General features: G+C 59.8%; 8 protein-coding genes and 1 long non-coding RNA gene across 19 annotated transcripts; 4 read left to right on the top strand and 5 right to left on the bottom strand.

Annotated features, from left to right (window-relative positions):
- Positions 1-13,337: 13,337 nt before the first annotated feature.
- AGFG2 (ArfGAP with FG repeats 2) lies at positions 13,338-23,062 on the top strand. 3 transcript variants are annotated; one of them, XM_083377599.1, is made up of 12 exons: positions 13,338-13,581; positions 16,555-16,648; positions 17,153-17,268; positions 18,814-18,904; positions 19,188-19,308; positions 19,659-19,778; positions 20,181-20,283; positions 20,409-20,473; positions 20,565-20,657; positions 21,398-21,526; positions 21,624-21,709; positions 21,845-23,062. In XM_083377599.1, the coding sequence occupies exons 1-12, from the start codon at positions 13,367-13,369 to the stop codon at positions 21,914-21,916; spliced, it is 1,305 nt and encodes a 434-aa protein (XP_083233725.1). In that variant the 5' UTR covers positions 13,338-13,366; the 3' UTR covers positions 21,917-23,062. The 3 variants fall into 3 exon arrangements, with proteins under 3 accessions (XP_083233725.1, XP_083233727.1, XP_083233726.1); XM_083377601.1 differs by lacking the exon at positions 19,659-19,778; XM_083377600.1 differs by lacking the exon at positions 20,565-20,657.
- LOC310649290 lies at positions 21,844-33,936 on the bottom strand. Its single transcript, XR_014494207.1, has 3 exons — positions 33,805-33,936; positions 25,043-25,178; positions 21,844-24,294 (listed from the first exon to the last, which is right to left on the bottom strand). It is a non-coding gene; the product is annotated as an uncharacterized lncRNA (long non-coding RNA).
- A 673-nt stretch (positions 33,937-34,609) lies between these two features.
- LOC310649288 (insulin receptor substrate 1-like) lies at positions 34,610-40,242 on the top strand (the record flags this gene model as incomplete). Its single annotated transcript, XM_083377598.1, is given in 4 exon segments — positions 34,610-34,642; positions 34,644-35,028; positions 36,798-38,459; positions 39,557-40,242. Coding segments are annotated over 4 exon segments (2,088 nt in total). The 3' UTR covers positions 39,565-40,242.
- A 2,848-nt stretch (positions 40,243-43,090) lies between these two features.
- SAP25 (Sin3A associated protein 25) lies at positions 43,091-45,154 on the bottom strand (the record flags this gene model as incomplete). Its single annotated transcript, XM_083378012.1, has 4 exons — positions 43,091-43,431; positions 43,646-43,746; positions 44,044-44,163; positions 45,037-45,154. 4 exons carry the CDS (start codon positions 45,152-45,154, stop codon positions 43,237-43,239), a joined length of 534 nt encoding a protein of 177 aa, XP_083234138.1. The 3' UTR covers positions 43,091-43,236.
- A 3,425-nt stretch (positions 45,155-48,579) lies between these two features.
- Positions 48,580-68,977, bottom strand: CAMTA2 (calmodulin binding transcription activator 2). 5 transcript variants are annotated; one of them, XM_083378464.1, is made up of 22 exons: positions 68,727-68,977; positions 68,495-68,580; positions 68,152-68,255; positions 65,990-66,057; positions 65,402-65,537; positions 64,789-64,860; positions 62,533-62,686; positions 61,829-61,972; positions 60,258-61,360; positions 59,954-60,080; positions 59,706-59,840; positions 56,896-57,020; positions 55,073-55,251; positions 54,506-54,584; positions 54,069-54,369; positions 53,631-53,986; positions 52,298-52,813; positions 51,632-51,703; positions 51,510-51,530; positions 50,754-50,947; positions 49,241-49,315; positions 48,580-48,881 (listed from the first exon to the last, which is right to left on the bottom strand). In XM_083378464.1, the coding sequence occupies exons 2-22, from the start codon at positions 68,520-68,522 to the stop codon at positions 48,815-48,817; spliced, it is 4,056 nt and encodes a 1,351-aa protein (XP_083234590.1). In that variant the 5' UTR covers positions 68,523-68,580; positions 68,727-68,977; the 3' UTR covers positions 48,580-48,814. The 5 variants fall into 5 exon arrangements, with proteins under 5 accessions (XP_083234590.1, XP_083234591.1, XP_083234588.1 ...); XM_083378465.1 differs by lacking the exon at positions 51,510-51,530 and having other exon boundaries at positions 68,727-68,974; XM_083378462.1 differs by lacking the exons at positions 65,990-66,057; positions 68,152-68,255; positions 68,495-68,580; positions 68,727-68,977 and having other exon boundaries at positions 52,298-52,538; positions 52,626-52,813; positions 65,402-65,923.
- Positions 68,978-70,145: 1,168 nt separating this feature from the next.
- On the bottom strand, positions 70,146-84,119 carry INCA1 (inhibitor of CDK, cyclin A1 interacting protein 1). 4 transcript variants are annotated; one of them, XR_014494178.1, is made up of 7 exons: positions 83,585-83,802; positions 80,142-80,240; positions 79,404-79,446; positions 77,050-77,232; positions 72,417-72,564; positions 71,728-72,047; positions 70,146-71,594 (listed from the first exon to the last, which is right to left on the bottom strand). XR_014494178.1 is itself a non-coding variant. In XM_083377044.1 (6 exons), the coding sequence occupies exons 2-6, from the start codon at positions 80,228-80,230 to the stop codon at positions 71,830-71,832; spliced, it is 681 nt and encodes a 226-aa protein (XP_083233170.1). In that variant the 5' UTR covers positions 80,231-80,240; positions 84,068-84,119; the 3' UTR covers positions 71,722-71,829. The 4 variants fall into 4 exon arrangements, 3 of the variants coding, with proteins under 3 accessions (XP_083233170.1, XP_083233169.1, XP_083233168.1); XM_083377044.1 differs by lacking the exons at positions 70,146-71,594; positions 83,585-83,802 and adding an exon at positions 84,068-84,119 and having other exon boundaries at positions 71,722-72,047; XM_083377043.1 differs by lacking the exon at positions 70,146-71,594 and having other exon boundaries at positions 71,722-72,047; positions 77,021-77,232.
- Positions 84,120-84,205: 86 nt separating this feature from the next.
- Positions 84,206-101,386, top strand: KIF1C (kinesin family member 1C). 2 transcript variants are annotated; one of them, XM_083378638.1, is made up of 22 exons: positions 84,206-84,260; positions 90,474-90,617; positions 91,280-91,356; positions 91,452-91,631; positions 91,814-91,879; positions 91,957-92,135; positions 92,399-92,510; positions 92,852-92,929; positions 93,060-93,125; positions 93,295-93,376; positions 93,769-93,847; positions 93,967-94,112; positions 94,247-94,422; positions 94,805-94,884; positions 96,230-96,305; positions 96,711-96,790; positions 96,894-96,988; positions 97,373-97,456; positions 97,853-98,033; positions 98,289-98,361; positions 98,948-99,586; positions 99,847-101,386. In XM_083378638.1, exons 2-22 carry the CDS (start codon positions 90,512-90,514, stop codon positions 100,498-100,500), a joined length of 3,309 nt encoding a protein of 1,102 aa, XP_083234764.1. In that variant the 5' UTR covers positions 84,206-84,260; positions 90,474-90,511; the 3' UTR covers positions 100,501-101,386. The 2 variants fall into 2 exon arrangements, with proteins under 2 accessions (XP_083234764.1, XP_083234765.1); XM_083378639.1 differs by lacking the exon at positions 84,206-84,260 and adding an exon at positions 84,864-85,291.
- Positions 101,387-103,491: 2,105 nt separating this feature from the next.
- On the top strand, positions 103,492-108,427 carry PCOLCE (procollagen C-endopeptidase enhancer). Its single transcript, XM_083376409.1, has 9 exons — positions 103,492-103,712; positions 103,945-104,053; positions 104,130-104,391; positions 106,206-106,330; positions 106,463-106,599; positions 106,905-107,206; positions 107,431-107,502; positions 107,739-107,909; positions 108,110-108,427. Exons 1-9 carry the CDS (start codon positions 103,618-103,620, stop codon positions 108,265-108,267), a joined length of 1,431 nt encoding a protein of 476 aa, XP_083232535.1. The 5' UTR covers positions 103,492-103,617; the 3' UTR covers positions 108,268-108,427.
- A 2,271-nt stretch (positions 108,428-110,698) lies between these two features.
- On the bottom strand, positions 110,699-116,726 carry FBXO24 (F-box protein 24; the record flags this gene model as incomplete). The annotated part of the gene is made up of 11 exons (XM_083378740.1): positions 110,699-111,094; positions 111,203-111,373; positions 111,650-111,781; positions 112,334-112,455; positions 112,991-113,149; positions 113,438-113,699; positions 114,780-115,018; positions 115,232-115,418; positions 115,499-115,597; positions 115,859-115,996; positions 116,640-116,726. The coding sequence occupies 11 exons, from the start codon at positions 116,724-116,726 to the stop codon at positions 110,699-110,701; spliced, it is 1,992 nt and encodes a 663-aa protein (XP_083234866.1).
- Between the last annotated feature and the right edge of the window lie 693 nt (positions 116,727-117,419).

Raw genomic sequence — 117,419 nt, 5'->3', positions numbered from 1 at the left:
AAAGCTGTGGATAAGAGTAGAGGAAACATCCCAAGTAGGAGTTTACAGGGAGTCCTCGGCTTACGACCGAAATTTAGCCCAAAATTTCCGTTGCTAAACGAGACAGTGAATTTTGCCCCATTTCACCACCTTTCCTGCCACACCTGTTAAGGGAATCTCTTGCGGTTGTTAAATTAGGAATGCGGTTGTTAAATGAATCCGGCCTCCCCCTTGACTTTGCTTGTCGGAAGGTCGCAAAAGGGACACCGTCATAAATAGGAGTCAGTTGCCAAATGTCCGAATTTTGATCATTTGACCGTGGGGAGTTCTGCAACGGTCGTTAAGTGAAAAACGGTCCTAAGTTGCTTTTTTTCTACGCCATTGTAACTCGCAAACAGTCACTAAGTGAAAAGTGGCATCCTTGGCAAAACCAAAAGCCTAAAGTCTCTCCCAAGCCCAACAGCCGGCGACAAAATCACGAAACTCTTATTTTCCAACGTGTCAAAAACGATGTAAAAGAAAATGGGTTGGGGGCGAAGCAGTTGGTGGATGAGTAATCCCCCCTCCCCGCCGAGGTTCCTTCCCTTTTAGAGGAGGGGACTTAACCTAGGCTGGAAACGGGCAAATCCTCGAGTCTTTTTCACTTTTTACTAGCCAGTTTGCCAAAACCCGTGATTCTCCCCCCACCCCCACCCGAAAAAAAGGCAGAAAGTTTGAATGGAAATAAGGTGTGCCTCGGAGGGGATCTGATTTTTTTTAAAAAAAAAAAGTCTGGCAGTGTGTTGCGGTTCATAATTTGGCAGTGAGGATGTTGTGGTTGTTGCAAGCACATGGAGGTGGGTAAGTTAATTCTCTGTCCTTAGCAGGAAATGTGTGTCTTTAATGCTGGAACAGCGTTTCTCAACTTTGGTTAACTTTTAAGATGGGTGGACTTCAACTCCCAGAATTCCCCAGCCAGGTGGCTGGGGAATTCTGGGAGTTGAGGTTCACCCATCTTAAAAGTTAACCAAAGTTGAGAAACGCTGTTCTACCCATGACAAAAAACTTGATCCCTCTTTTTGGGTTCTGGAAGACTCGGGAACTCCAGGGTTCCTCCGCAGGTTAAACACAGGGTAGACCGTGGTTTAAACTCGTGCCAAACCCCCATTCTATGCTTGTTGTACCTGCGCTCAGCACCTCACCTGGGCCAGGGCGAATCCTTCTTTCTCCAGGCCCGTCTCGCCCCACCCCAGAGCTGAGTGAGGGGGTCAGCCAGTCTTGGGAAAGGGTGGGGGAAACGGGGGTCAGCCTCCTCTGCATTTAGCATTGCAGATGGCAAAACCAATCAAGGGTCTTCCATCGTTTCAGCCGCCTGGCGGCCTTTCCCAGTCCATGCCACGCCCTGGGCATAGCCCAGTCTCCCCACCAGTTCCGGTGCCCACCCTGCTTCATTCCCTGTGCCACCTAAGCTGGCCTCAGAATCAGAAGAGCGCTGGAAGGGACCTTGGAGGTCTTCTAGTCCAGCCCCCTGCTCAGGCAGGAGACCGTAAGCCAGGGGTAGGCAGCCTTGGCTCTTTTATGACTGGTGGACTTCAACTCCCAGAATTCCTGAGCCAGCATGGCTCAGCTTGGAAACCCCTCCCTTGCCCCTCAGCATGGCTGGCTCAGGAATTCTGGGAGTTGAAGTCCACCAGTCATAAAAGAGCCAACGTTGCCTGGACCAATTCAGGTAAGTGGCCGTTCAGTCTCTTAAGGCCTTAAGTCTCACGGCCCTGTCTTGACGGTCCTTGCTTTGTGTCCAGGTGCCCCTGTTCTGACGCTGCTGAGCAAACTGGGAATTAGGGTCCCATCTGCCGTGCAAGGATTTGACCAACCTGTTTGAAGTTAGCCCCTCCCCCCAATGGCTCTGGACCCCTTTAGGATTCGTTCTGCTCCCCCCCCCAGCACCACTCAACGTGTCCCATTTCTGCTTCCAATTGTGGCTTGGTAAAAGCCGCTGTTTTCTGTTAGCGTCCCAAAGACTTGGCTGGACCAGTTTAGACGCTGGCGTGAATCCGTTTTACAAATTAGGACGACGGACACAGCAGCGACATAAACAAAATAATAATAATAATAAAAATTCAAACCCTAAAAGGCACCACGGTGGGGCACAAGAGGAACCCAGTTGGGGACTTCTGGGTCCGATGCTCAACACCTCCCCCCTCCCCGATTTAAATATTTCACAAGATTGTCTAGTGTAGCAAGATGAAACTGCTTTGCAAAAATATTTATGCTGGGGAATTCAAGGGAGGGTATTTATATATTAAAAAAATGAAGGAAAGAAAATAAAATTGTCACGCTGGTTGCTAGTCTGGGTTACTTTCGTTGGCTCAATTCTCAGCTTTGCATGGGCTAGGGAATTCTGGGAGTTGAAGTCCACCTAGCTCAGGGGTAGGCAACCTTGGCTCTTTTATGACTCGTGGACTTCAACTCCCAGAACTCCTGAGCCATCACAGCTGGCTCAGGAATTCTGGGAGTTGAAGTCCACGACTCATAAAAGAGCCAAGGTTGCCTGTCCCTAACCTAGCTTAAAACATGCAGGCTGGGGAATTCTGGGAGTTTAAGTAGAGAAAGATCTGCTAATATAAGTAAGGAAAGAGGAGAGGAGACTTCTCCAGTTGTGGCTGAAGGCCAGCGAGGGCTGGTGGGTTAAATTATAAAATTAATTTAAAATAAATTCAGGCTGGAGAATTTTTGGGGAGTCCCCTCAGATGAAGGGTGGTTAAAAGGGTTTCCTTGACACAGCTGTGGGCTCCCTGTACTGGGGGGGGGATGGTTTAGTGAATTCTGCACCCCTGTTCCAAGCAGTGCCTATACACTTAGGGTTCCTCCCCCCCCATCTGTTACTTGATAAGAGTCTAACATCTTCTGTGGAGCATATATTAACAGAAGCCGTTGTTAAGGTGTGAGGTGCTAGTGGAGTGTCAGATTTTTCCCTTCTGTTCAGAAAAGTGCTCCCACCGAGCCGAAGAAGGTAAAATGGCTGCATTCAGACTCCCAATACAACCCCCCCCAAAAGGGATTAGGGGGAGACGAGAGAGAAAGAAGGCAAATTCAGGGCCCACGTTCCACCACCTTTTTAGGGGCGTTGTCCCTGGCCAAGAAAGACTCAGTTCCTTTGTGGATGTCCTCCTGCCACTAAATGGGGTAAGCTTGCCATGCCTGGAGGCCAGTGGCCCCCGTGGCCCAGGTGGAGGGGGGCCCTCCGTCTCCTGGCAAGTGGCCCTGCGAAGGCCTCAGTTCAGCCAAGCTGGGAGGCAGAGAAGGAGAAGGAGGGGGGAAAGTGGAGTGGGTGCTCTGGGTCCCGCCTGGCCCCACATTGCTACAGATTACCCCCAAGGAAATGTGGGTCATCCTGGAGAAGCAAGAGTCATTGTAGAATTTGGAATGGAATAGAATACAGAATAGAATAATAAAATACAGAATAGAGTAGAACAGAACAGAATCATAAAATACGGAATGGAAGGGAAGGGATCTTGAAGGTCTAGTCCAGGGGTAGGCAACCTCGGCTCATTTATTTATTTATTTATTTATTTATCTATTTATTTATCTATTTATTTATTTATTTAAATTTCTATACCGCCCTATTCCCGAAGGACTCAGGGCGGTTTACAGGGCAGCATAAAATACAATATAAAAATAATATAGAATTAAAATACATTAAATTAATTAAGCCCAATTAAAACAATATTTAAAAAGCTAAAACCCCTTCAGTCTTTTATGACTCGTGGACTTCAACTCCCAGAATTCCTGAGTCAGCTGACTCATAAAAGAGCCGAGGTTGCCTACCCCCCCCCCCCCCCCCGGTCTAGTCTAGCCCCCTGCTCAGGCAGGAAGCCCTATTATACCATTTCAGACGAGTGTCAGTCCAGCCTCTTGTTGAAGGCTTCCGGTGATCAAGGGGCGCTCCAAGAAGGACCCCAAAGGATGACTTGTTCCCCTTCTCAAGGGTCCTCCCAGTGTAGGTCATCTCAGACGGAATTGAAGCTTGGGGTGGGGGGGACCCTGCTTTGCTCCTTCCAGCCGCTGAGGCTCTGGATGACTTTCAAGGTCATTCACCTTTTCTTAGCAACGGGTTAGGGTCCTCCTATGGTGCCCAAGAGCCCTCCCCCTTCCTCTCCCTCTCCCTTATCCCTCTCTTCTCTCTCCGTTTCTTTTATCCCTTTCTCTTAGGACACACACTCTCTCTCTCTCTTCTTATTCTCCCTTTCTTATTTCTCTCATCCCTCCGTCTCATCCTCTCTTATCCCTCTCTCGCCCTTATTCCTCCTTTTCACATCTCTCTATTTTATCCCTTTCTCTTATGCCTCTCTTTTCTCTCTTACTCTTATTCCTCCCTCTCTTATTTTCTCTTATCCCTCTGTCTTGTCCCCTCTTCTCCAACTCTTATCTCTCTCTTGCCCTCTTATTCTTCCCTTTCTTATCTCTCTCACTTTTTTATCCCTTTCTCATGCCCTCTCTCTCTTTCTTTTATCCCTCTCGCCCTTATTCCTCCCTCTCTTATCTCTCTTGCTGTTTAAAATCTTTTTAATCCCTCTCTTTTGCTCTTATCCCTCTCCTGTCTCTTTCTCCTATCCCTTTCTCTTATCCCCCCCTCTCTCTCTTATCTGTCTCTTGCTCCTATCCTGTCCCTCTTATCTCTCTCGCTTTCTCTTATCTCTCTTAGCCCTCTCTGTCTTATCCCTCTTTCTCTGCCTTCTTCTCCTCTCCCTCTCTCCCCAACCCTGCCAGATCCAGCTATAGAGCCACAAAGCTGTGGCAAAGAGCACCTATTTGGATAGTTAGCCTGTCCAACACGGTGTCACATCGCGTCAGAGGTTGGTGCCGAAAGGGAAGGGGTAGTGGTTCTTCCCTAACAGCCCAGGACAGGGGTGTCTGCCCCCCTCCGGCAGTCCTCTGCGGCAGAAGCACTGGAGCACCTGGTCCTCTGGCGCCACCCAGAGTCCACTTCCATCCCACCTTCTGTCTCCCACAGGAAGGGGGGGACACAGCTCTCCACCAGCGCCCCCCCCCCAGAAACAGCCACCATGTCCCCAACTTGGCCCTGTCCTGAAAGTGACCGGCCCACCTTGACTCCGGGGTGCTGCTGGGCCTAATCTCAACACCAACAAAACTCCAAAAGAGGGGGGTGTCAAAAATCCCCCTCCCATCAAAGTCTACCTTCAGAGAAATGTGACTCACGTTGGGCCTTCCCTATTCTCTATGGGGGCGGCCCACCGGAAAACTCTGTCCCTCTCCCCAAAAGAAGGGAAGTGCCCTTTTCACTGCCCCCCCCAGTGCTGTTGAGCAGCCCCCCAGGTGGGAAAGGAAATCGGGGAGGGGTGGGTGGTTTCTGGCCCAAGAAAGATGCTTTGAGCAGATCTGCCTCTGCCTGCCATTTCTCTTGGCACGGATGGACACGGAAGAGGGTGGGGGGAGCGGCTCCTCCGGTGCCAGTCTTCAAAGGGGCCCATGGCCCCCATCTGTGGGGAAATGATGGCAGAATGTCTCCCTTTGTGCCAGGCCTTTAAGAGCCAAGAGCAGACGGGTTCTGTGCCACGAGCTGGCACCGAAGGACGCCTTGCCCAGCCCGGCCAGACAGACCCCGTCTGGCTTCTGTCGCAAGCCTTGCGAGCTCCTTCCAGCTGGAAGATCACTACTCTCCCCACAAGGCCACCAGATCCTGTGCCGCCCACTGGATGCCAGTGCTTCAACTGTGAATACGCCAAAGGGCCCAGCCTCCTTGGGCTGGGAGAGAAACAGCTGCCTTCCTCTCCCTTCTGGATAGGACCGTCCCGTCCCAAATGGCCCTGGGGGGGGCATTTGCTTAGGAGCCAATTCAGCCCCCCACTGCCTTTTGATCAAGAGAAAATCAGGAGGGCTCAAAGGGCCCTTGGTCTCCCCCCTCTGCTCTCCCAGCCCCTCCTCAGTTGTGATCCATCCAGGCCTGTCGCTCAGCCCCATTTGACTCCTTGAAATTAAAGATGGTGCGCCCCAAGACGTCCAGTCAGGTCAATTCGGGCACGGAACAGGTCCCTGTTTTCAACAGGGGGTGCTCCAGAGTAAGGGGCCGGCAGCTATGGCCCTTTACAACCTGTGGACTACAACTCCCAGAATTCCTGAGCTGGGATGTTCGTAAAGGGGACATACTCCTGCTCCATAGTTTACTACTTTTGAGTAGGTGGCTAGACTAGCTGGTGTAGCCACAGAACTAGGATCGATCCAGAAAGCACCTAGCCCAGGGGTGGGGAACCTTGGCTGTTTTTATGACTTGTGGACTTCAACTCCCAGAATTCCATGCTGGGTCAGGAATTCTGGGAATTGAAGTCCAGAAATCATACAAAGAGGTGAGGTTCCCCACTGCCGGGCTAGCCAAACACCTGGCTGGCAAGGTAAAGTTTATAACGCATCAGGAAGGAGATTTCCGTGGCATCAACCTCCTTGTTGCCTCTGCTGGACGGCTGGCCGTTTGCAAGCTTGAACAGTCTTGTGCAAAAGTACTCACAGTGTAAGAGAGTTGACAAGAGACCTTGGAGGTCATGTAGTCCAGCCCCTTGCTGAAGCAAGAGACCTTATATTGTTTCAGACAGATATGTAATGTAATCAGAATGGAGCTGGAAGGGACCTTGGAGGTCTTCTAGTCCAGCCCCCTGCTCAAGCAGGAGATTCTATCCCATCTCAGACAAGTGGCTGTCCAGTCTCTTCTTAAAAACCTCCAGGGATGGAGCGCCCACCACTTCTGGAGGCAAGTTGTGATTCTGCAAGTCTAAAGACTGATTAATTGTTCTGACTGTCTGGAAATTTTTCCTTAGTTCTAGGCTGGTTCTCTCTTGAATGAATTTCCATCCATTGTTTCTTATGTAGAAAATAGGCTGAAACACCCCCACCCCGATCTTCTTCGGGGCAGCCCCTGAAATATTGGAACACTGCTACCGTGTCACCCCTAGTCCTTCTTTTCACTAGACTAGACATACCCAATTCCCACCCAACATTTCTCATATGTTTTATCCTCCAGTTCCCTGATCATCTTTGTTGTTCTTCTCTGCACTCTTCCCAGATTCTCCCAGATATTTTTTATATCGTGGTGTGGGAAGTCAGCCACCCAGGGAAGGAAATATTAAAAGGGCAGAAATATATTTCCTCAAAGGATGTTAAAGAGGCAGAAAAGCATGCCCAGTTTTTTCAGTAGCCCCAAGTCTCCCTCCCCCAAGCAGAAACCAGCTCTGCAGAAATGCAGATGTAAATAATCCAGGAAGGATGGAGGCCCCAGCTAGAAGATTAAGAAGACAAAGACACCTAAAATCTACATAGCCCACCCAAACTCTAAGACAGGGCATAATAGGGTTAATCCACAGATGCCAAAGGGACACAGGTCAAATTACACGACACAGGAAATGCAAAGCCTCAAACAGGAGCAGGAAACAACCTCGAGAGCCCCAGAGGGTATAAAACCCCACTCCCTACATGTGCTCCTTCTCTCTTTTCCTCCAGAGCCATCTTCCTGTCTGGCTCTCCTCTTCAATAAAACTGCAACCTTCTTTCTAAAGCAGTCGCCATGTTGTTTATTCCCGGCTTGGACTGAACCCTGATGAAGACTTTTCCTTCAACAACAGTGACCAATATTCCAGGTGTGGTCTTACCAAGGCATTATAAAGTAGCACATTATAAAGTGGCACCTGCATTTGGTCATGATATCCAAAATGGAGACCCAAAGGTGCTTTTTTCTAAAGGCAAGTGAACTTTCTTGTTTTTGTTGGAAGACGTTTTGCTTCTCATCCAAGAAAAATCGCAGACTCCAGGAACCATTTGTGCTTCAGTTTGAGATAATAATAATAATAATTTTATTTATATACCGCCCTTCTCCCGAAGGACTCAGGGCGGTGAACAGGGCAGATATATAAAAAATACAAAAATACAAAAGTTAAAAGAAAATTAAACATATGCCCAACTAAAAACAGTAAATACATATATGAAAAATGACAATAAAATCCCAACCCATCCCACATCAGGCCAGGCCGGCTTGTTCAAATAAGTGAGTCTTCAGATCGCGACGGAAGGAGCGAAGGTCGGGCGCCATCCGGAGCTCAACCGGCAACCGATTCCATAGCTCCGGGGCTCCCACAGAGAAGGCCCTCCCCCTGGGGGCCACCAATCGACATTCTCTGACCGGAGGCACCGTGAGGAGGCCCTCTCTGTGGGAACGCACAGGGCGGAGGGAAGTTGATGCCGGCAGCAGGTGCTCCCTAAGGTACTCCGGACCCATGCCATGTAGGGCCTTGAAAACCATTACCAGAACCTTGAATCTCACCCGGAAGAGATTCAGACAACACAAACTCATCCCCAACAGCTGGCGCTTGTGTTCAACAGTGAAGGGACACGGGGCAGAAAACATCCTGCAGAAAACACAGCTCCACAACACAGCCCTTTCAGCAGTTCCAAGAAGGCTCCACACCCATTTGCACCACTCAGGTGACTCTGAGGACGCAGGTAAACCTCCAAATGGCCTCAGTGACCCTCTGAAAGAAGGCAAACGACCAGCTGTCTGCAAGGAGTATAAATCCTCCCATTCCCCACCATCCAGTCAGACCTGAAGAAGCTTCTGGGATGAGAAGAGAAACATCTTCAAGCAAAAACAAATCAAGTCCAGTTGCCGTTTGAAAAAAAGCACCTTTGGGACAGCCATGTCCTGGATGACAGGGAATCTCCACAGACATGGAAGATGGGTACTTTCAAATAAGACATGGAGATGGAGAGCTTCCTCCCAGGGCTCCAAATTTGTGCATGTGTGTGTGTGTGTGTGATCTCTGGCGCTTTTTTCAGCTGACCCTCCTGCCATCCTCAGAAGTCGGACACTTGATCAGATTGGCTCAAAATTCAAAGCTGCCAATTTGGTAGAGGAAAGGGCAGCCTGGCCAGCTATGGGGGGCATTTGGGCAACAGACCCGGAGCCAGAGGAACATTATTCCTCAAAGGGACAGGTGCCCTGTTTTTAAGGAACGATGTGGGGCGGGGGGAGAAATGAGCTGTGCCAAGTTTGCAATATACGCAATAATCTCTTGTGGAGAGTTAAGTTCCAGCTGACCTTTATAGAACGGTTGCACCATCCTTCCTTTTTCTGGGAAAAGCCTCAACTGAGAATTGCAAGAGGGAGTTTTGCTCAAGTGCCACTTTGCTGAGGGACTTGTGATGCCACGTGCAGCCTGGACCGATTATAGTACTGGATGCACTTCCATAATTTCAAGCTCACGGTGTCAACAAGCTAAGCAAACTCTGGAATCTGAGGGGAGCATGTCCCAGGAAGAAAAGAGGATACAGCCGTTGGATTCTCACTCCGTGGGCGAGCCGGCCTTCCAATCTCTTTGCAGCTTGCTTGGCAAGGTTTTCAAAAGTGGTTTGCATTGCCTCCTTCCTCAGACGGCCAGGAAAGAGGGAGAAGAGATAAACCTTCTCCACTGTCCATATTAAGCCAAATTTTCAGGTAGTCTTCAACTTACGATCACAGCTGAGCCCAAAATTGCTGCTGCTAAGCAAACAACCTGCCTCCAGAAGCGGTGAATGCTCCAACACTGGACGTTTTTAAGAAGAGACTGGACAGCCACTTGCCTGAAATGGCATAGGGTTTTCTGCCTGAGAAGGGGGTTGCACTAGATGACCTCCAAGGTCCCTTCTGACTATTATTATTGTTAAGGGAGTTTTGCCCCATTTCATGACTTTTCTTGCCAGAGTTGTTAAGTAAATCACTGTGGTGGTTGTTAGTAACACGGTTACTAAGTGAATCTGGCTTCCCCATTGAATTTGGTTGCAACAGGGGACACTGGAATGGTCATAAACGTGAGTCGGTGGACAAGCATCTGAATTTGATCACGTAACCATGGGGATGTTGCAATGGCCATCAGCGTGAAAAAGGTCATAACTCGCCTTTTTCAGGGCTGTTGCAACTTTAAACGGTCGCTAAATGAATTAGTTGCAAGGGGGAGGACTACCAGTACTAGCTTCCTTCTTTGTAGCTGGGTGTTATGTTCTGCGCTCTGTGGCAGAACTCGCACACATGTTTCGTAACTCTTTCCAGGGCCAGGAAATTCTTGGCTTTTGAGGGGTATCCAGGGGCTGCAGCCCACCTTAACCCTGTAACATGGCTTGGCTTACTGTCTGCCTTCAGTGCAACTGCGGTGTCCATTGACGGCTCAGCCCTGCAAGGCCGTCTCCTTTCGCACTCAAGAAACACTCTGTAACTAGACATTATTCATGGAGCCACAACTGTGTTTACTTTCTCCCGCGGTTCCTGTGCATAACCCTGTCTTTTGATATGGTTCTATTACCTGTAAGTTAGCAGTTTCCAAATTCTAGGCCAGGAGTGTCCAATCTTGGCCACTTTAAGACTTGTGGATGCCAACTCCCAGAATTCCCCAGCTGGCTGGGGAATTCTGGGAGTTGAAGTCCACAAGTCTTAAAGTGACCAAGATTGGACACCCGTTTTAGGCCTTGACCATTATATAAGAGATGCTGCATCCACTTCTTTGTTTATTTTGTCACAAGAGGTTAACAAACTCAACTCCAAAATACAGAACGGGGTGTGTTTGTGTGCGTGTGGTGGTGGTGGTGGAGGGGACGGGGGAGATTTTTTTCGTAGAAAGGAATCAAGCTGGATTGGAGAATATCCCAAAAGTGTTTCACGGGGACTGGACTCCGAGAACTCATTCTGCCTGTTGCACAAACGGGGGAGGGAGATTCACGAAAACCTGATGCATAAATTAATAAATAATAAATCTGGGAAACGCATGACTGGCGTGTGTGTGAACACTTTGCTAAGGTGGTGCCAACGTGATCAGGCGCAGTTCAGGCTGGCTGGACACCTCCTCCTCCTCCTCCTCCTCCTCTTCCCTCACTTGTGAATTCCCACCCCTTTTGGGGGCTGCAAGGTTTATTTACAGCAATGGTGTGAATCGCCAGCCAGTCACTCCCGCCTCCGTCTCCTGGGTTGTCAGAAGCCTGCAAGCAGCCTGGCTCCTGCATTGGAAGGGAAACGCCTCAAATTATTGTAGGCTGCCAACTGTCCAAAGACCATCATCCCGAAGCCAAAATCTTCCCAGTACCCCAGGGCACAATGGGTGCCTGCCCAAATATTAGCTTTGCTTCACGAGGCTGTTTGGCAACGGCAAAAGGGGTCGTAGTGCAGTCAGAATAACAGAACCACAGAATAACAAAAGTCAGAAAGGATCTTGTAGGTCAGAGGTAGGCAACCTTGGCTCTTTTATGACTCGTGGACTTCAACTCCCAGAATTCCTCAGCCAGCACAGCACCTGTTGTAGGTGCTCTTCTGCTCCATTCCGGACAAATCATTGCCCAGTCTCTTCTTAAAAGCCTCCAGTGATGGAGCACCTACAAATTCTGGAAGCAAGCTGTTCCACTGGTTAATGTGGGGTTACAGAATAACAGAATTGAAAGGGACTTTGCAGGTCTTCTAGTCCAACCCCCAGCTCAAGCAGGAGATCCCTATACCGTTCCAGACAAGTGGCTGTGCAATCTTAAAAACTTCCAGTGTTGGAGCATTCACACCTTCTGGAGGCAGGTTGTTCCACCGGTTGATTGTCCTCACTGTTAGGGAAGTTTCTCCTTGGTTCCAGGTTGCTTCTCTCCTCGATGAGTTTCCATCCGTTGCTTCTTGTCCTGCCTTCGGGCGCTTTGGAGAAGAGGGGGACCCCCCCTTCTTTGGGGCAGCCCCTTCAATATTGCAAGGCTGCTATTGTGTCACCCCTACAGTCTTCCCAATGCAGCCTTGCTTGTTCTGCTAGAGCCAGAAACTTTATTTTCTTCCTTGACCAGTCAAAGCACAACTTATAAAACGAAGCACAGAAAAAAAAAAACCCCAACAAGAACTATTTGAAGCAAAATTGGCTGTTTTTAGAGACATACATTTATCTTGATTTAAACTGAAAGCTGGAATGCCCCAGAAATTTAAATACATAATTTTTAAACAAAAAAGGGGTAATCGACTGGTGACGAATATCTCTGTGTAACTTGCCAATAGAAAAATTTATTTCTGATGATTTTAATGTTTTCATGCTGCAAGCCGCCAGGCATTTCAAAACCAGATGGGTAGTGAATAAATCCAATTAATTAATTAATTAATTAATAACAGAACATAATGCAGGCATGTGCAATTTTGCAGTCTGTTCACTTGGGGTCTCCCTGTATTTATATTTATATTTATTTGATTTATATACCGCCCTTCTCCCGAAGGACTCAGGGCGGTGTACAGGGCAATAAATATCAAAAATACAAGATACAAAAGTTAAAAAAAAATTAAATAATTGTGCCCGATGCAATAAATTAGTTAAAATCAATGTTAAAACCCCAAACTCATCAGACCAGGCCGGCTTGTTCGAATAAATAAGTTTAAGGAATAACAATTTGGAGATTTGTAATAATATGTATTTGTCTGAAATGGAACTATTGTAACCCAGACACCACGTTGCTTTTTCGAGATACTATTGTAATATTGGAAAACTAATAAAAAAATAAAACACTATACATATATACATATATACATATATACATATATACATATACACATACATATAATATATATATATATATATATATATATATATATATATTGCTGTGGTACACGTCAATCCAGGAAGGTCCCCAATCCTGAGGGCCGAATGCCCAGAGGGGCCATGCCAGGGAAGCTGCCCCTCCAGGGACCCACCATGCCCTGGCACGCTCACCCTGCCAGCCTCTCCTGGGTCCCCATTCTTTACGGACCTTGAAGCCTTGAAGGACAGGGACCCACTTGGGGAGAGCATCCTGGGTATCGGAGGGCGTGGGGGGCAGTGCCCACCTCGCTGCCCACGCTGGGGGTCTTCAGGGGTCTTTCGGGGTTACGTGCCGGGTGCACGAGGCTACCCAAACGTTTGCAACGCGTGGCTGATTTGGAGAAGGCCCACACCGACGTTTCTCAACCTTGGCAAGTTTAAGAGGGCTCGTGGACTTCAACTCCCAGAGTTCCTCAGCCCAGGGGGATTCTGGGAGTTGAAGTCCATCCCCCTTAAACTTCCTAACGGCCTCTACCCTGTTTAGCCAAGTCAGCCTAGCCAAGGACGAGAGAGGCTAGATTCGCCCGGCAAGCAAAGAACTCGACGGATCCGTGTCCCGAGCAGACAGACATCGTAACGTGCGTACGCCAGGCGCGAGCTTCGCCCCCGGGCAGACGTAGGAGGCCGACGCCTTCCGCGCAGGCGCCCGCAGGCCACGCCCTGCCCCGGCCGTTACTCGGGCTAACGGTGCGCGCGGGGGGGGGGGGGCGGCGAGGCGAGCATGCGCGGCGCGAGGTGGGCGGCGCCCGGCGCATGCGCGGAGGGGCGTCCGGGGGCTCAGGGGCGCCCGGATGGCGGCGGGCGGCGGGGGCTCCGCGTCCGGTCCGGGCTCGAGGAAGCCGGGCTCCCCGCGGGACTCGGAGTCGGAGCAGTGGTCCCGCCGCGTGCGGGAGCTGGTGAGCGCGGAGCCGGCCAGCCGCCTGTGCTTCGAGTGCGGCCAGCGCGGCGTCACCTACGTGGACATCACCATCGGCAGCTTCGTCTGCACCGCCTGCTCGGGGGCGCTGTGAGTCCCGGGGGTCCTGGGTGGGCAGGGGGGCTTTCCGGGGAGGGGAAGGAGGAGTCCTGCCCCCCCCTCCGCTCTTGAAGGCCGGGGTGGGGGGAGGAGGGAGGGAGGGAGGGAGGGGGCACACCTGGCACCTGCAGGGCGCAAAGGCTGATCTCCCCCCCCGTGAGTCTGCGGGGGGGGACCAGTCCCTCCCTCCCTCCTCGGGTGCTCCCCCTTGCCTGGGTAGGGGGAGGGCAGCCCTGCCCCCCCCTTTGAGCGGCACACCTGGCACCCGCAGGGCACAAACGTTGCCTGCCTGCAGGTATTTTCCGCCAGGAAGAGCAGAGTTTCTCGACCTTGACTGCTTGCAAAGGTGTGGACTACAACTCCCAGAATTCCCCGGGCAGCAAAGCTGGCTGGGGAAATCTGGGAGTTGCAGTCAACGCTTCTGCAAGCGGACGAGGTTGAGCAACATTGGCCTCTAGGCTGCGTTGCCTCCCCACGTTCAAGGTCAAACCCGCAAGGGAGCAGAGGGAGCAGATCCGTCTCCGGCCATCACACTGGAGAATTCTGGGAGTTGAAGTCCACCCATCAGACTCGAAGGAAATGCCCGGCTTCCTGCCACTGCCCTCCTTCCCTTTTTATTCTATTCTCAAACCGTGCGGGTCGCCCTGCGGCCGGCAGCCCCTGGACGATGGCAGCTCTTTCAAGTGGGCAGTGCAGGGAGCTGCAGATCTGCATTTTGTTCCTCGGTCCCGCAGCCTGTTGCCACCCTCACTGGCTGATGTTGCTTCAGATGGGAACGTGAATTCAGATACGAGCTACCAGCCTCTGTGGGGCAAGGACGGGAGATGTCCGGGCACTCCCTTAATTCGGTCTTGGCAGATGGAAACTACAGTGATTGGAGCAGACATAATTTGTGCCCCAAACTTAGCATGCCGTGGGTAGATCTTGCAAAAATATAGATGCTTGCCAAAAAAAGGACAAGCAAGATCTAAAAGACCGTTCACCACAACATCTTTAGCCCGTTTGTGAAAACTAAGGGTTGAGGCAGTGGAAAGTTGTGTTGTTTGCTCACACCACACCAAGTTTATGAAGGGGGAACCTTGACAGCTGGGGAAGATGCCACGGAAAAAGGCATCTTGAACTTGGAAGAAGAAGAGGCGAAGGTGCGTTGAGCATCCAGGAAAGTTTCTCTGTTGAAAATGGGCTGCAACTTGCTCGCCTCTGCCGTGCGGCCTGGAGAGAAGCACCTTTGGGGGCCTGTGTCAGAGGGAAACGCGGCCCTAATTTCACCGTGCGTCTCAAAGGGGTAGGGAACTCTCAACCTCCGGAGCTTGGCCGCCTCGGCGTATGGATGGATTCGGAGCAAGTGAGACTGTATTTCCTTGTCCAGTCTTGGCAACTCTGAGACTTGTGGACTGCAACTCCCAGAATTCCCCAGCCATCTGTGGATGTGGCTGATCTGGGGAAACAAACATTTAGAGCAGGGGTGTCAAACTCAATTTCATTGAGGGCCGCATCGACATTGCAGTTGCCCTCAGAGGGCCAGGTGGGCGTGGCCTACTGGGTGGGCGTGGCTAAAGTGTGTATGGCCTACTGGGTGGGCGTGGCCTACTGGGTGGGCGTGGCCTACTGGGTGGGCGTGGCCTACTGGGTGGGCATGGCTAGAGTGCATATGGCCTACTGGGTGGGCGTGGCCAGCTCTACATCATTCGCATCAAGGGTGCCTATGGGGGCCTGGGCAGGAGTGGGACAGATCTGAGGGTCTCTGGCAGAAGGAGGGTCTCTGGGCCAGGGCCAAGGCAGCGGGGGCCGTTCCCTCACTGTTTCCAGGATGGCTTCGCGGGCCGCATGAAACCACTTCGCGGGCCGGATCTGGCCCCCGGGCCTTGTGTTTGACATGTCTGATTTAGAGGACAGATCTGCCCCCGGTCTGAAGCCGCCTTGATCTGGGTCCCTCCCCGTGTTGCTTCCCCCCTCCGAAGGACGGTCTGAGAGCTCACTTGTTTGGTCCCTTTAATCATTAACTGCCAGGGGCTGAAGAAGAATCAGCAGTTCGGAAGGGTGGAAACTTGGCTGCCACTGAGGAAGGAAGAGCCTCGGGGCAGGAACTGGGGGCTGCTTGGCCCGCTTCTACCCAGACCTGAATCTCGGCTCAGAATGGGGCAAGGGGAGGAGGGTCCTGTCGCCAGCCCCACTCACCCGGCTGGCCCTCTTACAGGCCGAAGATTCGCCCCCAAACCCGGCCCGGCCCTGTCTCCTCGGGAGGATCCATCTCCGGTCAGTGCCTGTAAGAGGAGGACCAGGGGGAACGTGATTGATAGCAATATTTTCGGGGCTCCCCCTGTCTAAGGAGGTGCTCAGTCATCCAGGTCACGGTTGTCCCAAAGGTGCTTGTTTAAAAGGCGACCGGATTTTGTGTTTCCTTGAAGGCTTTTTGCTTCATATCCAGGAAGGCTTCTTAGGTTCAGGGCTGGAGTCCAGTTTCCTTTTGAAAAAGCACGAGGGGTCAAGCTGTCCTCCAAAGCAGCAGAAGGCGGGGAGAGGAGCAACGGATGGAAACTGAGCAAGGAGAGGAGCGACCTAGAATTAAGGAGAAACTTCCTGACAGGGAGGACCATTAACCAGTGGAACTGCTTGCCACCAGAAGTTGTGGCGGCTCCGTCACTGGAGGTTTTTAAGAAGAGGCCGGACGGCCACTTGTCTCAAATGGTCTACGGTCTCCTGCTCAAACGGGGTTGGACTAGAACAGGGGTAGGCAACCTTGGCTCTTTTATGACTCATGGACTTCAACTCCCAGAGTTCCTGAGCCAGCTGCTGCCTCAGGAATTCTGGGAGTTGAAGTCCATGAGTCATAAAAGAGCCGAGGTTGCCTACCCCGGGACTAGAAGATCTGCGAGGTCCCTTCCAACTCTTGTCATCCTGTTACCTGTGCATTACTGTAACTTGTGAATGCTTTTCTCTCTCTCCCCCCCCCCACCCATGTAGCCGTGGCCTGAATCCCCCTCACCGGGTGAAATCCATCTCCATGACCACCTTCACAGAGGGCGAGGTGCAGTTCCTCCAGTCTCGTGGGAATGAGGTGAGGGGGGGGTCGTGGCTGCCTTGCTTTTGGTGATACGGTGGAACAGGCACACTTTGATTCCCTTAACATCCCACAGCATCTGACAAACCGCCCAGAGTTGCCTGCCTACAAGCTGAGCAGCATATAAATGTATTGGGTAACATCCCTCCCACCCCCAAGGTGCAAAGGGATGCAAGCTGGGCGTCTGCCTGTAAAACGCTGCAAGCACGTTTGCATTTTAAAAAGCAGCCCAGCCCTTCCTCCTTGCCACGGGGGGAGCGGCCACGTCCCTTGTGCGGTGGTGCATCTCAGCTACACCCTTTTATTAAACGGATGGGCTTCCTGATTTGGAGCCCCAGAGGAGCCCCTTTTTCCAAAAGGCAACTGGACTCTTAGGTAGGAAAGTCTGGCTGCCTTTTGGGGGGGGAAACACCTTTGGGGCAAGCGTGGGCTGGACGACTGACCGTCTCCAGAGACGTCCCGGTTTGTAGCCGTCTCCTCTCGTTCGGACCCCCTCCCCAGGCCTGCCGGAAGATCTGGCTGGGGTCTTTCGATTCGCGGTCGTCCCTGCTGCCAGATTCCCAGGACCCTCAGAAGGTGAAGGAGTTTCTGCAGGAGAAATACGAGAAGAAGCGATGGTGAGCGTGAGAGCGGGGGCCCTGGGTGCGGCCTGTGGCATCTGGGCAGGTGCTGACCGGTGCAGGCCAGAGCCCCCTGGCCGCGGGGCGTGGGGCTGACTTAGAGCAAAAGCGGTCGATTCAGGCGCTCCACGGCAGCGTTCCCCCTGGCTGGCTTCCAGCGGGGCAAACTCTGATAGAGCTGGGCGGTGCCATCCGGGAAATCAAGTCCTGTCCATCCCAGGGGCCGGAGAACAGGCGGATCGCCAGCCCCTGTTGCTCGCCACTAACCAGCCCGCCTGCAGAAAAGTTAACCAAAGAGATTTTAAAAAAAAAAAAAAAAAAACATTAGCAGAAAGTCCAATAAGGAACAGCGGGACGTGGCTCGGCCGCCCTCGTTGAAAGGACCTGAGATCTGAATTGGTACCGAAATTCCCTAATTGGGAGCCGAGAGGGCACCTCAGAGGTCTTCCACCTGGCAGGAGGGGCTTGACCTTGGTTGGCCCCGCTGAATCCCCTCCCCTTGCCCACCTGGCGGCCTGTTTGCTTTTAGCCGCCCGGAAGAAGCCTCAGGCAGGCCGGCCTCTGAGTCCCCGGCTCCTCCACGCAGCCATTGCGCAGGAGTGGGCATCGCCCTGCAACAGGCAGCTTGGGGGGGCTAAATCCCTGCCCTGCCTCACCTTCAGGGGCTTGAGGTCATAAATCTGGCATCCGAGGACTTGGGACTTGTTGCTAGGCGACCGTTTCAAGCCGTGGCCTACCTGCGGAGAAGTTGCTGCGACCCGGTTCTGACGTTCCAAGGATTCCCCCCCCCCCCCGCAGTACGTGGTGGGTCCCGTGGTCACGTGATTTGCCAAGACACTTCCCAGACCACACCCTAACAAGCTGTGGGTTTTCTTAACGACCGTGTCATTCACTTAGTGACAGCTCGGGAAAAAATGTTGTTAATGTGTAGAAAAGCCAGGGTTTCTTTTACACCTGGGCAGGAAGACCCGAAGGTGCAAGCGCAGATTAGGCGAAACCCGCCCGGCTCGAAAGCAGCGACGGTGAGAGGGGCCTTGGGGTCCTAGTGGACGATCCCTCAGACGTGAGCCAGCTGCGGGCGGCGGCAGCCAAAAGGGCCAATGCAGTCATCCTTGCTTGCGTAAACGGGGGGATAGAAAATCAAGATCACAGAAGGAATTAGCACCGCTTTATGAAGCTTTAGTGAGGCCACACCCGGAATACCAGCGTCCAGTTTTGGTCACCGCATTACAAAAAAGGCGGTTGAGACCTTGGGAAAAGTCCAGAGAAGAGCAACTAAGAGGATCCGAGGCCTGGACGAAGAACGGCTACGGGACTTGGGTTTGGCCAGTCTAAGGAAAAGGACTGACCCAGTTCACAACTGTTACGGCCTTCGTGGGACGGGCTCCTCCGTTAGTCGCATGTCGAGGAGGGCCTGTGTGCAGGAGAAATCTTCCGCCCCCTGGAATAAACTCATCAAGGGGGCGAGGAGGAGGCAGCAGGGCTGGAAAGCCTCCCCCCCTCCCCCGGGGGGGGCTCACCCTGTCCTGTTTCTACTCGCAGGTATGTGTCGCCTGACCAAGCCAGAAGCTTAGCCGCTTTGAGTGCCCAGAGTTCCCCTGCGGAAGCCAAGACGGGCGCCAAGACCCCCCAGGTCAGAGCTCCTGGCCAAGGGGGGGGGGGCTCCCCTGGCCCCTTCCACCCAGTCAGCTGTCATGCAGGCTCCCCTGGGGGCCCAGTTCAGCCAAGGGCTCCTGGCAGCTTGGGGGCAGGGGGGGGTCTAGTGAAGCTGACACATGACTTGAAGGCAGGCACTGTGTCCCCCGCATGGGGGGGGGCTCTGTCCTTGGCTCACGGCTGGCTTTGTGCAGTCTGGAGGGGAGGGGAGCTACTCTTGGGGGGGGCTTTCTGCTTCCCGATAACTCCTTTTCTTGCAGGTGTCGGAGAAAGCCCCGGCCGCCCAGCCAGCCAAAAAGGCCAGCACAGACCTGCTGGCGGACATAGGGGGGGACCCCTTTGCGGCCCCCCCACCTGGGCCTGCCTTCCCTGCCTTTGGAGGTGAGCCCGTCTGGCTGCAGGGGGTCTCGTAATGTGGGTGGGGTCTCCCCTGTTGAGCGTGGGGGAGCCGTAGGCTGAAGCTATCGGAGAGGAAGACCTGGGTGGTCTCAGAAGGGAGAGGGGCTCAGTCGGGACCCTGAGCATCAGTCTGGGGCTGGGGGCCGGCAGGGAGGGGAATTGGGGAGGGCAGCGCGGACTGGCTGAAAGGGCCTCAGATTCCCTCCCCCGTCCTGATTGCCGGGTTGCTGGAGGAATCCCCCTCCCAAAGGCAACCTCCGTGCTTGGAAAGGGTTGGGGGGGTCCTTGAGGAGAAAGGCTTTCTGTTCCCCCCTCCCCATTTGTGCCCTCAGGCCCAGTAGCAGCTCACCCTGCCTTTCCCAGCTTCGATGCCTTTGGGGGAGCCCTGTCGACTTTTGGGGACCCCTTAGCCTCCAGCCACAGCCCTTTCCAGAGCCAGCCGGTCACTGCAGGTAACCGCAGCCCCCTCCCCCCATTCTCAGGCCTCGGGAGGGGGCTGGAGTCGTCCCTGATGCTTCTGGGGGGGGGGAGAAGTCTGATTCCGATGGCAGCGATGCTTGCCTTCTTCCGCCACTCCTGGGAGCCTCATTGGGCGAGGGGGGGTCTTGGCTCACTTTGGGTGGGTGGGGTCAGAAGAACAGCCATCCCAGCATCCCTTAGGCCGCAGGGGGCGCCCTGTGCATGCCTGCTGTGAGGGGGAGGGAAGGGGGCGCTCCTGCCAAGCTCCGTGGGGAAGTGTTTCTACTGAAAGTAGAGGCATCTGGGGGTCCCCTTTGGGGAGCGACTGGCATCTTTGGGGCTGCCCTGCCAGCGAGGGCCCCCTTGACCGCTGCTCTTCTTCCTCTGCCCTGCAGGTGGCGCCCACGTGGGAGCCTTCCCCGCCTCCCCTGCCAGCCAGCCCGGAGTGGGCATTCCGAGCCTGGGCGGAGCCTTCCGCGTGGGAGGGGTCCCGAGCAGGTAGCTCTTCCCCCGCTGGTGCCCAGGCGGTTCCCTCCCTCGGCTCCCCCCCCCCCCCCCGGCTGATCCGGGACCCGGCCTGGCGGCTGCCTCCCCCCCAACTGACCTACTCTTTCCTCCGGCAGTGTCTTCGGCCCCCTCAGCCAGTCCCCCGTTCTGCCCCCCTCCAGCCCCGCTGCGGCCTTCGGGGGTAAGTAGCGCTCCTTGGTTTGGGCGAGGGGCTGCGGGCACCCTCGGGTCCTCCCTCAAGGGCACGCCCCTTCCTCCTGCCTCTCCCGCAGTCCCCACCTGCACCAACCCCTTTGCCAGCCCGGTGGTCTCCCAGCCCACGCTGCCCTCCACCAACCCCTTCCAGACCAACGGCCTCGCCCAAGGTAAGCCTCCTCTGCTCGGGGGGGGGGGGGACAGCCCACCGGGACTCCCAGGCGGCCCTGTCAAGAACGGCGCCCCTGGCCAGAGGACCGGCCGAGGGTGGGCCCGGTGCCGCCCAGTCGTGGCGGGACGGATCGGCCGCTGCTTTGAAGCCAGCGCTCTTGTGGCCCCCCTGAAACGAGGGCCACGAGCCCTTTCCTCTCTGGCCATCCCTGCTCCGGGCTCGAGTGCGAGTCCACGTGCCCCAGGGCTTCGGAGGATCGGGGGTCGCAGCTGGCCTGGCTTTCAGGCTGAGTTTCAGAGGGTCGAGCCATTCAAAAGCTGCAGGGAACCCCCCGGCGGGAGCCCCCTTTGCTCCAGGGCTCAGTTCAGCACGAGGGGCTTTGTGAGCCCCCCCCCCCACAGCTAAGAAACGACTGGGGCTGTGGGGGGATCCACAAGGGCAGCAGCGCCCGGGCCCAGCCCCCGGGGGGGAAGGTGGCAAGAGCCCCCAAGGAGAAGGCACTTTCTCCAAAGCCCCCGAAGGCAGGCGGGAAAAGTCAAGGAGCAACCTGGAATTAAGGAGAAACCTCCCGACTGAGGACGATTAACCAGTGGAACCGCTGGCCACCAGACGTTGTGTGTGCTCCAATTGAAGAAGAGAGTGTCTGAAGTGACGAAGGGTCTCCTGCTGGAGCCGGGGGTGGGGGGGTTGGACTAGAAGACCTCCAAGGTCCCTTCACTCTGGACCCTCTCCTGGCAGGCACCTTCCTGGTCGGGTCCCCCAGCGGCTTCTCGGCCTCCCCGCTCTCGGGCACCTTCGCTTCCCCACTGCGGCAGGAGCCGCTGTTCTTCCCCACACAGGCCGTTGTGGGTCAGCAGCACAACGGGGGTAAGACGGAGTCCGGCCTTCCCGGGCAGCAGTGTGTGTGGGGGGGGAAGGGTTGCCGGCCGCTTCCCTCTCTTGACCGCCCCCTCCTTGGCTTCAGGGACGTCCTTTGGGGGCTTTCCTGCAGCCCGAGACGGACAGAGGCCGCTGGGACTGCCCGCCGGCTACTCGACCAACCCTTTTGTGGTAAGGGGGCCTGGCCTGCTTCCCCCCCTCTGAGCAGGGGCTTCTGGGGAGGGGTCCGAGAAGGCAGGGGAAGGGCCTTGCAGCAGCAGCCTGCGTCCCTCACTCTCGCTCCGTCTCTCTCTTCCCCCCCTGCAGAACCCGTTGGCCGCCTCGCCTTCGCCCCGCTTCGCCCCGGCTAAGCACCCCCCCACCAACCCTTTCTCCTAGCCCCCTCCGGCCCCCAGCGTGGACGGAGACCCTCAGCCAGTGTGGGGGGGGTCAGTTCTGCCCAGCAGGGCCTCCGTCCCCAGGAACGGGGGGGGGCGCCTCGGAGGAAGCCAAAGGCCACCCCTGACGGGTCCCCAGCGGAGGGGGGTGTGGGTCGGGGTGTGGGGGCAGCCGAGGCCAAAGACACCCTGTGATGGGCCTCTTCCCTTCCCCCCCCCCCAGCACAGCCTGGGTCTGCTGCAGCTTTTTCTTCCCTTGGGGCTCCTCTCCCACGGGGGACGGGGGTTGTCTCCAGCAGGTCCTGCAGTTTCAGCCGGGGGGGGGGGGAGTGCAATTGGGCTCATCTATGTGCAGTCTGGTGCCACTTCTCCCCTCTGACCTCTCCCCCCACGCCCAGTGGGCGGCATTTGGCCAGGGGACTTTGGGGGGGAAAGGCCAGAGACCCCCCCCCCCTCAGCTGCCTCTCCTCTCCTCACTCTTGGCTTTTTCTTGCACTAAACCTGGGGGGGGGGCGGAGTGGAGGGGGTCAGTCAGGGATGCTTCAGCTAGCGAGGGGGCTTTGTGTTCCCACCGGCCACAGCCCCGAGGGGACCCTGAAGAGAAGGAAGCAGGGACCGAGACCCCTCCCGGCTTTGCAGCCCTGGGAGCTGCCCCCTCCCACACGCCTCCTTTCCAGAGGGGGGGGCTCCCTTGTGCCTGGATGCCCCCCCTCACCTGCCCCGTGGCAGAGCTCCCCCCCACTCACAAAATGCTTCCCTCCAAAGTCTTCCATCCCCGACCCCCCCCCCTTTGTCAAATCAGTGCCTGCTGAGTGCCGTCCGCAAGTGAGATTTGTGCTTTCGGAAGGGCCCCCCCTCCCCTCCCCAGTCAGGCTTTTTGGGGGGATTTTGGAAAATCCGACTGGGCCGAATTTAACCTCCCCCCCACCCGGCCCCTGGAAGCCAAAGACGCTTATTTATGCTTAGCCTCCCCCCCCAGCCATGCCTGGGTGGGGGAGGGGGGAGGGGGTGTCAGGGTGGGTGGCTCCTTTGCACGTTGTTCCTTCTTTGCAGCATCTCATTCCAGGGCTCCCCGGGGGGGGGAACGGTCTGCTCACCGTCCTCGTTCTTTTGTAGCACCCCCCCAGTCCTTCCCCCCCCCACTCCCCCAAAGAAGACTGGAGTTTATATTTTGGAGAAAAATATGGACCTACGTTTTTAAGGCTTATATCTATATGCTCACCAAATCTATATAGAGAGAGAACACGAGCGTGTTGCACTCAAAATGTCTATAGGTATCTATACGAGAGAAAAAAAAGTATTTAACGAGCGTGCTGGTGCAGAGCCGTTGCCTTTTTGTGACTACAAAAGCCGCCGCGTTGCTTGCTGAGGTTTCCCGTGGGGGGGGTCAAAGGAAAACACATGGAAACACACACACACACACACACACACACACACACGAGATGTGGTGGGGAGGTGCCCAGTAGATGCCTTTTCAGCCCACCTTCTATGGGGGGAGCAACCTGATAGACGGGCTCAACCAACCCCACCCGAAAGCCGGTCAGCTGTGCCGAGGTGGCCTCGAGCTGATCGCAGCCTGGGTCGGGCCCGGCTGCGCTCCCACGGAAAAACCCCTGTGACGCTGAAGTCGGTATCCTAAGTGGGACCCCACCGAGCTGGATCTGCACCGGGGGGAGTCCAGGAGGACTTTGAAGGGCTTGTGGACTTCAACTCCCAGAATTCCCCAGCCAGAATTCTGGACTTTGAAGTCCACAAAAGTTGCCGAGGTTGGACGTGGCTGGGGAATTCTGGGAACTGATGCCCACAAGCCTTAATGTTGCCAAGGTAACGGACGGACACAGACACACACCACCCACCCACCCACCCTCGGGTCTACATGATGTCCTGCGTAGAGCGGAACCCAGGAGTGGCCACAGCCTGCGGTGATGCTTGCATGGAACAAGACACTGAAGGCTTCCTGCTCCCTCCAACAGGCTCATCGGGGTCCTTCCAAGGAGCTGGGTGGTGCTACCAGGGTGGGGGGGTGGTTATTGTTTCTGGGACTGATGGGGAAGGTTCAGCCTGTGCAGGTTGGGAGGGGTCCTAGAGGCTAAGCCAATGGGGGGGGTGGTCCTGGCCTGCCTTCAGCAGTGGCCCCAGGGCACCTCTGCTGGAAGGCTGGTGTAGGGGCGGCGTGGCTCCACTCCACCCACAGAGACCTCTGACGCAGAGCCATGTGGAAGAGGCTGTATTTGGGGCGGGCTGGCCTTCTCTGCTTTGCCCACCCCAGAGCCAGGACGGGGGTGGGGGCACGTTCTTCAGATGATCGCGCTGAGCAGGTTGGTGCTGGACAGAGTCAGCCCAAGCAGGATGCCGGAGAGGTGACCGGTGAAGGAGCTCCTGTGTTGGGGACAGAAATGCAAGGACACGTTTGCGGCTTTGATCTTGGACCACGGTGCCCGTCTCCCACCCACCGTGGCAGCCTGGAGATGAGCTCCTCCTGGCTGTCTTCCCAAATTGCCAACAACTCCCAAGTTTGGGGAAGGGGTGACACAGTCGAGGCTTCCAAGCCACATCTCTTGAGGTTCCTCAAGCGGCTTAAGATGGCCACGAGTGCCGCTCTTCACCCAGAGCTCAGTGAAGCTGGCCAGAGCCAGGCCCAGGGTTGGCCCACTTGCCCCTAAGTCCAAGTTCAGTTTTTTCATTTAGCCAAATGTTTAATTAAACCCACAAGATCAGGTGCCATAAAGATGGCCAGAAAGCCATCCAGGCCCAGATGCATCGGGGAATCTGCAATGACGTTCCGTGGCCCCCTGTGGTTGCCCCTGAGCAGGGAGGGAGCAGAGGCCTCCAGGTCCCTCCCGTGGGACCACCCCCCTCTCCTTGGAGGCCTCTGGCCTAGTGGGGCCCTGGGCGGACGGGAAAGGAGTTCATTCCCATGAGACACGGTGGTGGCCACCGGCTGGGCTAGCTTTAAGGAGGGGGTCGTGGAGGAGGGGTCCCCCCCATATGCCTTGGGGGGTCAGGGCTGCCTGGCAGATGGGAGGAGAGGCCTCCAAGCCCTCCAAATCCTGGGAGGGAGCAGTCCAGAAGCCCCAGGCCGGTTTCTGTAGCCTGCCTAAGGGTGTGGGGGAGTTCCGATCCTTACCTGGGGTAGAAGAGGGCCAGGGCCAGGCACTCCAGAATGCAGAGCCACCTGGTCGTCAGGGTGATGCCTGCAGCCATGGTTGCCATGGGGAAGGCCTCCACCTGCCCGTCCATCGCTTCCAGGGCAAAGAGGACCCCTGTGGTGCACCAGGACAGGACGGGCCCCTGTGAGGCAGGAGGGAAGGGGGGGTCCCAACGCCCACCCACCCCTTCTGGTACCCACAGCCAGCTCAGGGGCCTCTCCTCACTGGCCAGCCCCCCTCCGTGCCCTCCCACTCGCTCCTGGGCTTCCGAGCCCACCGGGGAGGCGGCACCTGAGAAGCCCACCGCACAGTGCTCCCGGTACCAGGACTGCCCCGTCACTCGCGCCAGCAGAGAGTTCAGCCCGAGGTGGAGCAGCCCCCCCAGCAGGGCCAGTGCCAGCAGCAGAGCCCCCGTCCGGAGGGTGCCGACCTCCTGCTCCAGGGCCCAGCCCAGCCAGAGGAGGGTGGCCATGTTGAGGAGCAGGTGGAAGAGGCCCAGGTGGTGGAAGGGGGCCCAGAGCAGCCGGCCCCACTGGCCCTGGCCCCACACGGACTGCACGCTCAGGCAGGCCCTGCCGGGGGGGTGGACGGGGCGGCAGAAGAAGGCCACATTGGTGGCCACGAGGGCCAGGGTGGCCCAGGGCACCATGGGGCAGCTTCCCCCCCCGGCTGGGCAGCCTGGCAAGGGAGAGAGCAAAGCCTCTGTGACCTCAGGGCTGATGCGACCCCCTTCTTTCCCCCGGAGACCCTGCCTCAGGGCTGGGGCCCTCTGAGGTGCCTCCCGGGGGCCAGGCACCCCCACCTCTTGAGACACTGCCAGGAAGGGGGTCAATGGGGCAGCAGCTTTTGTGGCCCTGCCACTTAACAGCTGGTGGGCCTCTGAGAAAGGTCCCTGTTGGGGTCCAGCGGGGGTGAGGGGAGGCTCAGTCTGCCTGCCCAGAGCCTTCCCCCCCCAGCCATGTTCACCTGTCCCATCAGCCTCGGGAGCCACTGAGTGGTCAGTCCGGGCCAGCCGTTCCTAGGAGTGGCCTCTTGCCAAAAGGCAGAGGCGTCACCGGGTGCCAGCCGCCTGCAGACCACCTTCTCAAGCAGATTCTTCCCTCCCCCCCCCCTTCCCCACAGGGTACAAGGAGGGAGATCCCAGCTGCCCCTGGGTGAGCGTCATTGACGGTGGATCCAACAGCCAGAGCTTGCAGTCAGCCGAGCGAAGCTGGACCCCTCAATGTAGGTTTCTGCCCTGGTCCTGCCCCACTGACCTCCCCCCCCAGCACGAGAGAGAGAGAGAGAGAGAGAGAGAGAGAGAGAGAGAGAGAGAGAGAGAGAGGGGAGATGCATCCAGTGTATCCATAAAGCAAGAGCTTGCCTCTCTCTCTCTCTCTCTCTCTCTCTCTCTTTCTCTGTGTTTTTCTGTCTTTTTCTTCCTCTCCTCTTTTCCTCTGTCTTTCTCTGCGTCACTTCCGCTTTTTCTCTTTTTCCCCCCTTTTCTTTCTTTTCTCTCTCTCTCTCTCTCTCTCTCTCAAATCAAATGAAAGTCAGATCCGAGTTGCCGGAAGCTGGGTTCTCCTGCTGACTGTAATCAGGGCAGTTTTCCCACGTGCCCAGACCACAGCTGAGTGTTTGCCCACAAACGGGGGGGGGGGGGAAGCCAGCAGCAGGCCAGGTTTAGTAAACAGGGCAGGGTTGCCACTCAAAACATCCCCCCCCGCCCCTGGAGGCCGTCTCTTGAGGCCACACGTGTGCAGCAGGGAAGGAGGAGGGTGGCTCCTCCTGGGCGGTGGGCTGAAGGACGCTGTGCCCGCTTGCCTTGGGCAGACCATTCTCCATGCAGGGTTGGCATCTCAAGGAGACTCAGGTCCTCCCATGTCTCCATCAGAACCCCGTGAATGAAACGGGGATGGCGCTTAACCAGGTTTTAGAAAGCTTGTAGCCATGTCCGAACTGAAGAAAGTAGGGGAAAGCGCTAGGCCAGTCAGGTATGAATTAAATCATATCCCTGTTCAATATACAGTAGAGGTGACAAATAGATTTAAGGAATTAGATCTGATAGACAGAGTGCCTGAAGAACTATGGACAGAGGTTCGCGACATTGCACAAGAGGTAGCAACCAAAACCATCCCAAAGAAAAAGAAATGCAAGAAAGCAAAATGGCTGTCTGAGAAAGCTTTGCAGATAGCTGAGGAAAGGAGGGAAGCGAAAGGCAAGGGAGAAAAACATAGATATGCCCAATTGAATGCAGAATTCCAGAGAATAGCTAGAAGAGATAAGAATGTCTTCTTAAATGAACAGTGCAAAGAAATAGAAGAAAACAATAGAATAGGGAGGACCAGAGATCTTTTCAAGAAAATTGGAGAGATGAAGGAAACGTTTAATGCAAAAATGGGCATGATAAAGGACCAAAATGGCAGGGACCTAACAGAGGCGGAAGAGATTAAGAAGAGGTGGCAAAATTACACAGAAGAACTATACAAGAATGAGCTTAACGTCCCTGATAATCACAATGAGGTGGTCACTGACCTTGAGCCAGACATCCTAGAATGTGAAGTGAAGTGGGCCTTAGAAAAGCTGAGCAACAACAAAGCTAGTGGAGGTGACAGTATTCCAGCTGAGCTATTCAAAATCTTAAAAGACGATGCAGTAAAAGTGCTACACTCAATTTGCCAGCAAATTTCGAAAACTCAACAGTGGCCACAGGATTGGAAAAGATCAGATCAATTCCAAAGAAAGGCAGTGCCAAAGAATGTTCAAACTATCGCACCATTGCACTCATTTCTCATGCTAGTAAAGTTATGCTTAAAATCCTACAAGCTAGACTCCAGCAGTATGTGGATTGAGAACTACCAGAAGTACAGGCAGGATTTCGAAGAGGCAGAGGAACTAGAGATCAAATTGCCAACATATGCTGGGTCATGGAGAAAGCTAGAGAGTTCCAGAAAAACATCTACTTCTGCTTCATTGACTACGTTAAAGCCTTTGATTGTGTGGATCATAACAAACTCTGGCAAGTCCTTAAAGAGATGAGAGTACCAGACCATCTTATTTGTCTCTTGAGAAACCTATATGCGGGCCAAGAAGAGAACTGGACACGGAACCACTGATTGATTCAAAATTGGGAAAGGAGTCCGGCAAGGCTGTATACTGTCGCCCTGCCTATTTAACTTATATGCAGAGCACATCATGAGAAAGGCAGGGCTAGATGAATCAAAAGTTGGAATTAAGATTGCCGGGAGAAATATCAACAACCTAAGATATGCAGATGATACCACTCTAATGGCAGAAAGTGAAGAGCCTCTTGTTGCGGGTGAAGAAGGAGAGTGCAAAAGTTGGGTTGAAACTTAACATTAAGAAAACCAAGATCATGGCATCCGGCCCTCTCAATTCCTGGCAAATAGATGGGGAAGAAATGGAGGTAGTGACAGATTTTATTTTCCTGGGCTCCAAGATCACTGCAGATGGGGACTGCAGCCAAGAAATTAAAAGACGCTTGCTCCTGGGGAGGAAAGCCATGGCAAATCTAGACAGCACACTAAAAAGCAGAGACATCACCCTGTCAACAAAAGTGCCTATAGTCAAGGCTGTGGTCTTCCCAGTTGCAATGTATGGCAGTGAAAGTTGGACCATAAGAAAGGCCGAGCGCCAAAGAATGGAGGCCTTTGAACTCTGGTGCTGGAGAAGACTCCTGCGAGTCCCTTGGACTGCAAGGCGATCAAACCAGTCAGTCCTAGAGGAGATCAACCCTGACTGCTCTTTAGAAGGCCAGATCCTGAAGCTAAAACTCAAATCCTTTGGCCACCTAATGAGAAGGAAGGACTCACTGGAGAAGAGCCTCATGCTGGGAAAGGTTGAGGGCAAGAGAAGAAGGGGACGACAGAGAATGAGGTGGCTGGAGGGAGTGACTGAAGCAGTAGGCGTGAGCTTAAATGGACTCCAGAAGATGGTAGAGGACAGGAAGGCCTGGAGGAACGTTGTCCGTGGGGTCGCGATGGGTCGGACACGACTTCACAGCTAACAACAACAGCCATGTCCGGGCTGACATTGGGTGACACGGCATGGTGGGGCCCCCTGCGGTGCCTAAGCAGAGCTGTGGCTTGTTAACCCTGATTTATAGCTTAGCATGCTTATTCGCTGAAGCTGAACCAGCCAAAGGAGGCTCAGCAGTCTGTATGTGCTCCAGACCCAAGGCCAGAGGGGGCAGCCCCCAAGGAAGCAACTGTCCCCCCCACACACACCCATGTGCTCAGGGGTTGCATCTGCCGTGCCAGGAGACCTTGGGGCACATCTGCTTTGAGCCACCCGACCCGGGGGCAAGAAGCGGTGGGCACTTGGACTGAGCACGGTTGCACGCTGGCCCTCCTGCAACATTGAGCAGAGCCACGACATAGGAGCAACATGGCTTCTTCAGTTAGGCTCCCCCATCAAGCACGAGCAGGAGAGCCCCCCCCCAGCCTGCCCCACGGCAGAGAGAAGGTGGGCAGAGCATGGCAGGGGGCGCTTCCTGTTCCAAGCTGTGAAGGAGATGATCAGACATGGGCTCCATAAACCGTTGCAGTGGATTCGTGGGCTCCATAAACCGTTGCAGTGGATTCCTGCGTCCATGTTCCTCTGCAGCTCTCTCCCCCCCCCCCCCGGGTGGGTCGCACCTCCCCTTCCCCAGCCTGGCCTCCCATTGCTGCAGACCCGTTGCAGGGCATGACTACAAAGGGGCTTCTTTCACTGAGAGAAACATGGGCCACAGCCCTTTTACCCTTCCTAGAGTGGGTGGGCCTGAAGCCCCCCTCGACCAAAGGCGTCCTGCGGTGAGGCCTGAGCCCCCTGCCCACCCACCACCAACGGCAAGCGAAGGATGACTCTTCCAAGCTGAGTCAGCCTGGGCGTGCTGTGGCTTGGCAGGGTCTGGGCTGGAGAAGGGGGGGCAGGCGCAGGCAAGTCTTCATGGTTGGGAGGGGGCAGACCCCGTGCAGAGAGGCCTTCCTTATCAGGCCCCTGTTTGCTGTAAACATTGCCCTTCCCTCCGTCCTTGGCCTGTCCTTCCCTACCCTGGGGGGGGGGCGTTGGTGAAGGGTGCCAGCCTGCCCCTTCCACTTCCTTCCCCCACCCCAGCTGCAGATGGAAAGGGGGGACCATTTAACTCCTGGGACCCTCCACCCACCATGAGGAGCCTGCCATCTCCCCTAAATTATTTTTCGCCATTTGCCACATCAAAAACTTTTCTTTCCATTCCTTCTGCAGAGGGGAATTTTCTTGACCGCAGCGGCAGCGGAAAAACAGGGAATTGCAGTTGCTGGGCTGGAGGGGGGGCAGAAGAGGAGGCTGCCTGCAGGGTGTCTCCCCGGTGCCCTTTGCCAGCTCCCAGCCACAGAGGCCACCCTCCGTGGCTGCCTGGGCAACGCCACTGTGCCTGCCTCCCCGAAGGCTGGCTGGCTGCTCCCTGCCCTCCTCTCTCCGCTGGCTGCAACAACACAACCCGCAACAACACAACCATCGGCCGCCACTCAGCTCCTCTGGGCCTGAACACCCAGCCGGAAAGCTGCCTCCCAAAGCGGGGTGTCCAGGCTCCTGCCCCCCCCTCCCCAGCTTCCTAGCCTGACCCCCTTCGGACTTGTGGGAGTGTAAGGAAGGCCTTGGAAACCCCCCCATTGCTGTTTCAAGAGCTGGCTCTTTGCAGGGGGGGGGCAGACTGCATTGAGGCTGGGAAGCTCCTTCTGCCCATGGGTTTTGCCATCTTTTATCTTCCATGGATTTTATGGTTTGTTTTTTTATTGTTGTGAGTCACGTAGAGTTTGAATAACCGTACAATAATATCTGGTCATCTTGGTGAGGAATCAAGAGGTTTTTGGAAGGATCTGGTCCCTCCTTCTATAATGTAAACAAAAGAAAAGAATGGTCAGCCACCTGTCTGAAACTCTGAGAGGGACCTCGGAGTCCTTGACCCGGAGCCAGCCGTGTGCGGCAGCAGCCAAAAAAGCCAACACAATCCTGGGTTGCATAAACAGAGGCATAGACTCAAGATCACACAAGGTATTAGCTCTGCTTTGTAAAACCCTAGTGAGGCCACATCTGGAATATTGCAGCCAATTTTGGTCACCATATCAGAAAAAAGAGGTTGAGAGTTTGGGAAAAGTCCAGAGAAGAGCAACTAAGAGGATCCAAGGCCTGGAGACCAAAACATCTTAAGAACGGCTGCGGGACTTGGGTCTGGCCGGTCTAGAGATAAGAAGAAATAGGGGAGACACGAAAGCAGCATTTCAGGATTTGAGGGGCTGCCACAAAGAAGAGGAGGGGGTCAGGTTATTCTCCAGAGAATCAGAGGGGTGGAAGAGACACAATGAATGGAAGCTGATCAAGGAGAGAAGCAACCTGGGATTAAAGAGAAACTTCCTGACAGTGAGGACAATTAACCAGTGGAACAGCTGGCCGCCAGAAATCGTGGGTGCTCCATCACTGGAGCCTTTTAAGAAGAGGCCAGACCCTCGTCTGAGATGGTACTATAGGTTCTCCTGCTTGAGTAGGGGGCTGGACTAGAAGTCCTCCAGGGTCCCTTCCAGTCTATTCTGATGGACGGATTGAAAGCCCTTTCCGACCTCATTCGAATCCCAGGGAGCGCAGAAGCGGCGAGACCACAGGGCAGCCCATCCTCGGGCATGGAAGCTCCCTGGGCGAGGTTGGGCCGGCTCTTCTCTCCCGGCCCACCCCGCGGGGCTGTCGTGCCATCAGAGAACGCAGCAACGCGCCAGGCCTCCGAAGGCGAATCCGGAATCGGGGGAGGCTGACGTTACGAGCTCCTGAACTCGGGTCTCCGGCGGCCCCGCCCGCAGATGGGCAGCCCGCGGCCGAAAGAGGCGCCCGGGGGCGGAGGAAGGAGGCGGCTCCCGATTGGCCGGGCCGCGGATTCAGCTGGCCGGAGAACCGGGGCCGCCTCTGATTGGCCGGCAGCGACGACGCCCAAGCGCGGCTCTCCCCGCCACGCCACATCCCCACGCCCACGCGGGGGGGCCGCTCTCCCCTCGCCGCCCCGGGACAGCGAGGCCGTGCGAAGGCGCGGGGCCGGCGGCAGCTTCGCGCAAAACACCCGTGTAAATTCGGGCCGGCTGTGAGCAGCCTCGCGAGGCCGGCCGCCCCCTCTCCCCGTCTGCACGGCGGGCCGAGTCGGGGTCCGACCCGGGGCGAGCGGGGAGCCCGGCGGGGGCGGCGTCCGGTACGACCCTGCCCCGGGTGGGGGGCGCGGCCGCCGCTCTTCCCGGCTTCTTACTGCCCCCAGCGCCCCCCCTTACCCCGCGACTCCTTCCTGCAAACCGCTCAACTCCTTAAACCGAAGCAACTCGAGTCCCGCCAGGCGCGTGGCCGCGAGTTCCGCACGACCGGAGGGGGTCGCCAAGCGGCCTCCTTGGATCGGGGAGCGCTCGATCCAAGGCCGTCGGGCGGACTCGCCATCCCAGGTCTCGGGGGCAGGCCCCGGTGCCGAAAGAGGCTCCGCGGGCGTTCCAGAAGCCCCGTGGGAGGATCCGCTCGCCTTCGGGCGGCGGTGGGGGGACTTGAGAAGGCCAAGGCCGGCTCTTCTGAGCGCCGTCCGCTTAGGGATGCTCGCCGCTACTCCGGAGCCCCCCAGCTCGGCAGAGCGCGCGCGAGGTGCCAGTCGGGCGCGGACCCGGGCAGGTGGGTTCGCACGACGCGCCAAGCACGATGCGGGTTGGCTTCGCGGGTTAGGCCGGCCTCGCCCAACGAATCCGCCTCCTCGGAACGGCAGCCGGGCCGGCGCCTTGCGCGCAGGGAGGGGGCACCCACTCCCGTCCCGGGGAGGGCGCCGGTCCGGGGGCGCTAGGACCGCGGCGGCGGCCCGCCCGGGCTGCGGCAGCGCTGTGTATAAAGTCGGCCCGGGGGAGCGGGGCGGGTCGGCGGCGCCCGCTCGGCCCTCCGCCTCCCGCAGCCCCCCGCGTGCCCGGGGCCCTCCGCTGCTGGAAGCGCCCGAGGAGCCAGCTGCTCAGGGGCGCCGAGCCGGCTTCCCCCGGCGGCCGGAGCAGGGGCGGCGGGGCCCCGTGGCCGGCCGGTCGGGGCGAGCGCCGGGGCGGAGGACGGGCTTGGCAGGAGGCGGCGGGCTCCCACTGCTGCTGCCGGCCTGGCGGGTCCCGCGGAGGTTCGGCCGGCGGGGCGGGCGAGCCGTGAGTCGGGGCGGGGACCCCGCCGTCTTGCCGGCCGCGCCGAGCGGCCCCTCCGCACGGCCGCCGCGCCGCCTCCGCCTCTTCGGCCGGCCGACTTTGGGCGCTGAAGAGGCGCGCGTGTCCCCTCCGCAGCCAGAGGTGGGTTCCGCGGCCCCCGACGGCCCCCCCCGCCCCGACGCCGCCTCCCCCCCCCCGCGGCCACCGTGGGGCTTTCTGCGCCGCTCCGCTCCCCTTCTGGGCCGGCTTGCAGGGCTGCCCCTTTTATTAGGCGGAAGAAAAGGGGGGGTCTCTCTTCTCCACCACCACCCCCCACTTTGGCGAAAGGGCGCTTAGACAGACCGGGCGGCCCCGAAGGGCCTCGGCCGGAGGGATGCTAAGCGGGTCCCCGTTGCCCGAGAGTCGCGGCTGACATTTGGCCTGGAAACTCCCGGCTGCCCCCTCCGTGAGCGGCCCTGTGAGGTGGCCGAGACCCCCCCCCCCGCTGCTCCTTTTCTCCCGCCCCGCCCCCCCCCCCCGCTGCTGCTTTTCTTTTTGCTAACGACTTCCGTGAAATGCGCGGTGAGGTTTGGCCAAACGTCGCACCTGACCTTGCTTGTCTCTTGCCCTTTCCCACCAGGGATTCCGCCCCTGAAAAACTGGATTTTCGCTCCTCCGCGCAGCTTCCGAAGGGAAACGGGCGCCGGAGCCAGAAAGGCTCTTTTTAATGGCTGCTGAGTTTATCGACTGCAGAACGACCGCGTGGAAAAGCTGGGACGGCTGATGTTTGTTTTTCTGCCTTTTTTCCTCCCCCCCCCCTCTGCATGTGACTTACTAAATTCAAACTTTTTGCAAACCAAGGAAACTTCGGAGCAGCGAAGAACTTCCACTGCGGACCAAGGGCGTAAATCCGGCCTTGCGGGAAGATCCCTGGGGGGCTGCCACGAATTGGGGGGGGGGCCTTTGGCAGCTCCCTTAGCCGTCCTGGGGTGTCAGATTTTCTCTTTTTTCCCCCTTTTTCTGCAAACTCCTTGAGTTGAGGGGACTGTGCTGGGGAGCTGTTTTTCCCTCTGGAAAGAGAAGCACCTGAAAACGAGGCAGCACCTGAGATTTGTGCAGCGAAGCTGAAGGAAATGGAGAGGGGGGGCGATCAAGACCCCTGGGATGAACTTCTGAAGGCCTCCTTTGGCTCTTCCCCCTGAGGTGTCCAGCTCCCGGTTGACCAGTGGGCCGAGAAGGGGCCTCTTCAGCACCAGTGGATTTCTCTGGTTCTTTTGCGGCACAGGAGAGCCGAGCCCCCCCCCCCGGTGTTCTGGGCAATCAGAGGTGGTCCTCAGCGTACGTTTCTGGGCAGGAGGGACCTTTCCTGCGTGCCCCCCAAGGCAGGACCCTTCTGCTCTGGGCTGCCCAAGAGGGATGCAGAGTGGCTGCCCCCCTGGGCTGACAGCCCCCCTGGCTTCGCCCTCCACTTGGCTCCCCCACGATGGACCCTGGAAACGACCCCCTCCTCTTTGCCGACATCCGCCTGTGCGGGTACCTGCGCAAGCAGAAATCCCGCCATCGTCGCTACTTCGTGCTGCGCTGTGGGGGGGAGCGAGGGCCCCCCCGACTGGAGTATTATGAGAACGAGAAGAAATTCCGGGCCGGGGGGCTCTGCTCGCGCCCCAAGAAGACCCTCTTGCTCGGGGGCATGCTGACCATCAACAAGCGTGCGGATGCCCGGCACCAGCACCTGATCGTCCTCTGTGGGCGCGAGGGCACCTTTGGCGTGGCTGCGGAGAGCGCCGAGCAGCAGCAGGCCTGGTACCTGGCCCTGGTGGAGCTGCACGGCAAGGGTGAGTGGGGGGGGTGTAGCGGAGGGTTGCCCGGGAGGCCCCCAGCCGTCTCTGGAAGAGCCAAAGATGCCTTCTGGGGGAGACTGAGGGGTGCGGCGCCCATCAGCCCTCTGGCACAGCTTTAGCCGTGCTGTCCAGGATGAGGGGCACTGCAGGTTGAGCCCCAGTGCCAGCCGGGATCCCTTCTGAAGACGTGAGCGATCGTGGGGATCCTCCCCTCCTGGGAGGGGCTGTCTGCTCATGGCCAGGATGCTCCTCACACCCTCCGCTGGGGCTGAGCCCAGATGTTCTTGGCTGCGCTGTTGCCCCCTTCCTGGCCACTGGGGGGGCCCTCTGAGGAGGGCTGATGCCAGGAGCAACCCCCCCATGTTGGTGGCTGCTGCATGGCTGGAGTGCATGTGGGGAGGCATAGCAACAAAGCTGCTACAGATTGGGGAACCCAGATCCCATCGTTCCCCACCAGGCTCCTGGCGTTACTGGGCCTCCCTCCCAGCACTTCCTTACCAGGAGGACCTGGCCAGACCTCCAGGGGGCCTCAGTGCTGGGACCCCCCCTGCACCCCCAGGCCTTTGGCCGGGGCAAATCCCTTCCCCCCTCCTGGGCCCCTTATAATTCAGGGGAGCCTCTCAACATCTGGACCATCCTCTGTGCCCCCCCCCCCAAGTCTGCAGGGGCATCCAGTGGTGTGCTGTGGGAGCAGGGCCCCTTGGGGGTCCCTGACCGCATGAAGACCCCTCCCATGTCCATCGGTGGAGGAGGGGTCTGGCCCACTGGAAGCAGAGTCGGGGAAGGCCTGTCAAACGCTGGAGCTGCTCTGCTTTCTCTCCGCCGGCCTCGGCTGCTGGGCTGGCCGGTCTGGCTGCAGCCGCCCGGGAGAAGCTGAGCGCCCAGCAGCCGAGGGCAAAGGTCCCTTCCAGACCTTTGAGTGAGTCGGCCCCACGCCCGCCCGAGTCGCTGCTGTGCCCGGGGTGCTCCCAGGAGGAACTGGCACCGCTTCCGTGGCCAGGCTTGGAAGGGGCCCAGGCTGTCGGCCGCCAGAGGACGGCCAGCTGCAGGCAGGAGGGGGGGGGAACCTGGGCTTTGCTCCAGGGAGGCTGGACTGCTGCTGGCCACCAAGTCGGAGGCCTCCCTTGGCCGGCCACAGCTTCCATCTGGGTTCCCTGGCCAGCAGCCACCCACCCCCTCGCTGCTGTGCTGCCTCCGTATGTGTGGGTGGGTGTGTTGCGCCTGTGTACACGCAGGGACAGGTAGCGCTCAGTACAGGCTGTTCTATTCCGGGAGAGCAGGGGAGGGGAGGGGCAGGGCTGAGCCTCCGAGCAGCTCCCAGAGGCTGCCGGGTGGTAAAGATGCTCTGGCTGCCCCTTGTCCCCGGCCCCCTTCCGCCTCTCCCCTCCTCTGCTGCTTCTGAGTCACTTGCCAGGCAGTAATCCAGCCCCGAGGTCTCCCTGGCAACGGCCCCTCCCCCTCCCTCCAGGTGATCAAAGGGACAGCTTGCTGGGGGGGCTGGGCCTCCGCCCCCCCTCGGTGCTGCTCCTCCCTTCCTTGGATGGGGATGGGGGGCGTCTGCTTCCGCTCCCTTGGGGGGGCCAGATGTTCGCCATGCTTTCTTGTACAGCCAGGCAGAGTCTGGATCCCGTCTGGTACCTCCTCTGCATAGGTTGCCCAGGCATGGAGAAGACGGGTGTCCATGCCCCCCCGAAGCTTAAGAGGGTCCCTGCCTTCCCAGGCCCCTCGGGCCTACCTCTCACCCAGGCCTTTGCTCCTCGTAGGCACAGCCCCCCCGGAGGGGCAGGGCGAGGCGGCCCAGCCCGGCCCGGCCTTCAAAGAAGTCTGGCAGGTGAGCCTGCGGCCGAGAGGCCTGGGCCACTCCCGGAACCTGGCCGGCCTCCACCTCCTGTGCCTGGCCGAGAAGACGGTCAGCCTGGTGAGGCTGAACTCGGACGAGGCCGCCCTGGTCCTGCAGCTGCTCAACATCCGGCGCTGCGGCCACTCGGAGAACTACTTCTTCATGGAGGTGGGGCGCTCGTCGGCCACGGGGCCCGGGGAGCTCTGGATGCAGGTGGAGGACCTGGTGGTCGCCCAGAACATGCACGAGACCATCCTGGAGGCGATGAAGGCCCTCAGCGAGGACTTCCGGGGCCACGGGAAGGGCCAGGCACTGCCTTCCACGCCCATCTTGGTGCCTGCACGCCGGCAGCCCCACAGCAACCCGCCCCCTGGCCAAGGCGCCTTCCCGTGGAGGAGCCGCCCCGAGGGGGGGACGCCTTCCTTGGGCCGCAGCCCCACAGGGGCCTCGGGACAAAAGAAGCCAGTGGCCAGGAAGCCCGACTCCTTGAGCGACTACAGTGCCATGTCGTCGGACGAAGGCGGCTCCAGCCCGGGGGAGCTGCGGCCCCCCAGCACGCCCGACCCCCTAAGCGCCATGGTGGTGGTGGATGGGGACCTGGTCTGCATCGGGATGGGCCAGCGGGCCTCCCCCGAGGGGGCCGGCCTGCCAAAGTGGCCCTTGGGAGGCCTGGCCAGCAAGCGGGCATCTCTGCCCCCGCTGGCGCTGGGCAAGGGCACCCCCGGCCTCCTGCGTCGCAGGCAGAGTGCCAAGCCTGCCACGGTTTCGACCAGCTACCCCGAAGGACTGAACTTACACGGCAGCGATCCTGGCTACATGTCCATGGTGCCGGGGGCGGCCCTGGGCCCCGAGGAGCAGGACTATGTCCCAATGACGCCCAGCAGCGTCTCTCCCCCGCGGGAGAGCAGGGGGTACATGCTGATGTCCCCCAGCAGGAGCTGCTCACCAGACGGGATGGGCCCGTGGGCCGCGGGGGGCAGGGAGAGCGAGTCTCTGGCTGGCGAGTATGTGAACATGTCCCCAGCCGGGCAGGTGGCCCCAGACGCCCCTGTGGAGTACAGCCTGCTGCTGCCCCTCCTGGGCCCACCTCCGGTCTTCTCCCCCCCACACTCCTCCAGGCGTGGTCCCAGAGCCCCCTGGCTCCCCGCTGGCCCCCGGCGCCTGTCCTGCTCCTCCTCCACCAGCTCGGAGAGCCTGGAAGAGGCTGCCCGCTGCCCCCTCGGCCTGTTTGCTGACCCGCCCGGAGGCCCCAAGGCAGCCGAGTCTTGCTACGTCAACCTGGCTCTCCGAGGGACGCCGGCTGACGCCAGCCAGGTGTCAGCGCCTGAAGGCTCCACGGAGCTGGCGCCTGGCCCCCCGTTTGCGAGGTGCCGCTGTGAGGCCGAGGGGGACCCGGCCCCAAGGAAGAGAGGGCTGAACTACATCGACCTGGACCTGGCCAGGGAGGCTGCCCCGGGCCGGGCCCTCCCCCTGCGCCCGTCTGCCGGCCCCTGCCAGGTGGGACCACCCCACAGCTACGCCAGCATCGACTTCCAGCGCCTGGGGGAGCTGCTGGGGCCGGAGGCCAGCCCCCAGGGGCCTGCAGGTAACAGCGCGGGGGGCTGGCTTGGGCTAAACCTGCTGACCAGAAGCACCTCCTGGTGGGGCCTGGATTCGAGTCTCCGGGCATCCGCCTGCGATGGCTGAAGAGCTCCAGGCCTTAAAGGGAAAAACCGCGTTTCTGAAAGCCACCCGTCTGGCTGCTCTGTATCGGGCCTGTGCAAAACGCCCTCTGAGGGTGTGCAGAGTGCCTCGCTCGAGCAACGGGCGTTTCCCAGTTGTTGCTGGGCCTTCAGATGATGCGGTTTTCAGGCAGTTTCCTTTCCTTGTGGGCTCCACCAGCTGCCCCAGACATATTTGGGGGGGGGTCTATTGCAGCCCACCTTGCCCCACATTCACATGAATGGGGCAGAAGGGCCGGCGAGCGGGTCTCCCTTCCCCCCCCAAGCAAACTTGGTTGTCTGGAGTCGGGTGGGTCTGGCTGGGGCACCTCTCCCGGGGGGGGGGGGGGTCAGCCGGGCAGTCCTTGGGGTCTCCATGGAGGACCCGACCTTTCCCAGGGTGAGGCTCTCCTTTTGAGCCAACCCAGAGCTGTTTTTTTTTTAACATTTTAACTTTATTTGTTCAATTATTGCCCAACGTTTTGATGTTATTTTATGTCAGTATTTCTGACATTGTAAAGCTGCCCAGATTCGCTTCATAGTCAGATGGGTGACTCATTTAATGAAATTAATAAAAATAACAAAATACAATAAAAATAAAATACAGATAGTCCTCAACTTACAGCAGTTCATTTAGTGACTGCTCTAACTTACAACAGTGCTGGAAAAAGTGAGCTTATGACCGTTTTTCACACGACCGTTGCGGCCTCCCCTGTGGTCACTTGATCAAAATTCAGACGCTTAGGAACACGGACGACGGTCAGTGTGTCCCAGGGATTGGTGTGTGTGTGTGTGAGAGAGAGAGAGAGAGAGTGATCCCCTTTTGCAACCTGCTCACTGGCAAAGTCTGTGTGGAAGCCGGGTTCACTTAACACCACCTTGGGCTCAATTTGGTCATAACTTGAGGACTACCTGTATTGCCAAAATGTTTTGATGCTTTTAATGTTTTATGACATTGCAAGCTCTCCTCCTTTCCTTCCAGAATTGTGACCTTCTGGACGAGGCAGCTGGGCATCAGATTGCCCCCCCCTTCCCCCCATCTCCCTCTGGGGCTGGACAATGCTGTTTCTCCTTGTCTGCCCCCCCACCCCAGGCTGTGTGGCGATGCCAAGTTTGGGGGGGGGTATACTGCTGCCCCCTCCCCAGAAGACTCCTGCGATGCTGTTCCTGTGCCTCACACACACCAAAGATGAAGTGGGGGAGGGGGCTGTCTGGCCCTGGGTTTCAGGGTGTGCAAAGAGGAGGGGGATGACCCCAAAACTGTTGCTGGGAAGGACAGAAAGGAACGGATTTGGTTCCGGGACCCTCCGTGTTCAAAAGCAGCCGTGGTTTTGTGCCTTGGGACCCCTTCCCACCGGGCCCCTTATAAGACTCGGTACTCCTTGCACACACACACACCCTGAAATACAACCTGCATTCACATGCAAGGCTGGTCACCCCCCCCCCCCGTCCCCTTTTGCTGCTGCTGCTGCATTTTGCACAGGCCCAGCCCCACTGGTGTCTTTGGAGGGGCTCCCCCCCTCCGTTGTCTGGGCTGGCCAAGGAGACTGTGCTCCATTCAGCGCCTGCTTTCTGGCCTTTAAAATAAAGATATTTTTAAATATGGAAGACAAAGGCTGGAGTCTTGATGTCTTCCCCCCCCCAAAAAAAAAACCCACCCAATTGGGTAAAAGCTTCTCCATGTCCCTCCATGCAGACCCTCCGCCAACACTTCTTGGTGGCTGGGAGCCAAGCAGAGAGCGGTTTGCAGCCAGAGCCCAGAAAGCTTGCAAGATTTTAAATCCCCGCTGTGCCCCGTCCCCCCCCCCCCAAAATAGAGCATCACATCGCTTTGTAAAGGATGCTGGAGCAATAGTGTGATTATCCCAAGTTCAAATTCATGGCTGTGCATTCAATAGAAATCCGAGTTCAGGGCTAGGCAACCTTGGCTCTTTTATGACTCTGGACTCCAACTCCCAGAATTCTGTGTGTGCCACTGTGCTGGGGAGGGAAGATTCCATTTTTGTGTGTGTTTTTTTTGTGTGAGTGACAGACAGACAGATTACAGAGGCACTGAAAAAGCAACTTAATGACCATTTTTCAAGTGATCGTTGCAGCATCCCCCTGTGGTCACCTGATCAAAATTCAGAGGCTTGACCACTGGTTCATATTTATGACGGTCACAGTGTCCCGGGATCCCCTTTTGTGACCTCCTGAGAAGCAAAATCAATGGAGAAAGCCTGATTCGCTTAAAAAACCATGTTACCCACTTAACAACCGCAGTGATTCCCTTAAGAATTCGGGCAAGAACGGTCCTAAAATGGGGCAAAGATCTCCAATTGACTCACTTAGTGATGGAAATGTTAGTCTCCAAACTGTGGTCGTAAGTTGAGGACGGCCTGCCAATGCTTCAGCGGAATTGGGGGCTTGAGACCCCCCAGCGAGTTCCTTCCCAGCCAGGGGAGTCCAGGGCAGCCCCTCACCCTGGACGCCCCTCAGCTGCGCTGGTCACTCGTTCTGTGACAAGCCCCCCCCGGGCAACCCTCCAGAGAGACTGACGGGTCAGGAGTGCCAGGAGACAGAAGGCCTGCCCCCCCTTGTTGCCCGGTGACCACGGGCGGGCGGGGGTTCCGGAAGGCGGCTCAGAACAGCCGCCCGAGGCTCTGTCCGTGGAGACCCATGGGGCGAGCGGCTGGCTGGGCTGTGAGGCTCCTGATGAACTGCACTCTGTGGCGCCTTGGCTGGTTGCAGCGGCCCGGCTGGTACAACGGGGGTCTGGAGGCCCCCTTTGGGAAGACCCTCGACCCCTCCCAGATGCCCGGGGACTTCCCCCTCAGTAGCCAGGCACTGCTGTGGTATGCCTACTGGGTGATCGTCAGCATGCTGGCCGTGATTGCCGTCTCCTCCATCGGCCTCTTCCTCCAGCAGTTCCTTCGCGCCCAGCAAGTGAGACCCTGGGGGGGCACGGAGAAGAGCACCCCCCCCCAGCCCCACGGCATCCATCCCCAGCCCTGGACTTCTAGATGTGTCGGAGCAGGGCAGGGTCCCCAGCCTCACCCTTGCATTCCCCAGGCCTTTCCTGCCCCGAGACCCCCAGCGGGGGGAGCAGCCCCCCCCGCAGACTAGAAAGGGGAAAGTGGGCACCCGTGCTTTGGTGGGATTCGGTTCAGGACCCTCCCCAAACTTCTAACCTCTTCAGTTCTGTCAGCAGTCTTGACCGTGTTACATTCAAAGGAAAATTGGCTGGTGGAACTCCTTGCCTCATGAACCAAATCCCTTTGCATTTTTCTCCCTCTGGGTCAAATTTCTGGGCTGCCCAACTCCGAGACTCCTCTGGCTGCTTTTGCAAAGTTAAAACAGGCACATAAAACCACGATTAGATTTCTACGTGGCACCTCCTGCGCCCCCCCCAAATCCCCACTGACACCTGGAGAAAACAAAGGTTTTAAGGCGTCGTAGGAGGCGGGCAGCGCAAGGGCTGCCTGGATCTCGGGGGAGCGGGGTCCAAAGGGCAGGGCCGCCACTGACCAGAGCCCCCCGGGCACGACAGCCCCTTCCTCAACCGCAGCCTCTTCTTCCTCAGAATCCAGGAAAAGCGGAGGCGACATCCCGGCGAGTAGACCTGGAAGAAGCTGCCTTGATCGAAGAGCTGCACCTGTTGGATGCCGTGATGGAGAAGGTGTGGCGCCACGTGCGCCGGTTGGAGAGGCGGCGGAGGAGCCGCAGAGGGACGTGATCTCCGGGCGGGATGGAATAAAGAGGCCCCGGACACCCCATGCCCCGTGGCGCTTGTCTCCCCTACCCGTCTGAAGGGAGGGGGCTGCATTCTGTGGTCCTCCCCACCACTTGCCAGTAGCAGCCATGTTGGGGGGGGAGCAGCCCCTGCATCAAGGGGCCCAGGCGGGGGTCTCCGGCAAGCAGGAAAGGGGCTCAACTGATGGGGGTGCTGAATCTGTGGGGCACAAGGCAAAAGCCGTTTCTCAAAGGCAGCGTGACCTAGGATTGCAAGGAGCCCCAGCCGGGGGTCTTCCCCCCACCCCCATATGGGGAACTTCTGACTTTAAAGGGGGAGCAGCTCCTGGGGTGACTTTGGGGGGCTGCTCAGCGAGGCAGGGACCCACGGCTTACCCTCTGTGCTCCAATCCCCGGGCCCTTGTGGGGCTCCCCAAGGGTTAAATGAATTTGCAATGGGGCCACAGGGGATAAGGCTGGGGAGAAAGTGGGGATAGGGGCCCCACAAGGCTCTCCCAGAATGGAGGGAACGGGGTTGACCAGAGTTAAAATGTGGCTGGGCCCAGAACGGCTACGAACGGGATCTGTCCTCCTCAGAGCCCTCCGTAGGGCCCCCGCCATAGCGGGGAAGGAGGCCCGGATCCACGGCTCGGCCAGGCCAAAGTCCAGCTCAAGGGCGTTAGTTGGGCCTGGACCTTCCCTGGGAGGAAAGCCAAGACCTGAAAGGGTGAAACTTAACTTTATTCTGACTGTGAAGCCTGGGAAGCTGGTCAGCTTCCCCAAACCAGGTCTCAAACATGGCCACTTTAAGACTCCCAGAATTCCCCAGGCACCCAGGCTGGGAATTGGAAATCCACAAGGCTTAAAGTTGCCAAGACTGGACACCTCTGATGTAGACAAAGAACACAGCACGGAAAACTAAGCGTGTGCGTGTGTGTGTCCCAGAAGCTCTCAAGGGTCCCTCTGCTTGGCCCCACGGTCGGCCTGGGGTCCCGCTGGTGCCGTCGGCAGCTCCAGAAGGGCCGAGACGGCCTGCAGCTCCTCGCTGGAGAACCACCGTCTCCTGGTGCAGATGCCGGGAGCAGGGGGGCTCTCCCGGGGGGCCATGATGGGGGCCGGGGTGTCCAGACGCAGCCGGAGGAGGACCTGGAGAAAGAAGGGCAGGGGAGAGCTGCCCCATGGCCCTTCCTGCACGCCGGGCAGCCCCAGCTCAGGGAGGGCGGTGGGGCACGGCAGAGCCCCAGAGAGGCAGGCGCTGCTCTCCCTGCCCCGAAGCCTCAGGGCCCCCTCCCCAGCAAGGGGTGCCTTCCTTGGCCCCGTTTGCTGCCCCCTCTAATCCCCCCTCCCGCACGGGACCTACTTCCAGGGAGCTGCAGGACAGCCCGTTGTGTATCCGGGATCCGGGGGGCTGGGTGGGGTCCGTGTAGAAGAAGCTGCTGCAGTCCAGGAAGGGCAGGGGTCCTTGCAGGGAAAGGGGGGGTCATCTCAGAGGGGTTTTCGGACTGAGCCTCTTGGAGATTCGTCCATCCCCCTTCCCCGCCCCTCCCTAGCAGAGGAAACCCCCTCCCTCCCTCCCTCTAGTGTGGGCCCAAACAAGCTGAGGTCCCACCTGCCGCCTGCAAGGGGTCAACTGCTCCTCCCCCAGCGGCTGCCACGCCCCCTGCCCCCACCAGGCCAACTCCCCTCCCCGTTGTGGCAGGAGGACCAGATCCAGCGGCCCCTCCCCAGACTCCCCCCCCCGCCCCCCCTGCCCCTCACCTGCTTCCCATGCCGGGCCTTCGGGAGGGGGGAGCTGGGAGCCTCGCCTGCAGCCGGAGACAGCAGAGTAGAAGGGCTGGAAGGAGGGATGGCCGAGCGTCCGGCAGGAGCCCAGGCAGCCTGAAGCACCAACCGGAGCCAGGTCAGGCTTGTGGGGTGGTGGGGGAGAGAAGGCTGGCTACCCCCTCCTCCCCACGTCTGGGGCTGCAGTGGTCAGCCTCGCAGCCCTTCGAAGGAGCCCCAGAGCATGGGTCCAGCTTGCCCACTCGCTCTCTCTCAGATGACGGCGGGCACACGTGTGGAACACGGGGTCTGACCCTCCTCAGGGCTCCCCACTTATAAAAGGGTGCAGCCCCCCCTTGCACTCCGTGCATCCCAGCCCTGCTGCCACCCTAAAACAACAAGCCTGCTATGTGGACCAAGCTGGGGGGCAGTTTTCTACGCAGGGAAAGCCCTGGTGGAGCCGAAGAGGCCCTTTGGGAGGTGCCCGTGGGTGACCCCAACGCTGTGCCCCCAGACCTGGTCTCTTGGATCCACCCTTGCCCCACTGGCCCCTCCAGCCCGCCTGCTCAGCCCGAATCCTGCAAAGGGCCACAGGCAGGAGGCTGCCCACTGCAGCAGGGCTGGATCCTGGCACCCATGGCGGGCAGGCGGGCCGGGCATCCTCTCCTGCCCCCCTCCCCTGCGGTGGCTCTCCAGACCCACTTCCCTGGGGTGGGGGTGGGAGAGGAAACTGGCCCATGGGGAAGGCAGGACCAGCAGAGCCTCAGGCCTTTCGGGGCGGCCTGGCAGAGAGGAAGGCAGCTCCTGGGCCCTGGCACTCCACACGGGCAGGACCCTCTCTCCGGCTACGAGGGGCACATGTTCCCCCTCCTTATCCTCCCCTTCATCAGTGCCCGTATGAGCTCCTCCGCCCTGACCAAGACCCCAGGAGCATCCCCCCCCAAAGGGCTCCCAGGCCACAAAGCCCACCTCGCCCAGAGCCCCACTCACCGGCTCCCAGACTCTGCCACTCTGGATCCGTTCCTGCCAGGTGTGGGCCCTCTGTCTGGGTTGAGGGAGCCCCTGTCACCTCCTCCTCCTCCCCTAAGCCCCCAAATTCCTCAAACATTTTTGCAAGCCTGCAGAAAAGCAGCAGGGATTCAAGCAGTTTCCTGCAAAGAGATTTTGGGGTGGGGGGGAGGCAGCTTTGAAGGCAAGGGGGGGCACCGCAAGCAGGAAGGAGGGTTCAGCATGTCGGGGGGGAGAGGGTGGTGTCCTTTGCTGCATGTCCCACAGAACCAGGGCAGCATCCAGGGACTGCAGGGGCCCTTCCTTTGGGGCAGTGGCAGCACCCATCCAGAAACACACACACACACACCACCTGCGCCCCCCCCAAAAAAGCAAAATCTCATCTCTCTCTGGTCAAAGGAGAAACACTAGTTGACAAGCACATTTCCTCATGAACTCTAGAAGAGGTGGTTTTTATTGATTTTTTTAAAAAAATCTAATTGTTTTTAATTTTCCTTCTTTCAGACCAGGGGTGTCCAACCTTGGCCACGTTAAGACTTGTGGACTTCAACTCCCAGAATTCCCCAGCCAGAGTGGAAGTCCACCAGCCTTAACGGGGCCCAGGTTGGACCCCCATCCAGGGCTCCTTTAGAAGACCAGGAGGAAAATCCGAGGGCCCCGCCCGTCCTGTAACTTAGTCTACCTTTCCATCGGCAGTAGCTCCCCTTGGGCCCCCCCCCCCCGGTACCTGGCAGGCCTCCGAAGCGCCCCCCCCGCAAAAGACTCTTTAGGGACCCCCCCCCGCCGTCTATGAAGGCGAACTCTCCAGAATGAACAGGAACAGAAAGAACACCAGGAGGCTGCCCCCCCTCCCAGCGGCAGAGCCCAAGGGTAGCAACCCCCTTTTCATGCCCCCCAGAAACACACCCAGAGGGCACGACGGGTGGGGCGGAGTGGCTTTTGCACCCTGACCAGCAGAGCGTCCACGAAAGGGGAAAATGCCTCTCGGAGGCTGCAGCCTCGTGGCAGGGAGTTCCGCAGGCCCGCCCAAGGTCCTCGACGAGGCTCCTACTCTGGAGCCCGGCCCGCCTCCGCCTCCCAAGCGCCGCGGCGTCCCTGCGGGCAGGGGCTCCTCTTCCCACTCGCGGCTCGGAGCGGCCTGAAGCCCACGCCCGCCTGCTTTCCCTCGCGCGCCCCGCCGTCCGCCGCCGCGGCCCCCGCGCAGCCCCACGTCGGGCGCGCCCCCCGGCCGCTCGGGGACCCGCCCCGCTAGCAGAGGCGGCCTGGAGGGGAGACGAACTCGGCCCCGCTGCCCCTGGCCGCTCCGCGAAGCCCGACGGGGGTCGCCCGGGACCCAGAGAGCCCGAGGGGCTTCGACTCCGTCCTCCGACGGCGGCCCGGGACCGGCGGGGCCCCTCCAAGCCTCGGAAGGGCCCGGCGCGCCCCGGTTGGCCCCCCCGCCTCCCTCCCGCCTCCCTCCCTCTGCTCGGCCCCGTCCCCGCCACGTGCCCGCCCGGCTCGGCGCCTTCGGGGACTTTCGCGCTCCCGTCGCGCGCAGCTGCACCCGGGGCCGAGGCTTCCTTGGGCGGCGGCCTCGGTTCATTTATTCCTCCGGGCTCAGGGGCCCGGCTGAACCGCGACGGCCGCCCGAAAGGGACGCTCGTCCGGCGGGGCTGGGGGCAAGGGGCCCGGCGCCCCCCCTCGGGCAGCCGCCCTCCGGAAAGCAGCCAACCAGAAGCCCCGGGGCCCCGGGGGTGGACTGGAGGACCTCCAAGGTCCCTCCCGGCGCCCTGGCTCCCTATTAGACCTCAGCCGCGCCTCTCCCGCTGACTCGCCGGGCGGGGGGACTTGAGGGGGGGGGAAAGGGGCTCCGTTAATCGTGAGCCTCTGGCCACGCCCCTAAATCAGTGCAGCGCAGCAACCGGACACGCCCTCTCCAGGCTTCTCTCACAGGCCCCGCCCTTTCCCCCCCCGGAGGAGCCCGGTATCCCGTCAGCCCTCGTCTCGGGAGGGTTCTGGCACGGCGTCGTGACGTCATCGGCCAGCGAGTCGGAGGCGAGAGCGGCTCTCTTTTCTAACCGCTCTTTTCCTCCACCTTTCCCCCCGGAGGACTCTTATGCAAGCCGACCATTCCGGGTTTTTTTTACCGATTTAAGTTTAAACCCGTGCAAGCTGCTTGCTCCGCGTGCAGCCCTCGGAGCTAGCCAGCCGCGCGCATCCACACGTTCACCACCACCCCCGCCCAGGCTCCCCGCAGGGCTGGGCAGGGTCTGATCCGGCCACCCCGGGGGCCAGGAAGCCCAAACGCCCCCCCTTCCAGTCCCACCCGCCCCCCAGGCCCCCTCCCAGTTGCTAGGCAGCAGGTGCATCTCCCCGGGCCCAGCCTCCTCCATTGCGGCCCCCGTGGGCAGCAGCTGAAGGCCCCTCCCTGTGCCTGGGGTGGGGGCTCCTGGTGCAACTTGAGCCGGTCCTGGGGCAGAGACCCTCGCCTGGGGGTCCCCAAGAGTTCAGTCCAGCCGTGCCCGAGGCCCGTGTGCCCCACTGAAAAAGAAGCTGCCTTGCGCGGTCGTTGGGCAGTGGCCAGAGCCAAGCGGCAGGGCGGGCCTGCTGAGAACGGAAGGGGAGCCGCCCCACTTAGCGGGAACACCCCCCCCGCTACACAAAGCACCAGGAAACTCAGGGGACCCCAGAGGGCCCCTGCGGCCTTCCTCAACCTGGGGCCCCTGATGTGCAAAGGGCACAGTGGACCGACCTATCAGGAGGCGCCTTGCTGGTCAAGGAGAGTGGGGCAGAATTGAGGCAAGAGTTGCCCCTCGCCAGTTTCTGCCCCCCCCCCCGCTTCCTCAGAGCGTCCCTCCCTCCCACTGATGCACCGCACGGAGAGTGGGCCACGTCCGCCTTGCCCCTGTGGAGACCCTTCCCGCTCCCAGGACGTGGCGGGGGTGGTGGTGTCTGCAGCCTGCTCCCCCAGCCCAAAGCGCCAGGGCCTCCCTTCCTGCGAGGCTGATGCCCACTCAATACTCTTGCAAGGAGTTGGCACCGCTGATTTTCTTGCAGTTTAATGTAAATTTGTACAAACCAACCAGTGTCATGCAAAAAACGGTAGCCGTGTGACAGACGGGAGGGGGGAGTGACATCCAGAGGCTGGGCTGAAATACCAAAGGAGATTCCAGCGGAGGGGGGAGCCCCAGAGTTACAACCCATGCGTCTTTCTCCCCAGCCCCCTGCCGACGCCTTTGGGTTAAAGAGATGCCAACCTGGCCGCCTTTTGCCCATATCATCCAAGTATGTACAGAGGCACAGGGAAGGGGGGGGGCAGGAGGGTTGCTGCAGGGGAGGACCCTCCTCAAATTCCAGCCTGGCAGCCTGCCCCGCTTATGGGGAGGAGAGGGGCAGGAGGAAACAGATGGGGGAGCTGCTGCAGGTCCTCCAGAAAGCTGGCGTGAAGGCAGTGCCCCCCCCCGAGAATCCCTCCCTCCCTCCCGAGAGAGCCTGGAGTGTGGTGTCCCCCTCCGACCCCCGGAAAGGCCCGTGCATGGCAGAGCGGCCTTGGCACAGACGGAAGGCAAGCTCGCCGGGGGCTCCAGCGATGGAGCCGAGGGCCACGGGTCTGGGCCCCGGCCAGGAGAGCTTCTGCACCCACCCCAGACCGGAAGGGGCCAAGCTCTGGCCTGGGGGGCTCTATTGCACAGTCCTTCCTGCGGGAAGACCCCAAGTCCTTCGGGGGCTTGGCTGGGGTCAGGACTCTCCTCCGCCTCTTCCTGCAGGCGTCCTCTTTGGGCTAAGTGGCCATGCCACGCTTCTGTGGGGGCACCTCCATCTCCTCCCTTTGCTTCAGCTCCTTCATCCTGTTTGGGGGGGGACGAGAGAAGGTGACCTCTGAAGGGAGGGGAGTCCCCCCTCCCTCCCTCTAGCAGGGCAAGGCCCCCACCCCAGTTGCAGCCGGCAGAGTTACCGCATGCTCCATGGGGTCTGCAGCTACCAGGAGGGTGAAAGAGGCCGAGCAAAGCCCCCTCCCCAAATATTCCACCCAACAGGCACCAGGGCAATGCTGGGCTTCTCATGAGGGTCTCCTTTGGATTTTCTAAACCCCCCCCCAAAAAAATAATCTTCTGGCTTCTTCACGTTGATGAGCCCTGCTCAGCCACTGCAGCAGAAGGTCTCTTGAATTCTGCCCCCCCAGTCTCCCCCCCCCTTCCTGCTGTACCTGTGCCGACAACGTCGCAAGAACCGCATGATCTTCCGAGCGGCCTGATCCTGCTTCTTGGTCAGGAAGCTCCCCCTGTCGGAAGAGGAGAAGGCGAGGGTCAAGCGGCAGGAGTGGACCTTTCAGGGCAGAGAATGGAAGCAGCAACCCCCACCCCCACCCCGCCCTCCGTAGCGTCCAGCAGGGTAGGCAACCCCCCCTCCCAAGAGGGCCACTTCGCCAGACCTCCGAAAGAGCCCCAGGAACGCGCCACCCAGGCCCACCGAGGGGTGCCGGTATGTGGGAAGTGCCGTAGCTGAAACCCCCCCTTCTCCTCGCCTGCTTCTCAGGAGCAAGGAGAAGACCCCACGGCCCCGGGGTCACGGCCCAGAGCCCCCCTCGGGGGGAAAATGGGCGGCTAAGAGGTACGAAATGAATATATAAATGTGGAATAGAGCGATATAGAAGCGACTGGAACATAATCCGCTCCAAAGCACCATTTTGCCTCCCTGAATGGGAAAAACGTGCAGCTAGTCCTCAGCATCAGTTCATTTCGTGACTGCTCAAATTTACGACAGCGCTGAAAAAAGTGACTTATGACTGTTTTTCACACTTACAGCCAGTTCAGCATCCCTGTGGCCGCAGGATCAAAATTCAGACGCTTGGCAGACTTATACGCACGAGGGCTGCAGCGTCCAAGGGGGGGGGGGGTCACGCGATCCCCTTTTGTGACCTTTCTGACAAGTGGAGTCAGTGGGGAGGCCAGAACCGCTTAACAACCTTGCGGCTAACTGCCATGATTCACTTAGCAACTACAGCAAGAAAGGTCGTGAAGTGGAGCAAAACTCACTTAAAAACTGTCTCGCTTAGCGCCCAAAAAATCTGGGCTCAATTTTGGCTGTAGGTCAAGGAATAGCTGGAGCCAATTCTCCCAAACTGGTTATGGAGCAGCTTGAAGGGATCCCAGTTCTGGTGGGGCTGCTGGCCGTGCCCTTCCCGAGAGAGAGAGAGAGGGAAGCCCCCTCCTTCCAGAACCCCCCCAAGGCACATGGGGCATCAGGGTGGAGGAGCAGATCCAATCTTGAAATGAGGAGGGGGGTGGGGAGGGGGGCTGGCTTTGCAGAGGGGTGCCAACACCTGGATACTGCACAGAGGTTCGAGGGCACCGGGCAGGCGGGCAGGAGCCGCCCCACGCAAGCTGCCTGCTCCGGGGCTGTGGCTGAAGGACAATATCAGAGGCAGCTGCAGGCAGGACCGGCTGTCCTTGGGGGGCTGGGGGGGTCGCTTCACAGGACCGGAACTGTCTCGCTCAGCCTCAGGGGGACTTTGGCCCGTCCTGGCAAGGAGCCAGAGAGGGACTGTGCCATGCCACGGCTGTGGACTTTGCCAGGAGGGGGTCTTGGGCTTCAGGGAAAGAGGGAGGGTCTCGAGGGCAGTGCCTGCTCCTGCCTCCCCCCCCCCCACACACACATGCAGAGCTTCTCCCCTTGCAACCAGATCCCCCCCACACCCTCGACTCCGTCCCGGCACCCACTTGATCTTCTGCTGCATGGCGGCCGAGGCGCGGTGCCCCTGCTTCAGCCTCTCGTACTCCTTGTAGCTGCGGTAGTACTGCTGGATCAGCACGGCGGCACGGCGGCTCTGCCGGAACTTCTTCTGCTCGTAGTAGCTGCGGAACTTGCTCTGGATCAAGATGGCCGCTTGCGTCATCTTCTTGTAGAGGGCGTACTGTGCCAGGGAGGAGAGGAGGGGCTGGGAAGAGTGCGCTGGATGCGGGGGCTACTGCCCACCTGCCCATCCCGGAGTGCCCACAGCCCTCCCTTCAAAGGCACGTCCCTTAAGTTGGGGGGGGAACACCCCACTGTCCCCAAGGGAGATTTGGGCTCCCCAGAGCCATCCAACTGAAGCGCCTTGATTTCCTGGTGGGAAGCGTCCCGATTTCGTGGCTTTTTCCGAGGCAGGGAGGGGGTAAGGGTAGGACAGGGAAAGGGTCCCCCCCCTTTCAAGGAAGCCAAAATATCAAACTCCTTCCACTTAGGTCCCCGGTGTGGCCCCTGCACTTCTCCAGCTGCCCCCCTCTTTCAGCTGCAGCCGAGACGTCCCTTCCAGGGCTCCCCAGAGCAACCCCCAGCAAAGACGGCCTCCCACGAGCGGATCACGGCCGGCCCTTTCTCCGGGGGATGAGAAGAGAAACCCCTTCCCCCTCTCTCCTACGGAGGCTTCTCCAGCCCCACAGGCCTCCCCCTCCCCTCGCCAGGAGTGGCCTTGGGACCCCACTCCCCTGCGTTACCTTCAGGGCAATCCAGGTGAGCTTGCAAGACAGAGAGAGAGCGCAGGTTAGTTGGGGGGTGCTTGCGAGTGTGGGGCTGGGGGCCTCCCAGGAGGCTTGCAGGGGCCGGAGACGGGCCCTACCTGCTTGTACTTCCGGTAGCACCGCTGGATGACAGCCGCTGCCAGTTCCTGCTGCTCTTTCAGCCGACGGCCCTGGAGGGGGGGCAGCACCAGGGAGGGGGTCAGCCCTCATTCTCCCCACCCCCCCAAATATAGTTCTTGATCTGCGACCAAAATGGAGCCCAACATTTCTCTTGCGAGACAGTTTGTGTGAGTTTTGCCCCGTTTTACGATCTTTCTCGGCACACTTGCTAAGTGAGTCACCGCAATTGTTAAATAACACGGTTGTTAAGTGAATCTGCCCCCCCTTTGTTAGAAGCTCGCAAAGGGGTTCGCGTGACCCCAGGACCCATAAACACTAGTCAGTTGCCACGTGCCTGAATGTTGATTGTGTGACCGTGGGGATGCTGCGACGGTTGTAAGTGTGAGGACAGTCCATAACTCACTTTTTCCAGGGCCGTTTTAACTTCAAATGATCCCTAAATTAACGGTCCTGAGGACTGGCTGTAGGTGCTCCCGAGGCAGCCTCAACCATCCACCCTTGTTTCGGGCAGCACCAGCGGTATGCGTGCGTGTGTGTGTGTGGGGGGGGTGTCCATTGAACAAGGAAGGAGAGGGACCAGGAGGCTGACAAGAGCTGCCGAGGTGCCATCGAAGGGGCTGCCCTGGCTCGGTCGGGAGACGCACCTTGTACTTGCGAAAGGCCGTCTGGATGATCCGGGCGGCTTCGTACAGCTCTCGCTGCTCGTGGTCCGAGAGGGTCAGCAGGGCAAAGTCGCTCTCCATCTTTCCGTTCCCCGATGCATTGAGGAACTCGGCCCAGCTGGCGGCGGTGGGGGGCGGAGGGAGGCGCTCGAAGGACAGGTCCGCCAAGGGGGACTGCAGGGGGCTGAGGCAGGAGCGCCCGGGGGGCGAGGGGGCCAAGCCTCTGGAAGGCAGAAGGGAGGAGGACGTGAACCCCTCGTCCCCAAAGCTCACCAGCCGCTCTCCCCCACCAGCGTCCGGAAGAGCTAACCGTCGTTGGGGGAGGCTGGGCAGCTGGTCCACGTTCTCCAGGTAGCTGGCCAGCCAGGACATGGTCTCGCTCAGGCCCAGGTTGCCGGACCGCTCGCGGAGAGGAGCCTCGGCGCAGCCAAAGTCTTCCTGCTTGATGCGCTCCGGTGTGGCCTCGATGATCTGCCTGGCCAGGGTGATGACATCCACCTGCAGGGCAACAGGGGAGACGGGAGATGAGCGCCGGGGCACTCCGCGTCTTTGTCCCCAGCAGGGCAGGCCTTTCACCTGAAGACCGGCACAGCCGCTAACTTGGAGGAGCCTAGCCCTCTGGGGTGGGGGTGGGGCGCTGCTGGACTGCAGGGAATAGGGCAGGGGTCAGCAACCTGAAACAGTGAAAGAGCCACTCGGAACCGGTTCCCTCACAAAAGGAAAAACTGGGAGCCGCAAAAAATGTGTGCGCATGTGTGTACATGCGCACATGCGCAGAACAGGGTTTGACTGAAGAGTGGAGCCAAGGCGAGATATGCACCTACCCTGCATATTTGAATTGATTGGTTGAACTTTTTTAGTCCCATTTTTTTTTTGGACTGCACATGTCAGAGGACTGGGAGCCACAGGAGTCGGCTGAAAGAGCCGCATGCGGCTCCGGAGCCGCGGGGTGCAGACCTGTGGAATAGGGGCTCCCGCATGGCAGGGCCGCTGCAGACAGGGGGAGGCCCAGCCCCGGGCCCTTCTCGCTGCCATCCCAGCCTTTCAGCCAGAAACCAGGAGGAGGAGGAGGAGGAGGAGGAGGAGGAGGAGGAGGAGGAGGAGGAGGAGGAGGAGGAGGAAGAGAACCAGGGACCCTTCTCTGCACTGCTGGTGCTCAACCAGAGCATGCCCCCCACCACTGGGGGCTCTGCCTGGGTTTTCCCCCATGGTTACCGCCAGAGGCAGGTGGGCTTGTGGGCGAGGCGGAGGAGTTGCCCCCAGACCGGCCGGGGAATGAATGCTCAAGCCACTGCCCCCCTCCTGGACGCCGGACCTGCAGGACGTCCGTCTCCGGCAGCCGCTCCTCGTTCTCGCTGTTTTCCCCGAAGGCCAGCAACTCCGGCTCCAGCTCCGCTTCAGGGCCTCCCGGGGGTCCCAGGGCCCCTGCCTCGCCATAGCTCAGGAAGAAGGAGGCGGGCGGGAGGCGGGGCGGGCTGGCAGCTTCCTGCAAGTACCAGCCCTCCAGGCGGCCGGCGGGCAGGCCCTGGCAGACATCCATGGCCCCCTCGGCCTCGGGGCTGTAGGCCGGCGACTCCCGCAGAGCTGACCCGCTGGAGTAGGCCGAGGTGACGGAGAGGGAGCCTTCCGAGCGCTCCGAGGGGGAGGAGACCCCGCTGGCAGTGCTCAGCCCTGGGGAGAGAGGAAGCCGGGCCTCGGTCGGTCGGTGCTCCCGTCGCTGCAGGCTGCTCCCCCCTAGGAAGGAAGCCCCTACCTGTGTCTGGGCTGGCCGAGACGGGGGAGGGGGCGTTCAGCCCCTCCGTGGGGTGCTGAAGGCCGAGGACACAGGCCTTGCCGGCCGACCAAGGCGCCTCCGCCGAGGGCTCCAGAGGATCGGGGAGGGCCTCTTCCTGGCGCTGCAGTTCCTCCAGGCACGTGGCCAGCTTGACGTGGCCCCGCGAACGAGCCACGGTGAGCGGCAGGCGGCCCAAGGAGTCGGGGATGGCCAGGGCTTGGCTGTTCCACCGGTAGAGCAGCTGGGCGGCCTCCAAGTGGCCGAGCGCGCAGGCCCACATCTGGGGGGGGGAAGGTGAGGACAGGAATGAGACCCCCGGCCGAGGCAAAGCACCAGGAGGGGCCCGAGCGGATCTCTGTCGCCGGAAGGGCCGGACAGCATCAGCCCCCCTTCCCCCCCTTCCGAGAGGCACTCACCAAGGGGGTGCAGGAAAAGTGATCCACATTGAGGGGGTCCACCTCTTGCTCCAAGTCCAGATTCTGGGCGTTGAGATTCCTAGGGGAAACAAGAGCCACCGTGACGCCTGTCCCGAGCACAGCCTTGGCAACGGGGGCCCTTCGGTCTTCGCACCCCCACCCCCCCAATTTCAGAGGGGCAAAACCTGGCAGGCTGGACCCGGGCAAGTGGCAGAGTTTATCCACGCAAGTACCTTGTCACGTGGGGAAAGGCTCGGATCTGCCACGCTGGGTGGGGGGTCTCGGAAGACCAGGAATAGCCCCTGAGCAAATGGCCGTGAGCCAAGGAGGCCCTGTACGTATCCACAAGTGACAGATAGCTTGTTTATTACGCTTGCAGGTGAGAGAAGGTGCTGCTGGCACCCCTCTAAAGATTTGCCTCTCTTCCCCCCATCCCTCCACTTGGGGGCCCGGGGGTGGGGGTGGCTTTGTGCCCCTTCTGGACAGAACCGGGTGGAGCTTCCCCCCCACGGAGGTCTGGGCAAGAGACGCCAAAGGGCCCTCGGCCTTCCGGCCAGGGGGACTCACCGCCACTTGATCAGGGTCTCAATGAGGCGGGTGTAGCCCTGGGCGGCTGCCAGGTGCAGCAGCGTCATTCCCCGGAAGCTGACGTGGTGCACCAGGGTCTCCGAGCAAAGCCACGTCTGCGAGAGCATCATTTTCTCACAGACGGCCACAATGCGGTCCTCAAAGGAGTCGGAGGCAGCCTAGTTTTGGGGGCAGAGGGAGAGGAAGGGGGGTGAAGAGCCTCTCCCAGCCTCCCCAGAGATTCCAGGGGCCCATTTCCCACCCAAACCAGCACAGCCCCACTGAGACCCCTCAGCCCTCCTGCCCCAGACGTGGCAACAGCCACTCCCCCCCGCAATTGAGATGGTCGGGGGCTGCCAAGGACCCGGGGGTGGGCCGGCATTCCCTGCAGACGGCTGAAGCCCTCCAGCTGGGGGAAATGTGAGGAGTGGGCTGCTGAGGGCCTGGGGCCACATTCCTCAGAGGTGCCCTCCTCTGTCCCTCCCAGCTCCTGCCAGTCAAGAGGGGCAACGGCTGCAGTGAGGGGGGGGTCTCGGAGGGCAGTGCCACCTCCTGGGCTGAGGCCATGCCCCCTCCGGCCCCCTCCCTCGGCCCCCTCACAGGTGTCTGCCTGGCCTGTGGGAACAGGACTCTCCTCCTAAAGACCCCGTCAACTCCACCAGGAGCCTTCTGGCTGGGGATGATGGAAGCTGTAGTGCCCACTCCCCTCCTCTGGCCACAGGAAGTGGCTGCGGTGTGCGTGCCGGACTGAGGCATGCTGTGCCCCTTGCCCAGAAGGCTCCACGTGGCGCCCCTGCCCCCTGGCCAAGCTGCTGATCTCAACGGAAAGAATTCGGGGCCATTGGGCGGCTGGGGGGGGGGGCAGATGCCTTCCCTTCTCCCTAATCCCACCCAGAGGCCGCCTGGCCTTATCTCCCACCCGGCAGCTCCAGAATAGCCGGGCTGGCTGACCACACAGGTGCCAATCTCAGCGAAACCCGAGATTCAGGCTGGGGGGGAACACACACTAAATATACACGCGGCTGCTGCTGCACGGCCAATGTGGCTGGGACAAAGGGGCCGGGGGGGTGGGGGGGGCACATCCACCCCAGACACTGTCTGCACGTTGCCTGCTTTTGTGAGCTGCCCAGAGGGGCTCTGCCGAGGGGAGGGGGGGCTTGAAAATGCATGTCACTTCTGCAGCTCAGCAGGACACAAAGGGGGGGGGCAGATCCGCAAAGCCCCAGTGCCACCCCCCCCCCATGGACCCCCTGGCTCAGAGAGGCCCCCTCCAATGCCCTGGGGCTCTGTCATTGGTCTGCCCCCCACATGGGGGTGCCGGCAGATCTCCCCAAGGCCACTTTTCCATCCAGCTTTCCAAAGCAGAGCCGGCCCCATCCGTTTTTCCAGAATAAGGGCTTGCAGGGGCCCAATGGGGCCTGTGCAGGGGCCCGGGCCCCTTCCCCACAGCCTCCAGAGGGGAGCCGTGGGGGGGAGCTGGAAGGAGCGGCCCTATTCGCTTGGAGAAGAGCCTCATGAAAGAAGACCCCGGATGGGGGACCCACAGGGGCCACGTGGGGCCCCAGGAGAACGGCGGATGGGGGCAGGCACAGGCCCCGCAGCGTGAAGGTGTTTCGAGGCTTCTGCATCCCCACAATCAGATCCGGGTGCTACCCCCACGCAGCCTGGCACGTCTCCAAGTGTGTGTGTGTGTGTGTCTGTGCACACTTTAACGCCCAACTGGCAAAGCCCTCGAGTGGAGGAGGACGCTGACAATGCCAGCCGGGCACCGGCAGATGCCATGCTCTGGTTGCCTCCCACCCCACCCCCACCCCATGCCTCACCTGGCCAGGGGGCTTCTCCCCTTGGGGCTGGGCCTGGGGGCCGTGGGCGGCAGAGGCGGCCATCTCAGCCACACGCTTCTCCATCTGCTCCAGGCGATCAAGGATGGACATCCTGAACTGGTTATCTGGGGGGGGGGGGTGAGAAGAGGCTGGTGAGAGGCAGCGCAGCCCAGCCCTGCCCAGGTGAGTTTGGGGGGGGGAGGCTAAGAGGCTGCCGGGCATCCTGTTAAGTTAATCCTGATTCAGGGCGATTAACAGGCCGGGCTGGCCTCATTTTCCCAGATGACCCCTGGAGGGGGGGCATCTCCATTGAGCACCCAAGAGTGGGCGAGGGGGGCTGGACAGGTGGTTAGTCTTGGAGAGGGGAAAAGTCTTGGGTTCATCCAGAAGGGCCCCGGAGCACCCCTGTCCTTCCGCTGCCCCCCCCAGGGAACGAGCAGACCCAGCCCACGGGGGGGGGGGGAGGATGGGACCGGAAGGGGCTCATGTCTTCTCTGTGATGGGGGAATGTTGGGGCTTCCGCTAAAGAAGCAAACAGACAAACAAGGTCCGGGCCGATAAAACCCCATGAACAGAAGGCAACCTCCCCCCGCGCCCCCCCCCGTCTGTTCGCAGAGCAAAACCGGGCTCCCTTTCACAAGCAGCGCAACGTGAACAGGCCCCTTCGACACGCGACAATTGGAGGCATAAACCAGGAAAGCCAATTAGCCACGGCAGATGAAGCCCAGGTTAATCTCGGAGCACGCCCAAAGTGACCGAAAAAACGTTTGCCGGGAGAGGTGGCGGGATCTGCCCAGCGTCGCCCCCGGCCCCCTGCCACGCAGCCCCCACCCGGCTCATTCATTGCCCCTGGAGCAGGAAGAGGCGTCCAGGAGAGCCACTGCGGCCCCTCGGGTGGGGGGGGCTCTGCCGCTGGCCCACATCACAGCCCAGCAAGCCCATCGCGGGGAGGCGTTGCCCCCCAGGGCAGGGGGCGCTGCTGGGGACCAGAGGCCCAGACCGTCCCCCCCCCACAGCAGCAGCAGCAGCAGACACCGAAGCCCCCTCCTTCCCAGCTCCAGCCCCTTCCCGCCTCCCAAGGCCAGTACCTGCTCTGGGCATTGCCAGGGGACGTGGGGCTGCCCCCTTGCCTGACCCCCAAGCCCAGCGCTCTGCTCCTCAACTCCGGCGGGACTCGAAAGCAGCTGCCAGGGACCGCAGAGAAATCCCAGGTTAGGCCCGCCCCCCAGCTGGGGGGGGGCAGAGATCAGGGCACCGCTAGCCTTCCTGGTATGCAATGACAGTGCGAAGGGGGCCGCTGCCCCCACCCCTGACGCGCCGGTGGGAGGGGACCCGGCTCTTTCTCCGCCAGCCAGAGACAGCAGCCTGACCAGCCCCGGCCCTCCCGAAAATAGCCACTGGCCTGGGCGGGGGAGAGCAGGCGGCAATCCTTTAATGATCTCTCTCTCTCTCTCTCTCTCTCTCTCTCTTCTCTCTCTCCCACATGCAAAGGCCAGCCGGACAGTTGCCTGCCGCTGGCGGGCGAGAGGAGTCCCCTCTGCACGGCTCCTCTCTGCTCCCCATGGCGCCCTTTGCCCAGCCCGGCCTTGCAATCGGGCATGCCCGTCAAAGACAGGCCTGTTCTCAGAAAGGGATTTTTTCCAGGTCACACGGGGGGGGAGGGGGGGGCGTGCCTGGACAGATGCCCTCGGGCACCGGCAGGGGAGGGGACGCCCTTTAGGGACCCCTCAGTCGCCCGATTGGCAAGGACAGCCCTGGGCGCTCTTCTGCAGAGGCTCCGACCGGACTGTGGCCAGGTGAGGCCTGTCCGGGGTGGGCTGGGCTCAGGCCGTTTCCCCCCTCCCTTTGGGTCAGCAGCAGGCAGCCAATGGGAGGGCCGGAGGTGGCTCTCCCTGCGAGGCGGGCCAAGAACCGCCTGGCCAGCCTGCTCAGAGCTGCTCCTTTGATGTGGACTGAGCAACTGAACCCCTTGCATGGAGGGGGGGGCAGAAGCTCCCACCAGCCCCCATCCCGGCACCGGGAAGACTCCAAACGGCCCTCGGCCAGCAGAGGCGGCGCCAGAGGGGCCGGGGGGGTCAGGGGTGGTCCAGCTGCACCCCCGGGACTGAAGCGGGGTGCTTGCTCTGATGCACCGAGGGGAGCAGCGCACAGGGGTGCCCGCACTGGGGTCTCTGCCGAGCAGGGTGAGGGGCGAGTCGAGGGAGGGGGCAGCTGAGGGCCCAGCACAGCCCGTCATGGAAACTCCTGGCCCCTCCCAGCTTTTCCGTTGCAGATGCCAGGAATATCCCTGTAAGGCGACACCCTGGACGGGACCCAGCCCCGCGCTGGTTTTTCCGACACAAACAACTCCCCGGAGCCTCGGACCGCCGCCTGGCCCTGGGGCTGTGCCCGCCTGGGCAGCCGTGGGTCCAAGGGGCCCTTCCTGCCCTGGCACTCTATGGTTCTACAGGAGGACCACAATGCAGCCCCAAATTTGCGTCGCTAAGCAAGCCAGTTGCTAAGTGAGTTTTGCCCCATTTTACAACCTCCCTTGCCACGGTCGTTCAGGGAATCACTGCCGTTAAGCTAGTAACCTGGTTGCTAAGTGAATCAAGCTTCCCCACTGATTTTGCTCGACCGAAGGTGGCAAAAGGAGATCACATAATCCGAGGACGCCGCGACCGTCCTAAATATGGGCCGGCTGACAGGCCGCTTTTTCCACCCTCGTTGTGACTTTGAACGGTCATTAAAAAGAACGGATGTAAGATGAGGACCACCTGTATGGGAAGAGGAAAAGCCCGCAGCAGTGGTGGCGGTGCCCCCCCACTCACCGTCCAGGGAGAGCCAGTCCAGCTGGGGGCCGGGCAGCGTCAGGAAGCTCCGAGCCCGGTACTCAAAGACCACCGACGGGGACACCAGGCAGGCGTCCCGCGCGACCTGCAGCGGCACCAGCCCCGCCTCGTGGGCTGCGGGAGGAAGGGGGAGAGCACTGTGAGGGAGGGGGGCAGGGGGTCCTTTGCTCCGGGAGGGGCTGGGCCAGGCCTTCCCCGTCTCCCTGCCCCACCCTCGGCTCTCCTACCTGGGCAGTAACAGCGCAGCACCCCGGACTGGATGAGCGACGCCGGGACCGAGATCTGGCCGAAGAGGCAGCTGTAAGACTCCGAATCGTCCATCCAGGGGCCGGTGATCAGCACCTTCACGCCCCCCTGCTCCCCCAGGAGGAAAAGGCGGGAGTCAAAGAGGAGTTGGCTCCCCTCGAGGCCCCGTGGCCAAAAGGAGACACCGGTAGCGACACAAAACGCCCCCCCCGGCCTGCTGCCCCTCCCCCCAGGCCTTTGAGGCCTTTCTGGCCCCTCCTCAGCTTTTCTCAGCCGAGCACCTACCTCTGGGTAGGACCACTCGGGTGAGAAGTCGGTGATGGAGACCCAGGGCTGAGCGGGGGCCCCCAGGACAGTCTCCGCCGTGTGGCAGGACTCGGTCGGGGGCTCCGGCACAACTGCCTCGGGGCTCTCTGACCCGGGACTGGGGCCTCTTGGGCTGCCTGCCCCGTCTGCTGCCGGGCCCTCCGTCATCAGCTCGCTAATGAGGTCTGGGAAATGGCTGTCGAAGGGCAGGCCGAAGGGGCTTCCCGCTGCCGCCGCGGCCACTCTCTGGATGACCGAGTGGAGCTCCTCCTGCAGCTCCTTGGGGGAGATCTCCGGGGCACCCCGGGGCGCTCGGCCCCCTTCGCCCGACGTCTCCATGGGTGCCTCCGGGCTGCTCTTGGCTTCCGCTGTGGCCACCGTGGGGCTGGCTGAGAGGGCTGCAGGTCCCTGCCTGGCCCCATCGTCCTGGATGAAGAAGCGATTGGTGGAGATGTAGAGCGAGTAGCCCGAAGCCGGGTCAGTCTCCGGGGGCTCCGGCTCAGCTCGCAGGCCCCGGCCGCCCCCGTACGTCTGTCCTTGCTTGGGGCTGTTCAGGAAGCGGTCCGGGTCGAAGGCGTCCGAGGTCCCCTCGCTGGTCTCCATGGCAGACTCCAGGCTCTGCGAGAGGAGCAGTCCGGGCAAGACGGCCAGGCCAAGAGGCGTTGTGGGGGCCGCCCCCCCCTCTCCGGAGACCAGGTGCTGGCTGGGGGTCAGGGCCAGCGGCTTCTCAGCCCCGCTCGGGCCAGCCATGACGAAGATGGTGCTGCCGGGCAGGCTGACGGACAGCGTGCCTGGGGGCTGCTCCTGTTTGGGGAAGCCATTGGGCCGGGGCAGAGCAGGGGCTGGCTGCGTGGAGTCGGGGACGGCGTCGGCCATGGTGGAGGTGGTCTTGGCCGGCTTGGTGGCCTTGCTGTCCAGGACAGGCCCCTTGGCCGGGTCAGCCTCAGCGCGGCCCTCGGGGCTGCCGGAGATGTTCTGCACCTCTGTCAGGGCTGGGAAGGGGCACGGACGGACTTCCACCTTCGGGGAGATGATCCGGTGCTTAATGCTGTTGCATTTGTGCGGGACGTGGCCGGGACTCCCTGCCAGGAGAGGAGGAGGAAGGGGGGGTTACGGCCCCCATTTCCAGCCTAAGAGCTGGATCCTGGCTTATTGGCAGGCTGGGAGAGCAGGGGCCAGGCAGTGGGCCCCACAACCTGGCAATGTCCAGTCCAGAAGGCGTTTCCCCCCCTCTCCTGTGGCCGTCTGACCTCTGCCACGGCGGCAGCACCTCTCTCTCTCTCTCTCAGCGCACACACACAAGCAGAAAAACTGAGCTGGCACCAGGTGGCCCCGCTTCTCTAGCCCCGACTCCTTGGATGTGGACCCACATCTTCTGGGCAGGTTTTTCCCTGACCACACCGAGCCCTCTTAGCGCCCTCTGGAAGCCCCTGCCTCAGAGCATCTCAGCTGGTGGGATGCTCTGCAGACCCCCCTCAGGATGGGGGGGAGGGGAGGCTCCGACGCAGGCTGCAGAAGGGAGGGAGGGAAGAGGCGAGGGGGCGGCTGACCCAGGCTGCTGCTGCAGAGGCAGGCGTGGGTCCGAGGGGGCGGCTTGGCCTGGTGGCTCTCCAGGATCTGCTGCACCAGCTGCTCCACAGAGAAGTCGGCACTGCTGCTCCCGTTGCTGCTGCAGGTCCACTTGATCCCCTGAACTGCGGGAGGAAAGAGCGCAGCGTGTCCAGCCGAGGGTCCCGGCCTTGTCCTGCACCACCCCCCCGACCCTCCCGGAATGCAGAAACCGGCCCTCCCAGGGAGAAGGGGGTGCCCTGCCACGGGCAACTTCCAAGGGCACCACCGGATGGGCAAAGCTTTTCCTCTTGAGCACGCTCTGGCCCAATTGCTCCCCCACCAGGCAGCAGCTCCCGGCCAGTCCAGGGGCATGCAGTTGTGGTCAGCAGGAGCCTCCTGGGAACAGAGGAGGAGGCCACTGGCCTGGCGCTTCTCAGCAGCCCCTGCTGGTGGCCGGAGGCTCGGCACAGCCATCGGCCCTTCAGAGTCCAGAAACAGGGCAGGGCAGTCCTCCAGTTACAACTCTAATGGAGATGCTGAAGGGAAATGCCGCTTTTTGGCAAGCCTGCTATAAAATGCAGCCGTGTGGCTGCGGGACACCCCGAACGGTGGTAAAGGTGGCCTGGCCGCCCAGCAACCCGTGGTCATGTGACTTTGGGGAGGGTCTCCACGAAGAACCCTGCAGCATCCTGGCACTGCTTACACATGGGCTTCAGCTGTCCAACCAGCTCCTCCTTCGACCACTTCAGCCACTCCTTGCGGTCGCTGTTGATGGAGCAGAGGACGGGGCTGCAGACCTTCCCGCAGTCCTCAATGGCCGGCACGTTCAGATAGTGCACCAGGACGATGTCCGGGTTCTGCAGGGGGGAGCAAGGGAGGGCGGGTGGGAGGAGAGGCAGGAGGGAAGCCCCTTGGGGGCAAAGGAGGCAGACTAGGAGAGAAAAGCATTTTCCTAAGCCTTGAATCCCGCTTTCCTTCCTGCTTCTTAGTTGGGTGGATCCAACCCTCGTTCTGGCTCTCAAACTGGCACGGGGAGGGTAAGCCAAGCCTTGGCGACTCCCCAGCCCCAAAGAGGACTCCTGAAGGATAGCTGGGGGGTCCTGAAAAGACATCGTGTCAGGCCCTAAACCAAGAATAACGTTGCTGATTCTTCCTAGCCGAGTTCTTTATTGCTTTAGACCTGCAGACGGAATCTTGCCGGATTGAAAACTCAAGACTGTCTCCATCTACTCTGGGAACTATTAAGGAGAGGCTGTCCTCCCCCTCCTTCTCTCACAATGCATATCTGGGCTGAGTTGCCTCTTCCTCCTGGGGAATGGACCCTTCCCTCCAGGGGAGCCCCCTCCTCACTGAGGTTTATCACATATCGGGGGCCATGAGGATCCTCTCCAGGGGAGGCCACGCAGACTCCCACCCCCACCCCCCAAGAGAAGCAGGACCATATTTCTTGGACAATGACTTTATGTATTTTGGGCATTTTTCTCCTGTAGTCATTTATTGATATTCTAAGTAACAGTGAATAAATATTTTCCTAAAATCATCATTTGTTCTATTAAAGCAGGGGTATCCGAACTTGGTCACTTTAAGACTTGTGGACTTCAACTCCCAGAATCCCTCAGCCACCACAGGAGTTGAAGTCCGAAAAGTCTTAAAGTGGCCAAGTTTGGAGATCCCTAAATTGAGAGTACAGTTTCTTAATCTCAGCAAAATTAAGGGGTGCAGACTTCCAACACCCAGAATTCCCCAGCCCAGCACCCTGGGCTAAGGAATTCTGGGAGATGAAGTTTGCATCTGTTAAACATTGTTGAGATTGACGAATGCTACGTTAGCCTTCAGGGCATAATTAGAGAGAGGCCATCGCTCTCCGTTTAGAAAAGAATAACAGAGTTGAAAGGGACCTTGGAGGTCTTCTAGTCCAACGCCCTGCTCAGTCAGGAAGCCCTAGGCCAGGGGTAGGCAACCTTGGCTCTTTTATGACTCGTGGACTTCAACTCCCAGAATTCCTGAGCCAGCCATGCTGAGGGGAAAGGGAGAGGTTTCCATGCTGAGCCATGCTGGCTTAGGATTTCTGGGAGTTGAAGTCCACGAGCCATAAAGTGGCCTAGGCCAGGGGTAGGCAACCTTGGCTCTTTTATGACTCGTGGACTTCAACTCCCAGAATTCCTGAGTCAGCCATGCTGGCTCAGGAATTCTGGGAGTTGAAGTCCACGAGTCATAAAGGGAGCCACAGTTCCTCCATGCTGGCTCAGGATTTCTGGGAGTTGAAGTCCACGAGTCATAAAAGAGCCGAGGTTGCCTGCCCCTGCCCTATACCATTTCAGACAAAAGTTGTCCAATCTCTTCTTAAAACCTGCAGTTTTGGAGCATTCACAACTTCTGGAGGAAAGCTGTTCCACTGATTAATTGAGCTAACCGTCAGGAAATTTCTTAGTTCTAGGTTGCTTCTCTCTTTCATTTGCTTCCATCCGTTGCTTCTTGGCCTGCCTTCAGGGGCTTTGGAGAATAAGAGGTGGACCCCTCCCCTTCATTGAGGCAGCCCCTGAGATATTGGGAGACTGCTACCACGTCTCCGCTGGTCCTTCTTTCCATGAAACCAGACATAACCCAAATCCTGACACCGTTCTTCCTACGTTTTGGCCTCCAGTCCCTTAATCTCCTTTCTTGCTCTTCTCTGCACTCTTTCCAGAGTCTCAACATCTTTTTTTTACATCGTGGTGACCAAAACTGGATGCGGGATCCCGAGCGCGGCCCTACCATTACAAAGGGCTAATTCTTCGTAGATTATAACATCCTTTAACTGAAATTAAGCCAGCCACTCCAAAACGCAGGGAACGAAGGAGGGGATGGGCAGTGGGCTCCCCCTTCCGGCTCACCTGCTGCTGTCCTTCCTCTGGAACCTCCCCCCCCACTTCCTCAAGCAGAGCCCCCACCTGGCTCAGCCACCCACAGGGAGACTCACCTGGAGCAGCCAGTAGCAACGCCGGTGGAATGTCGGGACGATGGACGAATGGACGTAGCAGCCGTAGAGACACTGGGGGGGAGGCAGCAAAGATGGGGGGAGTGTTTCCTACCTGGAGCAGACCCCCCCCCCCGTGTAGGTAGTCCTCAGCTTAGAACCATTTTTTTAGTGACCATTTGAAGTGACAACGGCAGTGAAAACAGCGATTTATGGCTGTTTTTCAGGCTTACGACCATTGCCGCATCCGCATGTGACATGATCCAAATCTTGGCCACTGACTCATATTTATGACGGTCCGGCCAGCAAAATCAACGGGGGAAGCCGGATCCACTTAACGACTGCCTGTTCCAGCAACTGGCCTGATTCGCTTAGCAAAGGAGGGGGCAAAACTCACAACTGTCTCACTCAGCAATGGAGATTTTGGACTCAATTGTGGTTGTTAAGCGGAAGACTACCTGTAAAATCCCCCCCCCCGGTCTCCACAGCCCCCCCCCAGCGCCCCAGTCTCTCAGAAAGTGGGGCCTCCGAGTGACCCCCTGCCCCCTCCTGCCTCTGGCCTGCGCAGGGAGCGCCTGGGGCTTCTGCAGGGGGGGGATCATGGGGGGGGTCCTACCTCCACCCCTTTGACCTTCAGCTTCATGTGGTCTTCCCGGGTGGTCTTGCCATCCTTGCGCTTCTTCCAGCAGTAGCCATCCTTCCGGTACTTCACCTTCTTGCGATTGTACAGGATGAGGGAGCCGTTCTGGGGTCTGCCGGGCGGGGGAGGCCCGGTGAGCAGGGGGTGCAGGAGGCCCGAAAGCCCTCGGGATGCCCCAGCAGGGGCCTTCGGGGTCTCCTCCTGGGAGGCAGGCAGAGGAGGGCAGCGGCTCCCCCCTTCTGCCAAGGAGGGTCTGGCATCTCGTGGCCCACGTCGTGGGGTGGAGGGGACAAGGATCCTCACCCGTTTGGGCAGCCTCCCTCTGAAGCAGCTTCCCCACACCTGGATTGCTTGGGGGGGGGCACCTTTTTCTCTTTTAATTCCGTTAGAAGTGGGGGGAGGTGCTGGTTGCCCCAGACCCCCCCCCCCGCGCGAAGGGATTTCAGGCCCCCAAAGCACCAGCAGCATCTGCTCCACCAGGGAGGGGTGGCTGTGCTGGGCCCCTGACCCCCTCCCTTCCCCCCCCGTGCCCCGGCCTTGTGCCAGCAGGGACATCCCCCTTACCTGGTCTTTGGGGAGCCTGAGAGCCATTCCTCATGCTTCTCAAAGGTGATCAGGTAAGAGGCAATTTCCTGCAAGAAAGACCCGGAGTGCCCCCCCCTCAGAGCCAGCTCCCCAGCGGCATGTTGGAGCCCCCGTCAGATTATCTCCCATCCACTCCATTCTGAGTTTGGCCTGACTGCCGGGGGTCTGAGGAGATCCTTCCCTGAAAGCCGGAAGGGGCTGGAGACCACTGCCCCCCCGGAAAGCCCTCTGCATGGGCTACCCCCCCCCATTTTGCACTTAGGCCAATTCCGCCCTCTTGCAAGAAGAAAGCCGCTGTGGGGACCGAGTGCCAGGAGGGCCAAAGTCTCTCGGGCAGCCCAGGAAACAGCCGCCTGGACTCACGCAGCGGGCACGGTGCCCCCTTCCGCAGTGCAGCCCACCAAGGTGCCCGGTTCCCAGGACAAGCGTCCGAGCACTCGGGGCAAACAAGGGCTTGGTCCAACATGGACTTGACCAAGGTGAGCTTGAGAGAAAACGGCGGTCCTGCACGGCCAGAGACCGTCGAAAGTTACAAGGGCACTGAAAAACTGACCAATGACCGGTCCTCGCACTTATGACCACAGCAACGTCCCCGTGGTCATGTGATCGAAATTCAGGGGCTTGGGATGGTTGCAGAGTCTGAGAAGCAAAGCCAGTGAGGGAACAAGGATCCACTTAACGACCGTTTGATTCACTTAACAACCGTGGCAAAAAGGTTTTAAAAATCAGGTGCAATTCTCTGAACAACCGGCAGCTGCCTGGCTTAGGGACTGGAGTTCCGCGCCGATTGCAGGCGCAAGGTGAGGATGGCCGTGGTCTCTTTTTATCTGCAGTTTTTATTATATATATTTTTTCAGTCTCTTCCCGGAAGCCCCCCTGCAAGAGCGGGAGCTGCTTCCGGATCTTTCTGGAGATCAGCGTGCAACTGAAGGAACCCCACTTCCTCCCCTTGGTCCGCCCTGAGGGAGCCTGGCCCAAGGACAGAGCCACCGGGTGTGTGTGTGTGCGTGTCTCCCTCCAGGCACCTACCCCCTGCCCCCCCCCCAGCATCCTCGGGTCTGAAGACAGAGCTGGGGGTGCAGAAGAAAAAGGGGCTCTCTGATCTGCAGGGTCCAACTGGGCCCCGAATTCCTGCCGTCAAGGTATTCCGCTGAGGTTTGCTTGTAAGCCGCCCTGAGTCTTCGGAGAAGGGCAGGATATAAATGGAATTAAAATAAATAAATAAAAATTTTATGACCTTTCTTGCCACAGTTGTTAAGTGAACCGCCGCAGCTGTCAATTTAGTAATGTGGTTGTTAAACAAAGCTGGCTTCCCTGTTGGCTCTGCTCACCAGAAGGTCGCAAAAGGGGATGCAGGATGCTGCAAGCAAAGCCAGGCGGGGCGCGAGAGGCCGGCAGCTGAGCAAGACCAAAGCATCTGGGCCAGCGGCAACCGTGGCCGAAATCGGAATTTCAAGCCGGTGGATGGTCTCGAAAGGAAGCAGAAAGGCCAAAATGATAAAGAAGAGCAGGATGGCTGGATAATGTGTGGGAAGGGGCCCGTTTGGTTGCCACCTCCCCCGCCCCCCAGGAACAGCATCTCAGGGATGCCGCACTGGGCTTCTTTCCCAACCCTGAGGATGAGGCTCTTTTTAAAAAGGCCTAAATGTGGTTTGTTTGTTCCAGATCGAAAATAGCGTCTTGCAGGAACCGCTTCCCTGTTCTGTACACAAACACACAAAACCCTCCAGTCCGCAAAGGCTCTGGTGGGGATCACATCTCCCCCTCTCCGGTTAACACACCCCTTGTGCTCGGGCTAATGGGCAAAGGGTTTTGGGGTGATTCTTAAAAGGGGACGGGGACTCTTTCCTGGGCAGTCGGCGCCAAAGAAGTGCAACTGGAGACTCCGCAGAGAGAAGCTGGAGGGGACTTTGGGGCTCAGAAACGGGCCCCAATTATTAGGGGCCACGCAGGGCCCAGCCGGGGGTGTCCCCGAGAAGAGGGCAGAGCCCCAATGCAGAGGGGCCTCCCCTGCCTGTGTGATGGGGCAGCTTCCCCCAGACACCAGCCGCCCCAGAGGACCCAGCCGGCCCCAGGAGGGACTCGGGGTTCCGGAGCAGCAGCAGCCTGTCCCCCCCCCCGCCCATCCCCTGCGCCCCTACCTCGTTGGTGTTCCAGCGCAGGCGCTCCTTGGGCAGGGCCGGGCACTTGGGCACGCACTCCACCAGCTTCTTGGGCAAGAAGACCTTCAGGTGGTGGCTGTTCTCTGCGGGGGGGGGGCAGGGAGAGGCGGCGGGGTCACCGTCCCCGGGCGGGATTCCGCGGAGGCCCCGGGCGCCAACGGGGGGGGCAAACGCCCGTCTGCGCAAGGACCGCTCGGGGGTCCGGCCGCCCCCAGCCCTCCCCCCCGGCGGCTTGCTCCCGGCCCCTCCCCGTGGGAAAAGAGCGCCCCTCCCCCGCCCACCCTCCGGGCTTCCCCGCCGGCCGAGTCCCCCCCCCGCTCACCGGAGACCTCCGTGGCCGCCTTATTCATCTTCGGGGCGGGCGGGGCGCTCAGACGGCTCTGCCGGGCAGGCTCCGCGCGAACCAGCCTGGGGGGCGGCAGGGCGTCAGCGGCGGAGGGGAAGCCGCCCCTTCCCGGACGCCGGCCCCCCGCGGAGCCCCTCCCCCTCCCGCCGCCCCTCCCCCTCCGCCGCCCCTCCCGCCCCGGAGCCTCCCCGCCCGCCCCGGCCGGCACCTGCCGAGGCGCCCACAGCTCCGGCTCCGCCAGCGGCCGCCATTCCCTGCACCCAGCGCCGGCTGCGGCTCGGCCCCTTCCTGCCTCCTCCGCCTCCGCCTCCGCCGCCGCTCCGCTCCGCCCCGCCGCTGACAGCTCGGCCCCTGAGCTCAGCGCGCACGGCCGGAGCCTGGCTGCCCGGGAGGGGCCCCGCGCGCAGACCGAGGCGGCGGCAATCGCGGAGCCCCCGCCGGCCCGGGCATCGCCACCGGCAGACGCCGCCCGCGGCCACGGCTCGCCGCCGCCTCCTCCCCCGTCGAGCCGGGTCCGGGCGCAGCCGGAGGCGGGGAGCGCCCCTGGAGCCAGTCCCGGGCGGGATGCAGCGCGCCGGCTCGGAAGGCGCTCCGGAGCGCGGCCGCTTGGGGGGACGAAGCGAGCCCGCCCCGGTTCCCGGGGTCTCCTCCGGGCGCGGGTCCCGGTTCCTTGGCTTGCGGGCCGCCGCGGGCGCAGCTCCCCGCGTGGGCGGCGGGAGAGCCGGCAACCCGCAGCCTCCGAGCAGACGCCCGGCTTGGCCGAGGAGGGGCAGGAAGCCCCCCAGATGCAGGCGGGGGGGCACTTTCTGCTTCTCGGGCTGCCCCCCCCCGCCCTGCCCTTTTGCTCGGGGGGCATCGGACCTTCCGGGCAGAGAAAAAGAGAAAAGGGGCTTCGGGGAGCCCGCGGCAGCCTCCGGGTCAGGCCCGGGGCCGAGAGCCGGCTCAGACTTTCAGGAAGAGGCTCTCCGCAACTCGGCCACTTTAAGACTTGTGGACTTCAACTCCCAGAATTCCCCAGGCAGCAGAGGTGGTAGCCTCTCATCTTAAAGGGGCCGAGTTAAAAGCAACCAACAAACACAGGTGCCAGTTTGGGAGTGGGAAGACCGGGAACTGCACCCTTTGGCAGGATTTAAGGCAGGCACGTCCAACCTTGGCCCCTTTGAGACTTGCGGGTCAACTCCCAGAATTGCTGGCTGGGGAATAGGGGAGTTGAAGTCCACAAAAGTGCCCAAGGTTGGACAGCCCTGATGCGTCGGCTGGGCTTAGGGATCCGCTTAATTCCCACCCTGCAAGGGAATTGGACCCTACAGCTGGTCTATTGAGCCCAGAGTTATGATCATATGTCATTGTGGTTATTAAATGAAATGCCCACACGCTCCTGGCTCTCCCTGTTGCAGCTGTAATTAGGAGCGTGTGGTACCTGGGATGTGTGTATGTGAGTGGGAGGGCTGGTTTACTGAACAAGTGGTCGTAAGTCGAGGACTACCTCCATTACTGTGAAGCTGAAGGCGCGTATTGGGGGGCAGGGCAGCTGTGGACCGTGACCGAGCCACGTCAAATGGGCAGGTGAAGCCCCCGGCCTGTTTCCCCCAGCCACGTTAAAAGTAAGCAGAAACCACTGCAACATTGAGTTCCACAAATATATTTGATAAACAGGGTAACGGCCAAACTGGCGCTCTCTTATGTTAGCACAACCAGAGCATTAATTTACATTCAGATTTCTTTTAGTACGTTTGCCTTTTCCCTGCAGCCGAGGGGTTCCGGTTGGCGTCCAGTACTTGGAATTCGGACTGGCGGTTCCTTTGGGCTGAAAAGTGCTGAGCCCAGGGAGCGGGGAGGGGGCAGGCAGCCTGTACCGAATAAGGGGGGAAGGTATACTCTTCCCCTACTGCAGGGCTACAAACTCGCATTTCGCCAACTCTTGCAAGCGGCGCCTTGAAATCCGAGAGTTGGCCAGCCTCCGATTAAAAACATTTTTGTATCTCCAACATGCATCGCAAGCCAACAGAGGCGAAGGCCGGCCAGCCGTCCGTCCCCAGCCCCATTCTGCTGGCAATGTCTGCCTGACACGGTTTTTGGTCAAAATCTGATGGCCGATTTCTGAAACACAGAAGCACCGTCTCCCACCCTTTTTAGTGGAAAATAAACGTGCTAGGCTGCAGAAAGGATTACTAACCTGTGCGGGGAAAGGCCCAAGGGGTAGGTATCCGCCTTGGGAAAGCCAACTTGGCCGAGGCCTCCAGCCTCAAGGAGGAGGACAGGGTGCATTCCTGGTGGTCCGTCTGGCCAGGCCAGGAAGCACCACCTGCACCCTACACCCTCTCCTCCTCTGGAGGGATGAGGTTGGCCTTGGGGGGGAGGCATAAAGGAAATCCTTTATCAGACCCCAGGAACAAATTTCCCGCTAAACAGGCAACAATTTATCCTCAATCTCCAACGGGGAAACCTCTCTGAAAATCGAGTCCTCACCACCCACGTCTGCCTCTCCCCCTTTGGCAGGAAATACCGTGGCTGCTTTTTATAATTTGCTTTAAGGGCGTGGAAGAACCCCGAGGGCAGAGAGAAAAGGGGAGGGGGACACACCTCAGCTGGGTGGGCAGAAGGTCTGGGGAAGGGACAAGAGGGACAGCCGCCTACTTGCAGCAGAAAAGGAGGTTTGGGGGCCTCAGAAGAGAAACTCTGCCACTCTTGACCCCGCAGACCGCGAGGAGGCTGGCAAGGGCTCCTCTTTCTTCCAAACGCCTGGCTGAGCTCCTCGGAGGAGCTTACTCCTACGTTACACGCAGGTGGAGGAGGAGAGCCAAGGGAGAGAGAAGCCGGCCTTCGCCAGAGCCAGGATTACTATGGAAACCGCCCTGAGTTTCCCCCGCGATTGGCTTCCTTTCCTCAGCCTACGCTGGAAGGTTTATTGACAGCGCAAAGGGGAGGAAAGGGGTGCGCTCTGGTGTGCCAGTCGGGGGGGGGGGGACATTGGCAAGACTACAACAGGGAAATAAAAGCCCCCCCCCCCATGGGAAGGCCAAACATGGGTGCAGGAGAGACGGGAAGGCCTTGGTTTGAGGCAGGGGTAGGCAACCTCGGCTCTTTTATGACTCATGGACTTCAACTCCCAGAATTCCTGAGTCAGCTATGTTGACTCGGGAATTCTGGGAGTTGAAGTCCACGAGTCATAAAAGAACCGAGGTTGCCTACCCCTGGTTTGAGGAGACACGCAGGGAGATGCTGAACCTGTTGGCACGTGCCTGTTCTGGTTGCAGCCACACACATACACCCCCCCACACACACACCTGGCCAACACAACGATTTCCCCCCTAACCCCAGAGGGAACCCAACTGGGCAAGGCTGACCCCCAACGTCCGCTTGGTCGCAGTTATTCCTCGGGCCGCTGCTCGGCTCTTCCTCCTCCTCCTCCTCCTCCTCCGTGGGGAGAGCGGTGGTGGGCCGCCAGGGTGTAGAAGGGGAGGGGGCTTTCCTGGGGCAGCCTCAGGGCCTCTCTCAGGCTGGGCTTCCACTGTGGGTGGAGGAGGAGCTGCAAGGCAAGGCGGGCGTCAGTGGGGGTGGGGGGCTGTCCCAAAACCAATTGGGGGGTGGGGTTTTCTTACGAAAAGGCCGGAGGGGGGCAAGGGGCCCTTTCGGTTTATTTCGGTACAATTAATTCCTTCTCCACCTTGTGACCCTCCAGGTGCCTGGACTTCGGTGCCCAGAATTCTTTGCTCTGCTAGCTGGGGGATTCTGGGGGTTGAAGCCCACACAGCCAAGTCTGAGGAACCTCATTTAAGAGGAACTGAGCTGCCCCCCCCCGAATCTCGCTGCAGATGACGTTGCTAGGCAACAGCGGCCTCCCACCTGGTTTGCATCTCAATTTGGCGATTGCCGCCCCCACCTGCCAACTGCTCACCTGGGCGCTGGTGCCTCTGCCCAGGAAGGGCCTTGCGTAGGGCTCTGGCGTCCTGGCGGGGGTCAGCAGGGGCGCAGGCAGGTCCCCGGCTTTCCCGATTCCTCGGGGGGATAGCTGGGGCAGAGCCCCCCCCTCCTGCGCTTTCTGCCTTTGAAGCAAGGAAGGGGAGATCAGGAGGGCTGGAAGGGATCGGTCTGGTCTCAGCTCAGGAGCCTCCACCCACCCAGGGGTGGCAAAAGAAGGCTGCAGCCAGTGGGGCACCCTGAGAGCAGCCAGACGGCTTGCGAGGTAAATGATGTCCTTTGCAGTGCCGTAAACCTGCATTGCCAGCTGCAGCACTGGCCTCTGGCTCTTGGGCTCAGGAAACGCAAAGCTTGCACGGCCTTGCAGTCACGCTACAGCATCGCCCGTGGCGTGCCTGGTGGCACCGAACCAGGCTGGGGCGATTCCGGTGGGCTCCCTGCCACTTTCCGAGCAAGCTGTGGGGATCAATTCATCCCACTGCACTTCGATACCGTTGGCCCTTCGGACAAAGCAGGGCAGCACCCGTGTTCCCCGGGTTACGCGGACGGAGCCCTTGTGTTTGGCCCAGGGGTAGGCAGCCTCGGCTCTTTTATCACTGGTGGACTTCAACTCCCAGAATTCCTGAGCCAGCATGGCTCAGCTGGGAAACCTCTCCCTTTCCCCTCAGTGTGGCTGGCTCAGGAATTCTGGGAGTTGAAGTCCACCAGTCATAAAAGAGCCCAGGTTGCCTACCCCTGGTTTAGTCAACCCAGAGTTGGGGTTCAGAATGTTGTGTGAACCAGGCAAGAAGCGTCGTGGCGGGCAACTGCTTTCCTAAAAGGGGCGGATGGGCGAACAAGCGGCCTTAAGCAGGCAATCAGGGTTTGTATCTCCCAAAGGGATGAGAAGATGGGACAGAACAGACTCCCAACCTCCAGCCACTGTTCTCATTCAGCAGGGAACACACACAGTCCCGGACTTACCACTGGTTGCTTAGTGACCGTTCAAAGTTATCGTGGCTGCCCCCACCCCAAATCATACGGCCACATTTTGGGTGCTCGGCAACCGCTCTGCATTTACTGCCATTCACAGGCTCCCGTTTTTGCTGAAACCAATGTTTGCTTCCAGTTTTTAGTAAAAATGCCTGAGAGGAAACAACGGGTTCGCTTAGCAACCGTAGCTAAAAAAATTGTAAAATCAGGTCTGGTCACATGATGCCCTGCTTCGCGACCACCACAACCTATGACCATACTAGGCAGGCTCCATTACGGTTATAAGTTGAGGACTTTTGTACTTTTACAAGGCCTGGATTGGAGCTACCAGCGGCAGCGGCAGGAATCCCGGCCGCCAAGAGGGGGCAGCAGAGAGGGGCTGGGGATCCCCTGGGGCTTTCCCCACCTTCCCTGACCTAGCCCAGGTAGCCCTCATTCAGTGGCCATTCAGAGTTAGAGCAGACTTCCGGATGGCAAGGCGTCGCCGGAGGCAGCCATTCTTAGGCTGTCAGCCCCGCGGCTCCGTAGAGCCGCCGAAAACAGCGCCGATCAGCTGTTTCGGTGGCTCGGAAGCCCCCTCCTTGGGAGAAGAGGAGGGGGCGAGCGCCCAGGTAGGGGTAGAGCTCTCCGGGGCCGCCAGAACTTAAAGTTTTGGTGGCTGAAGGATTGAGCCCCCCCGAAGCCTGGGCATGCTCCGGACTGCGAGGCGCTTCTGCTCCAGGCTTTTTGGAGCAGAACAGGGCGTCCGCAACCATCCCTGCTAGCAAGAGAGAACTTTGGAGAACGAGGACACAGGCAGAGCGATACAGGAGATTTAGGTGAAAATGGTCTTTTGATCTTTAACTCAATGGACTTTGCTGAGCTTGAAAGTGGAAGTGTGTAGCAGACAATAGTGGGTGAAAATGGCGGCTATATCTTCTAAAGTTCCTGCTCTGGTGCAGCAGTCTTCGTTGCAAGCCTTATTGCCCCCTGCACCCGTATTTGCATCAGCCCTTACAGTTAAAGATTTGCAGAATGTGATGCAAGAGATTATGGAAAAGCAATTGCAACAATTTGCTGAGATAATGGATAAAAAGCTGGAGAAGTTAACAGAAAAACTAGCTGAGGTTATGGATGAAAAGATTACAGAGAAAATAACAGAAATAAGAGCAGACATTTTATCTGCATTTCAAGGCATGGCTATATGTATTGAGAATTTGGATGAAAGAGTGGAAGATCTCAGTCAAAATAATACCAGATTAGAAGTAAAAATGACAGAAACTGAAAATGTGGTAGAGAAAATTGATTGTGATTTGACCTCGACACAGTATCATCAGATGGAGTTTGCTGTAAGGATTAGAGGCTTAAAAGAAGATTCTAAAGAAAATTTGAAGCAAATAGTTTCTGAGGCTCTGGAAGGGGTGCTGGGGCGACCAGCAGATGAAATAATGGAAGATATAGATAAAATTTTCCATGTTAATTCGTGGATTGCAAGACAAAGGAAACTACCCAGAGATGTGGTGGTTTATTTTACAAAGAGAGTGATTAGAAATGAGGTCATTCAAGCCTCCTACAATACTGAATTTGCAATTGCTGAACAAGAAGTCCTGATTTTAAGAGATACCTCCAAGAATTTTAAGTAGAAGGATTTGCTTTTTTGACACAAGAATTGAGACGACATGATATCAAGTTCAGATGGGAGATACCAGTGGGTATGATGGTGACCTATGAGGTTATGAGGCATCGTCTTACTACGGTGATTCAGGCACATGATTTTTACACTAATGTTTTAAAAGCAGCCCCCATACCACTTTTGGAATCTACAAAGAAGAAAGGTGATTTGCTATTTGGTTGGTATGTATATCTATTGTGTGATAAGAAGGTGGATAATGTAAGGTATATATTTTGTGACATGCTCTGTTGCAAGTTTGGGAAAAAGTATTGATGAAAGTTAACTTGTAAGCTACTTTTATGGGCAATAATGAAACACGTAATCGAAAATATAAAAATCATGTGATTACATATAAAAAAAAATTAAGTTTGGAAAGTAATGTATGGTACTTGAAGCTGTATCACATATTAATAGAAGGAAAGATTGCATAAACTTGGTTTTAGTATGGAAAATTAAAGACCAGGTGGAAAGAAGAATAGAAAATTGGTTTTTTAATGATTGATGTAAATTTGTTTTGTCTGTAATTGTTTTTATTGGGTATTTTTATTGACACTATTGTTGTGGATATCAAGCGGATGTTGAATTTAAATACGGCAGTAAGACTTTTAGTAAAAAGGAAGAACTGCCGATTATAGAAGAATGGACTGTAAAAGTTCCCAACTTGGAGGATATTTATTTATTTATTTATTTATTTTATTTTAATTCCATTTTTATCCCGCCCTTCTCCGAAGACTCAGGGCGGCTTACAAGCTTAGCAGTAGCCTTCATTCTATGTATATGCCTGTTTATTAGGGCTTTCACACACACCCCAAGCGGCATTATTACAAAGTCAGCTTAATTGCCCCCAACAATCTGGGTCCTCATTTTACCTACCTGGGAAGGATGGAAGGCTGAGTCAACCTTGAGCCTGGTGGGACGCGAACCTGCACTAATTGCAGGCAGCTGGTGTTACTTAAGGAGGCATTAGCCCACTGCTCCAGCAAGGCTCTATATGGCAAAGACTTTAGTATACTTGAAAGACTATTTGCAACAGAGAGATACTATGGAGTAAATATGGGTCTAAAAAGTATTATCCAGCATTTGAATAATTATTGATGTGATATTTATACTGTTTGGAGTTAATCTATATGAGTTAAAGTGCGATAGTTTTAATAGTTTATGATTGTTTGCATAAGGTAGATTATGATTGTTTGTATTCTTATACCCTGTACTTAGCTCTGGGAAGTCGGGGAGGGGGGAGGGGGAAGGGAGGGAGGGGCTGGGGAGGGTTGGGGAGTGGGAAGGGGGTGGGAGGGGTTTTGTTTTGTTTTGTTAAAGATAAAATGTATTGTAAAACTTTTCAATAAAAAAAAAGTTAGAGCAGCACAAAAAAAAAGCAACCGATGACCGTTTTTCACTGTTACGACCTTCGCAGCAAGGACATTGGATCAAAATCTGAAACCTTGGCGTTTGGCTCGTATTTACGACGGTTGCAGCCTCCCAGGGAGGGGTGTCACGCGAGCCCCTTTTGCGACTTTCTGAAAAGCAAAGTCAGTGGGGGAAGCCAGATTTGCTTAAAAACTGTGTTACTCCCTTAACGATGGCAGCGATTCACTTAACGACCGTGGCAAGAAAAGCGGTAACATTCACTTAACAAACGTCTCACTTAGCAACCTAAATGTTGGGCTCAATTGTGGTCATAAGTTGAGAACTACCTGTATTGTATGTATGTCAAGGGCGCCAAGGAGGGGGCAGCTGACCCTGGGCAGAGTTCAAAAGGAACGGGTGGGGGGGCCAGTCTGGGCCCTTCACGGCCGGCAGATGGAAACAAACCAGCGATGGGGCTGATCGTGCGGTTGGAAGACTTCCTCGTTCATGAACCGGACCCTGACCTTTGGCCCCGGGGCCCCAAAACGCCTGCCCACCCGCCCGCACCTGCCCCAGGCTCCTCTGTCTTTGGAAAAGGCGGGGGCCCCTACTTGTCGATGCTGCTTTGCCGTCTCTTCACCTCCTCCAGATGGTACAACACGGAGAAGCCCCGGAGGCGTGCCCGGCCTTTTCGCTCCGGCCCCTTCCTCTTCTTCTGACACAGCTCCTTGGGGGACGGGAGGCTCTGCGTGGTGGGGGCCACCTCCCAGGGCCAAGGGCCCCCCCCGCCTCCCGCAGGCCGCTGGGCTGCACAGCCGGACGTCTGGAGGGCAGAGAAGGCAAGAGGGGCTCAGCGACCGGCCTTCTAGCGGCCCTGCTGGAATTCTCCGCAGGAGGAACCAGAAGCCATTTCTATTTTAATCCAGCCTCTGCTTCGCAATCCGAAGACTGGAAGGTGTCGCCGGCCCCCTCGGAGCTTAACCACACGCCTCGGATCCCTGGACAGAGGAATAAATAAAGTCACCGGAAGTGATTCTACCTTTAGCGGAAATTTGGATCAGGTTAAAAGAGGAATTATCTTCTGCATCTGCGAAAGAAAAAGGGGAAGAGAAAATACTCCCTTTTCCAGAGGCTGCAACAAATCCCAACACCGCCTGCAGGCTGGCTCTCTGGCTGAAAGGAAGGCAGGTTTTTTCTTTCTTCTTCTGTACTCTCCCTGCGTGTTAAGTTAAACCGTTGCCGGCTGCTGTTTAGGGCAGGGCATTAAGCCCAGGCGATGCCTTTTGCATGCAAGTGGCTTCCTCTGAAACACGCCCAGGATCACCTCCTTGGAAACGGTACAGAATGCTAATGCCCACAAAAAGGGGGCTGACTAATATGCCTGGACCCCAAATTTCCCCCCCCACACACACACACCTAAGATTCATCTTGGTTTAATACTCACTGACCTGGGGATCTGCCCCCTTTTGGGCTCCGCAGAGCTGGTGAAACCCCTTTGCCCAGCCGCTTCACAGCCTCCCCAGCCCCGCCCCCCCCACGTGGCTCCTCAGATCTTGGGGCCACAATGTTTTTCTCCACGAGGCCCATGGTGCTAAACCAAACTCGGCTTCTGTGGTCTGTGCCCGACTGGATTCAGCTGCTTTGGGGAGCCCTCCACCATCCTGCACGCCGCCATGGGTGTGGGCCAAGCACCGCTGGGGTGGGTGGCAAGATTTGGGGGTTGGTGGGAAGACTTCTGTTTGGGTCAGCAGCCCCCTTACTCCCCACTCCCACCCAGCAAAGCCAAGGGCATCCATGACAGGCACTGCGGGTGAGCCAAGCGTGACAAGATCCTCGCCCCTGTACAGATGCAGGCTCCCCTCCACTTCAGAAGGTAATTAATTCAGGAAAGCGAAGCATGGAGGACGGAAGCAGAATATTTCCCAGCTTACCACGAGATGTGAATTTTAGCAACCAGATTCACCGCCTTTCCTTTACGTGTTCCAGGCAGCAATTCTCCTTCAGAAGAAGGTGGCAACTGCTGGAGCTCGCCTGGGCCCCCTCCTCCCTTCCTCTCCCCCAGAAGGAGCTCATCCCCTCCGCCTGTCAATCAATCTGTCTGTCGCCAGGATGGCTTGTCCATTTCTAAGGCGGCATTTGAGTAAGAACAGCGAAGCCAGCCATTGAAAGAGGGGCCCGCATTTTGGGTGGGTGATAGGGAATGCCCTTGTAGGACGGATGCCAGGGAGACTCCTGATCCAGCAAAACGTGAGCCTGCCCTTCCAATTCTGGTTCGGAGGGCAAAGGCGGTGACCCCGAATGCTCAGCCCAAAGCGCCCATTCGACTTTGCCAAATGAATAATTTAGCACTGGGGGTCTTTGTCCTTCCCGGCCAGAGTGGTGGTCTTGGCCCCCTGGCAGCGGAAGGCTGCTCCTCTCACTCAGCCCTGCCCAAAGGTCCTGTGCCATCTCAGCTCCTGGGACCGGGTGAGGATTGGTGTGCCTCCTGCCTCCAAGACTTTCCCCCCAAAGACCAGGGCACCCCAGTACTGCACCTGGCGGGAGCCCCAAAAGGTGACAGAGATATCCCACCGTACGGACGTTACTTGCTGCGAGCCGTCATCGGTGCACCTGGTGATGCAGACAAAGGTGCCCACCTCAGGTGTGGACAGGAGAGGGAGGAGGACCTTCGGCCAGAGCATCCTCTGGACCACCCCGAGGACAGACTCTGCCGCTCGCTCAAAGGAGGCTGGTTCTCTCAGAGGGACCCCGAAACCTGGCTCAGCAAGGCAGGGCTTCCTTCGCAGGCTGAATCCTTGTGCGTCAGAGATTTTCCAGGTAAATCGCAACCTTCCTCGTCCTTGCTCAGTGGGGGTCCTTATAAAGCATCAGGGTCCACCGAGGCACCCAGAAGCCCCATCTTAACCGACAGACGGCCTCTACTTTCCACAGGGAGGAAGCAGGAGAAAAACCTGTAATTTAAAAGGAGGCCTCCTCGGGGCCATTCAAACCTACCAGCAGGGCTGGGGCCTCGTGGTACTCTTCCATCCAGAGGTAGCTGAAAGGTAAACGGGTTGGTAAGTACGACTGGCTTTTACTTCAGAATTCCTCATATATTAAACTTAGGAGAAAGAATCTGCTGTGGGAACTCAGCTAGGTCGTGTGCAAATGTTTAAATTTGGAATAATTGGCTATAATGACAAGCCGAAGTAAAATGAAACTTTGCAAATTCTGATTTAGTACCTACAAAGAGCGTGACGATGGCTCTTTTCTGCTTAGTCTCATTGGCAAATAAATCTTCCGGGAGCAAATGAAGGAGCAAAACCTTCCCTCTTGCAAACAAAAGGGAGCCAGGGCTTCTTCCCACCCCCTAACATAGTACAGGTAGTCCTCAATTTACGACAAGCGAGCTGTTGCTAAGCATGACAGCTGTGAAGTGAGTTTTGCCCCATTTTACGACCTTTCTTGCCACCGTTCTTATGTAAATCACCACAGTTGTTAAGTTAGCTCCCCCCTTGACTGTGGTTGTCTCTGTGACCGTCGTGAGTCAGTTGCCGGGTGTCTGAATTTTGATCACAGAACCACGGAGATGCTGCGACCGAAAACGGCCACAAGCGCCTTTGTTCCAGTGCCTTTGTAACTTGGAACGGTCGCTAAATGAGAGGTTATGAGTTTGAGGACTACCTGTGTCAGTGAGAGAAAATGAAAGGTGTTTTTCCCTGCGATATTATCTGCCAGGATCACGAAACGCACCTCGGCTGCTGAACAAGCCTGTCCCAAAAGTCCGGCATGCAACGAGCATCGCTGGAGGGGTTGGCGTCTGGCTGGCGTCTGCTGACCATCTTGGACTGCCTTGAAAACAGGATGATGCAAACCCATTAGCTTTTAGCCCGTTATTTTTGCAAGAAAATGGCTTTCTTGCGCATGGACACAGTCCGGTGTGCTGTTAAAACATCTCACATTGCTCGAATGTGGAAAACTGGAGAGGGAGCGTCTGATGGTGGTGGAATCAATACACGAAACATTTATATCAGGGGTCTTCAAACTTGGGCCTTTTATGACTTGTGGACTTCAACTCCCAGAATTCCTCAGCCAGGAGTTGAAGTCCACAAGTCATAAAAGGGCCAAGTTTGAAGACCCCTGACTTACATCCATGGATCCAGCTGCAGCTTTCATCTGAATTACGTGGCAATTCCCTTAATGCCGCTTCCTATTTCTTTTGAGATAATTCCAGGATAGGAAATCAAAGGCGTAATAAAACTAGCATTTCCTGGAAGTCAGTTGTTTTACTACAGAAATACAAGCTTGGGCTAAGAAGGAAAGGGGTAATAGTTCCTCCTGCAATGACGGATGAAGCCGTCTCAAAGTTTGGGACACATTATCAATGTCAAAGGAACCAGAGCAAAGCGAATTTGCTCCGAAGAAAAGTTCATCTTTTATTAATAAATATAAAGCAGTAAAGTACTACTGAAGAAAGATTAAAATATCAGAAGCTCCACAAAATATGGTAGAGTGAGCCTAAGAAATGCAGTCGTTTGAAAGGTTGAATGTTCAGCAAAAAGCAGAAATTCAGCTCTATCAATTAGGACTCCTAAGAGTTTCTCTTGGGTCAAATGGGAAGGACTAACCACCATGTAATAAAGCGGGGATGAAGGACTCCTTCCTGGGCCAAGGGTCAAACGGTGCAAAAGAGGAAGCGGTCATATCATAGCGGAGGTTCTAAACACCTTTGGCCAGTGCAAAAGTCCAATGTATGGAGCAGGATTTATCTTTGGGCAAATGCGTGCAAGGCCACACAGATATTGAGCACCAGGTGGCAGCAGAGACCCCAAACCCTCCTTCTCTGCTGCCCTCTAGGAGCAGCCTGCTGTTCTGCTAACCAGAAATGGGAGCCCCAAACTTAATATCTGCCTTCAGGTTGATGTTTGGTGACAATCATAGCTCAAAAGATTGACAGAATAACTGGGCTTATACATCTGGCGAGAAGTAAGACATCCGCTGAGCTAATAGTTTGGCTCTACATTGCATTATTTGTTTACTTTTCAGGCACAACTAATTTAACAGATCCATGAATACTTATACAACTGATCTACAGGTAGTCCTCATTTAGCAACCACAGTAGGGACCCGCAACTTGCTCATTAAGTGAAGTGGTTGCTAAGTGCTTATAGATTTAGATTTAGATTTTATTAGATTTATATACCGCCCTTTCCCGAAGAACTCAGGGCGGTTTACAGGGCATTTTAAAATCATACCAATACAAAATACAAAGTTAAAAGACAAATAAAAGATTAAATTATCCCTGAAAATAAAACCCAGTTAAAATTCTCAGCCTGGGCCAGAGAGCTCAAAGAGCCAAGTCTTCAGGTCTCGGCGGAATGAACGTAGGTCAGGGGTAGTCCTGAGCTCCACGGGCAGCTGGTTCCAGAGGGCAGGCGCACCCACAGAAAAGGCCCTCCCCCTGGGTGTTATCCGCCGGCAATCTTTTACCGCCGGCACCCTGGGAAGACCCTCTCTCTGCGAGCGCACTGGACGAATGATCTTATGATCTTCCTTCAACTTTTTTTCGCTTTACAGACTTGGGAAGGTCATGAGGATTGGTTTTTCACCACAGTGATGCACAGTTGCTGTATAAGGCAGTTGATAAACAAGGACTACCTGCGCAACACTGAGTTGTTAAAGCCCACAACTAAGTAAATGGAAATATTACAACAGGTTTCAGGTCATTTGGGAAAACTTTGCGACGTATTTATGGCTTGAAAAATGGATTCAATTTTGATCACCCATTTATCATCTTCCGTTCCCCGAGTTCTTTGGCGTTAACTTATTAATATTTATTAGCATGGTTTAGCTCAATTCCTTTGCAATCATTTCAGAGCTTCAAAGATACGGAAAAGAATTAGACAACCATGCAGTCAGCAACACACCACGTGATGCCTCCCGAGGCAGAAAATACTGTTGAATTCACCATCTCCGTCACGAGCAGAAGCTCCTGGAGGGGTTTATATAACCCGTGTTCCACGTGGCCTGTCTTAAGTTCACACTTCCACTAACATTCACACCCCTTTGCCTCTGCTTCGGAGTGCGGCAGTGAGTCGAACGCAATAAATATACCGCTCAAAAAAATAAACGGAACACAAGAGAAGACATCCTACTATTAAATACAGTACATCGTGTTGTTTAAGCGTTCCCTTTATTTTTCTGAGCAGTATATATCACAAGACCTAAATAAATTCTGCAAAGGCAGCTTGAATCCAAAGCAAGAGGCACTTCTGCAGATCAGCTCCCTCTGCCGCCTGCCGGTCACTCAGGCAGCCCCAGGGCTCACCCGGTTCCCTCTTCAATAAAGCAGCCTGACTTACAAGCACAAATTAGCCCAAAATTTCCATTCCTAAACAAGACAGTTAAGTGACCTTTGCCCCATTTTACGACGCTGCAACAGTCGTAAGTACGTGCCAGTTGCCAAGCGTCCAAATTTTGATCAAATACCGCAATGGTCATAAGCGTGAGGACTGATCATAAATCCCCTTTGTCAGAGCTGTTGTAACTTTGAGCGCTCACTAAAGAAATGGTCGTAAGTTAAGGACTATCTGTACTATAAGGCGTAGGTTGCAATTGGCAGGCAAAGGCCCCTGAAAAGCATCAGCACTTAAATGTCCCTGAGGTGCCCCGTCACCCAAGTTGCCTCGCGGGGGTCCCAAAGGGGCTTTTTCAAACGGCAACCCGACTTTGCACCCTGATTCGGGTGGCCCAGATAAAACCGCAAGTGGCCCCAACGGCTCTCAGCGAGAGGGCCAAGGAGCAGATGACCCCAAGGAATATAAGTCCTTCCGTTCCCCTCCCAGTCGGTCCGAACGGAAGAAGCTTCTTGGAGGGGAAGCGAAACGTCTTCGAGGGAAAAAAAAAGGGCGCCTGGGACCCGGAGGGCGGCCAGCCTCCACAGACGCCCCTCGAGACGCTCCCTCCCCCGAAGGGGCTGGTTCAAGAGGCCAGCGGGATCTTTTTTTTTTTTGCTTTTTCTCTCCGAAAACGTTTCACTTCTCACGCGAGGAGCTTCTCCCGTTCCGGAGGGGAAGCGAAACGTCTTCAAAGAAGCCCGGCTGCTTTTTCAAGAAAGCCCCTCCGGGACCCCCCGAGGTCCAGCAGCCGGGCCTCCTCCGCTCCTGGGGGGGCCGCGCAGGGGTCGGGGCCACCTACGTCACGAAGGGCCCCAGCGCGGCCCCGCCGCCTTCCTCCGCTCCGGGCGCCCCGTCCATCTTCCCGCCCCGCGAAGGAAGGCCCGGGGAAGGGCAGGCCCTCTTTCCCCGGGAGGCCCTTCAGCCGGCTCGGAGCCCCGCTGGGAAGGCCCGGCGCGCCCAGGCCCAGAGGACTCCGGGGACCCTCAGCCGCCGCCGCCCCCTCGACGGGAGACCGGGGGACTACGGCTCCCAGAATGCAACGCCCGGGCGCCGCGGGGCACCACGGGAGCGAGCGCGCAGACACCCAGCGGCGGCCGGCAGGGGGCGCCCCGAGCGGGAGCCGGAGTCTCGGCGGCCGCCAACAAAGGGCAGCGGGGGGGGTGAGGAGGGGGGCGCGAGGGCTGGGGGAGGGGCGCGAGGGCGGGGGCAGCAGCGGGGTGGGGGGCGCAGGCGAGACCCCCCCCGTGGCCGCTGCCGCAGAGTCCGCGGGGCTCCGTCCTACCTGGCGGGGCTGTTGTCGGGCCGGAGCGCGGCGGCCCTTTAAGAGCGGGCGGGGGGGGCGGCGCTGGCCGGTCTCGCGACACTCCCGCCCGCCCCGCCCCGCGCCCGCCCCCCCCCGCCCCCCCGCCCCGCATCTCCCTCGCCTGCCGGGCGCTGCCCGAGGACGCCGCCGACCCGCCGAGCAGCCGCGCAAGGTGGGCGGAGGGGGGGGCGGGGGGGGCCGCGGGGGGGGGAAAGCGCTCGCCCCGCCGGCCCTGCAGCCCCCGGACCCCTCGGCCTCCGCTGCGGGGAGGGCGGCGCCTTTTCTGGGGAGGGGGCGCCGCCTTTGCCTTTGCATTGGGGAGAGCTGACCCCCCCGAAGCCCCGGCTCCCCCTCCCCTCCAGAGGCCGATCCCGTAGCTGGACCGGCGGGGGGGGCCGTCCATCCCATAATGCCCCCGCTCGACGGCCGCCCTGGCTGCTCCGGCCCCCCTTCCCCGCCTGGTCCCGGGTGGCAGACGGGGGGGTCTCGGCCTGAATGGCCCGGCCCCCCTTCCGTGGACCCTGCGCTGCTCCGCCCCCCCCCCCGGGGCTGCCCCGAGCTCGGCCTGGGGCATCCGCGCTTCCCTGGGGCCCGAGCCCGGCCGGGCCCCTGCCCAGGGCAGAGCCAAGTGGGGCGAAGCCTCGTCCGCCTGCCGGTCGGTCGGTCGGTCGGGTGGCGGAGGAGGGATCCTGGAGGAATCCAGCCGGGCTGCAGACCGAGGGAGGCTGCCGGGATTGCCGGTTTCTGGGCTTTGGGTGCCTTGTGGGCCTCCGGTGGAAATGCCGGCTCTGCCCTTAGACGTGGGAACTTGGTGGTGCCCTTTCCTGAAGCCGCGATGTCAGCTGCGTCTGAGGCTGAGCCAGCCAAGAATGCGGCCCTTCCCTTCCCTGTGCCCTTCCGGGCGGTTCCCCTGTGGAGATGTCAGAAAGCCGAGATCAAAACAGGGAGACCCCTGACTGGCCCGCCCGTTCTGCCGGGACTGCTTTGCCTGGATTCCCGGCCTGTCTGAGCTGGTGAGGTTGAGGCCGGACACAGCCGATGCCCCCCCATTGCAAGAGAGAGGGGGGGAGGCTCTGATTTGCCAGCCCTTCCGCTGAAGGGTCTCCCGGCTGCGGCTTCTCTCTGCCCTGCCTTCCTCGGCGACGGAGGAGGAGGAGGAGGAGGGGGCCGGATTCCTCAGCGCCTCCGTCAGATGCCGGTTAGGTATTGTAAGAATCCTCCCGGGCACGGCATGGAGAGGGAGACATGGCCGCTGCCCTGCTCTCTGCCTGCCTGAGTCAGGCTGTCCTCCTGATAAGGCAGAGGAATGGCTGCCCGCTCTGCTCCTCGTGGCCTGCCGTCCTTGGGGAGCTCTTGCCAGCTACGGCCCCTCCCTGCCCTCTGCCATGCCTGGGCTGCCGCTTGTCCTGGCACGCTGGCTCCCAGCCCTCCGTGGGGGTCCCTGGCCTGATTACAGCCCTGCCTTCGGTTACCAGCCTGCATCAAAGCGCCTCTTGTCCCTCGGCCTGTAATTTAGTCGAGCAAAGAAGCAGCAAACTGGGGCTTAAGAGCCTCCTTCCGCTTTGGGGGACGCTGGCTCTCCTCTCCGAGGAGGCTGCCTGCCCCCCCCGGCGGTCGTGGTGGGGGTCATCGCTGGCCCTTCCTGCCGAAGCAAAGGGGCTGGGGCACCTTCCAGACGGGGTGTGCCCGCGTCCTACCTGCTCGGCAGGTGATTACAGGGATTAGCAGAACTCGGGGGGGGGGGGGAGAAGCATCAATTAAAGTCTTACTTCCCCCCCCTTGCCTGGCAGGCTCCCCACAGGCTGGGCGTCCCAGAGTGGTCTGAAACCTTGGCAAGCCCCCTTCCTGGCCAGCCGGACTGCCAGAAGCTGGCTGGCTTCAGTATCTGGGACGTTGTTCCAGTGGCTCAGCCATGTGTCCGGAAACCCGGGGGGGGGGGAAGGTCCAGACCCACCTGGTGCACCTGAACAGGGCAGAAGAGAAAGGGAAGCGTGGGAGGGGGGCAGTTTTTCCCTGCTTGTCCTCCGTTGCCCAGCGCCCATTTCTGTGGGTGCCCAGAAGCTTTGCTGGGGATCAGCCAGATGGGGGAAGCTTTGCCTAAGGGGGGGGCTTCCTCGCATCCTTCGCTCTGTCTGTCTGTCTGTGGGTGGTGGGCGAGCACAGCAAAAGTATTGCGATCCCCCTCTGGGTTGGCACACAATCGGGGTTTCCCTGGGAAAGGACAGCTTTCCCTCCCAGTCGCTCACCCGGTAGGTGGGCGGTTGCATGTGTCGGTTGCGTGTGTGCCGATCCAAAGGCCTCCCGCTCGGGAGGCTGAGGCAGGAGAGGCCCGGAGTGGCGGCCACTTTCTCCTCTGGGGGCTGAAGGGGGGAAGGGAAGCGCCGCCTGGCACTGCCCGCCAAGAGGCCTTGAGAAGCACCTGGGCCCCAGAGCGGGTCAAAGGGGGAAGAGCTGGGGGGAGGGGCAACCCAGGATGAGGATCCCGCAGCTTTTGGGGCAGGGGCCTATGTAATGCCTGCCAACGCTGTGCCGTCTGTCTTGGGGTCAGGAAAGCAGAGGCTGAGGCAGAGTTGTGTGGCTCCATCTGACACACCCCCTTCCGGGCTGGGGCAGCCCCTGAGGTTAGCCTCGGTCCTACCTCTGCTGTGGGGGGGGGGGTGGCAGCAAAGGGCCCCAGCTTGCCTCCGGGGAAGAGGGGCAGTTAGCAGAAAGGGCCCCGCTGAGGTCAGCTTTTCCTCTGCAAGCAGCTGCCCCTCTGCCCTGAACCTGGGGGGGGCTACGAGGGGGGCAGTTCTGCTGCCACGGAAGCAAAATGGGTCTGGCCAGGGCTTCCCTCTCGTCCCCACAGGCCCCTTCCTCCCTGGGGGGCAGAAGCCAAGAGTGGCCTGCAAGGAGGAGACCGTGGGGGGGGGCAGCAGCAGCCCCTTCTCACGTGCCCCCCCCCCGTGCAGAGGAGCAGGAGAGAGAGAGTGGGCAGGGACTGGCGTTGCCTCCCCAGGACCCCCCCCCTCGGTTGCTCTGGGCTCCCCATCCTCCCGGCCTCACCTGGGTTGGGAGGAGCCCAGAAGAAGCGAGGGCTCCCAGTTGGGATGCCGGCTGCCTGAGTCACACTGGACACAACTGGATTTTCCAGACAAGTGCACACTCGGCAACTCTGGCTTCTGTTTAGCCCCACCAGAGGCTCCGGAGCCTCCCTGGAGGAATCCATGAATAAAACATCTTGCCCCAGCCTGCTTCTCATCTCACAAACGGCCTCCCCGAGTAGCCCCGTCTGCCGCCAGCTGGGCCTCTGGCTGATTGGGCTGGGGGGGCACAAGGCCGGGCAGGGGCCGACCGTCTCCATGCTTTGGGTGCCCCTCCGTGGCGCTTGGGCGCAGGCGGGCGGGCCTTTCCTGCACGTGGCGCTTGTGCAATGGCCCACGTCTCTTGCGGCAGCCGTGTGTGTGTAGGTGGGCATAGAGCAGACCCCTCAGCACAAGGAGACGGAGCCGGTGCCTCGTCTTTCTTCCAGGCCTCGGTTGCCAGGGAACAGCTGTCTCGGCTAAAAATAATTTGATTTTTCGCTGTCATCAGCCGTCATGTGAGCGGAGGCTTGTTTTTCGCCCCCCAGGCTGGCTCTGATGCCCTTGGCCGTACATAGCAGGAGGAAAGGCGCTGGGGCCCTGCAGGCCCAGAGCCGGAGACCCCGGTTGGCACCCGGCAGACCCCAACCGATTCTGCAGCGCGTCCAAGGCTGGAGAGCGTCTGTTCCTGGGGCAGCCTTGGGGAGGAGCTGGGACCCCCTCCCTCCCTCCCTCCTAAGCAAGGCCCTGGGGGAGGGGGGTCCAGACCCCTCAGCACAAGGCAGCCAGGCCTTGGGCCCCGGGGCCTCGGGAGTGTGGCTGCATGCCCGGCAAGGGCCCCGGGGGTCTGGTGTTCATCTAGGCTCGGTGTGCGCAGCCGGGGGAGGGGCCTTTGCACAATGGGGGGAAGTCAGCAATCTGGGGAGGGGGGGACTTGCAAACTGGACAGGGAAGCCCTCAGTGACCTTGGAAGCTGCTAGGCAGCAACGAAATGGCAAGAAAGTGGGGCTGGCGTGGGGGATTGCAGCTGCAAGCGCTTGTCGTTGTTGTTGTCTGGGACTGGTGTGATGGGCTTGCCCACAGTCAGGGGGGAGAGGAGGAGGGGGTCTGCAGAAGCAGCCGTGGGGCTCAGTGGGGCTGTGAAAGACGCAGCTGGGACTCTCTGGGCCCTTTGAGTTGCTGGACGGTTGGCCTCCAGGCCGGATGTGCAGGAGGGGCCCAGCAGCACAGCTGTGGCAGCTGTAAGGAAAAGGCAGGTCTGGGGGACCGAGAGTGTCGCCCCCCATCTGGGGGCCCCCTCATCAGGGTCTGCTGGGACAGCTGGCTGACCTGTGGAGATTGTGTGTGTGTGTGTGTGTGTGTGTGTGTGTGTGTGTGTGTGAGCGCAAGTGGCTCAGGGCAGGGGTCTTTCCTAACCTGAGCAGGTTCCTGGGACATCTGGCTGGCCCAAAGGAGCGGCTTGGGACCCCATCCGGGGGGGCTTGCTTTGGGTTTCCAGGGAGAGTCAGGAAGGAAGGAGGGGTCCGGTCCTGGTCCCAAGACAGCCTTCTTGCCTCCTGCCCCACCTTCTGGCCGACGGGGGGACCTCTGGTGGTTCCCCTCCCAAGGAAGCAGCTGCTCCTTCTTCCTGGGGGGGGAACTTTAGGTTCATGGAGGGGGGGTGTCCATTGAGCAGAAGCAGGCGGTGAGTCTGACTCCCCCCCCCCCAATTCCAGGCAGTGGGGAAGTCCGGCTCAGAAAAGGGGCCGCTGCTTGGACAGGCCGTCCCTTTCCTGAGCGTTGGTCCTCGGCCAGGAAGAGGCCGTGCCGGGATGGCCCCAGATGGCCTGAAGCCTCCTGTCCAGCAGGCCTTGACTCTGGCCGGCTGCAGCCCCTTCCCTGCCCAAAGCGGGGGATCTTAAGGGGGCCCATCCGGGGTCCTCTGGTGCTGGCAGAGGTGGGGGCTTCTGCTTCCGGCCATGGCCTGGGGTGTGGCCGCTGGAGCCTTTGCCGAACTGAAGTCCAACTAAGGGGCCTCTTGGCTGTCCCCTTGGCGTGGGGCTGACGCCCGGCCCTTGGCGTCTCTGGGGTGACTTTCAGCTTCCTTCAGCGGCTGGGGGGATGTGATGGAGCCCCCTCCCTCCCCCTCTGCCCATTTATCCACTGCTGGGAGGTCAGGCCAGGGAGGGGGCTGGCGCTCCTTAGGTGCAGGCGCCAGAAACGGGGGGGGGGGCTGTGGGACAGGGGCAGGTGGGTTGCAAGGAGCTGGCCCTCCCTGTGTGTTTTCTGGCTGGGCCAGGGATGGGTGCCAACCCACCGTCAGTCTCTGCTACCCTCTCCCCAACCGTCTCCCCCTCCCCACCCACCGCTCTCACTCCTCAAAATGGTTAAGGTGACGAAGCTTTGTGATCCAGCCACGTCTTCCTGGACCCCCCATAATCCACCCGAGCTGGCCAGAACGAGGCCCCTTTCTCCCTGAAGGAGGGCATCTGTGGGGCTCCAGCCCCTCTTTCCGAGAATAGCCTATGCAGGCATTGCCAGACCCTGCTTTGAAAGCCCCCCCCCCACGGGGCAGCTGCCACCACCCACTTGGTGGCTTTGAGGCTTTCAAAGGGAAGGGGGGGGCTTTGTGGATCTTCAGAGGAGACGTTCGCTTGGCCTTTCGGAGGGCCTGGCACTGTTCATCTCCATCCTGGGTGGGCTTTGGCATCCACTGAATGCTGATTTCCCCCCCCCCCCGGGGTAAAAGTTGTAACACATCATGGGCTGCCCTGGTTCTGTGTCCAGCCAACCCGTGGGCAGCCACCATCCTGGGGTGGGTCTCTGGCACGTTTCCCAAGGGCCTTGCTGGGTCTGGGACAGGATCTGCTCCGTCATCACCCGCAGTGCGGCCAGGGCCGGGAGGAGCCGGTACACGTACACACACACAAACACAGATGCTTAAACCACCCGGAGCTTTTGCTCAGTAACCCAAATGGGAAGGGGGCGTGCTGCGTTTCCTGAGGATGGGTGTGTTTGTGGTGGGGGCGGGCGGCTTGTCCAGCCGGTTCCTGGGAACGGCCCAGCCCGGTCCTGGCATCCGGTTCACCTGGCTGCGTTTGTCCCTCGGAATGCGTGGGTTGTGGGGAGCGTTCTGGACGGTCAGCACCAGGACTGGGTCTCCTGGGCCCAGAGAAATTCTGATGGGAACACAACGGGAGGGGCACAACTAGTGCCCCCACTTTGCCTGGGCATAGCCCGAGTGTAGCGTGCAAGGCCTGGCCCCAGTTGAGCTGGCTTCTCCCCTTGCCACTGGGCGGGGAGGAAGACGCTCAAGGCCCCGTCTGCCCCTCATCTTCCTGCAGGTAAGCTGCCCTCCCCCCACTGCCGAGAGGGAGCCAGGATGGCCGGCGCGTCCGTCAAAGTGGCCGTCCGGGTGCGTCCCTTCAGTGCCCGCGAGATCAGCCACGCGGCCACCTGCGTCATCCAGATGCAAGGACCCACCACCTGTGAGTTTCCTGCCTGCTGCCCAAGGACTGGCAGGGGCAGGATGAAGCCATGTGGCAGGGGTGTCGCTGGGGGGGGGAACCCTGCCGGGGGCGTCTGTGAAGAAAGTGCCCCAGGCAAATAACTTTCGGGTGCTGCTAGCAGCATTGTTGCTCTGGCTTCCAAAACCGGTGCAATTGTGACTAAGAGCTGAAAGGAGTCTCCAGGTTCAATGGCAGTCTACCCCTGACTTGCTAAGGAGTGGCATCAGTGGAGGAGGGAAGGGGCTCATGTCCTTAAGTCCCACCTTGTCCTCCTGTCGCCTCTCACGTCCGGCTTGGCTGCTGTAAGGAAAGTTGATTTCATCCCTCAGCGTGCTGCGTCTGTGCAAGAGAGGCAGACGGGGCCCACTCGGGTGAGGTTGGGGGCTGGCACACTTCCCCACACAGCCCTCAGGTATCCTAGCTCAGATCAGCCCCCACCCCCACGTTGCCTGTGAGCCTTCCAGATGCAGCTACAAACACCCCAAGCAGGGACCGTGAGGAGCTGCAGTTGAAGCCGGATTCCCAGGCAGACCTTCCGGTGCATTGAAGGCAGCTGCGTCCTCCCAGTCACGCTGCCTTCACCATTGCGGAGGGCTGGCAGTGGCAGATGTGGTCAGAGGGGCTCCCTTCTCTCCTCGCAGGCATTGCCAACCCCAAGCAGGCCAAGGATGCCCCCAAGAGCTTCACCTTTGATTACTCCTACTGGTCCCACACCTCGGTGAGTGTCGCTGCGCTTGCGTGGAATCCTTCCTCCCCTGGATGGGGCTAGCTGTGCATCATCAGGCGCCCCACGTGAGGACCTCTTTCTTGCAGGAGGAGGACCCCCACTTCGCTTCCCAGCACCAGGTCTACAAGGACATCGGGGAGGAGATGCTACTCCACGCCTTCGAGGGCTACAACGTCTGCATCTTCGCCTACGGGCAGACGGGGGCCGGCAAGTCGTACACCATGATGGGCAAGCAGGAGAAGGGCCAGCAGGGCATCATCCCTCAGGTGCCTGGAGCCGAGAGGGGCGCGCTTCACGGCCGTCTTTCCACTGCTTGCTGCTCTCCTGCCTGCAGCCCCTCCAACCTCTGCAGCTTTTGCTGGGATGTGGGGCTAAAGAGGGAGGAGAGTTACCCACCTACCCCTGACCCACTCCTCTGGCCCTGATCCCCCGCTCTCTCTCCCCACAGCTCTGCGAAGACCTCTTTCTCCGAGTGGCCGAGGAAGCATCGCCCTCCCTTTCTTGTTCTGTGGAGGTATGTAGGGCAGCTGCCCCCCACCTCACTCGCCATCCCCACGATCCTCAGCCTGAATCCCCCCCATCCTTCCCCAGGTGAGCTACATGGAGATCTACTGTGAGCGCGTGCGGGACCTCCTGAGCCCCAAAAATCGCGGAAACCTGCGTGTGCGTGAGCACCCCATCATGGGGCCGTACGTGGAGGGCCTCTCCAAGCTGGCCGTCACAAATTTCGAGGACATTGCGGATCTCATGGACTGTGGTAATAAAGCCAGGTGAGCCTCTGCCAGTGGGGGAGCTGGGAGGGTCATGGCCCTGGGGTAAGGAGGGTCCTTCTCCTCCACTCTTCCCCCTGGGGGCTCTGGCCCGCGACCCTCGCCTCCCACAGCCCGCCAGTGCCTAGGCCCGTACGGGTGGGCTGCTCTAGGAGTAGGGCGTGTGGGAGTCCCGGATTGGGACCAAGCAATGTGGGTCCCAAATCGGTGGCTGTTCCAGGAAAGAGACCCCCCCTCCCCCACTCACTGATCTGCCTTCCCAGGACTGTGGCTGCAACCAATATGAACGAAACCAGCAGCCGTTCCCACGCCGTGTTCACCATCGTCTTCACGCAGCGCCGGCATGACGAACTCACCGACTTGGACACCGAGAAGGTGGGAGGGCCGGTCTCATCCAGGAGGTGGGGGTCTCCCATTAGGTGCCCAAGGTCGGGGGGTCCTCCTGGACGAGTGTGGGTCCACCTCCTGGAGCCTCAAGCTGGGCCGGGCATTTCTGATGGGAGAAACACCAAACAAGGGTCTGCATGGTTTGCACGTTCGCCCCACACTTGTGACATTCCCGCACTGGGGCTCTGGTGGGAAGGAGCCCGGGCCTGTGGCTTGCATGGCCCGGGATCAAGAGGCACAGGGGAACTCTTGCTGCATCGATTTGGGACCCCTGAGACAATCCCCGGGGGCTCCAGTCCTGATGCTGTGCCCCCTCCCCTCCTCCCCAGGTCAGCAAGATCAGCTTGGTGGACCTGGCGGGCAGCGAGCGAGCGGACTCGTCGGGCGCGAAGGGCATGAGGCTCAAGGCAAGAGGGCAGAGTTGCCCTGGGTCTCCTGTTTGGCGGGGGGTGGGGGTGGGCTGCAGGAGCTCTGTCCTTTCTCCACATCCGTGTGGCCGAGGAAGACCCTCTTCTCCTACTTTGCCCACTCTTCCAGGAAGGCGCCAACATCAACAAATCCCTGACCACCTTGGGCAAGGTCATCTCCGCCTTGGCTGAGATGGTGAGCAGGAGCAGTCCAGGGGGAGGCAGAGATGGGGGGGGTGCTTCGGGGACAGGGTCTGGGGCTTAGACCCAGAGATGGGACAAGGCCTTTAGATGCCTTTGGGGGTTCTGTGGGTGTGTTCCCCTTTCCCTCTCCTCCCGACTCACTTCCCCTCCTGCCTTCCCAGCAAAGCAGCCACAAGAAGAAGAAGACCGAATTCATCCCCTACCGGGATTCGGTGCTCACCTGGCTGCTGAAGGAGAACTTGGGTGAGTAGCCGAGCGACCCCTCAGGAGGCCAGGAGGGAGACCCCTCCCCTGCTTTTTTGAGTGGGCACCGTGGGAGATGTAGTTAGGGGGTCCTGCAGGAAAGCGGGAAAACCGGCTCAGCCAAGGGAGGGGAAGGTCTGGTCCAGCCCTGGCCAGGCGGCGCCACGTACCATCCGTAACGGCCCCCTGGATTTCCTTTCGGCTGAAACCAAACCAGCCAAGCGCTCCGGACTCTCCTCAACCCAGAGAGCTCGGAACAGGCTGAGAAGCAGAAATGTTGGCAGCCAGAGGCGCTTCCTTCCTTGTGCAAAGCCCAGTTTCTCACCCCAGGGGGGGGTGGAGGGGGGGGAAGGCAGCCGGGTCTCTTCCTCTCCGATTCCTCCCTTTGCCAGGGGGCAACTCCCGCACGGCCATGATTGCTGCCCTCAGCCCAGCCGACATCAACTACGAGGAGACGCTGAGCACCCTCCGGTGAGCTGGAAGGAGGGCCCGCCCGGGAGGGGAGCCGGTGGACGGGGAGAGGGGCCCCCTCGTGGCAAGGGTCCACGCCACCAGGCCCCCGTCTCAGTGCCCCTCTCCTCCTGCCCCAGTTACGCCGACCGGGCCAAGCAGATCCGCTGCAACGCCATCATCAACGAGGACCCCAACGCCCGCCTCATCCGCGAGCTCAAGGAGGAGGTGGCCAGGCTGCGGGACCTCCTCTCCGCCCAGGGGCTCTCGGCCGCCTGCTTCTTGGGTAGGGGCAGATCGGGGAGGGCGCTCTGGGACCCCCGCCTGCCGTTCACAGACCAGAACGAGTCGTAGGGGGCCAACGATGAGGTTTTGGCGGAAGCCAGGAGATGCGCCCCCACTCGGCTTGTCTCTTTCCAGGGCCTGAGCCTGCCGATCCGGGCGGTGGGCAGAGCGTGCCCAGTGCGCCCTTCGCCTCGATGTCCCACGCCTCCCTCCTGCTGGAGCCCGTGGCCCTCAATGGGGAGCTGGAGCTGCACCTGCCGGCCTCGGAGGAGCAGATCCTGTGCACGGAGGAGGCCATGGAGCAGCTGCAGGTGGGGGACCCTCGGAGGAAGCCCCTCTGCTCCTGCACCAATGTCCCTACAGGAGCAGCGCCCCCCCGCCCCCCCCCTGCCCGCTTTCTGACATCAGGGACCCTTTCCCAGCAGCCGGACTCTGCAGGGGGCAGCCTCCAGCCCGGGGCTCCCTGGCCACCGAGGATTACCCATGCTCCACAGCCACAGCAGCCCAGCTCAAGGCAGACTCCTTGCTGGTTGCGTCTCGTCCTCCCTGCGTGATGCAGAGGCAGCCACTGGGGCTCAGGTCCCCCCCCCTTGCAGCAGCGTGGCCAGTCCCACTCTGCGCAGCAGCAGCAGCAGGGAAACGTGGGCAGAGGGGCTGCCCCTGTGCCCGGGCGACCCACTTCTCCCCTTGTAGGAGACCGAGAGGATCATAGCGGAGCTGAACGAAACCTGGGAGGAAAAACTGCGGAAAACGGAGGCCATCCGGACGGAGAGGTCAGCACACGTTGCCCGCCCCCCCATCTCCTTGCTCCGGTGTTGCCAGGAGGGTCTGCTCAGGGAGCTGCATGTTTGCGTCTTTTGTAGCCCCTCCCTCCCACCCTGTGTGTGTGTGTGTGTGAGTAAATAAGGCACCAAAGCCGTCAGGTTGCCTAGGGAGCCATTGTGCGCTCTGCCGCACTGGTGATGCCCCGGAGAAGCCCTCGGGCGGGGAGAGTCGGTCAGCCGGCAGCTCTGGCGGGTTGTGATGCGCCTGGGAGGAGCTTGGCCACCTCCCCATTTATTTATTTATTTAATTAAATTTTTGTACCGCCCTATTCCCGAAGGACTCAGGGCGGTTTACAGGGCAACATAAAATACGATATAAAAATAGTATAAAGTTAAAGTAGATTAAATTAATTAAGCCCAACAATTAAAACAATATTAAAAGCTAAAACCCCTTCAGTCCAGGCCTGATAGATCAAAAAACCAGGTTTTCAGGTCCTGGCGAAATGAACGCAGATCGGGGGCGGTCCGAAGTTCCACCGGTAAATCATTCCAAAGGGCAGGCGCGCCCACAGAGAATGCCCTCCCCCTGGGGATCACCCGCCGGCACTCCTTAACCGTCCGCACCGAGAAGGCCCTCCCTGTGGGAGCGCACAGGACGATGGGAAGTTGATGCCGGCAGCAGGTGTTCCCTTAGATCAGGGGTGTCAAACTCAATTCCATTGAGGGCCACATCAGCATTGCGGTTGCCCTCAGGGGGCCGGGTGGGTGTGGCCAGGGTGGACGTGGCCTACTGGGTGGGTGTGGCCAGAGTGCTTATGGCCTACTGGGTGGGCATGGCCAGCTCTACATCGTTCGTATCAAGGGTGCCTATGGGGGCCTGGGCAGGAGTGGGACAGATCTGAGGGTCTCTGGCAGGAGGAGGGTCTCTGGGCCAGGGCCAAGGCAGTGGGGGCCGTTCCCTCCCTGTTTCCAGGATGGCTTCACGGGCCGCATGAAACCACTTTGCGGGCCGGATCCAGCCCCCGGGCCTTGTGTTTGACATCTCTGCCTTAGATAATCCGGACCCAAGCCATTCAGAGCTTTATAGGTCATTACCAGCACCATTGATGGGTGTTGATGCTCATCCAATTAGAACAGGGCTCCCCAACCTTGGCCACTATAAGACTTGTGGACTTCAACTCCCAGAGGAACTGGCTGAGGAATTCTGGGAGTTGAAGTCCACAAGTCTTAAAGTGGCCAAGGTTGGGGAGCCCTGAACTAGGAGCTCCTTTGCCCGGGACCCCAGACGTGTGCCAGGCAAAGTGCTAGCAGATTTCGTTAGCTCTCCCGGTGACCCAGCCTGTCTTTCCTGCAGAGAAGCCCTCCTGGCAGAGATGGGCGTGGCTCTTCGAGAGGACGGGGGCACCGTTGGGGTCTTTTCCCCCAAGAAGGTAAGAGGCGTTCCTGCCTGCTTGGCCCGCCCCATCTCCCCCCCACACACACACACCTCTGTCCCCTGGCCTGCACCGGCTCCATTTTGGCAGGGAAGCTCCTGGGCTCCAGAGGGTGGTAAGGGGCGGGAGCAGCCGCCCTCAGCCGGGCCCTCACAACATGAGTGCTCCACTACCTTGGGGTGCAGCCAGGTGTGCCTGTGCTGTCACTTAGAATTGAGACTCATTGGGCGTCTACCCTGTTGAGCCACCCAGCCCCAAAAGTGTCGCTTGTGCACCTGCAAAGACACCCCCCCCCAGCCTGGCCACACAGGGTCCCTGCCCTGCAGACGGACGGCAAGGAAGGTCTGCCTGGGCCAGGCGGAGGTTGTGCGCCCACTGATGCCCCTGGCTGCCCCCCCCCAGACTCCCCACTTGGTCAACCTGAACGAGGACCCCCTGATGTCGGAGTGCCTGCTCTACCACATCAAAGACGGCGTCACCAGGTGAGGCCGCGCCGTGTCAGGCGCTGGCGGGCGGAGGGCCGCTCTCCCTCCCAGCTGGTGGACAGGGCGAGGCAGCAGGCCTGATCTCCACTCTCCCGGCTAGAGTCGGCCAGCAGAACGCGGACATCCGGCTGAGTGGGCAGTTCATCCAGGAGCAGCACTGCGTCTTCCGCAGTGCCACCAGCCAGACGGGAGAAGGTGAGGCTCAGGACGGGCGCAGCTCCTCCCTCCGGTGCGGCTGCCAGAGGCAGTCAGGATAACCGAGTCTCCTCTCCCCTCTCTTTGTGCTTGCCCGGAGCAGGGGGGCCCGGCCACAGGGCAGCAGGCGGCAGCAGGTATTGCCTTCTTTGGGGGGGTCTTACCGGATTGGGGGGGCAGGGAGGCATCCCGGTCATCGTCCTGCCCACCCCACGGTCCAGCTGCCACCCACTGTTCTCCGTGCCTGGCGTTTAGAGCCGAACGGCCCTTGGGCTAGGGCAGCTCAGGGGCAGCCTGGGGCGTGGTCAGCTCTTCCTCAGCCCCACAGGTGTGGGGTGCTTCCTGAGATGCCCTGGCCCTGACCCCTGCCTGTCTCCTCCGCAGTCGTGGTCACCCTGGAGCCGTGCAAGGGGGCCGAGACGTACGTCAATGGGAAGCAGGTGATGGAGCCCCAGGTGCTGCGATCAGGTACTGCTGGGGGGGGGCGTCTTGCCCAGGAATGGGGCTAGAGCACCTCTCGCTGGGGCCCTGAGCGAAGGGGGCTGCAGCCTCAAAGCCCGGCCTTTGCGAGTTTGAGCACTGCTGGGTTGTGTGGCTTCCAAAATCGTTCAGAGGTGGGGAGAATCCCCCCCAAAGCTTCCGTAGTGCCCCCCCCCCACTGCTTGGGGTTCCTTCTGGGGGCAGCCAGCCCAGCGGGAAAAGGCGGAGGGGGCTCGCTGGGACGTGCCAGTCGGCTCTGCTGCCAGGGCACTTCTGCCGCCCACCCCGTTCGGCCGGCAGCCTCTTCTGCGCTCCCCACATCCCCGGCTGCGATTTAAGCGTCCCCTTCCAGAGCTTACGTCCCCCCCCTTGCTCCCCCCTCAGGCAACCGCGTGGTGATGGGCAAGAACCACGTCTTCCGCTTCAACCACCCTGAGCAGGCCCGGATGGAGCGTGAGCGCAGTCTGCCCCCCGAGGGCCAGGCGGAGCCCGTGGACTGGAACTTTGCCCAGCGGGAGCTGCTGGAGAAGCAGGGCATCGACATCAAGCTGGAGATGGAGAAGAGGTGGGCGAACCCCTGGGCAACCGTCGGGGGCAGGCGGCACGGCTCGCCCACTCTCGGCCTGGCAGCCGGGCTGGGTTGTTCTCGGTGCCTCCCCACGCTGCGTTTCTTTCCAAGGCCCGGGGGAGGGGGGGCAGCTCACCTGCAGCTTTGATCCTGCTGTGGAAATGGGGCCCTGGGGAACGGGTGGGGGCACTCTGTGTGTCTGAAGGTGCTCCGTGTCATTCAAGTGTCCGGCTTTGTCCACTTTGTGGTCAGGCTGCAGGATCTGGAGACGCAATACCGCCGAGAGAAGGAGGAAGCGGACTTGATCCTGGAACAGCAGAGGCTGGTATGTGCGCCTGGCCAGGACCCTCTTGCGCACGCGGAACCCTCCCAGCTGGCTTCCCACAAGCCGCGTCAACGGGGGAAGCTGGGTCCACTTAACAACGGTCTGATTTGTGGAACAACCACAGAAAAAACGTCATAAAATTGGGTGCGGCTCACTGAATGACAGCGCCCGTTGTAGTCATAAGTTAAGGACTATTCAATGCATTACAGGTAGTCCTTGACTTACAATCTTTCATTTAGTGACCATTCAAATGGCACTGAAAACAGTTATCGTTTTTCACACCGACAACTGTTGCGGTGCCCCCGTAGACATGTGATCAAAATCAGGATGCTTGCAACTGACTCACATATATGACGGTCGCGCTCCCAGGGCCGGCATTCTGACCTGCCGAGACAATGCTAGATTCACTTTACAACCATGTTGCTAGCATAATTGCAGTGATCCACTTAGCAACTGTGGCAAGAAAGGTTATAAAATGGGGCAAAACTTACTTAACTGTCTCAGTAACAAATTTTGGGTCAGTTGCGGAGGAGTGCGTGTGTTTAACGTCACATGTCTGTTTCTTTTCCTTCCCCCAAATTCCCAGTATGCCGATTCAGACAGTGGCGACGATTCGGACAAGCGCTCGTGCGAGGAGAGCTGGAGGCTGATTTCCTCGCTGAGGGAGAAGCTGCCAGCCATGAAAGTGCAGACAATCGTGCGCCGCTGCGGCCTGCCCAGCTCAGGCAAGAAGCGGGAGCCGCTACGGGTGTACCAGATCCCGCAGCGCCGACGGGCAGCCAAGGACCCCCGCTGGCTGACCTTGGCCGACCTCAAGATGCAGGCGGTCAAGGAGATCTGCTACGAAGTGGCCCTCAATGACTTCCGGCACTCACGCCAGGAGATCGAGGCCATGAGCATCGTCAAGATGAAGGAGCTCTGCCGCCTCTACGGCCGGCGCGACACGAACGAGCGCGAGAGCTGGCGTGCCGTGGCCCGGGATGTCTGGGACACGGTGGGCGTGGGCGAGTCCGAGGGCCCCACGGGAAGTTCCCTAGCGACTGGGAACCCGGAGACTCAGGTCAGCGCACCGGGCGTGGAAGTCAACGACCTCCGGGCGCACATTGACAAGCTGACGGACATCCTGCAGGAAGTGAAGATCCAGAACAACATGAAGGACGAAGAGATCCGAGCACTGCGGGACCGGGTGGTGAAGATGGAGCAGGTCATCCCCGTCTCGACCCAGGTGAGCAGCTGCCACAGGCAGCAGGTTTTTCCAAAGCCTGTTTACCCTCCTGCTGTGCCAGGGTGGCTGCATTCGCCACCCGCAGTAAATAAATGGGGAACACCACACGTCCTTGGTGTCCTTCACCAGAACACCTTCACCAAGCGTCCCTCACTCTCCACGTAGGTCCTCCCCACCTTGTGTCTGGCCTGACCCCACTCTGGGGCAGTACCCTCCCTTCGTACCCTCCTGTCAGCTCCCCCATTTCTCTCCCCCCCCAGGAAGACGAAGAGCTGGAGAAGGAGTGGCAGTCACTGCTGTTGACGCAGGAGGGCCGAGCTCTCGCAACTGAAGGGGAATTGGGGGGTGCCCCGGCTCTCCAGGAAGAACAGGGGTCCTGTGACCGGGTCTCCCGCTTGATGAAGAAGGACCCCGCCTTCCGCCGGGGGCGCCTCCGTTGGCTCCGCCAAGAGCAGCTGCGCCTGCAGAACTTGCAGCTGCAGCAGCCGCAGCAGCGCAGAGGGCCCAGCCGCTTCATCCCCCCGCAGGACTGCAAGCTGCGCTTCCCCTTCAAGAGCAACCCACAGCACCGCTACTCGTGGGGGCCCAGCACCGCCTTCATGGTGGGCGAGGAGAAGGAAGGGGCCCCCGTTGAGGAGAAGCCTCAGGCCCCCAGCCCCAACAGCCACGGCAGCCCCACTGCGCAGCCGAAACAGCCCGCCCGGCGCCACTCCCTGGAAGGGGGTCGACGGGCCAGGCGCAGCAGGGGCCGGGGGCAGGATCAGCACCCTCCACGCAAGCATAACTATTACCCTTCCCAGCACCAGCCCTACCCGCAGCGCCGTTCTGGGGGCCTGGAGGGCCTCACCCCGCCCCGCATGCGTCGGCAGAGATCGGCACCCAACCTGCAGCAGGAGAACGCCGGCGCACAGTGATTCTGCCAGTGGCTGCTCCTGCGCCCCCTTTTCCGGAGGGCAGTGGGGAGGAGCCCCCGTCTTACAGGAGGGGTGGCGGCTGAGTGCAGCCCCCAGTGGGCAGGGCGCTAGCTCTGCAGTCTGCAGAGTCCTTGGGGCTGCATTGCAGTTTGCTTGGCGCGGTGCAGTAGATGTAGGGCCCAGGTGCAGCCCCTGGGTGGGGGGCAGGATGGGGGCCTGCCTGGATGCAGCTGCAGGGATGTTCTTCACCCTCCCCCTGCCCTGGAGCAGCCTCAGGGGGGGCGGTGGCAGAATCCAGTGCACCAGGGGCTTGTGGAGAGGCCTTCCCCTTCCTTTGTGTGGCTGAAGATGATGGACCTAAATGGAGGCAGAAGGGGGCGTCTTAAAGGGGGAGAGGTAGAGACGGCCTGAAGCAAAATCCATTTTGGGGGCAAAAAGCAGAACTTCAAACTTTGCTGCCGGCCCCCTCCCCACGATAGTTCCAAGGCTGTACAGAGTTTTGGGCTGGGGGGGCACGATTTTTTTTGCCCCTGCTGATCCTGTATTAATTGAAGGCTTGTGGGAGCCCCCCCTCCCCATTCCTCTCTGCCACTTTAGGGCACCCCTGCCCGCTCTGCCAAGGGTTGGGGGTGGAGAGGGGGTGGCGCTTCTGAGAATACTTTATCACCCCTCCCAATTTGGTGCATTAGGCTGCAGGGGAAGCAGGCATCCGAGCGCCCCATGGAAGACTCCCTAGAGGTCTTGGCAGTTGGGGGTAGGGGTGCTATGCCCAGGCCCTGCTGGGGGTGAGGGCAGCTGTATCTGAAGAAGCTCTGGTCTTCGGGCTTGGGGGCGGGGGGAGATGTGGGCCTGTGTTCTTGGGCTAGCTACCTATTCCTGAACAATAAAGGTGGCAAAACATCCACCTGGCTGCCTCCAACTCTTTGGGGAGGGGGGAGCTTGGGGACCACCCCCTCTGAAGCAGACCCTTGCCATCCCCGATTCCGGCCACTGTTCTCCTCAGCTGCCCTACTGCACAGCAGCAAGGCCGTGGGGCCGGGCCTCCCGGAGATTTAACCAGAGGAGGAAATCCAGTAACACCCCCCCCCCATCTTGAATCTGCAGGTGGGGTAGCCGCTCTCCCGCTTGTGGTTTGTGGCCTTGGCAGACCCTCCTCAGTCGCCTTGTTCTTTCCTAGGAACGGAGGGGGTGGCCAGGAGCCTCTGCAAGGGGGACCCCTCTGGGCTGAGTGACGCTCTCCTGGCCCCTCCCCACTTTGAACTCCCAGTCCTGGGGAAGGGGATGCTCAGGGCCGTGGAGCGCCCTGGGCAGATGACGGGCAATGGATCAGGGGTGGCCAGTGCTGCGACTTGGAGGGAGGGGACATTCCCCCCCCTTCATCTCCTCTGCAGGAAACCCCACAAGTTTTCCAGGGGAGGGTCTGCTTGCAGTTCAAGGGGGTCCAAAAGGAGACGGTCCATTTCCTGGGCCTGTTGGGGGAGCCTGGATCTCCACAGCGCTTGTGCCACCTTGGACTGGTTTCCAGATGGGGTAGAAGGCAAGGCCGTGTGGTCGTTCTCCTTGCACAGTGAGGGTCAAGGGACCCCCAACGCCTCACTCTTCGGTAACATCTTCATGAAACGGGGGGGGGAGTCACCTGCCACTCAGGATTAGGGGTCATCCGTGCACTGGTGACATCTGGATCCAGACGGGGAGGGACAGGCTGCGGCTCAACCTGAGCAGAGATGAGTTTCCTTTTTCGGGTGTCTGCTTGGGTGGGATTACGCTCCCCCAGAGACTGGGTGCATAATCGGGGGGGGGGGGGGGAGTCATCTTGGCCCCCCCGCTGTGTCTTTTGGGGGCAGCTCCTTGAAGCCCATGGAAGCTGCTGTTGCTTCAGCCTGCAGGGGTTCTGCCACTGCCCCCACCCCCCTCGCTGGCACCTGCCAAGGGGCCAATTATCCCTCTAGATCAGGGATGTTCCACCTTGGCAACTTTAAAACCTGTGGACTTCAACTCCCAGAATTCCTGAGCCAGCCATGCTGGGGAATTCTGGGAGTTGAAATCCACAGGTCTTAAAGTTGCCAAGGTGGCGCCCCACCCCACCCTCCGCTTCTAGACACACACATACACACACCCCGTTGCAGCGCCTGGATTGTCTGGAACCAGCTGCCCTCACTCCACCCCCAGCCCAGACTCGACGGGAGGGGGGGCTTTCTCGTCCTGTCTATGAAACGGGGTCCCCTGGCAGGACGCGGGAAGCCGCCCGGGCTGCAGCACCCGCCCTCCGGGGCATCCTTTCCCCCGAGCCCTTCAGCCTCCCCGCTGGGGTCCATCCTGAAGAAAACGGCTCGCTCCGTCTCTGTTCCAGAAGTTCTTTCCCAAATTTGCCCTCCTCCGGGCAAGGAGGCGGGAGGGCGTCTCTGCCGCGGGGGCTGCTGCGGGGCCGGGCAGGGGTCGCTTTGCCAGCCGGTCCGGCAGCCGCGCGCCTGCTGCACTCGGGACGTGCTCAGAGGGCGGGGGGCCGACTAGTCCAGCCTGGGGAACGGGAGGGAAGACAAGGTGGGCTGCGCTTCAGCCCCGGGACGGGCGGCTGAACCCCCCCCCCCGCGACTCCAGCGGGCTGGCCTCTTCCCGGCGCCTTTCGATTGGCGGCCCCCCCTGCCCCGCCAGCCCCTCATCTCGCCTCCCGCGCCGCCCGCTCGGCAGGAGCTGCTCGCCACGTCACGTTCCGACGGGGGGGGGTCCCGCTCGGCTCAGCGCCAGGTGAGCTTGGGGGGAGGCGTGTTTTTCGCAGGACTCGGCTAAACGGGGGGGGGGCTGAAGGCCGTGGGAGGCCAGGGCCCCCGGGCGGAGAGGGCTGCCCCGCGGCGCTTGGGGCGGCCGGGCTGCTTGCTGGACGGCCTTCGGACCGCCAGGCCAGCGCCGAGGGCGCTCTGCACATGCTCGGCAGGGCCGCCAGCCTCATCCCCCTCCGCCTGCGGGGCCTTTCGGGGTCGGAGCTGCTGCTCCGCCCGGCCGCCCGCCCCCGCCCGGCCCCTCGCAGCCACGTCCCGCGGTCCCTCCCTCGGGCCGCCAGAAGCGCTCCCGCCCCGGCCCCGCAGCTGCTCCTCCAAGCGCCCGGACTCCTCCGCCGCGATGCCGCCCGTCCTCCCGGCGCTGCTGCTCCTCGCCCTGCTGCGGCTCAGCCGCGCCCAGAGCCCCACGGCCGCCCCCGCCGCCAACCAGACCAGGTAGGCCCCCGCGCGCCCCCCGCTCCCGCCGCGCCCCGCTCACCCGTCCCTCCGGCTTCCCTGGAAGGCCGCCCCGGGAGGCTTTCGGCGGGCGAGCCAAGCGGCGTTGCGGCGTGGCCCGACGGGGCGGCGTGGAAGGGTCTCCGCTGCCGGCCGGGAGCTCAGGCCGGGCTCGCCCAGAGCGGGAGGGGGGCGCCGGGGGTCCCCTCAACCTCCGCCCTCTCGCCGGCAGGCCCGTCTTCCTCTGCGGCGGCGACTACAACGCCAGCAACGGCTACCTGGCCAGCGAGAGCTTCCCGGAGCCCTACCCGCCGGGCAAGACCTGCAGCTGGACCATCACGGTAAGGCACACACACCCCCCGCCCCCGCCCCCGGCGTCTGCCGAGGAGAGCCAGTCTGACAGCCTCTGCCCTGCAGGTGCCCGAGGGGCAGGTGGTGATGCTCTCTTTCCGCGTCTTTGACCTGGAGCCGGACCCCAAGTGCCGCTACGACCGCCTGGAGGTCTTCAACGGGCACGCGGCCCTGGAGTCGCAGCGCCTGGGCCGCTTCTGCGGGACCTTCCGCCCGGGCGCCATCCTGGCCACCGGCAACCGGATGCTGCTGCAGATGGTCTCCGACGAAGGGACCGGCGGCCGGGGCTTCCTGGTCTGGTTCAGCGGGGGCCTCCCCCACGTGGACGGTAAGGGCCGCTCTCCCTGCTGGGGGGCCGCCCCACTGCCTCCCACCCGGAACCCTGCCTCCGCTGAGCCCCAGGCCGTGCTGGGGCGAACACCCACCACCCACCAGCCCCGACGGTCCCGCCAAGCCAAGGAAGGCCAGGCGGGGAGGGGGGCAACTGGGCTTCTGCAGGCAAGCAGATGCAGCCGGCCCTAGGAATGCCTGTGGCCGAGTCAGGGGAGGCCAGTTGGCTGCCCAGATGTTTCCCAGACAGGCTGGGAAGGAGACGGGGGGGGGGGGGTCGGGTGGAGCAAGAGCGGAGCTGGCCTTCCAGCCCAGTCGGGGGCACCTCTCTGGGCACCTCTCCGGCCGTGCCAAGGGAGGGGCATCTCCCAGCAAGGATGCTCCTGCCTTCTCCTCCTCCCCCGCTGCCGCTGCCAGGACCTTTTTCCGGGGTGCCCAAAGGGACGTCAGGAGTGGGCCGCCAACCACAGAGGCTCCTGGGCTTTTGGAGAGCCTTGCCCTGTTGGGATGGTGCGTACGGGAATCCCCGCCCCCTCCTGCCGCCTCTAAACCCTCTGAAGAGAAACCAGCACTCGGCTTGGCTTTGGGGGGGCATGGGGGGGGGGCACTGAGTGCTGCTGCTCCACTCTGCCAGAGTGTATCAGGAATGGGACGTCCGGCTGGGCTGTAAGGAAAAAAGCAGCAGCCCAGCTGATTAACCCCCCCGCCCCCCCCCCCAGTCCTCCTTCCAAGCATTCTTTGCCTCCCACACCCAGCTGGACAAGGCTAAACAGCTTCCCCACTTCCCCTTCCAGCCCTAACTGGTCATTAGCGAGAATCCTGTGGTCACCAAAATGAGTGTTTTGCTCTTCTGCTCCCCTCAGCGGCCCCTCTCTGCGCAGCACGCCCCCCCTCCCTCCCTCCCTCCCCCCTTCCAGCTGGCCGCCCACCCAGAGGCCCTCCTGAGACTTGAGCCAGCATTCTTGCGAGCGCCCCCCCTCTGGCGTCATGGTCTGTGGCCTGGGTCCCTCCCCCCCAAAAGTGGGCTGTCCCGGAGGGTTGGGTCGAGTGCCCAGATCACTCCCTCTGGTGTGGATTGGCACCCACGCAGGAATGCAGGCAAAATCAGTTTGACCTCGCTGGCTCTAGAACAGGAGTGTCCCACCCTGGCAACCTGCGGACTTGAACTCCCAGAATTTGGGAGGGGACAAATACATAAAGTCAAAGTTGCAAATGCTGGACACCCCCGTTCCAGGCAGAGAGAGACACTCTTGGCGGTTTGCATGTGGAGATGCGTCCGCTGGAATGCCTCAATGTCTCTGAATCTTACGAGCCCTGGATCCCTGTCCCTTGGCACACTTATGCACGCGTGTGGTTATACACGTGCCTGGCATAGTTTTATAGAACGTGAGAACGTCTTCCCTCAGTTGGGTCAGGCACTTGAATGGTTTGCCCTCCCTCTGGAGCCCCCCAAAAGGTGATTCTGCCTGGCCTGACGATGCAGCATCTGTGGTGCTAAATTCACCCCCAAATATTCAGTGTAGGTGCTGCCGACCCCAGAACAAAGGGGGGGTTTCTTGTGGCCCCTTTCCAAGGCTCTGCAAACCTGGAAGTCGGGTTCTTGCTCCACCAGCTGCATTAAACATGAGGAATCTCGGAGTCACTGTGAGAGGGCAGACATATAAATCTTCTAAATAAATAAATAAAAAGGAGAACTGCCAGTCCCTTGCTGCCCCACCGCACACCCCCCCAACAGCATCGCTTGCTGGAGAAGACCCTGCCACAGGCCTGGGGGCTCCTCCTTCTCACTAGCCCCCCTTTCCTGTCTTGCAGAAAACCAGTTCTGTGGGGGGAAGTTTGAGAAAGCACAAGGCTCTCTCAAAACCCCCAACTGGCCCGACAGCGACTACCCGCCTGGCATCAGCTGCTCCTGGCACATCGTTGCCCCCCAGGACCAGGTAAAGTGGCAGGAGGCTCCCTGGCCCTTCCCTCCGCCGCAGGCAGAGAGCTGCCAGCCCTCCGCCCCCATCCCTAAGGCTGAGGGCTAAAGCCAAGGAGCGTGAGGATGACCCCTCAGATCTCCGGCCCAGGTGATCGTCCTGACTTTCGGGAAGTTTGATGTGGAGTTTGACACCTACTGCCGATACGACTATGTGGCCGTCTTCAACGGCAGGGAGCAAGACGACTCGCGCCGCGTTGGCAAATTCTGCGGAGACAAGTCCCCCAGGTAGGCCCTGCCCAGGCTTCCAGGGTTAAAAGTGATGCCTCTGGCCTGAAACATTTCTGGAATTTCAGCCAACAAATTCCGTGTTGTACTCACACGTGTGTCAGGAAAACGTGGCGACTCTGTCGTCCTGCTCGTCGGAGCTGGAGATCCCCCCTTTTTCGCCAGCTTAAGGGGCCTTCTCATAAATGGGTCCTTTTTGGCCCCCGGGATGCCCTCGCCAAAAGGACCCCACGCACGGAGCCCAGTTCAGACTGGCAGGGCAGGTGGGTGCTTCCTCCCTGCCTTCCTCCCAATCTCTCCTGCAGCCTGATCCGCTCGGATGGCCCTGAGCTCCTGGTCCAGTTCGTCTCGGATCTCAGCGTCACGGCCGATGGGTTTTCTGCTTCGTACGTGATGAAGAGTCGCGATGAACTGGTGGACACCACCAGGGCCCAGCCTGTGATCCCCATATTCCCAGGCTCCAAGCCCACACAGGCCAGCAGGAAGCCGGCCCCCGCGAAGCCCAAACCTGCCAGCAAGCCTGCAGGCCCGCCTAAGCCAGCTCCGCGCCCCAAACCAACAGCCCAGGCCCCTCCTGACGCTGCGGGTCCCACATCTCCCGCCGCAGGTAAGAGCCCTGGAGAGCAGGGGGCTGTTTTGCTCCCAGCCTGGCCCGCATTCTGAGCCCAGGAGGGGCACGTGGGAGGCGCAGGTGCTGAAGCCGGTCTGGACCAGGGAATTCGAGAAGAGCCGGAACATGTGCAGAGTGCCAGCCTTCTAAACGGTGAAGCCGTGCAGAGCCAAAGAGGGTCACTGGCCTTTTCTGTCTGCTCCTCTCCCGTCTCCCTCCAGGCCAGGTCACCTGCCCACAACGCTGCAAGCGGACGGGGACTCTGCAGAGCAACTTCTGCACCAGTGATTTTGGTGAGTGCCCTACGGTCGCCTTCGCAGTGCAGGGAGACCTGCCTGCCTTCCATCTCCCAACCTTGCCGGTACCAGGAGCCGCTGCACAGTAGCCCCCAATGGTGGGAGCCAAGTCATCCCAGAATCGGAGGGGAACCCCAAAGTCCCCGATCTCTGCTGCGTGGCCCCTCCTGTCCCCAGGCGGGGGCCACCTTCACTGCCAGCCTCTCACCCTCTCCTGAACGTCCCCCTGGCAGTGATCACCGGCACCGTCAAAGCACTCCTGCGAAGAGAGGGGAACCAGCTGACGGCCACCATCGCGCTCAGCCAGGCCTACAAGTTGGGGCTCTTGAGCCTCCCTCCGGAAGGAAGCGAAGCCACCCTGCGCCTGGATGTGCCCTGCAGACAGTGCCCCATTCTCAAGAAAGGTGAGAAGGCCACTTCCTGAGAGCCTTCTGCTCACAAGCGGCCCCTTCACACTCCGCACAACCACACAACATTCACGTGTGGCAGAAGTGCCCGAAATCCCGGCTGCCTTCCCCTGCTCTCTCCTCGCCAGCAGGAAATTTGGCCCGGGAGCCAGGCCGCCGCCTTCTCTGCCTCCAGCTCATCCCTCTTTCCTCCGCAGGCGGCAACTACGTCTTCATGGGCCAGGCAGAGGCCGACGGAACCGGGCAGCTACCCCCCACCAGCTTCGTGGTGCCCTTCCGGCCGCAGCAGCAGCAGATTCTCACCAACCTCAGCAAGCGCCCCTGTGCCGCCCGGGCGAGGAGGAACCGCCGCTGAGGAGCCCCCCTCTGCTCCTTGGCTCTAGGGAAGCGCCAGGAGCAGCAGCCCCACATAACCGATGAACGGGCAGGGAGGCAGTTCACGGACTCCAGGGTGGGGAAGGGCGCCTCTCCTTCCAGATTGTTCACACCCACACCGCGGCCTTAAAGGTATTTTTACACACACATGGCAGCCTTTGTTGTTCACCAACTTGCCTCCCTCGTAGCCCCCCCCCGCCCCCCGCCATTATGGATGCAGCCCCCACCAGGGAGATAGATGCCTATTGCTTAGTTGCAGCGGTGTGTGCTTGTGTCTGTGTGCCTGGAAAAGCCAGGTGGGAAAAAGTTGGTTCTGGCTGCCCTCCCCCCTCCCCAACTTGCTACTCCAGTTCCCAAACATGTTTCTGAGCTCTGGGATCTTGGCCCAGGGATGGCCATCGAACTGGCCCAGGGGCCGGCCCCTCTGCCCGCCGGCCAGCCTCTTCCACATCAGCCGGGGTGGAGGCCGGGTCCCGTTTCTCCTGCAGCGGCCTGGGTGGGAGCCCAGGGCTTTGCCCCACAGGCTTCTGCTGCCTGCTCTTTTGGCAGGTGGGGGCTCCCCCAGCCCGACCCCCAAGAGCAGCTCCCCAAAGGGCTCCTCTTCGGCTTTGGTCCCGGGGTGGGGGGTTCGGTGGGGCCAGGCTGCAGGAGCGGGGGGGGGGGAGGCAGCCTGAGCCTCTTCCTCCCCCTCTGCTTTGGCCCACCGCTGCACTTGGGCTGCTGCCCTCTGCCCTGGGCAGGTGACTGACAAAGTGCTGCTTTAGAGAGGCAAGAGATGCCCCCCCCCCGCCCCAAAGGCCCGGGCCAAGACCTGGAGGCCCAGAGGCTGCCCGCTTCTCCCCTCCCTCCCCTCTGAGGCCCGGAGAGCGGGGCCTGAGCGCCCCCTGGTGGCGCATGTGGGGCTGGGGAGAGCCCAGCTGTCCCGAAGTCACCCTGCCAGGCCTCCAGCCAGGGGGAGAGGGGGGAGGGGGGGAGGAGAGCGGAGGGCTCCCAACAATCCAGGGCGGGAGGGGGGCTTTCTGAAAACGGGCGCTGGAAGGTCACCTTGGGGCAGAGAGAACTGGGCTCCTAGGCAGCAGCAGCAGCAGCAGCCTTTATTTTAATTTAATATCCCAATTTTGAGGCTGCCTGACTCTGCAACGACTCTGGGCAGTTTACAGAAAAACAAAATTAAAACTACCACACGAAGACCAACCCCTAAGAGAGAGAGACAACACCGGGGCTGCTGCTCCCCCTGGCTGCAGCTCACTTCCCAGCTGGCCTTGGCTCTCCCGAAATAGGTCAGTTGCTGTCTGTCGTGCACCAACCCGGGGTGTGGGTGGGTGTGCGTGTGTGTGTGTGTGGTTGCTTAGTTTTTTTCAGAGGGGGGAGGAGTAAAAATAGCTCCGCAGTGGAAAGGCTGCCTTTTGCTTGTCCAATGGCTCTTTCCAAAGGGGGGGGGCTCTGAAAAGAGCTCCTTTCCCACATCCTGCTCCCGGCTGCCCCCTACCGTGGAGGGGGCTCAACAACACCCTTCATGCAGCATGGGGGGGGGCAGTTGTACACAGCTGACCTGTAGGGAACTGGCAGCAGCTGTGGGGCTGGAGCTGGGCTCTCCCCCAGGGCAAAGAGGTCTACCCTTGCAAGGGGCCTGGGAGGGCTCCTCCCCCGGAGGCAGAGCAGGTGTCAAAGGGGGGCTGTCTCAGGCCGAACCCCAATGCTATCCCAGGTTTGCTGCCTCACAAGCTGGCAGACTCCGGTCGAACCCTCCAGCGCCTTCATGCAGCCCAGCTGGGCTTCCGTCCCGGCTCCTGATGGCGTTGCCCACCCACATTATCTTCCTGCCCTGGGGAGCCCCGGACAGCTGCGTGACAGAAACTGCCACCCTTGGACCGATCGTGGGCAGCCTCTGCCTGGCTCTGCGGCCTCCAGTTTTGGCACGGCCAACCGGGGAGACCTTTTCAGAAGGGGGCTAGCCGACCGTGCCCACCTCCCTCCAGGGGCACAGGGAGCTTTGCCTTCCCAGGGCAGGGCGGCACTGGGCAGCCGCGGACGGGCCCAAGGGACCCCGGAGGAGGGGGGGAGGCGTTGCTGGGGTTTGTGTTCCCTCAGGCTGAAGCCGGGAGTGTCTTACAGAGGCCAAGGCCCCCCCCAGGTGTGGTTCTGCCTCATGGTCCACACACAGGGTGGCGGGGGGGCAGTTCCAGCTCTTTTGACCAGTGGCCACACGTTTTATATTTTTCCTTTAGACCTTTGGTCCTCAAGAGCATCCGGTCACTCACCTTTTCCCTTCTGCCCCCCCTTAAAGACCCGGTCCAGACTCTCGTCCTCCCCCTCCCCCCCCCCGCCTGGCTCAGCAGAGGCTGTGCTGGTCTGTGCTTGTGGTTTATTTATTCCCCATGGTTCAGGGCGAAGTCTTCTCTATCTGTCAATCATGATCCTTCATGCGTGTAAGGGAAGGGTATCTGGGGAGGGAGGAAAGGGGCCAGGGGGAGCCGCGGCTGGACGGGGGGCGCTTCCCGCAGCTCGGCTGCCCTCTGGATCATGTCCAGAGCCTCCCAGAAGAAGTCTTTCTGGAAGGTCATGAGGGGCATGCTGCCCACCGCCTCCTTCATTTTGGCCATGCGCCCCTCCAGCGTGGGGCACTTGTGCAGCTGGCTAAGGTACTCCTCGCAGGTCCGAGCGGCCAGGGCCTCCGAGTCGCTGGGGGCCACGCCGGCCTTGCTGGCCGGCAGCTCCCGGTAGGCAGGCACCTCCTCGATGTCGTGGCTGGACAGCATGTAGAGGCACTCCCGGGTGGAGCAGATGCGGCGGGCACACGGCGGCACCTGTGCGGGCGCAGGGGGGGTCAGGAAGGCCCGGGGAAAGAGGCCGCCAGCCGAGGCCAAGCGGGGAGCGTCTCCTGGAGGCCGAGCCCGCCTCCCAGCCCCTCTCACCTTGATCTGCAGCCGGACAAAGGAGGCGTTGCCCTTGGGCCAGCCGGGCAGGCGCCCCCCTGCTCCACAGCCGCAGCCCATCAGGTCCTTGCTGAAGTCCCCGCTCTGGCTCAGCACCAGCGTGTGGTTCAGGCCACACCACAGGTCGATGGGCCACTTCAGGTAGTGCACCTGGGGGGGAGGGGGAGGAGAGCCGGCATTGGAGCAGTGCCCCCCCCAACACACACAGAGAGATGAAATGCACTTCCTACTCCAGGCGCAAAGACGACCCAAGAAAAGCTCTGACATCGCACAGCCGCGGGGGGGGGAATGGGGGGGACTGTTGGCCAGACAACCCTGGAGACGCCCAAACCCAACAAGAGCCACAAGGATGCAGCCTGGGAGAGAAGCCTGGGGGATGAGACCGAGACCCCCCGGGAAAACGGGAGGGGGCCGGTCAAAGTCTACCTGGGCAGGCTCCCCGCGGTCTATCTTGTCCCCCGTGCCCAGCTGACCGTAGCGGTTATTTCCCTGCATGAAAATCCGTCCAAATTCATCAACCAGACCCAGGTGGTTGTAACCCAGGGCGCAGCTGAGCACCTGCGGAGAGAAGCAGCCGGCTGAGGAAGCCTGAGTCGGACTGGGGGGGGGCGCAAACGGCAGGAAAGGCAGCCTTGGGGGAGGGCAGTAGGGAAGGGCAGAAAGGTCCCAGGAGGCTGCCCAGGCTGAGCACCTTGGCTCAACTGCTAGAAGGATGCCTCTGAGCATGTGCAGCTCTTTTCCCCAGGAGCTGCAAGTAGGGATGGAGGGGGGGTGGGGGGTGGGTGACCAGCTTAATTTTCAGGTCACATCCTTAAAAGAGCTGGTCTGGGGCTGAACTGTCCTGATTCCCCTTGGGAATTGTTGCCTCACTAAGAAACCAGTGAAACCACCCCCCCACCCCACCCCCCGGACCCAGAAAGGGGAGGGCCCAGGGGCCCCGCAGGGAAGGGAAGGGAGGGGAGGACGAGAACACCTGGGCCTTTTCCTCGCTTCCTCCCCCCCCAATCCAGAATCTGCCCGCCTCCTGCCGATTTCACTGCAGCTCCTTTTGTGTGCCAGCCAAGCTCCGGCTGTGGTGCCAGGCGAGGCAGCCTTCCGCCTGCGTGTTACCTTGGCTGGGAGGGAGAGGGCCAGGGGCATCTGCTGGTCAAGAGGGTCGAAGGCATGCAGGGTGCCGAAGAGATCGCGGTAAACGCCAGGCGAGTGGACCTCAAAGTAGACGGTGCCCTCGTCTGGGGTGGGGAGAGAGGCCCACGGTTGGCCCAGGCCCAGCGCCAGAGAGAAGCGGACTCCGCCCGTCTGCCCCGTGGCTTCTCTTTCCCCTCTGCCTGGGCCCGATGCTCTGGCCAGGCCTTGATTTGGAGGGCTGGCTCTTCCCCTCCTCGGCCTCCACCGCTTGCTTCCAGGCCCCCCCCCCGTTTCCAGCCCTCCTTTCCCCTCCACAGGAGCCGCCCCCTTCCCAGGCCATGCCAGCTGCTTCTCATCGCCCACCTCAGCCTAAGATGACTGGGGGGGCCTCTCGGTCGGGGCCCCTTGCACCCGGATGCTGTACAGCCCCCGGATTCCTGTCAATGCTGCAATTTATTTTTAAAAGGCCCGGATAGGGCTACCGTCCTCATACAACCATCCCAGGCAGCTCAGGACAACTGAGAAAACCCGATTAAAAGAACAGACATCCCACTGGCCAGAGCGGTCAGGCCCTGCCAGGGCCCGCCCGTGAGGCCTCCGGCGGAAGGCCTGCCGAGGCGGCCGCTCTCTGGCCGTTACCTGTGAGGTAGACGGCGCTGCTCTGGTTCGAGTGCATGTGGCGGACGGAGAGGTGCGGGAGGCACTTGGAGACTTTGCGGAGTGCCAGCTGCACCTTGTAGGAGCGGGGCTGGTCCAGCTGCGTCTCGTTCACCACCAAGCTGTAGATTTTTCCTTCCTCTGCCAGGAAAAGAATTCCGCCCTGGCCGGTGATGGCCGGGAAAAGCCTTCCGCTGCCCCCTCACATGCGAGGAGGGGAGGCCGGCCTTCGTGCCCGGGCGGCTTTGGGCCGGCCCCTCGTCTCAGCCCAAGGTGCCGGGGTCGGGGGACGAGCCAGTTGCTCAGTTCCTTTTGCAACCAAACAGACTTGGCGCTTGTGGGAAAGCGGCCGAATCTGCCCCGTTGTGCTCCGGGGAGGACCCCCCCTTGAGCGCCTGGCCCCCCCCAGCCCCCGCTCCTCCTCCTCACCTGTCAGGAGCAGCAGGGACCTCTCGGTCTCTTGCCCCACCAGCACGATCTGCCTGAACCTCAGGGCGAAATGGAAGGTCATCTTGAACACCTGCTGCCCACTGGATTGCCGGTACACCTCCACACAGTCGCAGAGGCGGCGGCTGGTGGCCGGCCCAGGGCCCTCGCTGCGCCCCGAGGCGGGGCTGGACGGCTGCTCCCAGGTGGCCAGGACGTACAGGTACTTGCGGTACACGGTGTCGTTCCGGGGGTCTGTGGCGAACTACAAGGTGAGGACAGGAAGAGGCACCCACCTCAGGAGGCTGCGAAGCCCCGGGGGCCCAAACGGAAAAGAGGCCGCCTGCAACCAGGGGGGCACCCCCTATCTCTCCCCCCCCAGGGCTGCCTGCTCTTTTTGGAATAGGTCTTCCAGGCAGGCAGGGATCAAGGAGTTGGCAGTCAAGTCCCCCGCCCCCCCCCCGGGAACTGTCCAGAGGCCGACTGCCAGAGGGGGCCTGTCGGCCCTTCAGAAAAGCCGCTGCTCTCCGTTCCTCCTCGGACCGTGCGGAGGGTGGCAGGGAGAGGACGAGGGGCAGAGGTGGGAGCAGCTGCCTTCATTTCTGAATCCTTATTCCGAACAGGTCCTCGTGTCTGGTCTCCAGGGGCTGGAGCCAGCAAGAGCCTGGCAAGGCTGGCTTGAGTGGCACGCAGTGAATCTGTTGCCGAACTTTGCGCAAAGGCCATCTCCTTTCCCATTTTAAGGGCACCAGACACGGAGAGGCTGTGCAAACAAGGCACGATGCCAGGCTGGTTGAGAAACGCCGCCGGAGGGAAAGGAGGCGGCTTTGTGGGGAGACTGGCGGTGAAAAGGACCTGAGGGGAGGGAGACTTGGGAGTGATGACCGGATGTTAGACAGAAAGCCCTCAGCGTGGGACGCCCCCTTGCGAGAGGGGGGGTCTCATGCCTGAGAATGGGGTCCGCGTCCTCTCTTGGCATTAGACACAAGTAGCTCTGGAAAGGGAGAGGCCACGGAAGGAGCCCGCTCTCGTCTTCAGAGCCCTCAGGTGTTCTGGAGCAGAAAGGGGGGGTGGGGGGTCTTGGTTTGCAGTGAGCCAACTCCTTAAGCTGACATTTTCCCCTTTTCTAGCCACAACCTCGCTGTTCTTGGTTCAGGAGAAACCAAGAAACCGCGAAGGAGGCGGGAGGCACTGGGGATTCCCGATTTCAAAAGGCCGGCTTGGGTCCCCTCCCACCAGGACTGCACTTCCCCTGCGCCTGGCAGGCCAAGGCACGTCTAAAGGATTCTGCTCCCCTGCCATCTGGGAAGGAGCAGGCCGGCCTTTGGCCTCAAGAGGCACCTACGTCCTTAGCGCTGCGGCACAGCACCATGTAGCGGCAGGCCCGGCGCCACTGGACGTGGCCCATGGTGGAGGAGACCAGGGCATTCTTGAGGAAGAAGAGGGTGCCATTGTAGTCCAGGATGAAGACGTGGTCCTTGGTGGGCAAGAACTTCCGGTAGCCGTGCGAGAGCAGAGGGGCCACCGTCTTGCTGACGAAATGCCGCCGGCCGCTGAACATCTGGAAGTACAAGCCCTTGGTGTCTGTGGGACAGAGAGGCCAGAGGGCAGGGAAATTGGGGCTGTCTGGAGGAGCTGACTCAGCAAAGCTTCCCCTCCCAGGTGGGGCTGGGGGAGAGGCCCCCCGTCACATCCGAGGCCATCCCGGCCATCGTCCACTTCCCGTCCTGCGTGCAGCCCTCTCGCTCCTCCCTCTCCCCCTTCCCCGCCCTCCACTTCACACCAGGCTGTACTGACAGTTGAGGATGGCCAGTCTCTTCCAGGGCTGGCTGCCCCCCGAATTCTCATCCCGCAGCCGAGGGGACAGGCGGCGGCAGATCCGCTTCCAGACTCCCTCGCTGTCGCAGACTTCGTAGAAATACCGGCAGGTCTGGCCGAGAGCCACCAGGTCCCTTACTGGCAGGAAGGAGATGATGTAGTACAACTGAAAGAGGAGTGGGGATCGGTCAGGAGGCACCCCCGGCCAACGCTCTGCATCCCCTTCTCCTGCCCGGGTTCACCCACCAGCTCAGGAGGGAAGAGCTGGAGAGAGGCAGATTCTCCTCTGGTGATCTTGTCCTCCGTGGCCTCGGTGGATGAACTGCGCCGCTTCTTCTTAGGCAGCTGTAGGCGGAAGAGAGGAGCTGTCCGTCAGCCACCTTAATCCTGGGTCTCCCCAGCTTCCTCTGAAGCGGCCTGGGCAGCTGCCCGACAGCCAGCTCGGCAGGCAGAGATCTTTCCTGCCGGCAGCCTGCGCCCTGCTTGGTGGACTGGTGCCTGACAGACCCTGGCGAAAAGCCAAAGAAGAAACGAGAAGCCTCCGCCTCATTCCTGATACTTCTGAAACTGCGAGGCGAGGCTCCCCATCTCCGACCTCGCCCGAACCTCGGATTCCCCAGGTTTCTTCGTGGAAGCCACCATCAGCAAGTAAGCCGGCGGGGACCCTGGCTTCTTGGCCAGACGAAGGGAAGGGGAATGCAAAGTTCCGGGTGCACTTCCTAAAATGGGCAGCAGGTGGCAGGACTGACCAGGGAAAGAGCGAGCGCCTTAATTTCTGAGGGAAAAAGCCCCCCCCCATTGGCCCGCCTGGTGGGGCTGCAGTTCAACTTCACTGTGGCCGATTCACACGACTTTTTTTTTGCACGCTCAGGACAAGTTTACCCTTTTATTTTTTGTAGTTGCTCTGTTGTACTGTTTACTTGGGTGTAAAAACGTTTTGAAATAAGGTCAGTTGAATCTGCCAAACCCCACAGGAGTCTGCTTTTCAAGGTTTTTGCAAAAGACTGTGAGTCACAGAGGTCTGACTGACTCGTTCCCATTAAAGGCAACGACATTTGCAATAAAAGTCCATTTCTATGGAATTATCCAGCTTTAAAGGAAGGTGCGTAATGCTTGCAAACTGATTTGCATTATGCAAAGGAGGAGGGGAGAAGTGGAAATTTTCCAGGCCAGGCCAGGCTGAGAGAGAGAGAGAGAGAGACAGAGAGAGACAGAGAGAGAGAGAGAGAGAGAGAGAGAGAGAGAGAGAGAGAGAGAGAGAGAGAGAGAGAGAGAGACTCTCCCTTCTTCAGCATCTTCCTGCTGCCCACCCCCTTCCCTCCCCCCCTCCTCATACTTCTCCTCCTCCTCCTCCTCCTCCAGGCCCCCCTGGAGTCAAAATGCTCACTCCAAGCGGCTCTTCAGTGCTAGAGAGCAGGGAGAAGCGGGGCGGCCTTCTCCTCCTGAGTTTCCGGGCGATGCGCCTGTCGCTCATGTCTGCCCACCCAGCCGTGGACGGTGCGGTGGGGCTGAGCTCTCAGACCCACCCTTGCTGCTGCTGTGCCCAGCATGGCCAAGGCTTTTGAACGCCTCTGCCCACCAAGCCTATCACCCCGGGGGACACAGCGCTATGTGATAATGGCCGTCTTGATGGCTTCACAGAGACTGGGTTTCCCCGGGTAACTGGGGCACTGTGACATCAGCGCCCCTCCGGGGGACCTGCTTTGTGACCTGGACGCAAGAGATGCTTCTAGCCTCCGGGCCAAAGGTTAGCCCGAGGGGCAGGGGTCCCACAAAGGGGGGCTCTGGCGGTTCCCGAGCCGGGTTTCTTCCAAACTGCTGCCTACAGGCGTGGAGGGGCCTTGAGATCACCCTCCCGGCTTCCCTTGTGAAGAGCTCCTGACCCAGCGGCTCCTGCCCTGCCTTTGGGGTTGTCCTGAAACCTGAAGGGCGGCTGGCGGAAAGGAAAAAAGTTTGTCTGTTTTTCTCTTCGCTGCAGCCTGCAGTCTTGGGGAGGGCTTAGCTTAGTTCCTCTAAGTTCTCAGGAGGTCATTGTGGGGGTGGGGGGGGGGTGGGGTGTAGAGGGAATTAAGTGGTTGGGAAGGTTGTTTTTTAAGGCTTACCAAATGTACTGGAAACACTGTGGAAAGATTTGCACTTGTCGAAACAACACCAAAGGTGATCGGCG

This window comes from Vipera ursinii (assembly GCF_947247035.1).
Source record: "Vipera ursinii genome assembly, chromosome: Z".
Classification (NCBI taxonomy): domain Eukaryota; kingdom Metazoa; phylum Chordata; class Lepidosauria; order Squamata; family Viperidae; genus Vipera; species Vipera ursinii.
Note: the sequence above shows the minus strand (reverse complement) of the source record. Positions and strands in the feature narration are given on the sequence as shown.

What these genes read in the sequence shown, in the direction of transcription:
- AGFG2 (XM_083377599.1), top strand. Translation starts at nt 13,367, where the DNA reads ATGGCGGCGGGCGGCGGGGGCTCCGCGTCCGGTCCGGGCTCGAGGAAG. An exon ending in GAGCCAGCCGGTCACTGCAG is followed by an intron (nt 19,779 to 20,180) that starts GTAACCGCAGCC and finishes TCTGCCCTGCAG; the next exon opens with GTGGCGCCCACGTGGGAGCC. An exon ending in CCCCGCTGCGGCCTTCGGGG is followed by an intron (nt 20,474 to 20,564) that starts GTAAGTAGCGCT and finishes CCTCTCCCGCAG; the next exon opens with TCCCCACCTGCACCAACCCC.
- CAMTA2 (XM_083378461.1), bottom strand. Translation starts at nt 65,893, where the DNA reads ATGCTGCTGGTGCTTTGGGGGCCTGAAATCCCTTCGCGCGGGGGGGGG. An exon ending in GGACTGGCTCTCCCTGGACG is followed by an intron (nt 57,021 to 59,705) that starts GTGAGTGGGGGG and finishes CCCCCCCCCCAG; the next exon opens with ATAACCAGTTCAGGATGTCC. An exon ending in CGGCCTTTCGCAAGTACAAG is followed by an intron (nt 51,704 to 52,297) that starts GTGCGTCTCCCG and finishes CCCCCCCTCCAG; the next exon opens with GGCCGTCGGCTGAAAGAGCA.
- INCA1 (XM_083377042.1), bottom strand. Translation starts at nt 83,643, where the DNA reads ATGGACGGGGCGCCCGGAGCGGAGGAAGGCGGCGGGGCCGCGCTGGGG. An exon ending in ACGAGGCCCCAGCCCTGCTG is followed by an intron (nt 77,233 to 79,403) that starts GTAGGTTTGAAT and finishes TCTGCCCTCCAG; the next exon opens with ACGTCCGGCTGTGCAGCCCA. An exon ending in TGTTGTACCATCTGGAGGAG is followed by an intron (nt 72,565 to 77,049) that starts GTGAAGAGACGG and finishes CTTGCTTCAAAG; the next exon opens with GCAGAAAGCGCAGGAGGGGG.
- KIF1C (XM_083378638.1), top strand. Translation starts at nt 90,512, where the DNA reads ATGGCCGGCGCGTCCGTCAAAGTGGCCGTCCGGGTGCGTCCCTTCAGT. An exon ending in CGAAGGGCATGAGGCTCAAG is followed by an intron (nt 92,930 to 93,059) that starts GCAAGAGGGCAG and finishes CCACTCTTCCAG; the next exon opens with GAAGGCGCCAACATCAACAA. An exon ending in GAGGCCATCCGGACGGAGAG is followed by an intron (nt 94,885 to 96,229) that starts GTCAGCACACGT and finishes TCTTTCCTGCAG; the next exon opens with AGAAGCCCTCCTGGCAGAGA.
- PCOLCE (XM_083376409.1), top strand. Translation starts at nt 103,618, where the DNA reads ATGCCGCCCGTCCTCCCGGCGCTGCTGCTCCTCGCCCTGCTGCGGCTC. An exon ending in CCTGCAGCTGGACCATCACG is followed by an intron (nt 104,054 to 104,129) that starts GTAAGGCACACA and finishes TCTGCCCTGCAG; the next exon opens with GTGCCCGAGGGGCAGGTGGT. An exon ending in TCGTTGCCCCCCAGGACCAG is followed by an intron (nt 106,331 to 106,462) that starts GTAAAGTGGCAG and finishes TCTCCGGCCCAG; the next exon opens with GTGATCGTCCTGACTTTCGG.